The sequence below is a fragment of the Eleutherodactylus coqui genome, chromosome 1 (genome assembly GCF_035609145.1).
Source record: "Eleutherodactylus coqui strain aEleCoq1 chromosome 1, aEleCoq1.hap1, whole genome shotgun sequence".
Classification (NCBI taxonomy): Eukaryota; Metazoa; Chordata; class Amphibia; order Anura; family Eleutherodactylidae; genus Eleutherodactylus; species Eleutherodactylus coqui.
In genome coordinates, this window is record NC_089837.1 from 515,660,040 (window position 1) to 515,765,273 (window position 105,234).

The 105,234-nt window shown below is 46.7% G+C and overlaps 1 protein-coding gene across 2 annotated transcripts; it reads right to left on the reverse strand.

Annotated features, from left to right (window-relative positions):
* Nucleotides 1–30,999: 30,999 nt before the first annotated feature.
* Nucleotides 31,000–86,327, reverse strand: LOC136588680 (dickkopf-related protein 3-like). Of its 2 annotated transcripts, none has more exons than XM_066588089.1 (5): nt 86,194–86,327; nt 67,792–67,908; nt 65,720–65,842; nt 50,845–50,966; nt 31,000–31,203 (listed from the first exon to the last, which is right to left on the reverse strand). In XM_066588089.1, the coding sequence occupies exons 1-5, from the start codon at nt 86,272–86,274 to the stop codon at nt 31,149–31,151; spliced, it is 498 nt and encodes a 165-aa protein (XP_066444186.1). In that variant the 5' UTR covers nt 86,275–86,327; the 3' UTR covers nt 31,000–31,148. The 2 variants fall into 2 exon arrangements, with proteins under 2 accessions (XP_066444186.1, XP_066444180.1); XM_066588083.1 differs by having other exon boundaries at nt 50,845–50,970.
* Nucleotides 86,328–105,234: the final 18,907 nt, after the last annotated feature.

Genomic DNA, 105,234 nt, shown 5'->3' on the forward strand with positions numbered 1-105,234 from the left:
TACTTTGGATAAACCCTCATTAGCAAGGCACGCCTTAGCTAAGCCCCACACTACCTGCAACCAAGGACAATCACTGCCTGCGGGTGACCCCGCTGCCTCTTCTCCTGCGTTACATGCTGGCATTGCTGTCCACCCCCCCCCCCCCCCGCATGATCCTACATCCAGAGCGCACACAAAAATTTCCCTGCGCAGCGTTCAGCTGCCCTCATGCCACATGCTTGCTTCATATCCACACCACCCTCATGTCTATTTATAAGCGTGTGCTGGATGAGGAAGAATCGGAGGCACACACTGCAGAGGGTTGGCAGGGATAGGCAGCGACCCTCTTTGAAAGTGCGGGCGATGCCCACAATGCTGTTGAGAATTGATGAGAAATTGATGTACGATCATCATTCCAATTCTCTGCCACCTCCATCACAAAATTGTCAGGAGTCGCAAACGTGGGCATAAAGGGGACTCAGGTGCCAGCACTTCTACACATCTCCACAATGCAGCAATACTCTGTGTGGGAAGCACGGTCCCAGCCTCCACCTTGTGTGACTCAAAGTGCCGCGGGTTGCATAGCAGTGGGAAATCCATGTGTCCCCACACTATTCATTCTGTGTAGGTGTCAGATAGCTGAACAACGCAATGGGAAAGCCATCTGCACTCTGCAACCTACCCAAGTCAGTAAGTGTATTTGTGCCAGACAGGTAAAATACCGCTATGGGAAGTCTTTCTACACCCACAGCATAGGCGAGCCAAAGGAACCCAAGGAAAGTATTAAACATGAAGCAATTACAGTGCCCAAACATGGCAGACTTTCACTCTGCTGAGGACCTCTGCACACACCCTCCGCAATCATTGGCATAAAGCGGACTCTGTTGTTAGTACAGCTGTGAACTTCTCATTTACATTGGTTACGGTTGCTTTCATCGCTCCAAAGACTGGATGAACCAAAAAGAAGTTCCACGGGCCAAACCTAGCGCAGTTGCATTTCCCCAAGGACATAGGCCTCTACCCGCACCCTCAGCAATCGTGGGCATGAAGCGGACTCCGATGCTAGTACAGCTGTGAACGTCTCATTAAATTAGTTGCGGTTGCTAAGGACTGGATTAACCAGGAAGAAGTTCCACGGGCCAAACATGGCGCAGTTGCATTTCCCCGAGGACTTTGTCCTCTGCCCACACCCTGAGCAATCGTGGGCATAAAGCGAACTCCAATGCTAGTACAGCTGTGAACGTCTCATTAATGCAGTAACGCTCCTTTCGTTTGGCCCAAAACAGTGTTTCAGATAACTGTGGTAACACGAGAGAAAATACATGATGCCCAGTGCTGATCCCCTGACACCAAGCAGGAGGAGGAGGTGGAATTACAAGGCCAAGAAACCATGACCGAGGTAGGACCTGCAATAGTCTGTGTGGGAAGTATATGAGCGGGTCCAGGGTCAGGCTCGGTCCCAGCCTCCACCCTGTGTGACCCAAGGTGGCCAGAGTTACATAGCAATGGGAAATCAATGTGTCCCCACACAGATACCTCAACACTGCAAGGGGAAGTCTTTGAGTTCCTTGGGCTCGCCTATGCTGTCGGTGCTCAAAGATGGTATTACACAGGAAGAAATCAGAGTGCCCAAGCATGGCAGGGGTTCACCCCGCCAAGGACCTTGGCCTCAGCCCGCATTTCTGCCATAGTAAGTCAGTGTATTTGTGACAGATAGGTAAAACATTGCAATGGGAAGTCTTTGTGAACCCACAGTATAGGCAGACCCCAGTAACATTTCTGTAGTAAAAGTATAGACGGACCCCAGTAACATTTCTGTAGCAAAAGTATAGGCAGACCCCTGTAACATTTCTGTAGCAAAAGTATAGGCGAACCCCTGAAATATTGGTGTACTATGAGTGTAGGCTAAGGCCGGACAAATTAGTTAGATAACAGTATAGGCGAGGGCCAGAAAAATTGGTGTACCAAGAGTACAAGTGTATCCCTGAAAAACTGCTCAACCGCGAGGGCAGGTGAAACCCATAAACATTTTTTAAAGATACAGCTTGCTGTTACTTAATTTGTAACAGAGCTTGGAGACAGCAATGTGAAAAAAAATTGGTTTCTGTTAAAGTATCAATACTTTTGAAACTTTGAAAAATTGTAAAAAATTATAAGCAGAGCCTTTTGGGCCGCAGAAAAATTGGCAGTTCAGCCTGATGACATGCTGTTTTAGGAGGAGGAGTAGGAGGAGTGATAATATCCGAGAGAGATTGACAAAGCTAAGTCCCCCTTTTTTCCGGTGATAGAGAATGCTTTTCTCTGCTGCTCTCTGCCGGTGGAGAAGAGAAGTTTGGGGAAGTCCAGGCTTTGTTCATCTGTATGAGTGTAAGTATGTCGGCACAGGCAGTTGACAGGCAGGTACGCTTATCCGTGATTATTCTCCCAGCTGCACTAAACACCCTCTCTGACAAGACACTAGCCGCAGGGCAGGCCAGCACCTCCAGGGCGTACAGCGCAAGTTTGTGTTACGTGTCCAGCTTTGACACCCCATAGTTGTATGGAGCAGAGGCATCACGGAGGACGGTGGTACGATCGGCTACGTACTCCCTCACCATCTTTTTACAGTGCTCCCTTCGACTCAGCCTTGACTGGGGAGTGATGACGTAGTCTTGCTGGGGAGCCATAAAGCTGGCAAAGGCCTTGGAGAGAGTTCCCCTGCCTGCGCTGAACATGCTGCCTGATCTCTGCGCCTCCCCTGCTACTTGGCCCTCGCAACTGCAACTTCTGCCACTAGCACTGTCAGATGGGAAGTTTAGCATCACTTTTTTCACCAGGGCCCTGTGGTATTGCATCACTCTCATACCCCTTTCCTCTTCGGAATTGAGAGTGGAAAGGTTCTCCTTATACCGTGGGTCGAGAAGGGTGTACACCCAGTAATCCGTGTTGGCCAGAATGCGTCTAACCCGAGGGTCACGAGAAAGGCAACCTAACATGAATCAGCCATGTGTGCCAGGGTACCAGTACGCAATACATGGCTGTTCTCACTAGGAAGATGACTTCCAGGACGCTTCTCCTCCTCCTCCTCCTCCATAGCCCATACATGCTGAACAGATGAGAGGCAAGCAGCATGGGTACCCTCTGCAGGGTACCTAGCTGTCTCTTCCCCCTCCTCCTGCTCCTCCCCCTGCTCCTCCAAAACGCGCTGAGATATAGACAGGAGGGTGGTCTGGCTATCAAGCGACATACTCTCACACCCCGTCTCCTGTTCCAACCGCATAGCGTCAGCCTTTATGCTTTGCAGCAAACTTCTCAGCAGGCATAGCAGTGGGATGGTAACGCTAATGATTGCAGCATCGCCGCTCACCATCTGGGTAGACTCCTCAAAGTTTCCAAGGACCTGGCAGATATCTGCCATCTGTGCCCACTCCTCTGTAAAGAATTGCTAAGGCTAACTATCACTTCGCCGCTCATGTTGCAGCTGGTATTCCACTATTACTCTACACTGCTCGTACAGCCTGGCCAACAGGTGCAGCATAGAATTCCTGTGTGTGGGCACGTCGCAGAGCAGTCAGTGCTCTGGCAGCTGAAACCGATGTTGCAGGGTCCTCAGGGTAGCAGCGTCCATGGTGGACTTGCAGAAATGTGCGCAGACACGGCACACCTTGCCGAGCAGGTCAGACAAGTGGGGTTAGTTTTTCAGAAACCGCTGAACCACCAGATTGAAGACGTGGACCAGGCATGGCACGTGTGTGAGGCTGCCGAGCTGCAGAGCCGCCACCTGGTTACAGCCGTTGTCACATACGACCATGCCCGGTTGGAGGCTCAGCGGCGAAAGCCAGAGGTCGGTCTGCTCTGTCAGACCCTGCAACAGCTCGGGGACCGTGTGCCTCTTGTCACCTAAGCTGATTAGTTTCAGCACAGCTTGCTGACGCTTGCCCAACACTGTGCTGCCGCGTGCTACCGACTGCTGGTGACGTGCTCACACCTCTTAATTGAGAGGTAGAGGTGGTGGAGGTAGGAGGAGGGGGGGGGTTTGGATGAGGTGGCATAAAACGCCGCAGATACCAGTACCGAGGTAGGACCAGCTATTCTGAGTGTGGGTAGGACGTGAGCAGTCCCAGGCTCTGACTCGGTCCCAGCCTTCACCAAATTCACCCAATGTGCCGTCAGGGAGATATAGTGGCCCTGCCCACCCGTTTTTGTCCACGTGTCTGTGGTTAAGTGGACCTTCCCAGTAACGCCGTTGGTGAGGGCACGTTTTATGTTGCGGGAGACGTGCTGGTGTAGGGCTGGGACGGCACACTGGGAAAAATAGTGGCAACTGCGGACCGAGTAGCGCGGGACCGGCACCGACATCATGTTTTGGAAAGCCTCCGTTTCCACAAGCCTCTACGGCAGCATCTTCTGATCGATTAATTTGGCAATGTGCACGTTTAAAGCTTGTGCGTGCGGGTGGGTGGCGGCGTATTTGCGCTCCAACGCTTCTGTTAGCGACAGCTGAACGCTGCGCTGAGAGACATTGCTTAATGGAGTGGAGGACAGTGGAGGTTAGGATATGGGTGCAGGCCGGGAGGCGCTTGTGCCTGTGTCCTGGGAGGGGGATTAGATCTGTGTGGCAGGTTGGGGCACAGGGGAAGAGGCAGTGGTGTGACCCGGAGGCAGTGAATGGCCTTCGTCCCACCTTGTGGGGTGTTTGGCCATCATATGCCTGCGCATGCTGGTGGTGGTGAGACTGGAAGTGGTGGCTCCCCGGTTAATCTTGTTGCATTACAGGTTGCACACCACTGTTCGTTGAACGTCCGTGCTCTCACTGAAAAACATCCACACCTTTTAACACCTAGCCCTTTGAACGGAGGCTTGCCACGAGGGGGTGCTTTGGGAAACAGTTGGGGGACTCTTTGCTCTGGCCCTGCCTCTCCCCCTGGCCACCCCACTGCCTCTTCCAACCTGTACTGCTGCTGCACTTACCTCCCCCTCTGAATCTCTGTACTCAGTAGGCTTAGCAAACTAGGTGGGGTCAGTCACCTCATCGTCCAGCGGCTCTTCCTCCGAATCCTCTGTGTGCTCCTCCCTCGGACTTACTGCCCTTACTACTACCTCACTGATAGACAACTGTGTCTCATCATCATCCTCACCCATAAAAAGCTCTTGAGACAGTTGCTGAAAGTCCCCAGCCTCATCACCCGGACTCCGGGAACTTTCCAAAGGTTGTGCATCGGTCACGACAAACTCCTCAATTGAGAGAGGAACCAGTTTTTCCCACTCATGGCAGGGACCCGAAAACAGTTCCTGGGAGTCTGCGTGCTCATCAGAATATGTCATTTTCATAAAGTGAGGAGACTGGGAGGAAGGAGGAGCAGCAGCCAGAGGATTCAGAGTTGCAGTCCCTGGACCAGGAGTAGTGGACTGCGTAGAAGACTGGGTGGTTGATACATTGCTGGACACATTTTCTGCCATCCACGACAGGACCTGCTCACACTGCTCTGTTTGTAATAAAGGTCTACCATGTGGATCTGTAAATTGTGATATGAAGCTGGGGACCCCAGAAACTTGCCTCTCTCCTAATCCCGCAGCAGCCGGCTGTGATTCCCCACACCCAGGAACTCGGCCTGTGCCCACACCCTCACTTGGACGTCCGTGTCCACGTCCACGTCCAAGTCATTGACCCTTACCCCTACATCTCATCATGGCGGATTAAGAATAGAGCAGGGGCCAAGTAAATTACCCCACTGTACAGCACTGACAACTGGGGCTTAATTCACCACACACAGAGACTTGTAGATAACGGAGGCTCTATGCTGTGACTGGAAAAAATTAACCCGGTGACTTGCACTGATACCAAGGGGTAATTTACTGCTCACAGAGACTTGTAGATAATAGAGGCTGTGTGGAGTGGGAGAAGACTCTAAAGCCAGTGAATAGTTCCGGTAACTGCGGCTATCTCAACCCCCCCAAGGAAAGGGTATTGCGAGACGCTCTGCACAGCGGCAGAGCTGAAATACTTTGCAGGGGCCAAGGAAATATTACAGTACTGTTTAGAGGTGAGACCTCTAAATGCACTGCTAACAAAGAACAGTATAAATGAAGTCCCTCGCAGTAGGCTAGGAGATGTTGGAGAGCAGTTTCATGGTGAGAGCTGGTTGTACGGCACTGAAGCTTGAGAACGCTATTACTGACATGTTGGGAACCAGCCTAGGCACTAGATGCATAATACAAAAATTGATGCACTACTACTCCCAGCAAGCCACAACTATAATGCACACGGTCAGATGTAGCCCTAAGAAGGAGCTTTGGGGTTCTTACACGGAGGATCAGGACTGTATAGTGTACATAACTTCCCCTATAAAAGTAGCTGTGCCCCAACACTCTGTGTCTAAGGCACTGCAGACACAGAATGGTATAAATGAAGTCGTTTGCAGTAGGCTGGGAAATATTAGAGAGCAATTTCACGGTGAGAGCTGATTGTACCGCACTGCAGCCTGAGAATGCTATTACTGACAGACTGGGAACTGCCCTTGATGTGTAATATAAAAATTGATGCACTACTCCTCCCAGCAAGCTACAACTATTATGCACATGGTCAGATGAAGCCCTAAGAAGGACGGTTGGGGTTCTTGAAGACAGGATCATACTCTAACACTTTCCCTATATCAGCAGCAGCTCTTTCCCTAAACTCTGCATAATACACTGCAGACTGAGAACTCTATAGCTGAAATGGCCTGCACAGCCCGAGATGAAAAAAAATGGTGCACTACTGCTCCCAGCCAGCCACAACAGTAATGCACACTGTGAAGAGTGAGTAGCCCTAAGAAGGACCGTTGGGGTTCTTGAAGACTGGATCCTACTTTAACACTTTCCTTATATCAGCAGCAGCACTTTCCCTAACCTCTGCCAGCATGCGTCTGAGGCGAGCAGCGGGCGGGACCAGTTTAAGAACTCAGCGGTCACCTGATCGGCCCAGCCACTCACTACTGTGGGAGGGGGGATAGGGCTGGCACGTCACAGCAGGAAGTGGTAATGCCTTCCCTGCATGTCTATTGGCTAGAAAACTGCGCTAAGCATGCGGAGAAGGAAATGTAATTGACTCGAGTAACAAGCATCTCGAGTACCCTAATGCTCGAACGAGCATCAAGCTCGGACAAGTGTGCTCACTCATCTCTAACCTCTATAGATTATCTAGGAATTAAATTTAGCAGAGTTAAAAAAACCAGAGCATCTATACTCATATAATTTCCTGCCCCTTATAGCTCACATAAAGACCCTTCTACGCTTATATGATTTACTGTTATGATCGTGTGGACAAACTAAGCATGGGGCCCACGTGATCGTGACCAAGAGAAACAAAGCGCTGGTTGTATGACTTAACAATTATGACAAATCTTTGCTTGGAAGCCAGTCTATATGCTCTAATAGAGGATGGGAGTGTTGATAATGTGATTTTCTTGTACCAAAGAGGGTAAAGCACCGCCCAAGATTCCCCAAATCTCAAGAAGCTTCTATAGCATCTTCTATATTCAAGACACGTTTTTGACCATGGACATCAAGGAAGACCAACACATATGCTCCTGTGGCTTCCACTTTATTTTTTAATATTCAATCAGTTTTTATTGAAAGGAAAAGAGGCATAACAATACAGAGATACAAAGTTGAACATTCCGTAGAGAGTACAAGTTTACATTGCAGAGGGTTGTGGTCCATGTTCTACGGAGGACGTGTGTCCTATGCCGACCTCTTTATAAAACAAAACATTTTAACTGTCTAATAGTCTGGAAAACCATGGGGGAGGGAAGAGAAGGGGGGGGGGAAGGCAAGTTAGGGGGAAGGAGGGGAAGTGGAAATGGGGGAAGGGTGGAGGGAATGGGGAGGGAGTTCCATATTATTCTCCTCTGGTAACTACCCGTACAGTTCCATCGTGTATAACTTTTGTGCCCTACCGGGCCCAAGCGCTCTCGACTACTTATATGTTCCAAGTGAGTGGATGTCCATCAATTGGGGGGGGGGGGGGGGTGTTCCGGACCTCAGATATTTGAGACTATGTTTTCAGGTTTAGTGTGATTTGTTGTGGGTGGAAGTGTCTAATCCAGGGATCCCATGTTTCTATAAAGCTGGGGATTCTATTCTCTCTTATTGCGTGGATTTTTTCCATGCACATGTGCTCTGACATTAGCTGGGTTATATCTGCCAGGGAGGGAACGGATTGCGATTTCCAGTTCCTCACTATCAAGAGCTTGAGTATCATTAAGCTGTGGAGAATCATTTTCCTCATTTTCTGAGGTATAGATTCTGTGTCCAATAGAAATAAGGCTCTATCAGGTGACAGAGGGATCTCTATTTTTGTGATAGTTTTGATGAGGCGTAGAAGGTCTTTCCACACCCCGTTAATTCTCGGGCAGCTCCAAAACACATGTAATAGCGTGCCTCTCTGTCCGCACCGTCTCCAGCATAGATCCGAATAGTTTGGAAAAAAATCTGCCAGACGAACTGGAGAACGATACCATCGGGTGGTTAATTTATAGTGTGTTTCTATCAGTGAGGCACATAAAGAAGCTTTATTTGCCCATATAAATGACTTATTCCATTGTTCTGCTGTGTATGTTCTTCGCATTTCTTTTTCCCAATTTAAGATATTTGCTTTTTTCTTTTGGTTGGGTTGGGAGTTTGATTCTCCGCAAAAGAGTTCGTAGATGTCCCTTAGGGGGGTTCTTTGGGGGGAAGGGTTGAGAAAAAGGTTGGATAAAATTTTTGGAAGAGAGGTTGTTCCACCTGCTAAGGTGGGCCAGCTACTTTTGATTTGGGAGTATAGGAGGAAGTCACTTCCTGGCAGGCCGAATTCCTCCTGAAGTAGATGGAAAGGTTTTATTTTTTCCCCGTCTGCCAAATCCCGTATTAGTTTAATTCCTTTTGTCCTCCAATGTTTGGTGTTTATATTATTTAGGACTAATTCTAGACAGCTGATCGGGAGGGATATTTGCACTCTAGGGTGGAAGTCTTTTGTGATTCGAAGAAGGTGTTTCCACACTTCCAACGTGTTGGTTATAATTGGGTTTTTAATTGGAATAATTTCCCAGTTCAAGCTTGTGGTTAGCAATAGGTCTTTTAACGTACCCTTGCCAATGCTATTTTGCTCTATAGAGAGCCAGCTGATCCCTGGTGGGGAAGTGCCCCAGGGTCTAGATTGCTGGATAGTGTTCGCTTCGTAATAGGCCGTGATGTTGGGAACACCCAAGCCTCCTTTCCTTTTGGGGGTGTATAATATGGAAGCAGCTACTCTCGATCTTTTGTCGTTCCATATAAAAGACATCAGCTGTTTCTGTAATTCTTTAATTAATTTGGGGTTACATTTTAGTGGAATAGTCCTGAAGAGATATAAAATTTTTGGGAGTATCATCATTTTATAAATCACTATTTTCCCCATCCAGGTTAGTCCTGTTTTGCTGAAATTGGTCAATTCCTGACGGGTCGTTTGGATAAGATGTGTTATATTAGTGTCCATGATTTTCCCTAAGGGAAGGTTTATTGTAGTTCCCAAGTATTGGATACCCCCAGGGTCTCACTCGAATGGGAACTCCGCTTTTATTATCTTTTGCAGATTTGAGTGAATGTTAATTGGGAGAATTTTCGATTTGGTTGGGTTAACTTTGTAGTAGGAGATAGCGCCAAATTGCTTTAGTAGGTTGTGTGCTTCTCTGAGGGAACCCAATGGCGAAGACAGGATCAGCACGATGTCGTCAGCAAACAAACCTATTTTCTGGTCCCTGCTCGCCAGAGGGATCCCCCTTATCTTGTCGTTTAATCTGATTGCTTCTGCTAGCGGTTCGATAGTTAGGATAAACAGTGTGGGCGAGAGGGGGCAGCCCTGTCTGGTTCCATTGGTTATCATAAATGGATCCGACAACACTCCATTGACCAGAACCCTCGCTGATGGGTTTTTGTAGAGCGCCTGGATGGCTGACAATATATTACCCCTGAGTCCAAACCTTTCCAGAGTTGAGAAGGCGTAGCCCCAGTGCAGTCTGTCGAATGCCTTCTCCGCATCCAAAGTTAGGAGCAGAGAAGGCATACGAGAGTTCTCCACCTCACTCACAATATCCATCAGTCTGCGGGTGGCATCCGATGCCTGCCTGCCTCCCACAAAGCCTGCCTGGTCGCTGTGTATGAGATGGGGTATAAACTCCAATAGTCTCAAGGATATTATTTTTGCGTAAAATTTTGTGTCATTATTTAAAAGTGATATAGGTCTATAATTGGCTGTTTTCGATGGGTCTTTACCTGGTTTGGGTATAGTTACTACCGTGGCTTGTAGCATTTCGGGTGGGAGGGAGCCTGTTTGCATAGCTTTGTTATATATATTTACCATATGTGGTACTAGAATTTCTTTATATATTTTGAAGTATTCGCACGAATAGCCATCGGGGCCTGGAGCCTTGTCTTTTTTAGACTTATTTATTACTAGGAGGACCTCTTGGGGTGTGATACTGGAATTTAGTGTCTTGAGTTGTTCCTCATTTAAGGTGGGGAGTTGCAGGTTTGAGAGAAATGAATCTATGGAGCTTCTCGAGGGGGGATGGATATTCGGGTTTTGGTTGAGGTTGTATAATTCCTCGTAAAACTTCCTAAACTCCTCTGCGATGTCCTTGGGATTAAATAATTTATTTTTTGATGTGCAATCCGTTACAAAGGGTATTTTAGTTTTAATTCTTTTTTGCTTGACCTTGTTGGCCATCCACTTGGTATTCTTGTTCATATCAGTATAATAGGTGGTCTTCATGTGCTTAATATTTTTTTCGTGTTCATCGATTAGTAAGTTGCGGACTCTAAGTCTGGCTTCTCTTATCTGGCTGCTAGACGGATGGGGGGTGTTGGTCTGGGTATGGCTCTCTAATTTTTTTAGGTTCTCTATGGCGTTTTTGAGGAGGGAGTTTTTTTCTTTTTTATATATTGAACCCTGTTGGATCATAGTTCCCCTTATGACAGCCTTGTGTGCGTTCCAAATCGAAAACTTACACATTTCTGGGCTGTCGTTAAGTAGGAAGTATTCCTCCAACGCTTCTTTAATCTTTTTCTGAAATTTTGGTAATTTCATTAAAAACGTGTTGTTTCTCCAAGTGTTTGCTGGAATTACTGGGGAACCCAACTTTAGAGTCAGCGAGATCGGAGCGTGGTCCGACCAAGTTGTAACTCCTATCTTGGCCTCTTTAGTTTTGTTTAGGGTATGGTAGTCCACCAAGAACATGTCAATTCTTGATGATGAGCTGTGTCTGAAAGAATAAAATGTAAATTCCCTAGAGTTAACATTCAACACCCTGAACACATCATATAGGTCATTACTTTGTATCCAAGACAGAAGATCTGTGCCTCTGTTTCTCTCTGGGTGACTTGAGTCGAGGGACCGATCAGAGACTGCGTTAAAGTCGCCGCAGAGCATCAAGGATCCCCTCTGCACCCTTTTGATCTTCCTCGCCACCCTGTTCAAGAATCTGATCTGGTGAGAGTTTGGAGCGTAAATGTTGACCAGGGTGACGAGGAAGCCATCAATTTCGCATATCAACATCAGATACCTTCCCTCGAGGTCTTTAACTTCCTCGAGTAGCTTGAAGTTCAACGAGTCTCTAACTGCGATCATGACGCCAGCCCTCTTCTTGGGGGCATTAGCTAGAAAGCACCTGGAGAAGAGTGGATGGGGTATCTCTGGGTGATTCAGTTCCTTTAGATGTGTCTCTTGTACACAAAGAATGTCTGCGTGAGATGCAGTGGCTTCTTTCCATAAACACGCTCTTTTGAAAGGTGAGTTAAGGCCTCTAGCGTTCAAGGAAATTAGTTTCAAATCCATCATGTTGTCCGGGAGTTTGTTGCTGTGGAGACCTGTTGAGCCTTATGGATTATGTTGAAGATACTTGGAGCTTTCACAGAACCCAGTCTTGCGCGAGGGGGACCGGAGATCTTCACGTGGAGCAAGTTATGATGGAGGGGTGTATGGAGAATTTGCTGGTGTGGAAGGTTGGGGGGTAAACTAGTTTTGGAACAGTGAGGCAACACAACAGTTGTTGCCATTGTCGGTTGTAAAAAAACAATTAACAAAGAAAAAGGACCTTTCTTTCCGCGGGGTTAGGAAGGTCTTGTTTCGGGGGGTTGAAAGTTCAGCCTGTGCCCAAGCGAAAACTTGCTAGTGGTGCCCAGGGTTAACTGTAAGATGGACAGTTTAGCGGGAATTCAGCGGTGCGTGGTTTTGTCTTTATTTGGCCTGTTGTTTTGTTTGTTAGACCAATCCTTAGCGATTTGAGATGGATAATGGTCCCTAGGTTCGGGGAGGTTCCATTTCCTCAGGATCTGAAGGCCGTCTTCATATGTTAGAATTGTGGTGATTTTGCCGTCTTTGTTGATGTAAAGTTTGGTGGGGAAACCCCATCTGTAGGATATGTCGTTATCCCTCAGGATTTTGGTGATTGACGTAAATTTTTTTCGCGCGAGCATTGTGGTTTGGGAAAAATCGGCAAAGATTTTTATGTTGCTGTAAGGGGCCGGTAGATCTTTTATGTTTCTTGTTACTTTCATTAGGTTTTCTTTTGTTTGGTAAAAGTGCACTCTCGCTATTACATCCCTTGGTACGGTATCGGGGATGTTTCTTGGCTTTGGGAGCCTGTGAATTCTATCTAGGATTCGATCTTCCTTCTTTGAGTTAGGAAGAAGCATTTTAATTAGGTCTTGTACATACTCATCAAGTTTCTCTGGTTTCACTAGTTCGGTGATGCCTCTAAGCTTTATGTTGTTGCGGCGATTCCGATCTTCAAGATCGGCCATTTTGTTTTTTAATAACGCCACTTCCTCTTCAAGCCTATAGTGGGCATCTATGAGCTCGTTATGTGAAGCGGTTATTTCGCCGGTTTTGTTTTCCAGGTGGTCTATTCTTCCTTCCATTTCGTTTAAATTTTTGTTTATCTTAGTGTTGATGTCTGCAAGATCGCCCTTAATTGAGCTTTTTAGGGCCAGCACCAAATCCCTTATGAAGCATTGTGAGGCCACTTGGTCTGTACAATCAATGCTTAACAGGGGGTCCACAGTAACCTCCACCTCTTGATCTTCTATAGAACTGTTGTAGGAGGGTTTATGTGTGAGGTCCTTCCTGGGACGTCTCTTATCAGGACTTTTGCTTGGGGAGCTTATAGCTCTTTTTTCTTTATTATATGGGGCTGTCTCAGAAGGAGAAGATGGCGCTTGTGCTTGTGCTTGCGCTCCCCCCTCCTCCTCCCCCTCTCTGTCACTATGCAGCTCCGGGACCTCTATCCTCTCCGCAGTCTCCGCTCTAGTTTTGGCAGCTGTCACTGTATGAGAGGGGCTACGTGGGGGAGCTGTGTGCGGGGATGCAAGCAGTGTGTCAGATCTGCTTACCGCTGGCACTTGCGGTCCCTCCGCTTGTGGAACGTCTCCCTCTCCGGCGCTGCTGGGGTCCGGGTCCGCCATCTTTCCCTCCTCCATGCCGCGCGCCGGGTAGAAGTCCGTGAGCCGTTTCGGACCGCTTTTCCCGGCTCTCCTGCGTGACGTCATCGGCGGTGTAAGTACACTTACTGTGTGGGGTGTTTTAAAAGCCCTGGGCAGGCTTTTGGTTGCGGTAAAGCTTGGTGTGGTAGCGGAGCGATTCAAAGCACGTCTTCCATCGGCTCCGTTAGGCCACGCCCCCCCCACTTTATTTTTTAAACTACTGGAAGAACAGTTTTACCATGCAGCACCAGAGCTTCAAAGTCTGCTAAAACGCCTGAAATCACTTCTGGAAAGTAGCGATTCTCCGGCGTGACGGACAGCCATGGCAGAGGATCGCAAAAGGTTTCCATTGTTTTCAATGTGAAACCTTGCATTGCACTTGTGTGCCCTTTGCACGTTGTATGACCCCATTGAAAACAATGGACGGGGCATTCCAAAGGAATACCCAAAGATAGAACATACTGTCAAATAATTGCTTATGTGTATGACCCAATTTAGAAGAATCAGGTTCATATTTGTGCGATATTTGTGCATCTCACAATGCACAAATCTTGTGATTTTCACAGCCATGTGAAAGTGTCCTTAGAATATAGACATTTGAGTGCTCCCCGGGCATTGCTCTAGAAGAACATTGCCAGCCTCCATTCTTACTTGGTTGCACACAAAGCCTTCAGCAAGAAGGCGGGAGGGAGGCAAAGAGAATTGCTCCAGTGTGAGACAAAAAATCACGACCAGCAACACCTCAGTAAGATAGTATGTGTCTGTATGTGTACACTATATATGTCTTGTTTCGTGTGTGTGTGTGTGTGGGGGGGGGGGGGTGTTTGTTCATCATACATTACCCAGATTAAGAAATTAAGTAGAGTTTACCCGCGTACAGATCTTCTGATGCAGATTCCATGCACGGGTTTATTCTATGATTGGGATTATAAATTGGAAGACCATGTCATATGAACTACATTAAGGATTCCACTGATGTCCATGGGATGTAAAAATGACTTGGATTCCAAAGTGGAATTCCAAATCTTCAGTGTGTATGAGGTCTTACATTCAGTGCCGGATCCCTCATTATAACTCTAAAAAGTTATAACGTATTACCATATGGTAGAATGGCCAATGGGAAGAGGGCAGCTGTAAGCCAATAGGGGAACAGGGTGGTTGTCAGGCAGATTTTATAGGACTCTCATATTTCTAATCTCTAACAATAATGAACAGTTAATTGTATATACATCAGTTAAAACATTATCACATAGATCTTGTGTAGTGCCCAGCTGTAGGCCTCTGCACTGGTTTTGGGTAGGTCATCTGTTTGCATCCAGAAGTAAAGATGAATGACCAACGTGCGCCAAAGTAATGGGAGTGGCTAGAAAGATGAGTTTATCTCTTCTGTTGGTCCTGCATCCTAAACATCTATTGATGAAGGGGGGGGGGGGGGGGTAGTTAAGAAATCACCGGAGGTTTCACCACTGTTAATTGTTTTTCTACCTAAAGTTACGTGCAGATTTGAATGTTAATTGAAATTGTGACTGTTTAGGGCTTAAACAGATGGCCGTATGTGCAACTATGCTCGTCGCCATGGAGCATAGTTGATTATGAACCTTTTTTTTTCTTTTTTCCCCAGACCATTCAAACTCTGTGCTTGTGATCGCAAGTTTGAAAAAAAAAATGGAAAGATAAGTCCTGCCCTATCTTTCTCACACATAGTTTTTACACCTGAGAATACCGCTAGTGAAAATAAAACCATTGAAATCGATGGTTTTGTTTACTCCCTTTATGCGGCCGTGAAAATCAGCCATTTTTGAGCACCAGCACTGCTTTCTTCTCTCAAAATCATTGCTAACTCTTGCTATTCTCTCGCACATTTTATCGCACGATTTTGCCGCAATTTTTTGTGTGAAAGTCAATAGGACTTTCTAATGTTAAAATTGCATCACAACGTAAGTGTGGAGGCTCCAAAAAAAAAAACGCACATCGCAGAGAGATAGAGCAAGCCACAATTTTTTTTCTCTCTCAACATTGCAACAGTGAAAACATTGCTAATGGGAAGGAAACCATTGAACATTATTAATTTCCTAATCTGTTTTTTTAATGACTATCATATCACGCAAAAATTGTGTGATTTTCCTGCACGTGTGAAACCGCCCTAAGCCTGAATTTCTGCTGTACACGTGTATTACAGCTGCTGTGGATCTGCACATGGAGGAGCCTCACACAGAAAACCTCCCACAGATTCCACTTCCACAGCGAGATCTCAAATCTACAACGAAGCAAATCTGTTCTCTATAGACTCAGGGTGAGATTCCATCAAATAAACAGGACACTTATAACAGCAGAATAGTTTAAGCTGAGACCTTTTTTTACATGGACCATTTTCTGGGTGTCCTAACATGGCAGTACGTGTACATATGGGGATTTATTCCCCACCACATGCTTTAGATAGATGACACGAAGAGTTAATTCACATTTTGAACAAGCCCTATAGGAAGGGCCTTAGCACCTGCTACTTGTATATTTTTATTGCCCTACCTAGTGTACATAGACAGAGGGCTCCTCTCCTGGGGTTTATTTTATTCCCTTCTAGTGTTGGATTTGGGTAAGAGCTTTTCTTGTTCTGAGGGCTTAAACACACGAGCGTGGTTTTGGATTGTTTTGCTAGATACTCCATGTATCAAGAGGAATCTATATATATAAAGACAAAAGCCCTCACTGACTCACTCACTCACTGACTCGCCAAAAATTCTCCAACTTCCCGATGTCGTAGAAACATGAAATTTGCGCGAGCATAGATTTTATCCAAAATAGGAAAAGTAATTGGGTCTCAACTCGATTATTTAATTCTAGCGCAAAAGAATTAGCGCCAAAATTTTACATGCATAATCTAAATCTCTCACTTCCCAATGTCATAGAAACGTAAAATTTGGCACGAGCATTGATTATGTCATAAATAGGTCACAACTCGATTATTCAATTCTAGCGCAAAAGAACTAGCGTCCAAATTTTACGTACGGAATCTAATTCTCTCACTTCTTGGTGTAATAGAAAGTTGAAATTTGGCATGAGCATTGATTATATCAAAAAGAGGAAAAGTTAATGGGTCCCAACTCGATTATTCAATTCTAGCGCAAAAGAATTAGTGTCCAAATGTTATGTACGGAATGTAATTCTCGCACTTTCCGGTGTCATAGAAACGTAAAAAATTTGGAACGAGCATTGATTATTTCATAAGTAGGAAAAGCTAATGGGTCCCAACTCAATTATTCCATTTTAGCGCAAAAGAATTAGCGTCCAAATTTTATGTATGGAATCTAATTCTCTCACTTCCCCGTGTCATAGAAACTTGAAATTTGGCACTGCATTGATTATGTCATAAATAGGAAAAGTGAATGTGTCCCAACTCAATTATTCAATTCTAGCACAAAAGAACTAGCGTCCAAATTTTACGTACTGAAACTAATTCTCTCACTTCTTGGTGTAATAGAAAGTTGAAATTTGGCACAAGCATTGATTATATTAAAAATAGGAAAAGCTAATGGGTCCCAACTCCATTATTCAATTCTATGCGCAAAAGAATTAGCGTCCAAATTTTATGTACGGAATGAAATTCTCACAGTTTCCGGTGTCATAGAAATGTGAAATTTGGAACGGGCATTGATTATGTCATAAAGAGGAAAAGCTAATGGGTCCCAAATCGATTATTCAATTCTAAGCGCAAAAGAATTAGCATCCAAATTTTATGTACAGAATGTAATTCTCTCACTTCTTGGTGTAATAGAAAGTTGAAATTTGGCACGGGCATTGATTGTGTCATAAATCTTGGGTCCCAACTCAATTATTTAATTTTATTCGCAAAAAAATTAGCATCCAAATATTACGTACGTAATCTAATTTTCTCACTTGAAATTTGGCACGAGTATTGAATATGGCATAAATAGAAAAAGCTAATGGGTCCCAACTCGATTATTTAATTCTAGTGCAAAAGAACTAGCGTCCAAATTTTACGTACATATTCTAAATCTCTCACTTCCCAATGTCATAGAAACTTAAAATTTGGCACGGGCATTGATTATGTCATAAGTATAAAAAGTCAATGGGTCCCAACTCGATTATTCAATTCTAAGCGCAAAAAAATTAGCATCCAAATTTTACGTACTGAATGTAATTCTCTCACTTACTGATGTCATTGAAACGTGAAATTTGGAACGGCATTGATTATGTCATAAGTAGGAAAAATTACTGGGTCCTATCTCGATTATTCAATTCTATGCACAAAATAATTAGCGTCCAAATTTAACGTACAGAATCTAATTCTCTCACTTCCCGATGTCATAGAAATGTGAAGTTTGGCATGAGCATTAATTATGTCATGAAGAGGAAAAGTTAATGGGTCCCAAATCGATTATTCAATTTTAGCGCAAAAGAATTAGCCTCCAAATTTTACGTACGGAATGTAATTCTCTCACTTTCTGGTGTCATAGAAACGTGAAATTTGGCACAGGCATTGATTATGTCATAAATTGGAAAAGTTAATGGGTCCCAACTCGATTACTCAAATCTAAGTGCAACAGAATTAGCGTCCAAATTTTATGTACGTAATCTAATTCTCTCACTTCCGTATGTTATTATATATATATATTTATACTTGCTGATGTACCCGGCTTTGCCCGAGTTAATTTGGTACTGGTGTTTATCTGGTGTTCACACGGAAAATCTAATGAAGTCGTGGTTACTTTAGAGATACTGAGGAAAAACATATGTTCACCATTTTGCATAGTTCTCTGCGTTACCCAGGAAACACCACGTGGAGGTAACCATGCGATGTTTCCTTCATATAAAATGACATCAGGAAATGAGAGAATTAGATTACGTACATAAAATTTGGACACTAATTCTTTTGCGCTTAGAATTGAATAATCGAGTTGGGACCTATTAACTTTTCCTATTTATGACACAATCAATGCTCGTGCCAAATTTCATGTTTCTATCACATTGGGAAGTGAGAGATTTAGATTATGTACGTAAAATTTGGACGCTAATTCTTTTGCGCATAGAATTGAATAATCGAGTTGGGACCCATTAGCTTTTCCTTTTTATGACATAATCAATGCTCCTGACAAATTTCCCGTTTCTATGACATTGGAAAGTGAGTGATTTAGATTATGTACGTTAAATTTCGACGCCAATTCTTTTGCGCTAGAATTGAATAATCGAGTTGGGACCCAATTTCTTTTCCTATTTTGGAGATAATCTATGCTTGCGCCAAATTTCATGTTTCTACGACATCGGGAAGTTGGAGAACTTTTGGCGAGTCAGTCAGTCAGTCAGTGAGGGCTTTCAGCTTTATATATATAGATTTAAAGGAAACGTCGCATGGTTGCCTCCACATGGTGTTTCCTGGGTAACGCAAAGAACCATGCAAAATGGTGAACATATGTTTTTCGCAATCCACTTAGGTTTAACCCACAGCACACCTCAGGATTCTTCAAACCAAATGAAAGAATGACTAATAAGTCCGAGGGATGCACGCCAACAGTATGGGGGTCAGGGCCTCCAGGGACCCCACCAAGATATATCACGATCTCTCACAAAAGGATAGTGGCAGCATCCAGGGCATAGTGCAAAAACAAATACTTTATTCCTCCAAAAACATGCTACGTTTCGACCCTCATGGGGTCTTTATCAAGCATAAGGATATCATTCACTAAACACCACTATATAACAAAACAGTAGTTGTACCACCACCAATCACCTTTACAGATCCTCATATGTGTGCAATTATCATTACCTTATGGCTCAGCCTCCTGGTCCAGTAACTTTCCGTTAATTATAGCATGGGGCACAATCTCCACGGCTGTCTCCATGTGCGATGTCCATTATGCTAGTGACCGCGTTTACACTGACCTATTGCGCATGCGCAGGATGTATCCGGTCCCGCGAGCGTTCCTAATGCCCTCTGAGCAACGGGACTCATAGATCTCAGTGCTTCTGCGCGATTCTTTGATAAGAGATACCGCGAGGGCTCCTTATCCCTAATGGGCAAGCTCACGGAGCGCTGCACTCTCAAACCTCTGGTTACAGGGCAGTCCCGTGCAAATGGGCGGAGCTAAGGATCTCTGCTCCAGGTCAATGGGCCATAGCAATGTAAATGTGAGAACTACATATCTCAATCCCGGGAGTGTGTTCCCAAATCGTACAGGTTACAAATCAAGCATAATTCAGTTGTATAGGAGCACCCAGCTCTCCCCATAGTAAAAAACCTGTTTAAATTTACCCTTTTGTTCTCTTTACAAGGTGCAAAAGAATATCGACTATGTTTTCAATGCATAATTCAATTTATTCAAGGGAATCCTTATATTGTATATCATATCCCATTTACATTAAAGTCAGAAACATATTACACTATGTAAGAGGGGCAAGAAAAACAAAATAGAGGGAGGCAAAGGAAATTTAAGGGGACCTTCGAATTTACTCAAAAGCAATTCCAAATGCAAGGGGGTATATTTCACATCATCCCCAGAAGCAATATCCTTAGTCCTACATCAGCCAAAGAATTTGTTACCTTCATTGAATCATGATATACATGGAGAGAGTCGAGGAAATGTCCCGGTCTGTATCCAACATATTCAAGACCTATGAAGGGAGCCATGGCATTCTGCACTATGGAATCTGTAACGAATAAAACAAGAATAATTAAAAACAATCAAATGGCGACGTGGTAGATGTAATAGTAATGTCCACTATCCCATATTCCTAAAAACGAGGCGGAAAAGAAATTAGATGTGTGGCATATAATCATAATCCAAATTAAGTCCTCTCGGTGACATTGTGTCCAATGTGAAGATCCAACGCAGTTCACATTTCTGCAGCAGAAGAGTTCTGTCACCAGCTCTCTGAAGAGGTGGGACTGAGTCTATGACCCTGAATCTCAGTTGGCTCACTGAATGTTTCTGTTCAAAAAAATGTTTAGGAACAGGAAGTTCCTTATTGTGAGTCCGAATCGTACTTTTGTGTTTGTTAATTCTTTCACGAACTTCTCTCGTGGTATGTCCCACGTAACCCAACCCGCACGGGCAGGTAAGCAGGTATACCAGGAATGTAGACCGACAGGTACCTCCCTTTAATCTTGAACTTCTTCCCTGTCAAGGGGTGTGAGAACTCATCGCCTTTTATCAGGTTACTACAACACGCACATGAAAGCATGGGAAGTTGCCTTTTTTGATTGGAGCCAAGATTTGTTGGTTCGAACTTTCTTTCTGTGGAACAAGAGGTTTCACCAATTAGTCCCTCAAATTCCGGCCTCTACGATAGGCCATGATTGGGAGAGATGCAAATTCCCTAATGTCACACCCTGTTTCTATAATGGGCCAGTGTTTTTTTTATTATTTTTCTGACTTTATCACTGTCAGGGCCAAAGGTGGAAACTAAAGGGATCCTACTATTCTCTTGGCGAGTCCTAATTCTGCGTACTTCTGATCTTGGGGTAGATTTAACCTTCTCGACAGTACTCCTAATAAAGGGGTCTAGGGTATCCTCGGTCTAGGAATTTTTTTGCCATTTGTTGTAGGCGAGTGTCAAAGAATTTGTCGTCAGTTACTTTCCGAACTCTCAGACACTGACTCCAAGGGAGAGATTCGAGGGTCCTTCTGGGATGATTGCTCTTATACCTAAGATTATTCCTGTCCGTTGTTTTAACGAATAAATCGGTGCATAATCTTCCTGCTCTCTTGATTACCATAACATCCAGAAATTGGATGTTGGTGAGTGAATAATTCACCGTAAATTTAAGATCAGTGTCTAAGCTATTCATCTCTTCACAGAATTTTTTAAGCTGCTCATCGTTACCAGTCCATATTAGGAAAATGTTGTCAATGTACCTGTACCATTTGTTGACTAGCGGCCAGAGATCAAGTGTATATAGTAATTCCTCTTCAAAAGACCTCATATACGCGTTAGCGTATGTTGGCGCGACATTCGCGCCCATTGCGGTGCCCTGTCGCTGCCGGTAGTACACCCCCCCCAAAACAAAAATAGCGACAGGGCAAACGAAACGCATTCTGGGGCCCAATCTGTCTTTTGTAAAAATTTATTAATCACATCCAACCCCTTCATGTGGTTAATAGAAGTGTAGAGGGATACTACATCTAGAGTCACCAGAAGGGCTGACTCACTAATTTCTAGGCCCTCAATTTTATCAAGGAAGTCGCCCGTGTCCTTCAAATATGAATTTGCTGCTTCTGCTAGATTTCTAAGAATCTTGTCCAAGAATCTGGATATATTGCAGAAAATTGCAGAGTCGCAACTAGCCACTATAGGTCGACCCGGTGGATTGGTCAGATCTTTATGTACCTTGGGGAGCACATAGAAGTTAGGGATCTTAGGGTGTTCAATAATTAGATATTTTGCTAAGCTTGCATCAATTATACCATCTGTCACTGCTTCGTTAATTTTTATTCTCAGTTCGGTCTGAAATTTAAGAGTTGGATTACCTGGTAATTTCTCATAAAAATAGTTACATCATCTAATTGTCTATGGACTTCAGTTAGGTATTTTTCCAGATCCCAAACGACTAATGCTCCCCCCTTGTCTGCAGGTTTAATAATAATTGTATCGTCCTCCATAAGATTTTTCAATGTCATATATTCATTCTTGGACAAATTATTTCTTTTAATTCTGGTTTTTCGTTGGGACAGGGCCCTTAATCTCTGAATGTCCTTCCGCACAAAATCTATAAAGGTTTCGATACAATGATTAGTGACTGGGGGTTGAAAGTGACTTTTATTTCTCAGGCCAGTTTGACTAAGGGTGAACCTTTTATGAGGCATTGGCTGAGTATTGATTTGTTCAGAGGAGTCCTGTATGGAAAAATAATATTTAAGTCTGAGGTTTCTATAGAATTTCTCCAGATCTAGGTCCAATTGGAACCAGTCCATGCTATTATCTGGGCAAAATGACAGACCCTTTGATAGCAATTTGACTTCTAATTTAGTTAGTGACCGAGAAGAGGGCATTAGGAACGCTCGCGGGACTGGACATATCCCACGCATGCGCAATAGGTCAGTGTAAACGCCGGTCACTAGCATAACGGACATCGCACATGGAGACAGCCGTGGAGATTGTGCCCCATGCTATTATTAACGGAAAGTTACTGGACCAGGAGGCTGAGCCATAAGGTAATGATAATTGCACACATATGAGGATCTGTAAAGGTGATTGGTGGTGGTACAACTACTGTTTTGCTATATAGTGGTGTTTAGTGAATGATATCCTTATGCTTGATAAAGACTAGAGATGAGCCAACGTATTCGTCCGAGCTTGATATTCGTGCGAATATTAGGGTGTTCGGGATGTTCGTTATTCGTAACGAACACCATGCGGTGTTCCGGTTACTTTCACTTCCTTCCCTGAGACGTTAGCGCGCTTTTCTGGCCAATTGAAAGACAGGGAAGGCATTACAACTTCCCCCTGTGACGTTCAAGCCCTATACCACCCCCCTGCTGTGAGTGGCTGGGAAGATCAGATGTCACCCGAATATAAAAGTCGGCCCCTCCCGCGGCTCGCCTCAGATGCCTTGTGAGTTAGATGAGGGACAGTGCTGCTGGTACCGGAGCTGCTGTAGGGAGAGAAATAGCAGTTAGTGTAGGCTTCAAGAACCCCAAAGGTCCTTATTAGGGCCAGTAATACCTGTGTGTTGGCTGCTGTTAGCAGTGCCTTTTTTTCTTTTTTCTCAAAATCGCCTCTGCAGAGCGTTGCACCCGGCATTAGGGACAGAAGTGTTGGATAGGCAGGGAGAGTGTTAGGAGTGAGTTTAGCCTTCAAGAACCTCAACTGTCCTTTCTAGGGCCATATTTAACCGTGTGCAGTACTGTGCTGGCTGCTGTTAGCTGTGTTGCATTTTTTTTTTTCTCAAAATCGCCTCTGCAGAGCATTGCACCCTCCATTGATACTACAGGGAAAGAATTGTGTAGGCAGGGCCACAACACAGTTATTATTCATTGAATATACGCAGTGGGTCCTTTTGGTGTAAAAAAAGGGAAACGAAATCTGTTTGTCCTGCCTCTGTCCGTCCTAAGGACTGTGGACACGTGTGAGCTGCGTGTACAACGTTAAAAAATCAGACGCACCCAGCTACGGTTTACTGCTGGCTTCGCCATTTGCTTTCCTTAATTGGGAAAAAAATACCTGCTCTGCCAGAGTTAATAACTCTGCTACCCTCAAGTTCTGTGACACATTAGCAGGGACACAGCACAGTTATTAAACTTCTCATGTTCATTGAATATACGCAGTGGGTCCTTTTGGTGTAAAAAAAGGGAAACAAAATCTATTTGTCCTCCCTTTGTCCGTCCTAAGGGCTGTGGACACGTGTGAGCTGCGTGTACAACGTTAAAAAATCAGACGCACCCAGCTACGGTTTACTGCTGGCTTCGCCATTTGCTTTCCTTAATTGGGAAAAAAATACCTGCTCTGCCAGAGTTAATAACTCTGCTACCCTCAAGTTCTGTGACACATTAGCAGGGACACAGCACAGTTATTAAACTTAGATTATTCATTCACTAGAGGCAGTGGGGCCTTTCGTTTTCAAAAAAGGGAAAAAATAATATTTGGCCTGCAGTCTTGCGCCAATTTATTTCCTGCCTGTGAAATCAAATCACTGGTAATACAGCATGCTGAGGGGTAGGGGTAGGCCTAGAGGACGTGGACACGGCCGAGGACGCGGAGGGCCAAGTCAGGGTGTGGGCACAGGCCGAGCTCCTGATCCAGGTGTGTCGCAGCCGACTGCTGCGCGATTAGGAGAGAGGCACGTTTCTGGCGTCCCCACATTCATCGCCCAATTAATGGGTCCACGCGGGAGACCTTTATTAGAAAATGAGCAGTGTGAGCAGGTCCTGTCCTGGATGGCAGAAAGTGCTTCGAGCAACCTATCGTCCACCCGCAGTTCTGCGCCGTCCACTGCTGCAAATCAGAATCCTCTGTCTGCTGCTCCTCCTTCCTCCCAGCCTCCTCACTCCACTACAATGACACCTGCTCAGGAGCGGGAACACTCCCAGGAACTGTTCTCGGGCCCCTGCTTAGATTGGGCAGGAGTGGTTCCTCTCCCACCAGAGGAGTTTATCGTCACTGATGCCCAACCATTCGAAAGTTCCCAGGGTCCGGGGGAAGAGGCTGGGGACTTCCGCCAACTGTCTCAACAACTTTCTGTGGGTGAGGAGGACGATGACGATGAGACACAGTTGTCTTGCAGTGAGGTAGTAGTAAGGGCAGTAAGTCCAAGGGAGCAGCGCACAGAGGATTCGGAGGAAGAGCAGCAGGACGATGAGGTGACTGACCCCACCTGGTGTGCAACGCCTACTCAGGACAGGTCTTCAGAGGGGGAGGCAAGGGCATCAGCAGGGCAGGTTGCAAGAGGCAGTGCGGTGGCCAGGGGTAGAGGCAGGGCCAGACCGAATAATCCACCAACTGTTTCCCAAAGCGCACCCTCGCGCCATGCCACCCTGCAGAGGCCGAGGTGCTCTAAGGTCAGGCAGTTTTTCACAGAGACGCCTGACGACCGACGAACAGTGGTGTGCAACCTTTGTCGCGCAAAGCTCAGTTGGGGAGCCAACACCAACAGCCTCACCACCACCAGCATGCGCAGACATATGATGGCCAAGCACCCCACAAGGTAGGACGAAGGCCGTTCACCGCCTCCGGTTTGCACCCCTGCCTCTCCCCCTGTGCCCCAACCTGCCACTGAGATGCAACCCCCCTCTCAGGACACGGGCACTACCGCCTCATGGCCTGCACCCACACCCTCACCTCCGCTGTCCTCGGCCCCATCCACCAGTGTAGTTCAGCGCACCGTCCAGCCGTCGCTTGCACAACTGTTGGAGCGCAAGCGCAAGTACGCCGCCACGCACCCGCACGCTCAAACGTTAACCGTCCGCATAGCAAAATTCATCAGCCTTGAGATGCTGCCGTATAGGGTTGTGGAAACGGAGTCCTTCAAAAGTATCATGGAGGCGGCGGCCCCGCGCTACTCAGTTCCGAGTCGCCACTACTTTTCCCGATGTGCCGTCCCAGCCCTGCACGACCACGTCTCCCGCAACATTGTACGCGCCCTCACCAACGCGGTTACTGCCACGGTCCACTTAACAACGGACACGTGGACAAGCACAGGCGGGCAGGGCCACTACATCTCCCTGACGGCACATTGGGTGAATTTAGTGGAGGCTGGGACAGAGTCAGAGCCTGGGACCGCTCACGTCCTACCCACCCCCAGAATTGCGGGCCCCAGCTCGGTGTTGGTATCTGCGGAGGTGTATGCTTCCTCCACTAAAGCACCCTCCTCCTCCTCCTCCGCAACCTCTGTCTCGCAATCAAGATGTGTTAGCAGCAGCATGTCGCCAGCAGTCGGTGTCGCGCGGTGTGGCAGCACAGCGGTGGGCAAGCGTCAGCAGGCCGTGCTGAAACTACTCAGCTTAGGAGATAAGAGGCACACGGCCCACGAACTGCTGCAGGGTCTGACACAGCAGACCGACCGCTGGCTTGCGCCGCTGAGCCTCCAACCAGGCATGGTCGTGTGTGACAACGGCCGTAACCTGGTGGCGGCTCTGCAGCTCGGCAGCCTCACGCACGTGCCATGCCTGGCCTACGTCTTTAATTTGGTGGTTCAGCGCTTTCTGAAAAGCTACCCACGCTTGTCAGACCTGCTCGTAAAGGCGCGCCGGCTCTGCGCACATTTCCGCAAGTCCCACACGGACGCTGCCACCCTGCGCACCCTGCAACAGCGCTTTAAGCTGCCAGTGCACCGACTGCTGTGCGACGTGCCCACACAGTGGAACTCTACGCTCCACATGTTGGCCAGGCTCTATGAACAGCGTAGAGCTATAGTCGAATACCAACTCCAACATGGGCGGCGCAGTGGGAGTCAGCCTCCTCAATTCTTTTCAGAAGAGTGGGCCTGGTTGGCAGACATCTGCCATGTCCTTGGTAATTTTGAGGAGTCTACCCAGGTGGTGAGCGGCGATGCTGCAATCATTAGCGTCACCATTCCTCTGCTATGCATCTTGAGAAATTCCCTGCAAAGCATAAAGGCAGCTGCTTTGCGCTCGGAAACGGGGGCGGTGGAAGACAGTATGTCGCTGGATAGTCAGAGCACCCTCCTGTCTATTTCTCAGCGCGTACAGGAGGAGGAGGAGGAGCATGAGGAGGATGAGGAGGAGGGGGAAGAGACAGCTTGGCCCGCTGCTGACGGTACACCGGCTGATTGCCTGTCATCCTTTCAGCGTGTATGGCCTGAGGAGGAGGAGGAGGAGGAGGAGGATCCTGAAAGTGATCTTCCTAGTGAAGACAGCCATGTGTTGCGTACAGGTACCCTGGCACACATGGCTGACTTCATGTTAGGATGCCTTTCTCGTGACCCTCGCGTTGCACGCATTCTGGCCACAACGGATTACTGGGTGTACACACTGCTCGACCCACGCTATAAGGAGAACCTGCCCACTCTCATTCCCGAAGAGGAAAGGGGTTCGAGAGTGTTGCTATACCACAGGACCCTTGCGGACAAGCTGATGGTAAAATTCCCAGCCGACAGCGCTAGTGGCAGAAGGCGCAGTACCGAGGGCAAGGTAGCAGGGGAGGTGCGGAGATCGAGCAGCATGTACATCCCAGGCAGTGCAACAGTCTTTAAGGGCCTGGCCAGCTTTATGGCTCCCCACCAAGACTGTGTCACCGCTCCCCAGTCAAGGCTGAGTCGGCGGGAGCACTGTAAAAGGATGGTGAGGGAGTACGTAGCCGATCGCACGACCGTCCTCCATGACGCCTCTGCCCCCTACAACTACTGGGTGTCGAAGCTGGACACGTGGCCTGAACTAGCGCTGTATGCCCTGGAGGTGCTTGCTTGTCCTGCGGCTAGCGTCTTGTCGGAGAGGGTGTTTAGTGCGGCTGGGGGAATCATCACAGATAAGCGTAGCCGCTTGTCAACCGACAGTGCCGACAGGCTAACACTCATCAAGATGAACAAAGCCTGGATTTCGCCAGACTTCTCTTCTCCACCAGCGGACAGCAAGGATACGTAAGCAATACGTAGGCTGCACCCGCGGATGGAAGCTACGTTCTCTCTCACCATCCAAAACGGGGACATTTCTGCTTCATCAATCTGTGTCTAATATTCCTCCTCCTGCTCCTCCTCCTGAAACCTCACGTAATCACGCTGAACGGGCAATTTTTCTTAGGGCCACAAGGCTCACTCAAATAATTTTTCTGAACAATTTTTAAAAGTTTCAATGCGCTTAAAAGCGTTGGAACTTTAACTTGAACCAATTTTTCGTTACACTGGGCTGCCTCCAGGCCTAGTTACCACTTAAGCCACATTAACCAAAGCGATTAATGGGCTTCACCTGCCCTCTTGGCTGGCCATGGCCAATTTTTTGGATGTACATTAGTACTGTTGATACAGCAATTTTTGTGGGCCCTCGCCTACAGTGTAATCAAATGAATTTTTAGCCCACCTGCATTACAGCTGACGTTACCTCAGCTGTGTTGGGCAATGCAATGGGATATTTCTATGTACTGCCGGTGGCTTCCTGGCACCCACCCATGCTGTAGGTGCACATGGAGTTTTTACTACATCTGTACACTTGAAAAGAACCCCAGTCAGACAGGGGCATGCAGTGTGGGCCGAAGCCCACCTGTATTAAGCACGACATTACTACCTCAGCTGTGTTGGGCAATGCAATGGGATATTTTTGTGTACCGCCGGTGGGTTTCAGGGAGCCACCCATGCTGTAGGTGCACACGGAGTTTTTTTACTACATCTGTACACTTGAAAAGAACCCCAGTCTGACTGGGGCATGCAGTGTGGGCCGAAGCCCACCTGCATTAAGCACGACATTACTACCTCAGCTGTGTTGGGCAATGCAATGGGATATTTCTGTGTTCCGCCGGTGGCTTCCTGGCACCCACCCATGCTGTGGGTCCACAGGGAATTATAAATGCATCTGTTTCCACTTGTAAAGAACCCCAGTCTGACTGGGGCATACAGTGTGGGCCGAAGCCCACCTGTATTATGCACGACATTACTACCTCAGCTGTGTTGGGCAATGCAATGGGATATTTTTGTGTACCGCCGGTGGGTTCCAGGGAGCCACCCATGCTGTAGGTGCACACGGAGTTTAACCTACATCTGTCCACTTGTAAAGAACCCCAGTCTGACTGGGGCATGCAGTGTGGGCCGAAGCCCACCTGCATTAAGCACGACATTACTACCTCAGCTGTGTTGGGCACTGCAATGGGATATTTTTATGTACCGCCGGTGGGTTCCAGGGAGCCACCCATGCTGTGGGTCCACAGGGACTTCACAATAGGGAGTTGTACCTGCCTGTGTCTATGAATTAAAAACCGCGGTCTGACTGGGGCATGCAGACACCTTGACAGAATGAATAGTGTGTGGCACATAGGTTCCCCATTGCTATGCCCACGTGTGCAGCTCCTGATGGCGGTGGCACAGGATTCTATTTCTCATTGCTTCTGTACAGCATTGTGGGCTATCGCCCCGCCACTTTTAAAGAGGGTCGCTGCCTAGCCATGCCAACCTCTGCAGTGTGTGCCTGCGGTCCCTCGTCATGGCAGACGCACTTCTAAATAGACATGAGGGTGGTGTGGCATGAGGGCAGCTGAAGGCTGCGCAGGGACACTTTGGTGTGCGCTGTGGGGGGGAGGGGGGGCGGTTGGGCAGCATGTAACCCAGGAGAAGTGTCAGTGGAGTGTCATCCAGGCAGTGATTGTGCTTTGTTGGAGGTAGTGTGGTGCTTAGCAAAGGTATGCCATGCTAATGAGGGCTTTTCAGAAGTAAAAGTTGTTGGGAGGGGGGGGGCACTCTTGCCGGTATTGTGGCTTAATAGTGGGACCTGTGAACTTGAGATGCAGCCCAACATGTAGCCCCTCGCCTGCCCTATCCGTTGCTGTGTCGTTCCCATCACTTTCTTGAATTGCCCAGATTTTCACACATGAAAACCTTAGCGAGCATCGGCGAAATACAAAAATGCTCGGGTCGCCCATTGACTTCAATGGGGTTCGTTATTCGAAACGAACCCTCGAACATCGCGGGAAGTTCGTTTCGAATAACGAACACCCGAGCATTTTGGTGTTCGCTCATCTCTAATAAAGACCCCATGAGGGTCGAAACGTAGCATGTTTTTGGAGGAATAAAGTATTTGTTTTTGCACTACGCCCTGGATGCTGCCACTATCCTTTTGTGAGCGATCGGAACATATGTTTTTCCTCAGTATCTCTAAAGTAACCACGACTTCATAAGATTTTCCGTGTGAACACCAGATAAACACCAGTACCAAATTATCTCGGGCGAAGCCGGTTATATCAGCTAGTAGTTAAATAAAAGGGATCTTTATTCCATCACAGTTTCCACAGCAAATACAGCAATGGACATCACACAAGTGTAGCAGCAGCTAAGGTTGGCTGCTGCTACCCTTGTGTGATGTCCATTGCTGTATTTGCTGTGGAAGCATAATGGAATAAAGTTCCCTTTTATTTAACTGTTGCCGTGGATGCTGCCTCTTAATATATGGACTATCTGGTCAGTGGAGCAGACCTGGATCCGGTCTGATGAGGCCTGAATCAACGCATGATGTGGGTCGCTTTATTGAGTGCTGCTGTGTTTTGGCATTTTGAAGTTGGATTCTTTTGCTGGCGTGAAAATCCTGCCCGCAAACTGTGATGAAATGAAACCATTGATTTTAATGGTTTTGATTTCACTAGTCTGATTCTCATGTGATATTATTATGCAAGAAAAAAGATAGGCCTTGTCCTATCTTTCTCACACATCATTTTTTTACCTATCTTTCAGCTTTTTTGGTTTTTAGTACACACAATAGCGCAGTTTGAATTGTAAAAAAAAGGACTTTTCACTGGTTCATGAGCAAATGCTCTTCAGATGCCAGTGTTTAGAAGCCCTTTTATTTATTCAGGTGCTTTTCTCATGAACCCTTGTGAAGCACTCGTACACACTACACCGACACACAGACACAAGTGCTCAGCTGTGTGCCGCTCAGCTCTAACTTCTTCTGAGTTTTCCTGTACTGCAGTGTTCTATGGCTGGACGCTACAGGCAGTGATTGGCTTGTGTGTGACATCATTGGCGCAATGACACAGTTTCTGTAGCTTCCACGCCCCCCCCCTCCCCCCCGCTCAACTCCGGCACCCAAGTAGGCAGTTACTCGAAAAAAGTGATACTCGTTCGTGTAATTGCTCTAAACCAGCACATTTGCTCATCTCTAGTAGAGACACATTGACTAACACGTCAGTGTAAGTATGAAATTAGTTGCAAATACACAAAGCACATGGATGTGAAAACTAGTCCATCTGAAGAAACCTTTTAAGGAATTCTCCATGAGCTCCACACAACAGCAGTCCTCCTATTACTTCTGTTCTAGACTCCTGGTTGGTACATTGTAACAAACTGCTGCTGTGTGAGCCAGACAAGGTGACGGCTTCTCAGCCTCTTAATGTCAATGTTTTCATTTATTTACAGCAAGCAGAGATCTTGAAAACAGTGAGTAAAGACAAAACATATTAGGAAGTTGTAGAAGCTTTATTTCCACCAGACTGACAGCCCCTTGTAGGTCCGTGTAGATACCGACGGATACTTTCTCAACTCTAGCTACATTTATTTGCTGTGTGTGGCTTCTTGCAGATTCCTATGATCAGGTCGGACCCGTCCCTCACACAAAGAAGTCCATTCGCACACGGGCAGTTCTCATGGAGCCCATCAATTTCCTAAAGATAGAGATGGTAGGGTTAGTGAAGAGACTTATAACTCCAACATCATTTGTCACTAAAATATAAAACCAGCGGTGAGGCCGGGAGGCCAGTTTCTGAGAATGTTCTGCGTGAGGCTACATCTCATCTACATGTAGGCCTTATTCACACAGACAAGTGTGATTTTAGTCAGGGAAAACTGACTGATTTTACTGTGTAGGTGCATTTTCAGTCAGTTTTTATGTGAAGGCACAAGAGTCATCTGATTGCAATCCGTTTTCCTTGTGGATAAAAAAAAAAAAAATAGGTGACCCAATTGATTTAAAACTCCAGTTGAACTCTATAGCTATGTGAAAAAAAAAAACAGAACGTTCACACGCCATGTAGGTACATTTTTTTTTTTAACACATACATTAATTTCAATGGCTGATTTTGGTCTGAGTGCTGGCCCACGTTGGAAACATTAATCGGGGTGAAAAGACAAGTCTGGCCAATCACATCCGGGAGAAACATGGAAATAATTCAGATGCTGTAAGATTTCAGGGCATTGAGATCCTTAGAAACAATGGAAGGAGAGGTAATCTGGACCAGAAGTTGCTCCAAAAGGAGAGTTTAATGAACTTTTGAGTAGACTCATGTGCCCCGAAAGGCCTTAGCAAGTGTTTATCCTTTGCATCTTTTATTTAAGATGTTATCAAGGGTTTAAAGCCTATCATTAGTTAAAGGGGTTGTCCCGCGCCGAAACGGGGTTTTTTTTTTTCAATAGGCCCCCTGTTCGGCGTGAGACAAACCCAATGCATATGTTAAAAAAAAACAAAACGTTTAGTACTTACCCGAATCCCCGCGCTGACGCGACTTCTTCCTTACCTTAGCAAGATGGCCGCCGGGATCTTCACCCACGATGCACCGCGGGTCTTCTCCCATGGTGCACCGTGGGCTCTGTGCAGTCCATTGCCGATTCCAGCCTCCTGATTGGCTGGAATCGGCACACGTGACGGGGCGGAGCTACGAGGACCAGCTCTCCGGCACGAGCGGCCCCATTCACCAGGGAGAAGACCGGACTGCGCAAGCGCGTCTAATCGGGCGATTAGACGCTGAAATTAGACGGCACCATGGAGACGAGGACGCTAGCAACAGAACAGGTAAGTGAATAACTTCTGTATGGCTCATAATTAATGCACGATGTACATTACAAAGTGCATTAATATGGCCATACAGAACTGTATAACCCCACTTGCTTTCGCGGGACAACCCCTTTAAGATATCTATAGTATACCTCAGTATGGTAGTTTTGAGTGAATATTTTTCACTGGGACCTAGACGTGGGGCTTACTGAATAAGAACTACAGGGACTACATTGTGTTTCTAAGATCCCCTTGGACAGCGGCGGTGTGATAAGAGTAAGAACGCCAAAGAGACATTCTAAATAATGATATCTTGCAATAAGAGATATAAATGGGATTCTTGAATATATTAGGTATCGGTCAAAGACAGTAGAGGTATAGAGATAGCTAATGGGGAAATTATCGTCCCAATGGGTATTGCAATTGTTATGCAGATATCAGTGGGGATGGGGCTTGCAAGGAAATTTAAATGACTGAACTATATATCACTCAATGGGGTACGGTCTGAACATAGTAAATAGGATCAGTGTTTTATCAAAGGAGGTAGCATCACTTCTAAAATGATATGTTATAATCAAATTGATAAAGAAATAATCATATATAAATATCTGCTTGTCTGATGCTCCCTGCTCCAGTACTATGGAGAGGAAGTGTTGACAAGGTATTTATTATTGGATTAGATGCATCTTTGGATAAAAATTAGAGATGAGCGAACGTACTCGTCCGAGCTTGATATTCGTGCGAATATTAGGGTGTTCGGGATGCTCGTTACTCGTAACGAGTACCACGCGGTGTTCTGGTTACTTTCAGTTTCCTCTCTGAGACGTTAGCGCGCTTTTCTGGCCAATTGAAAGACAGGGAAGGCATTACAACTTTCCCCTGTGACGTTCAAGCCCTATACCACCCCCTGCAGTGAGTGGCTGGGAAGACCAGATGTCACCCGAGTATAAAAGTCGGCCCCTCCCGCGGCTCGCCACACATGCCTTGTGACTTAGCTGAGGGAAAGTACTATCGTGCTGGTGCTGCTGTAGGGAGAGCGTTAGGAGTCAGTGTAGGCTTCAAGAACCCCAAAGGTCCTTCTTAGGGCTACATCTACCTGTGTGCAGGCTGCTGCTAGCAGTGTTTTTTTTTTTTTTTCTCAAAATCGGCAGTGCAGAGCATTGCACCCGGCATTAGGGACAGAAGTGGTGCATAGGCAGGGAGAGTGTTAGGAGTGAGTGTAGCCTTCAAGAACCTCAACGGTCCTTTCTAGGGCCAAATTTAAGCGTGTGCAGTACTGTGCTGGCTGCTGTTAGCAGTGTTGCATATTTTTTTTTTTCTAAAAATCGTCTGTGCAGAGCATTGCGCCCTCCATTGATACTACAGGGACAGAATTGTGTAGGCAGGGCCACAACACATTGTTCATTGAATATACGCAGTGGGTCCTTCCCTTTGCAAAAAAGGAAAATAAATTATATTTGGCCTGCCTGTGTCAGTCCTAAGGTCTCCGTGTACGTGTGTGCTGCGTGGACAACGTACAAAAATCAGACGCAACCAGCTACGGTTTACTGCAGGCTTGCGCCATTGTCTTTCCTGACTGGCAAATACCTGCTCTGCTAGAGTTAATAACTCTGCTACACTAAAGTTGTGTGTCACTTTTTCAGGGCCACACTACAGTTCTAAAAGTTATTGTTCATTGAATATACGCAGTGGGTGCTTCCCTTTGCAAAAAAGGAAAATAAATTATATTTGGCCTGCCTGTGTCAGTCCTAAGGTCTCCGTGTACGTGTGTGCTGCGTGGACAACGTACAAAAATCAGACGCAACCAGCTACGGTTTACTGCAGGCTTGCGCCATTGTCTTTCCTGACTGGCAAATACCTGCTCTGCTAGAGTTAATAACTCTGCTACACTAAAGTTGTGTGTCACTTTTTCAGGGCCAAACTACAGTTCTAAAAGTTATTGTTCATTGAATATACGCAGTGGGTGCTTCCATTTTCAAAAAAGGAAAATAAATTATATTTGGCCTGCCTGTGTCAGTCCTAAGGTCTCCGTGTACGTGTGTGATGCGTGGACAACGTACAAAAATCAGACGCAACCAGCTACGGTTTACTGCAGGCTTGCGCCATTGTCTTTCCTGACTGGCAAATACCTGCTCTGCCAGAGTTAATAACTCTGCTACACTAAAGTTGTGTGACACTTTTTCAGGGCCACACCACAGTTATTAAACGCATTGTTCATTGAATATACGCAGTGGGGCCTTCCCTTTGCAAAAAAGCGAAAAAATTATATTTGACCTGCAGGCTTGCGCCAATTTATTTCCTGCCTGGGAAATCAAATCACTGGTAATACAGCATGCTGAGGGGTAGGGGTAGGCCTAGAGGACGTGGACGCGGCCGAGGACGCGGAGGGCCAAGTGAGGGTGTGGGCACAGGCCGAGCCAGTGCGGTGGCCAGGGGTAGAGGCAGGGCCAGGCCGAATAATCCACCAGCTGTTTCCCAAAGCGCCCCCTCGCGCCATGCCACCCTGCACAGGTCAAGGTGCTCTACGGTGTGGCAGTTTTTCACAGAGATGCCTGACGACCGACGAACAGTGGTGTGCAACCTTTGTCGCGCCAAGATCAGCTGGGGAGGCACCACCAAAAGCATGCGCAGGCATATGATGGCCAAGCACCCCACAAGGTGGGACGATGCCCGTTCACCGCCTCCGGTTTGCACCACTGCCTCTCCCCCTGTGCCTCAACCTGCCACTGAGATCCAACCCCCCTCTGAGGACACAGGCACTACCGTCTCCTGGCCTGCACCCACACCCTCACCTCCGCTGTCCTCGGCCCCATCCAGCAATGTCTCTCAGCGCAGCGTCCAGACGTCGCTAGTGCCACAGTTTGAGCGCAAGCGCAAGTACGACGCCACGCACCCGCACGCTCACGCGTTAAACGTGCACTTTGCAAAATTGATCAGCCTAGAGATGCTGCCGTATAGGCTTGTGGAAACGGAGGCTTTCAAAAGCATGATGGCGGCGCTACTCGGTTCCCAGTCGCCACTACTTTTCCCGATGTGCCGTCCCAGCCCTGCACGACCACGTCTCCCGCAACATTGTACGCGCCCTCAGCAACGCGGTTACTCCCAAGGTCCACTTAACAACGGACACGTGGACAAGCACAGGCGGGCAGGGCCACTATATCTCCCTGACGGCACATTGGGTGAATTTAGTGGAGGCTGGGACAGATTCAAAGCTTGGGACCGCTCACGTCCTACCCACCCCCAGAATTGCGGGCCACAGCTCGGTGGTGGTATCTGCGGCGGTGTATGCTTCCTCCACTAAAGCACCTTCCTCCTCCTCCTCCTCCTCCAATGCAACCTCTGTCTCGCAATCAAGATGTGTCAGCAGCACGTCGCCAGCAGTCGGTGTCACGCGGCGTGGCAGCACAGCGGTGGGCAAGCGTCAGCAGGCCGTGCTGAAACTACTCAGCTTAGGAGAGAAGAGGCACACAGCCCACGAACTGCTGCACGGTCTGACAGAGCAGACCGACCACTGGCTTGCGCCGCTGAGCCTCCAACCGGGCATGGTCGTGTGTGACAACGGCCATAACCTGGTGGCGGCTCTGCAGCTCGGCAGCCTCACGCACGTGCCATGCCTGGCCCATGTGTTTAATTTGGTGGTTCAGCGCTTTCTGAAAAGCTACCCCCACTTGTCATACCAGCTCGGAAAGGTGCGCCAGCTCTGCGCACATTTCCGCAAATCCCACACGCACGCTGCCACCCTGCGGACACTGCAACATAGGTTTAATCTGCCAGTGCACCGACTGCTGTGCGACGTGCCCACACAGTGGAACTCTACGCTCCACATGTTGGCCAGACTCTATGAGCAGCGTAGAGCTATAGTGGAATACCAACTCCAACTTGCGCGGCGCAGTGGGAGTCAGCCTCCTCAATTATTTACAGAAGAGTGGCCCTGGTTGGCAGCCATCTGCCAGGTCCTTGGAAAATTTGAGGAGTCTACCCAGGTGGTGAGCGGCGATGCTGCAATCATTAGCGTCACCATTCCTCTGCTATGCATCTTGAGAAGTTCCCTGCAAAGCATAAAGACAGACGCTTTGCGCTCGGAAACAGAGCCGGGGGAAGACAGTATGTCGCTGGATAGTCAGAGCACCCGCCTGTCTATATCTCAGCGCGTTGAGGAGGAGGAGGAGGAGCATGAGGAGGATGAGGAGGAGGGGGAAGAGACAGCTTGGCCCACTGGTGAGGGTACACATGCTGCTGGGCTGTCATCCTTTCAGCGTGTATGGCCTGAGGAGGAGGAAGAGGAGGAGGAGGAGGATCCTGAAAGTGATCTTCCTAGTGAGGACAGCCATGTGTTGCGTACAGGTACCCTGGCACACATGGCTGACTTCATGTTAGGATGCCTTTCTCGTGACCCTCGCGTTACACGCATTCTAGCCACTACGGATTATTGGGTGTACACACTGCTCGATCCACGGTATAAGGAGAGCCTTTGCACTCTCATTCCCGAAGAGGAAAGGGGTTCGAGAATGATGCTATACCACAGGGCGCTGGTGGACAAACTGATGGTAAACTTCCCATCCGACAGCGCTAGTGGCAGAAGGCGCAGTTCCGAGGGCCAGGTAGCAGGGGAGGCGCAGAGATCAGGCAGCATGTACAGCGCAGGCAGGGGAACATTCTCCAAGGCCTTTGCCAGCTTTATGGCTCCCCAGCAAGACTGTGTCACCGCTCCCCAGTCAAGGCTGAGTCGGCGGGAGCACTGTAAAAGGATGGTGAGGGAGTACGTAGCCGATCGCACGACCGTCCTCCGTGACGCCTCTGCCACCTACAACTACTGGGTGTCGAAGCTGGACACGTGGCCTGAACTCGCGCTGTATGCCCTGGAGGTGCTTGCTTGTCCTGCGGCTAGCGTCTTGTCAGGGAGTGTGTTTAGTGTGGCTGGGGGAATCATCACGGATAAGCGTACCCACCTGTCAACCGACAGTGCCGACAGGCTTACACTCATCAAGATGAACAAAGCCTGGATTTCCCCAGACTTCTGTTCTCCACCAGCGGACAGCAGCGATACGTAAGCAATACGTAGGCTGCACCCGCGGATGCGTTCTCTCTCACCATCCAAAACGGGGACATTTCTGCTTCATCAATCTGTGTCTAATATTCCTCCTCCTCCTCCTGCTCCTCCTCCTGAAACCTCACGTAATCACGCTGAACGGGCAATTTTTCTTAGGGCCACAAGGCTCACTCATATAATTTTTCTAAACATTTTTTATATGTTTCAATGCTCTTAAAAGCGTTGAAACTTTAACTTGAACCAATTTTTCGTTAAACTGGGCTGCCTCCAGGCCTAGTTACCACTTAAGCCACATTAACCAAAGCGATTAATGGGTTTCACCTGCCCTCTTGGTTGGCCATGGCCAATTTTTTGGATGTACATTAGTACTGTTGATACAGCAATTTTTGTGGGCCCTCGCCTACAGTGTAATCAAATGAATTTTTAGCCCACCTGCATTACAGCTGACGTTACATCCGCTGTGTTGGGCAATGCAATGGGATATTTTTGTGTATCGCCGGTGGGTTCCAGGGAGCCACCCATGCTGTAGGTGCACACGGAGTTTAACCTACATCTGTCCACTTGTAAAGAACCCCAGTCTGACTGGGGCATGCAGTGTGGGCCGAAGCCCACCTGCATTAAGCACGACATTACCTCAGCTGTGCTGGGCACTACAATGGGATATTTTTATGTACCGCCGGTGGGTTCCAGGGAGCCACCCATGCTGTCGGTCCACAGGGACTTCACAATAGGGAGTTGTACCTGCCTGTGTCTATGAATTAAAAAGCCCGGTCTGACTGGGGCATGCAGAGACACCTTGACAGAATGAATAGTGTGTGACACATAGGTTCCCCATTGCTATGCCCACATGTGCAGCTCCTGATGGCGGTGGCACAGGATTCTATTTCTCATTGCTTCTGTACAGCATTGTGGGCTATCGCCCCGCCCCTTTTAAAGAGGGTCGCTGCCTAGCCATGCCAACCTCTACAGTGTGTGCCTGCGGTTCCTCCTCATGGCAGACGCACTTCTAAATAGACATGAGGGTGGTGAGGCATTAGGGCAGCTGAAGGCTGCGCAGGGACACTTTGGTGTGCGCTGTGGGGGGGAGGGGGCGGTTGGGCAGCATGTAACACAGGAGAAGTGGCAGTGGAGTGTCATGCAGGCAGTGATTGTGCTTTGTTGGAGGTAGTGTGGTGCTTATCTAAGGTATGCCATGCTAATGAGGGCTTTTCAGAAGTAAAAGTTTTTGGGAGGGGGGGCCCACTCTTGCCGCTATTGTGGCTTAATAGTGGGACCTGTGAACTTGAGATGCAGCCCAACATGTAGCCCCTCGCCTGCCCTATCCGTTGCTGTGTCGTTCCCATCACTTTCTTGAATTGCCCAGATTTTCACACAAGGAAACCTTAGCGAAATACAAAAATGCTCGGGTCGCCCATTGACTTCAATGGGGTTCGTTACTCGAAACGAACCCTCGAGCATCGCGAAAAGTCTGTCCCGAATAACGAGCACCCGAGCATTTTGGTGCTCGCTCATCTCTAATAAAAATGCAAAATATACCCACGCTACTAAGGACTAAGCACTTCTATTAAAATTCTTTTTATTGAGCTATGCTATTCATGTGCCTTTATCAAGCTCTACACATAGTAAGACATTTACAATATTTATATACACTCATAAAGATTACTTACAGATGGGTGTGCTCTGGCGTCCCAACGTTCTACTTCGTGACGTCATAATTAGGGAGGGGTTCCCTGCTTACTCATACGTAAGTTCTCACCTAACCTGTATGTAAATATTGTAAATGTCTAACTTTGTGTAGAGCTTGATAAAGGCACATAAAGTGCTGAAACGCGTAGCTCAATAAAAATAATTTTAATAGAAGTGCTTAGTCCTTAGTAGCGCGGGTATATTTTGTATTTTTATCTACAGATACCTCTAAACCTGCTTTGGTGAGTATACAAAGCGTGAAATACCCTGGACACCTCTCCTCTACCAAGGAGACAGTGGACGGAAAAGTAGCTTCAGAGAAGCCGACGTGGACAACAGGTGCCGGAGGGTAACTCCCTTACAAACGGGTTAACCCTCCATGCACCAGGTGAGTCTTATTTTACCTTCCACTCTTTATCCATATGATTTAAACTGCAAGAGGCGCGTTCTGACAATATATTTTTTTGTAATATTAGATGTATCTTTAGATACTTGGTCTATGCCTATCCCATAAATTCTTCTCTTTACAAACCGATTACTTGCCATTCTCTTGGGTCTGTCCTATGGCACCTAAAGGGAAAGCAACATAATACCAACCTTTTTTTTTGCTGCCTATTAGGGATGAGCGAGCATACTCGGAAAAGCACTACTCGCTCGAGTAATGTGCTTTATCCGAGTATCGCTGTGCTCGTCCCTGAAGATTCGGGTGCTGCTGCGGCTGACAGGTGAGTCGCAGCGGGGAGCAGGGGAGAGCGGGCGGGAGAGAGGGAGAGAAAGATCTTACCTCCGTTCCTCCCTGCTCTCCCCTGCAGCTCCCCGCTCCGTGCCGGCACCCGAATCTTCAGGGACGAGCACAGCGATACTCGGATAAAGCAAATTACTCGAGCGAGTAGTGCTTTTCCGAGTACGCTCGCTCATCCCTACTGCCTATATGTATTGGAACTTTTTGTATATCTTTGAGGTAGATACTGGACGATCTTGGATATGCTAATCAAGTTTAATTAATTGTGTGGTATCATATAATTAATTGCTTTTGGCCTATTATCACCCTTGCTTGGGGAATCAATGTCCCCAGGATGCTTGGATATTATACTCCAACTAGCTTTGTCATGGTATCTTAGCTCCGTGACAGCCTGATGCTTGGTTGCCATGGATCTGTGTCATTCCTGCGTCATCGGGTGGCGACAAGCCTCTAGGTGGCAGCAGGCTGTGTCTCGAGCCGTGTGCGCCACTGCGCATGCGCGTGATTGCCTAATATCACAATATTTCGGCTTTGAGATTTGTAATGGAACTGGAAACTCATTGTAGGAAAAAGCACATGCCCCTAGTGTCGGGTAGGTGGAGACATGTATATTTAAGTGCCATGAAGCTACAAAAAGGTGCATCAGACCTTCTACTTCCCAGAGCACGCTTCCAGAACTCTTCTCAAATTCTCAACCCACCATTTCCGAACTAGAATGGCCACAGATACAGGCTTCGAATATGGACGAATCAACACCACCACCACTGGGAGACCAACCTGCTTCCCTACCGTCAACACTGGATGATACCTCACTCACTGCCTCTGATATGGCGCTCTTCCTATGCATACAATACCTATTTACAACATTAACAGCCAGATTCATGACCTGGGGCAACGCACCGCTGACCTGGAACATAAGACTGACGACATAGTGGAAGCCCTGGATCAGGAACGAACCAAGGGCGAAGATCTCTCTGAGCGGGTAGAAGCTCTAGAACTGAAATGTGAAGACCTGGAAAACAGAAATAGACGAGCAAATATCCAAAAAAAGAGGAATGCCAGAGGCAATCACTAACCTCTGTGAAGCAGCTACTAACTAATTTTCTGTCCTGTTACCACAAGTATCTCAAGAAAACCTACGTATCATCCGTATCCATTGGGTCTTGAGTAGACCCAACAACCCAGATCTACCTGGGGACATCGTCCTCAAATTCCACTATGACAAGATGCGTGACCAGATACTAGCTGCCGCAAGAAACCTAACAGTACTCCCAGGGGTATCGCCAACCGTCCAGATATATGCGGATATCGCCCCAATCACCCTGGCTAAAAGAAGGAGCCTGAGACCTCTTACCCAGGCGCTACAAAGAGCGAACATACGCTATAGATTGAATTTCCCCTTTGCACTGAACGTCAGAATTAACCAACGAACATATAATATCCGAACACTAGAAGAAGGAAGACGTGTCCTGGAGGAAGAAAGAATCCCTTTCAACACACCAAATACCAAATGTCGTGGCTCCCAGAGCCCAAAAGCCGAAAAGGACCTGGTCGAACCCAGCATCCCCAATAGAACAGCACCTCACTCAACAACGAGATAGTATGGTATACCTACATGCACCTTGCTGAGCCATCAGGAAGAGGGAGGGGAGAACTACAGGGGGGGGGGGTATGTTAGCAGACTCTAAACAACTAAAGAAACTTTAAGAGTCACCCCCCTGACCCTCCAAACAAAAAAGCCGTGACATTCTGTTCCTCTTCACAAGAAACTAAACTAAGCGATTAGTCACCCAAAAGCTTGCATATAGGGCCCTATGTACCATGACTGTTCTGTTTAGCCACCCTCAGAATTTACGTGACGCATAGTTTAGCCAATGTTAAATAAAGTTAATGTGGCCTATTGATGTGATCGAATCTCTAACCTTTTATTTTTCTAGCCATATTTAGCTCCAGGATGGAATTGAGGGGATACACCCGACATCAGGACCACCTTGGGCCTACAAGCCCAATACAATGTTATGTTACTGTTAATTACAAGCTCTTCCAAACATATATTTTTATCTAAGGCAAGACCTGCAAATCACCACCGTGCATACCTATAATACTATGTAGGACTATCTAGGAAAACAGCCTGCTGGAGACCAGCAACCCTCAAATCGGGACCCCCACAGCCCCAAATATGCAGAAACTTCAGGGACATTTACCATATGTTTGAGCTCGCAATAGCACCTAAAAAACCAACAAGATGGTAGTTATCCTCTCCCATAACGTCAAGGGTTTCAATTCACCTATAAAACGACGTAAAGCACTGGCACAATACCTGAAACTCAAACCAGATATTATATGCCTACAGGAGACCCACTTCTCCTCCACCTCTGTGCCAAGATACCTTCATCCGCAATACTCTAAAGTATACTCCTCAACAGCCACCAAGAAACATCAGGGAGTCACCATTCTTGTGCATAATGCCCTTCCGCTAAATGTCACCCATGTAGAAGCTGACCCACAGGGCAGATTTCTTATCCTGTAGGTTACCCTCTACGACAATAAAATAACAATAATTAACTCTTATGCCCCTGTCACAAACCAACATAAAATTTTTACTATGGTGGCTAACAAACTCCGAAATATCCCAGACTCCCACTTATATTGGATAGGAGATTTTAATATGGTGCAGTCCTGCTCCTTAGATCACTCTCATTCATGCCCGGATAGACTAAACCCAGCGCAGCGAGCCTCATTAAAAACAGCATTAGCAGATTTCGCAATAGCAGATGTGTGGAGGGAGAAACATGGAGCACAAAGAGGTTACACCTTCTCCCCCCCCCCCCCCCATAAGTCCTACTCTCGCATAGACTGGTCCCTAGTATCCACCTCGATTCTACCAGCGCTGGTCCAAGCCCGACACATCCCATGCACCTGGTCAGACCATGATATAGTCATGACCCATCTCCTAGATCACCTCCCACGCGCACACTCGGGAAGATGGAGACTTAACGAAGCTCACCTTAAAAATCCAGTGTTTCACTCTAAAATCAATGATCAATTCAAAACCTATTTAACTACTAATGTCACCCCTGATTCGCAACCGACCTGGGTTTGGCTAGCACACAAAGCGTTCATGAGGGAACAGATCATTAAAATTGCGCCACATATTAAGCGAGAGAAAGCTGAAAAATAACTGACCTAGAGAGACGGCTAGGCACCTTGGAGCAAGCTAATCTATAGCTTCCAAGCCTAGCCTTAATTAAAGAAACAAGAGACATAAAGCTCCAATTAATCCTACTCTACACATCCCAAGCTGAGAAAGCCCTCCAGTGGACGAAGGCCCACTATTACCGACTGGCTAATAAACCTGATAAAATACTAGCCGCCAAGCTCAGGCAAAGAGAGAGGCTCAACACGGTCTACTCTATACAATCCAATAATGGGACATGCACCTCAAGTCCCGCACAATAGCCCAGACATTCCGGGAGTTCCACAGCTCCCTTTATAAACATAAACCACAAAGACATCCATCAGCACCACAATCCTTCTTGGAAGGAATTTCCCTACCTCAGCTAGACCCTAATCAACAATCTGATCTAAACCAGCCCATTGCGACAGAGGAGGTGGAAGAAACCATAAAAAACTAAAACTGCGCAAGGCCCCGGGGCCGGACAGGTTGACTGCCCTCTACTATAAAAAGTTTGCAGAATCTCTTTCTGACCCCCAGTCCGCCTGTACAACGGCATTCCCCCGGGAAAACACATACGCAAAGAAATCTTAGACGCTCACATAGTAGTAATTCCTAAAGCCAATAAAGATCACACCACTCTGAAGAATTACCGCTCCATCTCTCTCCTAAACCTTGACTATAAAATATTCACTAGCATCCTTGCCACCCGGCTAAATAAATTCCTCCCTACCCTGATGCACAAGGACTAAGTTGGTTTTGTACCTACGCGTCAAGTCCCAGATAATGTCAGAAAAATTTTAAACCTAGTTCACATCTCACAAACTCAAAAGTCCCCACTGCTCCTCCTAGCACTTGACATAGAAAAAGCATTTGCTAGCTTGTCATGGGAATATCTATTTGCGGTCTTAAATAGGATGGGTATGAGAGGCCCATATGTGGCGGCCTTGAGATCCCTGTATTCCCGTCCGTCTGCGAAACTGAAGCTCCCTGGTTCAGAGAATGACTCGATTCCTATTCAGAGAGGGACAAGACAAGGCTGCCCACTATCCTCGGCCCTATTCGCACTCGCAATGGAACCTTTGGCCTGCCTAATTAGACAAAATCCGAACATATCGGGCCTTAGATGTGGGGAAACGGAATCTAAACTGAGCCTCTTTGCAGATGATATTTTATTATCTCTTACTAGACACCTAACCTCCTTACCCAACCTGATTAGATCTCTTGACTCCTTTGCAGAGGTGTCATCGCTTAATGGTCAATATGGACAAGACTGAGGCTCTCTATATTAATATCCCCAACCAGATGAAAAAACTGATAGACCTCAATTTTGGGTTCCACACTCCCTCACACTTCCTTACATACTTAGGTATAAAACTAACCCCCGATCTAGCCTCGTTATACAGGTGGAACTATCCCCCATTATTTAAATCCGTTAAGGCAGATCTGAGGAGATGGGACCTTGTCCTGGATTGGACGAATAAATGCTATCAAAATGACAATACTACCACAACTACTCTATCTTTTCAGATGCCTCCCCATTAACATTCCGGCGGCAGATTTGAAAGAGATTCAAAAGGCGGTTTCCCAATTTATCTGGAGGTAAAGAGACCAAGAATCAGGCAAAACGTTATGCACTACCACAGACGGGTGAGCGGACTATCTGTTCCTAACTTTCAAAAATATTTTACGGCGGCCCAATTGTCTCAGATTCCCCCGATATTCGCAGGGTCGGGAGCACCAATTTGGGCAGAACTAGAGGGCACTATGATAGCCCCAGTGGACCTCCATATAGCCTTTCAGGATAGGGGCTTCAGGGACTCGACCTTACAACTACTGTCCCCATTGACAGCTCATCTTTTGGACATCTGGAGAAAAACTAGATTCAAATATTCCTTGATGACAGATTTCCTGCCCCTTTTACCTGTTATCCCTAACCAGGATTTCCCTTTGAGTACGCAACAGGGGGCTTTCCAGTGGTGGAGAGACAAGGGTATAACACAAAACAACACCGATTCCTACAGTTCCAAATGCTCCTTAGTATTCCCCAGATCACTGAAAAGTATTGACATTCCCAACAATCGATGGCTCGAACTTCACCAGATCCACAGTTTTGTTAGAGCATTGCTGCCTAGGTCGACATCTATACCCAATAACACCACATTCGAAAGGATATGCCTATGGACCCCCCTTCAACAGGGACCATCTCCTGTCTATATGCATCTATGAACCAACCACCTCTCGACAGAAAACTTCTGTATATGATTAGATGGGAAAGAGACCTTAATATTTCTCTCTCTTTGCCACATTGGCATCTTTGTTGCCCATTTGCATCTAAGGGCAGCCACCAGGTGACATTGGTGGAGACCTTAATTAAGATTCTTCACAGATCCTACTTGGTCCTTGAAATAATCAGCAAATACTATCAGACCCGCTCATCGTCTTGCTTTTGAGCTTGTGAGGAACTAGGTTCTATTGTGCACACCTGGTGGACCTGTCTGAGGGTGACATCCCTCTGGAGACAGGTTGCTAGCCTAGTATCATCAGTGATCAGTAAGCCCTTTGACCGATCCCCAGCGACATGTTTGCTGGCGGATAAACAACTAGGCTTCAATAACACAGGTCTGCGATGAAAAAATTGTAGCATATTTAATTAGTGGGTTTAACAGTATTTTTTGTGCTGATTACGGTAAAAATAGTGAATAAATTCCATTACCCCTAGATAAGTCACAAATTTCACCTGAAATTTTCTTATTTTCAGGGTTTTTCAGGTTCGGTACGCGTACGACAACAAATCTAAACTGTCTGCTAGGCGTGACCTTGACTGCAGTCAGTGACTCAGTGTGGAGCCAGCCACTGTGGTGTACGCATCAAACAGTTTTGTGATACGGTATTTAGAAGAAATGGCTACTAGAAGATGTGTCAACTCTCCTAACTGTTTCTGTTATATTTGTGGGTCTTATACCGTCAAGAAGCAACAAAGGAACATTTCTAATTTTGTTCAGAAGGTGTATTTTGCATACTTTGGTATGAAATTAGGGGACCAAGATAAATCTTGGGCTCCCCATATAGTGTGTTCTGTGTGTGTTGAAGAACTGAGACAATGGTTTCAAGGTAAGAAGAAATCATTTCGTTTTGGAGTACCCATGGTTTGGAGAGAGCCTAAAAATCACAGTGATGACTGTAATTTTTGTTCTTGTTCAGTGCAAGGTTTCAATTTAAAAAACAGGAAGGACATTTTATACCCAACCAACATACGTTCGGGTATTCACCCTGTTCCTCATGGACCTGACTTGCCTATTCTTTCACCTCCGGATACCCTGGACAATATTTTAGACGATTTAGACCAAATGTCACATAGTAGCAGCGATAATGATGACAGCTCTGATCCAGGTACCAATGACCCTGAACTTTTCTCTCAATCAGACTTGAACGATTTAGTACGAGATCTGGGCCTACCAAAGGATTCAGCGGAAGTGTTAGGGTCTAGACTTAAAGAAAGACATATGTTAGCCTCCGGTGTTTCATTTTCATGGTACCGACTTAGAGAAAAGGAATTTGTCCCTTTTTTCACACAAGAGGGTGAACTAGTTTTCTGCAACAATGTACCTAGAATCATGGAAATGTTCAACATAACGTATGACCCAGAGGAATGGAGACTTTTCATAGATTCGTCAAAAAGGAGTTTGAAAGCCGTACTTCTTCACAATGGTAACCAATATACTTCTGTGCCTGTTGGACACTCAGTCCATTTGAAAGAATGCTACGAAAAGCTTGGGTTTGTTCTTAATAAGCTCAGCTACTCTGACCATAAATGGACCATTTGTGGGGATTTGAAAGTTTTTTCCATGTTACTAGGTCAACAAAGTGGTTACACAAAGTTTCCATGTTTCCTCTGTGAATGGGATAGCCGTGACAGGAAACAATGCTATGTCAAGCAGACCTGGCCAATCAGAAAGGCTCTTATTCCTGGAGTTAAAAATGTTGAAAGACAAAGTTTAGTGGATCCTAAAAAGATCTTACTTCCACCACTTCATATCAAATTGGGACTAATTAAACAGTTTGTGAAACAAAGAAGGAGAGTGTTTCAAGTATCTTTGTGAACAGTTTCCTGGTCTATCAGATGCTAAGCTGAAAGAGGGAGTCTTTGTTGGGCCTGACATAAGAAAACTTTTAAAAGATGAAATCTGTGTCACTAAAATGGAAATGGAAGAAAAAAATGCCTGGAATTCATTTAAACGTGTTGTAACAGGCTTTCTTGAAAATAAAAAAGACCCAAACTACAAAACTTTGGTTGCTGAATTGTTACAAAACTACAAAATCTTGGGCTGCAACATGAGTGTCAAAGTCCATTTCCTTCACTCACATCTGGACTACTTTCATTATAATCAACAGAATAAACTGGCTCAAAACATCTGTATGGCAACCAGAGTATATATAGCCTCACAATGGTTATCGGCCGTATTGCAAATTGGCCCGGTCAAAGCTAGAATCAGGGCTGATAATGGGATATGAGAAGCTTTCAGCTATCAGAGAAGACAAGATGGAGCTGTTCTTGAAAACATGGCATCCGTGATCCAACTACTTAGGAGTTCCAGGTCTCACAGAGGCCCTCCAGCCATAAGTTGGGGAGGGGAGAGAGATATCAAGTAGCCCTACGGAAAGCATGGATAGCAGCAGAACTAACCCCAAAAATACATTATATGGTTTGCGGAAGTTGTTGCCTGGATACTTGACTGAGCTTGCTTTTGTTATGCTTTGTTTTATAAACATTTTCATCTTGAAATCCCCCTGCGAGGGGTATATCTATAGTTACTATATTGTAATAATTTGAGAAAAATTAATAAAACCATTTGAAACTAAAAAGGTACATCAGGAGGTTCTGGATGAGCCAGAAAACTCCTTTGAAATATCACAAAAATCTAAAAAAATAATAAGATGGATAATAACAATATAATGAAATGATGTCTATCTATCCTCTCTCTCTCTCTCTCTCTCTCTCACTATCTCTCTCTCTATCTCTCTCTCTATCTCTCTATATCTCTATCGCCCTGACTGACTCGCCAAAAGTTCTCCAACTTCCCGATGTCGTAGAAACATGAATTTTGGCGCAAGCATAGATTATCTCCATTATACGAAAAGTAATTGGGTCCCAACTCGATTTATTCAATTCTAGCGCAAAAGAATTAGCGTCGAAATTTAACGTACATAATCTAAATCTCTCACTTCCCGATGTCATAGAAACTTAAAATTTAGCACGGGCATTGAATATGTCATAAATGGGAAAAGTTAATGGGTCCCAACTCAATTATTCAATTCTAAGCGCAAAAGAATTAGCGTCCAAATTTTACGTACAAAATCTAATTCTCTCACTTCCCGATGTCATAGAAACTTGAAATTTGGCACGGGCATTGATTATGTCATAAATAGGAAAAGGTAATGGGTCCCAACTTGATTATTCAATTCTAAGTGCAAAAGAATGTGTCCACATTTTACATATGGAATCTAATTCTCTCACTTCCTGATGTCATTTTATATAAAGGAAACGTTGCGTGGTTACCTTCCCATGGTGTTTCCTGGGTAACGCAGAGAACTATGCAAAATGGTGAACATATGTTTTTCCGGTATCTCTAAAGTAACCATGACTTCAGGAGATTTTCCGTGTGAACACCAGATAAACACCAGTACCAAATTAACTCAGGCGAAGCCGGGTATATCAGCTAGTGTGTATATATATAAAAATTGATCAAGGTGCACCAGAAGGTTCTGGATGAACCAAAGATCAACATAAAGGATCACAAAAATATCAGAATAAAGTGATTCATACCAATATGTGAAACAATTATGTATACAGAGACATAAGTGACCAAACCATTGCTCATTCACCCCGGGAAGAAGCAACAAATGAAATATATGTTGGGGCTTTGATATAGTTTCTGTGTTGGCTGAATGTGGTGTCAGTGCTTATTTGCGCTGGATTTACATGTTATCTACCTTTCAATCCATTGCTTATGCTATATATCTAATATATGTTTTGGTAACCAGCTTCAGAGATACCTATGTTATGGACATTGTATTCTATATTCCAGATTATTACATGTACTTTTAGCTCTTTATGTTATTAAGAATAAGTATTTTGCTTTTACACTATATGCTTTGCTGCTCTGTGTGGATTTTATTTGGTGCTATATGAATTTACACAGTCTAGTTATAACCATGTACTGGCCGTTTTTGGTTGGTGTTAAGCAGACATGTGAGGAGAGGCGACAGCGCCACGGTAAGATCCGTATATCTGTGAGGCCATATTCACATGACCTATATTTCCATACGTGTTCTGTCCATGTACAAGTCAGTCAGAACTTGTGTAAGAGGGTGATGTGATGTTACTTGATATGTTTGCTGTGATATTTGGTGCTCCTGCTTCTTCAATGGAGGGAGGTTCTAGACCCTGGAAGATTAAGGCCTCATGTCCACGGGGAAGATTATTTAAAATCCGCAGCGCTTTTCCCGCACGCGGATCCGCGCCCCATAGGGATGCATTGGGCACCCGCAGGTAGTTAAATACCTGTGGATGTCATTTTTTCCCTTCAGGCGTGGATCCGCGTGCGGGAAAAAAACCTCGACATGCTCCATTTTAGTGCGGGTTTCCCGCGGGGACGGCTCCCGCAGGCTTCTATTGAAGCCTATGGAAGCCGTCCAGATCCGCGGAACGCCCATACCATACTTAAAACGTATCTGTCCGGACGCTGCGGATCTTCCCTCCATCACGGCCGGATCTTCTTTCCTCAGCCCGGCGCATGTGCGCGGCACATCCGCCGGGCCGAAGAAAGAAGATCCGGCCGCGACAGAGGGAAGATCAGCAGTGTCTGGACAGGTGAGTTTATTCTTATTTTCAGCCTCATGTCCCCGGGAAAGGAGGGACCCGCTGCGGGATTCTGCATGGAGAATCTGCGGCGGGCCTGATTTCCCCGTGGACATGAGGCCTATAGAGATAGCAGGGGTCCCTGGATGTGTTTGCTCTGGGGTCCTGTGTTCTATGAGTGTGCAATGAGCTTAAGGGACCTATGTAAGAAGGAAGGAGACAGTGTAGAGAGCAGATCAGGAGGCCACAGAGGGATTGTGTGCTGGACAAAGTAAAGCAGCTGTATTAGAGAAGGGTCAGCCTGTGAACCATCTGTGTTGGTGTATGCTGCCTGAACTATAGCTGTCTCCAGTAAGCAACGCTGGGAGGATGAGGCTGTAGGAGTACATAATGCAGAACCACAAACGGTACAACCAGAGGGACTGCTGCTAAAAGCACTACAGAGAGGGACATGTGACATCACAGTTTAATGGATTGGAGATTGCCAATGGATTTCTGGAGACTCCTTACCTACATCACTGGATGCTATTGTTGGGTTAACACGTGTTGTTCAGATGTTTACCATTTATTCCTTGGTTGAAGTGCAGGATGAACATTGTGGTTACAAGTTGTTAAACATTATGTGATTTTTCCCATCATCTGCACCCATGTAACCATTTTCCTTCCATAGCTATTTGTTACAATAATAGTCTACATGGTTTTGTACTCTGGTGTTCTGTCGTATCCTGGAACTTATGTCGTCTACCACTTTCCTTGGCACTCACATTGAAAATGAACCCATTTATTTGAATATGTTCATTCACAGGAGCAATTATTTTCACTTGAACAGATGGGCTGAAAAATCATTGCATGTTCTATTTTCATGTAAGTGCCACACGAGAATTGGCTATTTAATCTGTGGTGTCCCGCACATCACACAACATATGGATGGGGTGTCCTTGTGATGTGAGTTGCACCTGAGAATCCCGCTAGTGGACATGTGAATACAGCTGGAGCAAGAAACCGCTTACAGATACTCACCACAACGTCACAGTACTGATTTTCTTCTGCTTTTGGAGAACATGTACTTGGTGTAATCGCAAAGGCTTTTGCTCGGCAACACCCACTGTTACAATATCTACTTCGATGACATAAATCTCCATCTTTCTAAATATGAAAGAGAGAATATAAGTGTTCTGTGAATGATAATTCTCTTTTTCAGGTTTATTTCATTGTTAATATCATTATTTAGATCAGCCACAATTAATACTTCACATGTTTTTGCCATCTGTGTTCTATCCGTGTATTTCAAGGACTCATAATTGTCAATTAGGCTATTCACATAAGTGCTTCACATGAACTATGTCCTATTCTGGTCCGTATCATGGATGAGAGTAAGATATGTAATGTGAACTCCCTGCCGCTCTGACAGCACATGGACTTGAATCCGTTCTGTGAGTTGAGTCTTGGATTCTCACGCACAACTTGCAAATATTTGTCTATACAAAGCCCTAGACCTCATTCACACCGAATGTCTGTTGGAATTTCAAGTGTTATAATCGGGAAGGGTATCTCCCTAAGGAGAGCACCTAGAAGGTATGTGGAGACACCTACTAGGTGACTGAGAAGACTTATAAGGCCGTGCATGCTCCTCTGGCAAAAATAGTTTTCAATTCCCAATCATTGTTTTAAAGACTTGTTTAAAGAATTGACATTGATTGAATGGGTGTTGCCATCCAATAGGAGTCAATGCAGAGGTATTGTTCCATCTTCCTTCTTTGCAAGTGTTGTAATGGCACTACTTTTCTATAGAAGCTCTTTTGGAAAAAAGAAGAGAGTATGGCACCATATTGTCCCATGTGTAGAAGTCAAAGAAAATCTTTACAAGCAGTTAATCTCATTTTTTTTTAAGAGCACCATATGGGGGGGGGGGGGTTATTTAGTCCCAATATGGTGACGCTATGTAGGGTGTGAGTTATACTACAGTTCAGCACCACCCAGATGCTGTGTGATACAATGAGGGGTCACACACAGCGGACTTGTAGATGGCACGCCGACATCCTGCAACAATGTGCCATACAATGTAAGTGATGTGATGTTACCGACCCCATTCATTGACAGCGGGAAATAGTCACGCTGCAGATTTTCACATTCACACCATGCTCTAATTCACTACCCTAAAAACTAAACTTTTTGTGTCACAAGAATATTTCATGGTGATTCTTCAGTATTTCACCTCCTGAATTCAAATATGTTGTAAGAAGTTTTCCGTCAGGTAAGGTTGTTTTTTGACGCACACTTCAATGTTTATAAAATTAGAACTTATGAAATACAGTTTAACTAGAAAGTTTTTGATGATGATTGGCGGGAATATTTTACTTTGGGGATGTGTTGCTTTCTGGTCCAGCAATAGTCAGCCAGCATACGGGGACTTCACTTGCCTTGGAACTTCTGTTCTATCATAGAAATCTGCTGGTGGAAACGCTCTCCATGCCGGTCACTGACAGTCCTAAAATTTTCTGAAAAGTAATTGAGGTGAGAGCCCAGGAAGTGGCATTTTAAGGACATATTGCATCCCATAGCTTGGTATGATTTCACAAGATCATACACTATATCACAATAGTCTTCCAATTTATGATTTCCAAGAAAAGGAGACATTTTTGAATGACAACCAAGCTGCTTTTTGCAATGGAGTTAACAGTTCCGGAAAAATTTCAGCATCTGTCATTGATCTTATTTGTGGCTCTATGGAAATTCCTTTCTTTAGTTGTGCATCACTGGCTTTGGGAAATTTTAATTTCAATTGCATAAATATTGCAAATTTTTTATCAATTGCTTTTACAAATTGTTTCATCCGCCAAGTTTTATATGCAGTGAGACAAATATACTCTTTCAGGATTCACTAAGGCTGGTAAGGAGGAGAAGCTTGCAAGAGATTTGTGTGTTGTAAGACGCACAAATCACACACAAATATAAACCCCATTCTTTTAAATGGAGTCATATATACGAGCGATGCGGGAAAAACCGTGGCATGGTCTAACTTTTTTCATTCCTCGGAATGCCCATTGATTTAAATAGATGTTTTAACACATCACATGGCTCTCGCATGCCGTGTGATATGCATGCAAGGTATACCATTAATCAGTGGGAAACACTTCCCATCCTCTGTCAGGTGAGAGGATTTGAACATCACAGATTCGAGGCGGTTTTGCCTAAATATGCCTAAGATCCATGGGTTAATCACGGGCGATATCAGGCCGAGTTTCACGGCCCGACAATGCGTTCGCCCCTGTGTAGATCGCCTAAATGTACATTTGCTAGATTCTTTTGTTCAGGAATAAGAGATGTGCGTTCACGGCATTTTTTCGAATATAGTGAGACTTCCTATCCCTGCTGTTGTATTCACATTATAAAATGTGACAGCTGAGAGCTGCCCCTGATTGGTCCCTGCGCTGAGCCAATCAGAGGCAGCACTCACTCACCCATTCATCAGAGGCAGCTCATTCAGCAGGCGGGGATTTTAAACCCCCGACTGCTGAATACTACTCATAGCAGTTCAGGAGAACTGCCGGCCGGCCGTGGCTGAACTCCGTCTGTCGGGACAAGGTGAGTATATATTTTTTTTTTTTACTTTTTACACATTTCTGGATGAATTTAAGGGAAGGGCTTATATTTTTAAGCCCTTCCCGAAAATTCATCGTGCGATCGCCAGCAGCCCATTGCTTTCAATGGAGCCGGCTATATTGTCGGCTCCATTGAATTCAATGCGCTGGACAGCGCTGCACTGCTCCGGCCCGTTTCTAATGAAACGCGGCTAGGAGCAGATTTTTCGGCCCCTGTCACCCGATTTTCGGATGCGCATCTGTCATGCGATCCGCAAATCGCGGGAAAAAACGCCCGTGTGACCGAGGCCTAAGGGCGCATTCAGACGAATAAATATTAAAATCAATGAAACTTTGTTAAACTTGTTTCCCTGGTTTCCCCTTAGGTGACTTGAACTTATTCATTTAGTTGTTCAGTATATTGCACTACTATTGTATTGCAGTACCTTTTTTTTTAATGTGATCCTATTTAGCCTGGCCATAGGCAGGATATAATAGGTTGAAATCTTTGTCAGGCTTAGGAGCCCATACGAGACCCCAGGCTGCAATGGCAACCGATCAGCACTCCTTAGTTTCTGTGTTTTCAGTTGCTTAAATGTCACAGTCAGCTTGACTGCATTGAACAGCCATGAAACTAGTCATTTATGATCCTGATCATTGCGGCCAGGCGTCAGGTGTATTTTACAGCTAGAACCTGCTGCCAATAGAATTGGCTTAGCTTTGAATGCCACTCTCTACTAACCCTGCACACATTTGACATTAACCCTTTTAAAAAAAAAATATGACAAAGCACAAGAACCGTCTGAACCAACAGTGCAAGAATCATCAGTTATTACTTGCAAATATTTGTGCAGCTGTTCATTTCCATGTTTTTAGGCTGTACATCCCCTTTTACACAAAGGAATATGATGCTGACTAATGAGAGTTTTCATATTCTGATAATAGATTTGATCAGCCGACAAATAAGTGTTTGTTTGTTGGCTAGTTCCAAACAAAAATTTCCTAGGAGTAGATAAAAAAAGCACACAGGGGCTGGGCATAATATCAAGTTAACACAAATGACCCCATAGTGACATAGTAAAAAATGTCTACTCCAACACTACATATTAAGGCCTTAGTCACACGGGCGTTTTTTCACGCGACTTGCGCATCGCATGACGGATGCGCATGCGCAAATCGCGTGACCGGCGCCGAAAAATCGGCCCAAAAATCGCCCGAAAATCTGCTCCAAGCCGCGTTTCATTAGAAACGGGCCAGAGCTGTCCAGCGCATTCCATTCAATGGAGCCGGCAATACAGCCGGCTCCATTGAATGCAAGCGCTGCGGGCGTGTGGGATGAATTGTCGGGAAGGGGTTAAATATATAACCCCTTCCCTGCAATGCATCCTTAAATTTGAAAAAGTAAAAAAAATGTATGTACTCACCTGCTCCCAGCAGCTGGAGATCCCGGCGGCCGGCCTGCAGTGGGTGTGAAGGAGGTGTGACTCAGACTTGCCCCTGATTGGCTCAGCGCTGAGCCAATCAAAGGCAAGTCTCAGTCACACCCATTCATGAATTCCTCTGTCAGACGAATCAAAATTTGAATTTTTTTCTGGAAACCACAGATGCTGTGTCTTGTGGACTCAAGAGGAAAGGGGCCATCCAGATTATCAGCACACAGTTCAAAAACCTACATCTCTAATGTTATGAAGTTGAATTAGTGCCTATGACAATGGCATCTTACTAGAGATGAGTGAGCACACTCATCCGAGCTTGATGCTCGTTCAAGTATTAGGCTACTTGAGATGCTTGGTACTCAAGTCGAGCAATATGCGGTACTCGAGTCACTTTCATTTCCCTTCCCCGTATGTTTAGCACCATTTTTTAGCCAATAAAAATGCGGGGAAGGCATTACCACTTCCTGCTGTGACGTGCCAGCTCTCTGCATGTCTACAGCAGTGAGTGGCTCGGCTGATCAGGTGACCGCCGAGTACATAAACTGGTGCCGCCCACAGCTTGCCTCAGACGCATGCTGGCAGAGGTTAGGGAAGGAGCTGCTGATGCTGAGATAGGGAAAGTGCTAGTGTAGGGTGCAGTTATGCAGGGATCCTGACATCAAGAACCCAACAGTCCTTCTTAGGGCTACTCCTCATTGTGTGCATTACTTTTGTGGTTGGCTGGGAGCAGTAGTGCACCAATTTTTATTTTCAAGCATCTATACAGAGCATTTCACCTATACCATTCTCTGTGTGCAGTGTATTAGGCAGGGTTCTCATCGCTAAACAGTACGCAAATTTTTCCTGGACCACTGCAGAGCATTTCACCTATACCATTCTCTGTTTGCAGTGCATTAGGCAGGGTTCTCATCGCTAAACAGTACGCTAATTTTTCCTGGGGCACAGCAGAGCATTTCACCTATACCACGCTCTGTGTGCAGTGCATTAGGCAGGGTTCTCATCACTAAACAGTACGCTAATTTTTCCTGGCACACTGCAGAGCATTTCACATCTACCATTCTCTGTGTTGGGTGAAGTAGTGGCAGTTATCAGCACTATCCATGGAGTTAATAGTTCTCTGCCCCTGTGCAGAGCATCTCACAATACACATTCCTTGTGTGTTGGGGGAAGTAGCCGCAGTTATCTGCGCTATCCACTGGGTAAATAGTTAATTATCTGCCCCTGTGCAGAGCATCTCACAATACACTTTCCTTGTGTGTGGTAGACACAGTTATCTGCACTATCCACTGGGCTAATAGTTCTCTGCCCGTGTGCAGAGTATCTGACATCTACCATTCACTCTGTGCGGTGAAGTAGCTGGGTTAATAGTTATTTGTCTCTTATGTACAAATCTCTGTGAGCGGTAAATTACCGCAAGACAGCGGGTTAATTTTTCTGGTCACAGCATAGTTCCTCTGGTATCTACAAGTCTCTGTGTGCGGTGAATTAGCCCCAGTTCTCTGCGCTATACAGCGGGGTAATTTATTTGGGCCCTGCTCTATCCTTTATCCGACATGAGGAGGAGTAGGGGTAAGGGTCAAAGACATGGACGCGGATGCGGGCGTCCAAGTGGGGGTGTGGGCACAGGCCGAGGTCCTGGGCGGGATGTATCACAGCCGGCTGCTGAGGGATTAGGAGAGCGCCGCGTCTCTTCGCTCCCCAGCTTCATATCACAATTTGCGGGTCCGCATGGCAGACCTTTATTACAAGCACAGCAGTGCAAGCAGGTCCTGTCATGGATCGCGGATAACGCGTCAAGCAATGTATCGAGCACCCAGTCTTCAAAGCAGTCCACTACTACCAGGCTAGAGATTGCACCTCTGAATCCTCTGGCTGCTCCTCATTCCTCCCAGCCTCATCACTCCAGGAAAATGATAGATTCTGAGCAGGCAGATTCCCAGGAACTGTTCTCGGGTCCCTGCCCTGAGTGGGAAAAATTGTTCCTCACCCACCTGAGGAATTTGTCGTGACCGATACCCAACATTTGGAAATTTCCCAGAGTCCGGGTGATCAGGCTGGGGACTTCCAGCAACTGTCTCAAGAGCTTTTTGCTGATGAAGATGATAAGACACAGTTGTCTGTCAGTGAGGTAGTGGTAAGGGCAGTAAGTCCGAGGGAGGAGTGCACAGAGGATTCAGAGGAAGAATCATAGAATGTTAGAGTAGGAAGGGACCTCCAGGGTCATCTGGTCAAACCCCCTGTTCAGTGCAGGATTTACTAAATCATCCCAGACAGATATTTGTCCAGCCTTTGTTCGAACACTTCCATTGAAGGAGAACTCACCACCTCCCGTGGTAACCTGTTCCACTTATTGATCACCCTCACTATCAGAAAGTCTTTTCTAATATCTAATCTGTGTCTCCTCCCTTTCAGTTTCATCCCATTGCTTGTAGTCTTTCCTTGTGCAAATGAGAATAGGGCTGATCCCTCTGCAGTGTGCCAACCCTTCAGATAATTGTAGACAGCTATTAAGTCTCCTCTCAGCCTTCTTTTTTGCAAGCTAAACATTCCCAGATCCTTTAACATTTCCTCATAGGACATGATTTGCAGACCGCTTACCATCTTAGTAACCCTTCTCTGAACTTGCTCCAGTTTGTCTATATCTTTTTTAAAGAGGATTGCCCAGAACTAGACACAGTATTCCAGATGAGGTCTGACTAAGGAAGAGTAGAGGGGGATAATGACCTCACGTGATCTAAACTCTTTGCTTCTCTTAATACATCCCAGAATTGTGTTTGCCTTTTTGGCTGCTGCATTACACTGTTGACACATGTTCAGTCTATGATCTATGAGTATACCCAAGTCTTTTTCACATGTGCTGCTGCTTAGCTCAATTCCTCCCATTCTGTATGTGATTTTTTCATTTATCTTGCCCAGATGTAGGACTTTGCATTTCTCCTTGTTAAATACTAGAGATGAGCGAGCACCAAAATGCTCGAGTGCTCGTTACTCGAGACGAACTTTTCGCGATGCTCGAGGGTTCGTTTCGAGTAACGAACCCCATTGAAGTCAATGGACGACTCGAGCATTTTTGTATATCGCCGATGCTCGCTAAGGTTTTCATTTGTGAAAATCTGGGAAATTCAAGAAAGTGATGGGAACGACACAGCAACGGATAGGGCAGGCGAGGGGCTACATGGTGGGCTGCATCTCAAGTCCCCAGGTCCCACTATTAAGCCACAATAGTGGCGAGAGTGGGTCCCCCCCCAACAATTTTTACTTCTGAAAATCCCTCATTAGCAATGCATACCTTAGCTAAGCACCACACTACCTCCAACAAAGCACAATCACTGCCTGCATGACACTCCGCTGCCACTTCTCCTGGGTTACATGCTTATAGCCGATTCCACTGAAAGCAATGGGCTGCCGGCGTGCGTGGGATGAATTGTCGGGAAGGGCTTAAATATAGAAGCCCTTCCCTGCAATTCATCCAGAAATGTGTAAAAATAAAAAATATATATATATACTTACCTTGTCCCGGCAGACAGAGTTCAGCGCGGCCGGCCTACAGTGGGTGTGAAGGGGGTGTGAATTGCCTTCTGAATTTGTTTGTCTTTGTTCTTTCTTTCCACGTCTAATAGCTAGAGTCTCAAATGTATTATTTAGGCCGCCTGCAGACGGCCAGGTCGGATCTGGCTGCGAGAATTCTTGCAGTGGGACCTGACCCGAGCCCCTGCCGGGGAGTGACATTTCTGTGCGGGGCTCTGCCAGCCTCTCTCAAAAATAGAGCATGCCACGATTTGTTTTCTGTGCATGATTTCACGCGGACAAATTGTGGCCGTCTGCTTAGGATTGCGTTTTCTAACGCAATCCTATGGCAGCCTCCACGGGTGGAAATTCTGCGGGAAATCCCACTGCGGAATTTCCACCCGTGTGCAGGGGGCCTTAGCTGTATATTTTTACCTGACTTTTCACTTCCCTTCCCATATTGTTCTAGTTTAAAGCTCTCCTAATGAGTGAAGCTAGGCGCCCACCAAAAATGTGCTTACCTGTTTTTGCAAGGTGCAACCCATCTCTAGCAAGCAGTCCATCGTACACGTCATTCACTCTATGGTCTAGGAATCCAAATCTTTGCGCACGGCACCATCGACGTAGCCAGTTGTTCACCTCTAGAATCCTGCTCCATCCTCTTATTCCATTGCCATCCACTGGGAGGATGGATGAGTAGGATGGATGGATGAGGTGCTGGAGCTGCTAGATGATGGTGACTGACCCCACCTGGCTTGCTAAGCCTACTGAAGACAGGGCTTTAGAGAGGGAGGCAAGTGCAGCAGCAGGACAGGTTGGAGGAAGGAGTGGGGTGGCCAGTTATCCCCCAAATGTTTCCGACAGCACCCCCTCGCGGAAAGCCTCCATGCAGCGGGCTAGGTGTTCCAAAGTGAGAGCCTGGATGACTGACGAACAGTGGTGTGCAACCTGTGCCACACCAAGATCAGGCGAGGAGCCACAACTACCAGCCTCACCAGCTTGCGCAGGCAAATGATGGCAAAGCACCCCACAAGGTGGGACGAAGGCCATTCACCACCTGCGGGTCACACTACTGCCTCTTCCCCTGTGCCACAACCTAGCACACAGATCTAATCCCCCTTCCTGGGCGCAGGCACGAGTGCCTCCCGGTCTGCACCCACACCCTCACCTCCACGGTCCTCCACTCCCTCCAGCAATGTCTCTCAGCGCAGTGTTCAGATGTCACTAACACAAGCGCAAAAGCGCACGCACAGACTTTAAATGTGCACATTGCCAAATTACTCAGCCTGGACTGCTATACAGGCTTGTGGAAACAGGCTTTCAAAAACATGATGGCAGTGGTCCCATGCTGCACGGTCCCCAGTCGCCACTATTTTTCCCGGTGTGCCGTCCCCGCCCTACACCAGCACGTCTCCGGCAACATAAACCGTGCCCTAACCAACGCGGTTACTGGAAAGGTCCACTTAACGATAGACACGTGGACAAGTACTGGCAGGCAGGGCCACTATATCTCCCTGACGGCACATTGGGTAAACTTGGTGGAGGCTGGGACTGAGTCAGAGCCTGGGACTGCTCACATGCTACCCACAACAAGGATAGTGGATCCTACCTCAGTTCTGGTTTCCACAGCGTATTATGCCACCTCCTCCAAAACCCCCTTGATCCTCCTCCGCCTACTCCACTTCTCAATTCAAAAGTGTGAGCACGTCGCCAGCAGTCGGCAGCATGCGGCGGCACAGTGGTGGGGAAGTGTCAGCAAGCTGTGCTGAAACTAATCAGCTTACATGACAAGAGACACATAGCCACCAAGCTGTTAGAAGGTCTGACGGAGCAGACTGACCTCTGGCTTTTGCCGCTAAGCCGCCAACTGTGCATGGTGGTGTGTGATAACAGTCGTAACCTGGGTGGGGGGGGGGGGGGGCTATGCAGCTTGGCAGCCTCACACACATGCCATGCCTGGCCCACATCTTCAATCTGGTGGTTCAGCAGTTTCTGAAAAACTACCCCCACTTGTCTGACCTGCTCGGCAAGGTGTGCCGCGTGTGTGCACATTTCCGCAAGTCCACCATGGATGCTGCCATCCTCAGGACACTGCAACATCGGTTCCAGCAGCCAGAGCACCGATTGCTGTGCGACGTGCCCACACACTGGAATTCTACGCTGCACGTTGGCCAGGCTTTACGAGCAGCATAGAGCAATTGTGGAATACCAGTTACAACATGCGAAGTGGTAGTCAGCCTCCGCAGTTCTTCACAGAGGAGTGGGGACGGATGGCAGACATCTGTCAGGTCCTCGAAAACTTTGAGGAGTCTACCCAAATGGTTAGCGGCGATGCAGCCATAATTAGCAGAGGGATTAGCCCTATTCTCATTTGCACAAGAAAAGACTAGAATCAATGGGATGAAACTGAAAGGGAGGAGACACAGATTAGATATTAGAAAAAACTGTCTGACGTGAGGGTGATCAATGAGTGGAACAGGTTACCATGGGAGGTTGTGAGTTCTTCAATGGAAGCGTTCAAACAAAGGCTGGACAAATATCTGTCTGGGATGATTTAGTAAATCCTGCACTGAGCAGGGGGTTTGAGCAGATGACCCTGGAGGCCCCTTCCAACTCTACCATTCTATGATTCTATGTTATCATCCCTCTGCTTTGCCTGCTGAGAAGTTCACTGCTAAGCATAAAGGCCAATGCTTTGCGGTTGGAACAGGAGATGGGGGATTGACAGAATGTTGCTTGACCAACCTCATGTCTGTATCTCCTTGGAGGAGGAGGGGGAGGGGAAATAGATTGCTGCCCATTAAGATGAACAAATGCTGGATTTCCCCAGACTTCTCTTCTCCACCGGTGGAGAGCAGCAGATCATAAAGATTCTTTTCGCTGAAACAAAAGAAAAATGCATCCTCTATCAACCCAAAAAAGGGGAGAAGTAGCTTGGTCTAGCCTTTTCGGATATTACTCCTCCTCCTCAAACAACATGTCATCACGCTGAACTGCAAATTTTTCAGCGGGCCACAAGGCTCTGTTAAAACCAATTTTTTCAGAGGGCTGCCTACAGGCTCTGTTACAAATTAAGCAACAACGAGCTGTATCTCTAAAAAAATGTTTATGGGTTTCACCTGCCCTCGGGGTTAAGCAATTTTTCAGGGATACACTTGTACTCTTGGTACACCAATTTTTCAGGCCCTTGCTTCGCCTGTGCTCTTCGTAAACAAGTTTTTTCTGGTGTTCACCAATACTCTTGGTACACCAATGTTTCAGGGGTTCGCCAATACACTTGCTACTGAAAGGTTTGAGGGGTTCGCCTATACTCTTGCTACAGAAATGTGTCACAGGGTTTGCCTATACTATTGCTACTGAAAGGTTTGAGGGGTTTGCCTACACCAGTGATGGTGAACCTTTTAGAGACCGAGTGCCCAAACTGCAACCTAAAACCCACTTATTTATCGCAAAGTGCCAATACGTCAGGGGGCGGGGCTTATCACAACGTATGATTGTACCCCCGTTGTTCTAAAAAGCACAGGGCCGCTTCAAAATAGACAGGGTGCAGATTTTAACTGCTTTTTGGATGCGGTAATACTGCAGAATGTCCTCAGCGGAAATTTCTGTGGAAAATTCTGCAGCATTTCTGCATCCAAAAAGTAGTCAAAATCTGCACCCTGTCTATTTTGAAACAGCCCTGCCCATGTCCGCCACATGTAAACATACCCCACCACACAGCAGCCCCAGCGGTAATAGTGACACCCCCCCAGCAGCCCCAGCAGTAATAGTGACCCCCACAGCGGCCCCAGCGGTAATAGTGACCCCCAACCCCAGCGATAATAGTGACCCCCACGCTGCAGCAATAATAGTGACCCCCACATCACAGCGGCCCCAGCGGTGATAGTGACCCCCACCCCACAGGGGCTCCAGCGGTGATAGTGACCCCCACCCCACAGCGGCTCCAGCGGTGATAGTGACCCCCACCCCACAGCGGCCCTAGTGGTAATAGTGTCCCCCACCCCACAGCGGCCCTAGCAGTAATAGTGTCCCCCACCCCACAGCGATAATAGTAACCCCCAGCAGCTCCCAGTGCATTAGGGATACCCCCAGCAGCCCCCAGTGCATTAGGGACACCCCCCAGTGGCCCCCAGTGTATTAGGGACACCCTCAGCGGCCCCCCGGTGCATTAGAGACACCCCCCAGTGCAGCAGTGACATCCCCCAGCGGCCTCCCAGTGCAGTAGTGACACCCCCCCAGCGGCCCCCCAGTGCAGTAGTGACACCCCCCAGCGGCCCTCCAGTGCAGTAGTGACACCCCCCAGTGGCCCTTCAGTGCAGTAGTGACACCCCCCATCGGCCCCCAGTGCAGTATTGACACTCCCCAGCAGCCCCCCAGTGCAGTAGTGACACCCCCCCAGCGGCCCCCAGTGCAGAAGTGACACCCCATAGTGCCCCTCCCGAGACCCACATACTTACCTCCTCCCCCCCATTCTCCTGTAAGCTCAACTCCTCTTCTGGTCAGCGATGGTCCCGGCATGCATATTAACTTTTTCTTCCCCACTTCTGCCTCAATAGGTAATTCCCAGCAACCTGATTGGTTGTTTGGTGAATCAGCCAACCCAAACAACCAATCAGGTTGCTGGGAATTGCTGATTGCTGCAGAAGTGGGGAAGAAAGAGTTAATATGCTCCCAGCACACACTCTGACACACACGCTGCTGGACGCCTCCCCCCTCCCGGCGGAACCAAGTGGTAGGAGACGTCGGGGCAGGGGGAAGAGGGATTCCAGCTGCACACTGAATAAGTGTGTACCGGGATAAGCGTGGCTAGCAGTGCCGTTTGTGAATGCCGGCAGGGGAGCCGCGGCCCCTGCTGGTATTCACAAGTGGTGAGCGGCCGATGTGGCGCGTGCCAGTAGGGAGGGCTCTGCGTGCCGCCTCTGGCACGAGTGCCATAGGTTCACCACCACTGGCCTACACTCTTGCTACAAAAATGTGTCACAGGGGCCGCTTATACACTTGCTTCAGAAAGATTTCTGGGGTCTGCCTATACACTTGCTACAGAAAGGTTTGAGGGGTTCACCTATAGATTTCTACAGAAAGGTTTGAGAGGTCCGCCTATACTATTGCTACAAAAAGGTTTGAGGGATTCGCCTCTTCTCTTGCTACAGAAAGGTTTCTGTGGTTCGCCTATACTCCTGCTACATAAATATTTCAGGGGTCCGCCTTTACTCTTGGTACAGAAATGGTTCAGGGTCCCCCTATACTATTGCTACAGAAATGTTTCAGGGGTCCGCCTATACTCTTGCTAAAGAAATGTTTCACCTGACACATACACAAAATGAATTGGGCAAAAGTGTGGGCGGAGGTCCTGGGCAGGGTGAAACTTTTCTCTTTTCTTCATGTTTAATACTGTCCTTGGGTTTCGTGGGCTCGCCTATGCTGTGGGTGCACAACGGTTTCCCAGCGCGGTGTCCAGCTGCCTGGCACAAATACACTGAATGACTTGGGTAGGGTGCAGATGGCTTTCCCATTGCATTGTTGAGCTATCTGACATACACAGAATGAAGTGCGTGAGTTCACATGGGTTTCCCATAGCTATGTAACTCACAACACCTTGGGTCACACAAGGTGGAGGCTGGGACTGAGCATGACCTGACACAAGCTTCCACACAGAGGATCGCGGGTCCTACCTCGGTCACAGTTTCTCGGGTTTATTATGCCACCTCCCCCTCTTGCTTAGGGTGTGGGGATCAGCGCTGGTCGACATGTATTTGCTCTCGTGTTACCACAGTTATCCGAGACACTGATTTGGACCAATCAAAAGAAGCGTAACTGAAGTTCACAGCTGTACTAGCATCGGAGTCCGCTTTATGCCCATGGTTGCTGAGGGTGTGGGCAAAGGCCAAGGTTTGGTGTGGGGTGGGGCAACAGCACCAGGTTTGGCCTGTGGAACTTCTTCATGGTTCATCCCATCTTTGGAGCGATAAAAGCAACCACAGCTGATGGCACATTGGGTCAACCAGATGGAGGCTGGGACTGAACCTGACCTTGGGCCTGCTCACGTGCTTCCCCCACAGAGTATTGTGGGTCGTACCTCAGTCACCGCTTTTATATATATTTATTTATAAAAGCGGTCGCACATCGGTATTCTGCATCAGCGCCCCTTCCCAATATAGCATTTTGCCAGTCTGCATGCCTCGGGGAGCTGCTGTTCCTGCCTTTCTATGTCTGTATTAGTAAATATGTCCACCTTCTGTCTTTTCAGTTTCAAACCTTGGTGACAGATTAGAAATCATAAGTTTCTTCCTTAACCCCTTTTTCTTTTTCTTTAACCTGTTAGAGGCTTCTACAATCACTAGTACCAGTGTGAACGTGGACATACTAGTAGTGCCCCCTTTGTGCCCTCATGCAGTAATAGTTTCCTCTCTGTGTGGAAATACATGCAAATAGTGCCCTTTTTGTCCCCCACACACTACCATTAATATTACAAACAGTTATACTGCCCCCTTTGCTTCCCTACACAGTAATAGTGTTTCTTATGTGCTGCCTGTTGTGATTGAACCTTAATGAGCTCACTTCTTGCAAAGTGGACCATGTGGCAGTCTGTGTATCTTGAATCTTCCAGTCTAGCACTGCAGCACTCATTTTTTTATGCTATGCGGGACACCCTGTGTCCTATATATACGTGCATATATGTATTCTTTTTGTTAGGTGGCACTGTTATGTATATATATATTCTACCAAAGATTAAACTGTCAGATCTAGTTTGATAAATCTGACAGATTAGGATCATTTATGATTCTAACAATTATAACAGACTGTGCAAATGAGCCTCTTACAATGATGTGGGCAACTAAGCACGGGGCCCACATGATCGTGACCAAAGAATACACACGGGTTTCAGAAAACTGGCCCTGAACTACAGGGACGATGACATGGCCCTAACTAAGCAGGGACATCGCCCCAATAAAGGGCAGCCCAGCAGTCTTCGGATCTGGGTCCTAGCTGCTCCCAGGAACCACGCACCAGGACAGGACACATAAACATGCCACAGGACAGGGATAAGTGGACAGAACAAGAAGGCACACAGAGCCAGAAAAGACAGCATCCAGCAGCCAAAATGCAAACACTAACAGATAATAAAGCTGAATATAAATACCAGGTATTAGTTGACATTTTGATCAAAACAGGAGCTGGGTTTATAAGTGCTGCAGACTAAAAGAGATTGGCTGCTGGAGAATACCACACCCAGCCAGCCCAATTAACCCCAACCTGTGAAGGTGCTCCTGGAACCCTGTAGTACAAGAGATCCCAGCAGCTCACCCTGACAGAGCCCTTATACTGTATGTGGAGGAGAAACCAGTACAACAGCTGCATGCAGGTACTCACCGGGCCAAAACATTTCTGATCTTCTGAACGTTTATGCTTACATCTAGCATCAGTCATAAGGTCCTCACCGTGACAACATCCGCTGTTACATTCACTACTGTAAAAACATCGTTCTCCAACGTTCTTAATGTAAAACACAGAATGTAAATGTTTAGTGAATTTGTTCATAATGCGTCACATTTATATCACAGGAGGAAGTAAAGACTGTTACAACCTTGTCAACTCTCCTGTAACATCCCGGAGACTCCCAGGTAAAAGGGAGAGACCGGACCTCTAGTATAGTTGTCAAATCTGCCATATGTCACTGAAGTCTCTTGGAAGGGACCCTATACAAAAATATTCCTCTACCCCAACCACCGGATGTATATCAGGGACATGGCTACTGCCTGCTGACCTTGTCTCCTGTCACGTCCAAGCAGAATGCAATGGATCCGTGACCTGAAATACTTACCTAACTGCACACCAAACAGTGCTAAACACTGAAGACATCCGTAACAGAGAAAACACTGTCCCTACAGAATCTTACCCAGGGAAGGGACCTGCCTATATGCAGGTAACCTGTGCTGATGAGGACGAACCTGACCACGTACCTAGGCCATTAGTTGACCCTACATGGGACAGGAGATGAACACAGAAAGCAAGATGACTAAAAGAACAAGCAAAGTACTTAGCTTAAAGAAGACTCAGGCAAAAAGTAGATTAAGCACCCAGATCTGATTTCTATCACAGACAGAGGAAAAATGAAACAGCTCTGAACTAAGCACCAGGTCAGGCTAAATAGTCCTGACAAATTACCCACAGGGAAGGCCAAGCATGTTTCACCTGATACCACTCCTACCAGAGCCAGAAGATAGGAAAACACATAGAAAACCTGTACCAGAATATTCAGAAAGGAAGCAATCCCAGAACTACCTCAACACCTACACATAAATCCTGTCCTCCCTTTGGAGATTAGTGGTGCCCCTGCATCCCATAGAAACACCATCACTTCATCATGATGAGTGAGGCAGAGGCACTCAGTGTTGGAGGTAATGCTGAGAACCTGGAGGCATAAACCGGTCAGTAAGTTAAGGCAGCAGGTGATCCCCAGGCTGGAGTAGCAGCTTCAAGACAGATAAGGGGGGGAAGAGAATTCTTGTCATCCAGTAGTTATGTCTGTATGCTGCAGTAGGGATTCCTATAATGGAAGTGTATAATCACTGACACCAGGATCTTTGCATGGATTTCATTCCTTTTCAGTGAATTGTTTGTAAATAGATGCAGCGTGAGGCCGGAGGTTCAGGGTCCGAGAATGTCCCGTCTGGCGCTACATCTCCCGCCGGCAGCGGTTTTAACTTAAATTGTATCAGTTGTTCAATGCAGTTTGTTGGTGAGGCTCGTAGAGATAATACACGAGGCAGTAAAGGTTATCTGTGGAACCCATGTGTCCCAAAGCTACATCAAAACACAGTTTACAGTACAGAGCGGCGCACTGCTGCTATGTGTACCAGCACACCGAGTGTATTTATTCATTCAGTTCCAGAAGGAGTAAAGGAGGAACAGATGTGGGGTTATAAGATAAGACACTCCAGGATTTTCCTTTTTTTAACAATTTAACTAGTTGTTAGACAGTCAGGAGACAGACAGAGGGCCTCCAGGCTTCATCCACATGGTGGGATTTCTCCACAGAATTGGGCACAGAATCTGTACTAAAATCTGGGGTGAAATCTGCGCCATTTTAGGATTCTATTGATCGCTCTGCATATCTCGTCTGTAGGGCATAAAATTTAGATGTTTCCTTGTGCAGATTTTCAAACCCCCACTGCAGAAAAAAAAAATTATTACAGTAATTCTTGGTGAGGAAACCACGTTAGGTGGATTTGTCCCGTGACAGAGGTTACATCCACTTGTGAATGTGCACAAAAATCTGCAGCAGAACTCTAGATCTGAGTCTCGGAGTTCTGACGTGGATTAAATTGTCAGAGCCACATCAGGAAAATATGTCTGGATCTGATGGTTTAAGGCCTGTGTGAACGAGGAATTATACTGTGTGCAGAGGAAAAACCAATACACCACCAGATACAGGTACTCACCGGACCAAAACAGGCGGTATAGCAGCTTGGGGCACATATACCAGCACGCTTCGTGTGAAATCTGTAGCAACACCCGCTCTCACAGTTGGTACTATTTATACACGGACTATGTATGGGCTAAATGTAAAACAGAGAAAATAAATATTTAGTGAATTTGTTTATGTTTTCACATTTATTTCACATGAGGAATTAAAGACAATTCATACTTGTCAATTCAAGAATATTCTTAAGATTCCTAGGAAAGGGAGAGATGTCAAATCTACCGCATGTTGCAGGAGTCTCTTGGAATGAAGCCTTTTATAGAAGGTTTCTCTTAGCTCTGGCTGCAGGATGTATGGCAGGCGTCCCAAGACATGCTGGACTTCCTGCTGATTTTCTCTTTCCATAAATCCTGCCGTTCCTGGAGATCAGTGGCGCCCCTGCAGGCAGACCCCGTAAAACACCATCGCTCCAGCAAGATGAGTGAGGTAGAGTCCTGCAGCAGAGATGCTGGTGCTGTGCAGCCCGGAGGTGTAATAAAAGTGTGTCCATTACATGCTTGGACATAAACCTTTCAACAACTGAAAGCAGCAACAAATCCGCGGACTGGAGAAACATCCTCGAAAAGGATAGGGGGCAGCAGGGAAGAGAAGTGTTTACAGCTGGTGGTCTTAATAGCGTAAGTCCCATTTGTGTTCCCATATATTGTTGTTGCTTATGTAGGCATTCTAATAATATAAGTGTGTAATTACTGACACAAGAAAGCAATAGGGGTCTTATTATTATTAATTACACTATAGATGACGCTTGTCATTACCAATCATGTCATGCATCCCATAATTACACAATAGATGAGCTGCTGCTACCACTAGAGATGAGCGAGCACCAAAATGCTCGGGTGCTCGTTACTCGGGACGAACTTTTCGCGATGCTCGAGGGTTCGTTTCGACTAACGAACCCCATTGAAGTCAATGGGCGACCCGAGCATTTTTGTATTTCGCCGATGCTCGCTAAGGTTTCCTTGTGTGAAAATCTGGGCAATTCAAGAAAGTGATGGGAACGACACAGCAACGGATAGGGCAGGCGAGGGGCTACATGTTGGGCTGCATCTCAAGTTCACAGGTCCCAGTATTAAGCCACAATAGCGGCAAGAGTGGGCCCCCCCCCCCCTCCCAAAAACTTTTACTTCTGAAAAGCCCTCATTAGCAATGCATACCTTAGCTAAGCACCACACTACCTCCAACAAAGCACAATCACTGCCTGCATGACACTCCACTGCCACTTCTCCTGGCTTACATGCTGCCCAACCGCCCCCCCTCCCCCCCACAGCGCACACCAAACTGTCCCTGCGCAGCCTTCAGCTGCCCTCATGCCACACCACCCTCATGTCTATTTAGAAGTGCGTCTGCCATGACGAGGAACCGCAGGCACACACTGCAGAGGTTGGCATGGCTAGGCAGCGACCCTCTTTAAAAGGGGCGGGGCGATAACCCACAATGCTGTACAGAAGCAATGAGAAATAGAATCCTGTGCCACCGCCATCAGGAGCTGCACACGTGGGCATAGCAATGGGGAACCTATGTGCCACACACTATTCATTCTGTCAAGGTGTCTCTGCATGCCCCAGTCAGACCGGGCTTTTTAATTCATAGACACAGGCAGGTACAACTCCCTATTGTGAAGTCCCTGTCGACCGACAGCATGGGTGGCTCCCTGGAACCCACCGGCGATACACAAAAATATCCCATTGCATTGCCCAACACAGCTGAGGTAGTAATGTCGTGCTTAATGCAGGTGGGCTTCGGCTCACACTGCATGCCCCAGTCAGACTGGGGTTCTTTACAAGTGGAAACAGATGCATTTATAATTCCCTGTGGACCCACAGCATGGGTGGGTGCCAGGAAGCCACCGGCGGTACACAAAAATATCCCATTGCATTGCCCAACACAGCTGAGGTAGTAATGTCGTGCTTAATGCAGGTGGGCTTCGGCCCACACTGCATGCCCCAGTCTGACTGGGGTTGTTTACAAGTGGAAACAGATGCATTTACAACTCCCTGTGGACCCACAGCATGGGTGGCTCCCTGGAACCCACCGGCGGTACATAAAAATATCCCATTGCATTGCCCAACACAGCTGAGGTAGTAATTAGAGATGAGCGAACGCGTTCGTCCGAGCTTGATATTCGTGCGAATATTAGGGTGTTCGGGATGTTCGTTATTCGTAACGAACACCATGCGGTGTTCTGGTTAATTTAACTTTCTTCCCTGAGACGTTAGCGCTTTTTTTTGGCCAATATAAAGACAGGGAAGGCATTACAACTTCCCCCTGCAACGTTTAAGCCCTATACCACCCCCCTGCTGTGAGTGGCTGGGGAGATAAGGTGTCACCCGAGTATTGAAATCTGCCCCTCCCGCGGCTCGCTATGGATGCATTCTATATGCGCTCAATGGGGCCAGCGGCAGCAGCGCTGACCCCATTGAGAACATATAGAAGACAAATCCTTCTTCTCTGGCACAGCTGTAACAGCTGTAGCAGAGAAGAACGATGTTTGCCCATTGAATTCAATGGAGCGGCAATACAGCATGTTCCACTGAATGCAATGGGCTGCCGGCGATCGCAGGATGAATGGTCGGAAAGGGGTTAAATATATAACCCCTTTCCTGCAATTCATCCAGAAATGTGTTACACTAAAAATATATACCTGCGTATAAGGCGACGGGGCGTATAAGACGACCCCCCAACTGTCACCTTATACGCCGGTAATACAGTGGAGCAAAGAATAAAAATCATTACTTACGTTTTTAGATGATCTGCGGCGCTCCTGCAGGCTGTCACTCCCTCCTAATCTTGCCGCTATTGTGGCTTAATAGTGGGACCTGTGAACTTGAGATGCAGCCCACCATGTAGCCCCTCGCCTGCCCTATCCGTCACTGTGTCATTCCCATCACTTTCCTGAATTGCCCAGATTTTCACACATGAAAACCTTAGCGAGCATCGGCGAAATACAAAAATGTTCTGGTCGCCCATTGACTTCAATGGGGTTCGTTGTTTCGAAACGAACCCTCGAGCATCACGGGAAGTTCGTTCCGAATAACGAACACCCGAACATTTTGGTGTTCGCTCATCTCTAGTAGTAATGTCGTGCTTAATGCAGGTGGGCTTCGGCCCACACTGCATGCCCCAGTCAGACTGGGGTTCTTTACAAGTGGAAACAGATGCATTTATAATTCCCTGTGGACCCACAGCATGGGTGGGTGCCAGGAAGCCACCGGCGGTACATAGAAATATCCCATTGCATTGCCCAACACAGCTGAGGTAGTAATGTCGTGCTTAATGCAGGTGGGCTTCGGCCCACACTGCATGCCCCAGTCTGACTGGGGTTCTTTACAAGTGGACACATGTAGGTTAAGCTCCGTGTGCACCTACAGCATGGGTGGCTCCCTGGAACCCACCGGCGGTACATAAAAATATCCCATTGCATTGCCCAACACAGCGGATGTAACGTCAGCTGTAATGCAGGTGGGCTAAAAATTCATTTGATTACACTGTAGGCGAGGGCCCACAAAAATTGCTGTATCAACAGTACTAATGTACATCCAAAAAATTGGCCATGGCCAACCAAGAGGGCAGGTGAAACCCATTAATCGCTTTGGTTAATGTGGCTTAAGTGGTAACTAGGCCTGGAGGCAGCCCAGTTTAACGAAAAATTGGTTCAAGTTAAGAGCTTTTAAGAGCATTGAAACATATAAAAATTGTTTAGAAAAATTATATGAGTGAGCCTTGTGGCCCTAAGAAAAATTGCCCGTTCGGCGTGATTACGTGAGGTTTCAGGAGGAGGAGCAGGAGGAGGAGGAATATTATACACAGATTGATGAAGCAGAAATGTCCCCGTTTTGGATGGTGAGAGAGAACGATGCTTCCATCCGCGGGTGCAGCCTACGTATTGCTTAGGTATCGCTGCTGTCCGCTGGTGGAGAAGAGAAGTCTGGGGAAATCCAGGCTTTGTTCATCTTGATGAGTGTAAGCCTGTCGGCACTGTCGGTTGACAGGTGGGTACGCTTATCCGTGATGATTCCCCCAGCCACACTAAACACACTCTCTGACAAGACGCTAGCCGCAGGACAAGCAAGCACCTCCAGGGCATACAGCGCGAGTTCAGGCCACGTGTCCAGCTTCGACACCCAGTAGTTGTAGGGGGCAGAGGCGTCACGGAGGACGGTCGTGCGATCGGCTACGTACTCCCTCACCATCCTTTTACAGTGCTCCCGCCGACTCAGCCTTGACTGGGGAGCGGTGACACAGTCTTGCTGGGGAGCCATAAAGCTGGCAAAGGCCTTGGAGAATGTTCCCCTGCCTGCGCTGTACATGCTGCCTGATCTCTGCGCCTCCCCTGCTACCTGGCCCTCGGAACTGCGCCTTCTGCCACTAGCGCTGTCGGATGGGAAGTTTACCATCAGTTTGTCCACCAGCGCCCTGTGGTATAGCATCATTCTCGAACCCCTTTCCTCTTCGGGAATGAGAGTGCAAAGGCTCTCCTTATAGCGTGGGTCGAGCAGTGTGTACACCCAGTAATCCGTAGTGGCCAGAATGCGTGTAACGCGAGGGTCACGAGAAAGGCATCCTAACATGAAGTCAGCCATGTGTGCCAGGGTACCTGTACGCAACACATGGCTGTCTTCACTAGGAAGATCACTTTCAGGATCCTCCTCCTCTTCCTCCTCCTCAGGCCATACACGCTGAAAGGATGACAGGCAAGCAGCATGGGTACCGTCAGCAGTGGGCCAAGCTGTCTCTTCCCCCTCCTCCTCATCCTCCTCATGCTCCTCCTCCTCCTCCTCCTCACCGCGCTGAGATATAGACAGGAGGGTGCTCTGACTATCCAGCGACATACTGTCTTCCCCCGGCTCTGCTTCCGAGCGCAAAGCGTCTGCCTTTATGCTTTGCAGGGAACTTCTCAAGATGCATAGCAGAGGAATGGTGACGCTAATTGCAGCATCGCCGCTCACCACCTGGGTAGACTCCTCAAATTTTCCAAGGACCTGGCAGATGGCTGCCAACCAGGTCCACTCTTCTGTAAATAATTGAGGAGGCTGACTCCCACTGCGCAGCGCAAGTTGGAGTTGGTATTCCACTATAGCTCTACGCTGCTCATAGAGTCTGGCCAACATGTGGAGCGTAGAGTTCCACTGTGTGGGCACGTCGCACAGCAGTCGGTGCACTGGCAGATTAAACCGATGTTGCAGGGTCCGCAGGGTGGCAGCGTGCGTGTGGGATTTGCGGAAATGTGCGCAGAGCTGGCGCACCTTTCCGAGCAGGTATGACAAGTGGGGGTAGCTTTTCAGAAAGCGCTGAACCACCAAATTAAAGACATGGGCCAGGCATGGCACGTGCGTGAGGCTGCCGAGCTGCAGAGCCGCCACCAGCTTACGGCCGTTGTCACACACGACCATGCCCGGTTGGAGGCTCAGCGGCGCAAGCCAGTGGTCGGTCTGCTCTGTCAGACCCTGCAGCAGTTCGTGGGCCGTGTGCCTCTTCTCTCCTAAGCTGAGTAGTTTCAGCACGGCCTGCTGACGCTTGCCCACCGCTGTGCTGCCACGCCGCGTGACACCGACTGCTTGCGACGTGCTGCTGACACATCTTGATTGCGAGACAGAGGTTGCGTTGGAGGAGGAGGAGGAGGAGGAAGGTGCTTTAGTGGAGGAAGCATACACCGCCGCAGATACCACCACCGAGCTGTGGCCCGCAATTCTGGGGGTGGGTAGGACGTGAGCGGTCCCAGGCTCTGACTCTGTCCCAGCCTCCACTAAATTCACCCAATGTGCCGTCAGGGAGATATAGTGGCCCTGCCCGCCTGTGCTTGTCCACGTGTCCGTTGTTAAGTGGACCTTGGCAGTAACCGCGTTGGTGAGGGCGCGTACAATGTTGCGGGAGACGTGGTCGTGCAGGCCTGGGACGGCACATCGGGAAAAGTAGTGGCGACTGGGAACCGAGTAGCGTGGGGCAGCCGCCGCCATCATGCTTTTGAAAGCCTCCGTTTCCACAAGCCTATACGGCAGCATCTCTAGGCTGATCAATTTTGCAATGTGCACGGTTAGCGCTTGAGCGTGCGGGTGCGTGGCGTCGTACTTGCGCTTGCGCTCAAACTGTGGCACTAGCGACGTCTGGACGCTACGCTGAGAGACATTGCTGGATGGGGCCGAGGACAGCAGAGGTGATGGTGTGGGTGCAGGCCAGGAGACGGTAGTGCCTGTGTCCTCAGAGGGGGGTTGGATCTCAGTGGCAGGTTGGGGCACAGGGGGAGAGGCAGTGGTGCAAACCGGAGGCGGTGAACGGGCATCGTCCCACCTTGTGGGGTGCTTGGCCATCATATGCCTGCGCATGCTGTTGGTGGTGCCTCCCCAGCTGATCTTGGCGCGACAAAGGTTGCACACCACAGTTCGTCGGTCGTCAGGCGTCTCTGTGAAAAACTGCCACACCGTAGAGCACCTTGACCTGTGCAGGGTGGCATGGCGCAAGGGGGCGCTTTGGGAAACAGTTGGTGGATTATTCAGTCTGGCCCTGCCTCTACCCCTGGACACCGCACTGGCTCGGCCTGTGCCCACACCCTCACTTGGCCCTCCGCGTCCTCGGCCGCGTCCACGTCCTCTAGGCCTACCCCTATCCCTCAGCATGCTGTATTAGCAGTGATTTGATTTCACAGGCAGGAAAGAAATTGGCGCAAGGCTGCACTCAACCGTAGCTGGTTGCGTCTGATTTTTTTACGTTCTCCACGCAGCACACACGTACCCAGAGCCCTTAGGACTGACAGAGGCAGGGCAAATATACTTTCTTCCCTTTTGTTTAAAAGGATAGGCCCACTGCGTCTATTCAATGACTAATAACTGTGTTGTGGCCCTGCCTACACAATTCTGTGCCTGTAGTATCAATGGAGGGTGCAATGCTCTGCATCGCCGATTTTGAGAAAAAAAACAAAAAAACAACACAGCTAACAGCAGCCTGCACAGTACTCCACACAGTTAAATGTGGCCCTAGAAAGGACCGTTGAGGTTCTTGAAGGCTACACTCACTCCTAACACTCTCCCTGCCTAAGCACCACTTCTGTCCCTAATACCGGGTGCAATGCTCTGCACTGCCGATTTTGAGAAAAAAAAAAATTAGCAACACAGCTAACAGCAGCCTGCACAGTACTCCACACAGTTAAATGTGGCCCTAGAAAGGACCGTTGAGGTTCTTGAAGACTACACTCACTCCTAACACTCTCCCTGCCTAAGCACCACTTCTGTCCCTAATACCGGGTGCAATGCTCTGCACTGCCGATTTTGAGAAAAAAAATAAATTTCTCCACTGCTAACAGCAGCCTGCACACACGTAGATGTGGCCCTAAGAAGGACCGTTGGGGTTCTTGAAGCCTACACTCACTACAAACACTCTCCCTACAGCAACTCCAATAGAACAGCACTTTCCCTCAGCTAACTCACAAGACATCTGAGCCGAGCCGCGGGAGGGGCCGACTTTTATACTCGGGTGACATCTGATCGCCCCAGCCACTCACAGCAGGGGGGTGGTATAGGGCTTGAACGTCACAGGGGGAAGTTGTAATGCCTTCCCTGTCTTTCAATTGGCCAGAAAAGCGCGCTAACGTCTCAGAGAGGAAATTGAAAGTAACCGGAACACCGCGTGGTACTCGTTACGAGTAACGAGCATCCCGAACACTGTAATATTCGCACGAATATCAAGCTCGGACGAGTACGTTCGCTCATCTCTAGCTACCACATAAAATAACGGACACAAATGTCACATGACTTCCATGTCAGTTGGCATTTTGATGGTGATTATAGGATAAAATGTAAATGTGTAATTGAATACAGATGTAACAAAATGCAAATTGCCTTATAATGCGTTATGATCACTTTCTGCTCCAGTTTGTTACCCTTTCAATTGCTTTACAATGGGGTTTGGTTTGGGAAGATAAGCAAATGGCTTTTGAATGACTTAAGATAGAAGAACTTGTAGCAGAAAGTTATTACAGACAAGTTAAACTTTGCTAGATATGTATTTGCAAAAAAACCCAGGAGGCTCTTGGAAAAAGAGGAAAACTATCAGACTCCCCGGAGACTTGCCAAGCCCCCTGAACAGGTTCGGGCCGTGGCAACCAGAGGCTTGACTATGGCCTTTGACTTTATCAGCTATGGTTGCCTATCAGGCTCAGCATCTGGCTGAGCTTAGAGGTCTTCTAATGTACTTAACTATAGCAGTGTATTAGAAGAATGATAAAATATGGTAATATTTAAGTCCCCTAGTGGTTAAAAAATAAAAAGTTAAAGTGCAAAATTAAAATTAAAACGTCCAAACCCCAGATTTCTCCTTTATTATATAGAAGAAGAAAAAAACATGGTATTCGTAATGGCTTAAAGAAAAAAGTATTTTATATAACCTGCACATCATGAAAAAATGTACCAATTAAAAGTGCTACTCAGCCCTGAAAAAAAAAAACTTTCACAACACTGTTAACAAAAAAAATGAAATGTTAGATGTCTTGGTATTGACATAGTCACTCTAGCCTGCAAGATATATTTTGTATATTAAGGCCTCGTTCACATGCGCTCCTGGCTTAAGCGGAGACTGCGTGAACAGGCAAACGTTGCCCATTCACTAGAGCAGCTGCTCTACAAAGGTCCCCTCATCACTGAACACTGTGACGGACTGCAGCAGAGACTAAGTTCTTCCATTGATTTCAATGGGGCAGTGTTCTGAAGCAAAAATCCCCACCCAGGGAAAGCGCTGTGAATTCAATCCTAGAATGGTAGAGTTGTAAGGGACCTCCAGGGTCATCGGGTCCAACACCCTGCTCAGTGCGGGATTCACTAAATCATCTCAGACTGATATATGTCCAGCCTTTGTTTGAACACTTCCATTGAAGGAGAACTCACCACCTCCCATGGTAACATGTTTTACGCATTGATCACCCTCACTCTCAATGAATGGCTGAGTGCTGCCTCTGAATGGCTGAGTGCTGTGACAAATCACAGACAGCACTCAGCTGTCATTCAATGAATGAATGCTCAGCCAATCAGATACAGCCCTTTCAGGAAGCGGGGATTTTTAAATACTTCAGAACACTGCCAGGGAAGCCAGGAACAAAACGTGCCGGAGATGCACAGCGGCGGCTAGGTGAATATATATTTTTTTTACACAAGCTACGGATGATTTTCAGGGAAGGGCTTATATTTCAAGCCTTCCACAAAAATCCCTGCAGTGGTTGCCTGCAACCCATTGCTTTCAATGGGACCACTGGCAGCAGTGGGTTGCCGCATTCTAAGAGTCGTAACAGTTTTATCTTTCTATTGCTGGAGCTCTGTAGAGGCTTATTTTTTGAGCTCTAGTCTTCATTTATCATGTTTTGGGAACATATAACATTTTGATAATTTTTTTCTTCCATTTTTTCTAGAGGCAAAAATAGGAAATTATGAAATTCCAGCATGTTGTTAATTTATTTTTTAAGGTCTTTACCATGCATCTATGTATATAAAGCTGAAAGCCCTCACTGACTCACTGACTCACTGACTGACTCACTGACTGACTCACTGACTGACTGACTCACTGACTCACTGACTCACTGACTCGCCAAAAGTTCTCCAACTTCCCGATGTCGTAGAAACATGAATTTTGGCACGAGCATAGATTATCTCCAAAATAGGAAAAGTAAATGGGTCCCAACTCGATTATTCAATTCTAGCGCAAAAGCATTGGCGTCCAAATTTTACGTACATAATCTAAATCTGTCACTTCCCAATGCCTTAGAAACTTAAAATTTGGCACGGGCATTGATTATGACATAAATAGGAAAAGCTAATGGGTCCCAACTCGATTATTCAATTCTATGCACAAAAGAATTGGCGTCCAAATTTTACGTACGGAATCTAATTTTCTCACTTTCCGGTGTCATAGAAACAGAAAATTTGGCACGAGCATTGATTATGTCATAAGTAGGAAAAGCTAATGGGTCCCAACTCCATTATTCAATTCTATGCGCAAAAGAATTAGCGTCCAAATTTTACGTGCGGAATGTAATTTTTTCACTTTACGGTGTCATAGAAACGGCGAATTTGGCACGAGCATTGATTATGTCATACATAGGAAAAGCTAATGGGTCCCAACTCGATTATTCAATTCTATGCGCAAAAGAATTAGCGTCCAAATTTTACGTACGGAATCTAATTTTCTCACTTTCCGGTGTCATAGAAACAGGAAATTTGGCACGAGCATTGAATATGTCATAAATAGGAAAAGCTAATCGGTCCCAACTCCATTATTCAATTTTATGCGCAAAAGAATTATCGTCCAAATTTTACATGTGGAATGTAATTTTTTCACTTTCCGGTGTCATAGAAGCGTGAAATTTGGCACGAGCATTTATTATGTCATTCATAGGAAAAGCTAATGGGTCCCAACTCGATTATTCAATTCTAGCGCAAAAGAATTGGCGTCAAAATTTTACGTACGTATATAATTTTTTCACTTTCCGGTGTCATAGAAACAGGAAATTTGGCACGAGCATTGATTATGTCATAAATAGAAAAAGCTAATGGGTTCCAACTCAATTATTCAATTCTATGCGCAAAAGAATTAGCGTTCAAATTTTACGTACGGAATGTAATTTCTTCCCTTTCCGGTGTCATAGAAACAGGAAATTTGGCACGAGCATTTATTATGTCATAAATAGGAAAAGCTATTGGGTCCCAACTCCATTAATCAATTCTATGCGCAAAAGAATTAGCGTCCAAATTTTACGTGCGTAATGTAATTTTTTCACTTTCTGGTGTCATAGAAACGGGAAATTTGGCACGAGCATTGATTATGTCATAAATAGGAAAAGCTAATGGGTCCCAACTCGATAATTCAATTCTATGCGCAAAAGAATTGGCGTCAAACTTTTACGTGCGGAATGTAATTTTTTCACTTTCCGGTGTCATAGAAACATGAAATTTGACATGAGCATTGATTATGTTATAAATAGGAAAAGTTCATAGGTCCCAACTCCATTATTCAATTCTAGTGCAAAAGAATTGGCGTCAAAATTTTACATGCGGAATGTAATTTTTTCACTTTCCGGTATCATAGAAACAGAAAATTTGGCACGAGCATTGATTATGTCATAAATAGGAAAAGCTAATGGGTCCCAACTCCATTATTCAATTTTATGAACAAAAGAATTAGCGTCCAAATTTTACGTGCGGAATGTAATTTTTTCACTTTCCGGTGTCATAGAAATAGGAAATTTGGCACAAGCATTGATTATGTCATAAATAGGAAAAGTTCATAGGTCCCAACTCGATTATTCAATTCTAGCGCAAAAGAATTTGCGGCGAAATTTTACGTACGGAATGTAATTTTTTCACTTTCGGGTGTCATAGAAACGGGAAATTTGGCACGAGCATTGATTATGTCATAAATAGGAAAAGCTAATGGGTCCCAACTCGATTATTAAATTCTAGCACAAAAGAATTGGCGTCGAAATTTTACGTGCGTAATGTAATTTTTTCACTTTCCGGTGTCATAGAAATAGGAAATTTGGCACGAGCATTGATTATGTCATAAATAGGAAAAGCTAATGAGTCCCAACTCGATTATTCAATTCTAGCGCAAAAGAATTGGCGTCAAAATTTTACGTGCGGAATGTAATTTTTTCACTTTCCGGTGTCATAGAAACAGGGAATTTGGCACGAGCATTGATTATGTCATAAATAGGAAAAGCTAATGGGTCCCAACTCGATTATTCAATTCTAAGCGCAAAAGAATTAGTGTTCAAATTTTACGTATGTAATCTAATTCTCCCACTTCCTGATGTCATTTTATAGAAAAGGAAACGTCGCATGGTTGCCTCCCCGTGGTATTTCCTGGGTAACGCAGAGAACTATGCAAAATGCTGAACATATTTTTTTTCCTCAGTATCTCTAAAGTAACCACGACTTCATAAGATTTTCCGTGTGAACACCAGATAAACACCAGTACCAAATTAACTCGGGCGAAGCCGGGTATATCAGCTAGTCTATATATATAAAGACAAAAGCCCTCACTGACTCATTCACTGACTCACTGACTGACTGACTGACTGACTCACTGACTGACTGACTCGCCAAAAGTTCTCCAACTTCCCAATGTCGTAGAAACATGAAATTTGCCAAGAGCATTGATTATCTCCAAAATAGGAAAAGTAATTGGGTCCCAACTCGACTATTCAATTCTAGCGCAAAAGAATTGGCGTCGAAATTTTGCGTACGGAATCTAAATCTCTCACTTCCCAATGTCATAGAAACAGGAAATTTGGCACACGCATTGATTATGTCATAAATAGGAAAAGCTAATGGGTCCCAACTCGATTATTTAATTCTAGCGCAAAATAATTGACATCGAAATTTTACGTGCGGAATGTAATTTTTTCACTTTCCGGTGTCATAGAAACGGGAAATTTGGCACGAGAATTGATTATGTCATGAATAGGAAAAGTTATAGGTCCCAACTCGATTATTTAATTCTAGCGCAAAAGAATTGGCGTCGAAATTTTACGTGCGGAATGTAATTTTTTCACTTTCCAGTGTCATAGAAACGGGAAATTTGGCACGAGAATTGATTATGTCATGAATAAGAAAAGTTATAGGTCCCAACTCGATTATTTAATTCTAGCGCAAAAGAATTGGCGTCGAAATTTTACGTGCGGAATGTACTTTTTTCACTTTCCGGTGTCATAGAAACGGGAAATTTGGCATGAGCATTGATTATGTCATAAATAGTAAAAGCTAATGGGTCCCAACTCGATTATTCAATTCTATGCGCAAAAGAAGTAGCGTCCAAATTTTACGTACATAATCTAAATCTCTCACTTCCCAATGTGATAGAAACATGAAATTTGGCACGAGCATTGATTGTGTCATAAATATGAAAAGTTAATGGGACCCAACTCGATTATTCAATTCTATGCGCAAAAGAATTAGCGTCCAAATTTTACGTACAGAATCTAATTTTCTCACTTTCCGGTGTCATAGAAACGTGAAATTTGGTACGAGCATTGATTATGTCATGAATAGGAAAAGTTCATAGGTCCCAACTCGATTATTCAATTCTAGCACAAAAGAATTGGCGTTGAAATTTTACGTGCGGAATGTGATTTTTTCACTTTCCGGTGTCATAGAACGTCGCATGGTTGCCTCCACATGGTGTTTCCTGGGTAACGCAGAGAACTATGCAAAATGGTGAACATATGTTTTTCCTCAGTATCTCTAAAGTAACCACGACTTCATAATATTTTCTGTGTGAACACCAGATAAACACCAGTACCAAATTAACTCGGGCGAAGCCAGATATATCAGCTTGTTATAAATATAATAATATACTGTATATACTCGAGTATAAGCCAGTTTTTCAGGACATTTTTTTGTCCTGACAAAGCACCCCTCAGCTTATACTCGAGTCAGGGAAGGGTTAAAAAAAAAAAAAACCCTCCATAATCGCCTCCCAGCCGGTGTCTGTGTCTCCAGCGGCGGTGCGGAAGGCTGCTTGAATTCTCTCCGCTGTCATCCCCCTGCCGTCCTCTTTGCTCGGCTCCGTCATCCCCCGCCATAAGCGCTGTGTAAGTAAGAGCTGTGATTGGATCGAGCGTCAGCCAATCACAGCCAGTGCTTGATCATTCACAGCCAATCAAGCAGCTTTAGAATTCTCCCCACTGTCATCCCCTGCTTGGCTTTCAAATTCCCTGCCGTCAGTGCTGTGTAAGTATGCGCTGTCATTGCATCAAGCGCTAGCTGTGATTGGCTGGCGCTCAATCCAATCACAGTGCTTACTTACACAGCACTCACAGAGCCAAGCAGAGAGGACGGCGGAGGATGACAGCAGGGAGAATTCAAGCAGCTTGTCGCACAGACACAGACGCCGGCTGGGAGATGAGTATAGAGGGGGGGGGGTTACCTAGTATATACTCGAGTATAGCTCAGCTTATACTCGAGTCAATAAGTTTTCCCAGTTTTTTGTGGTGAAACTTATTGTCTCGGCTTATACTTGGGTCGGCTAATACTTCAGTATATACGGTAATAATAATCTGTTAAATTAATTTTGCAGGCTAGCATGGTTGGGCCTCTTAGGTCACCATAGCTAGCAGACCTGGAGCAAATGTTCAAGTCTCCTGGTTCTATAACAACCCACCAGGACTTAGCGATCACATTGCAGTGGTCCGATGAATGGCAGACTGAGCCCTCTCCCTCTGTCAGCTAAGTGTTAAACAGTGGGGATTGTCAGTTTCTCTGGTCCATGCTGTTAGAGCAAGTGCCAGGTTGTCATTGTACCGCCAAGGGCCCGACTTCTCTGGCTTAAGTGTCTTGTGCATTACTTTTTTAATGTAGTGCCATAAAAAGGCACAAGCATCAAGGAAAAGGCCCTGAATGACCATAGTAAAAAACCATATGGTTGGTCACTAAGGGGTTAATGAGTTTAAGTTAACTCTCCCCAACTACGATCCCATTTTGACTGAAGCAAAATCTGTCATTATTAGTGCAGTAAGGATGGCTTTCACACGAGCGTGTTTTTGTGCGTACATAGGTGCGCACCCCTGTAAGTGCAAAACCACGCATGTATGAAGGTCTGTACATTGCCTCAATGGAGCCGCGGCTGCTGCCGGCGGCTCTATTGAAGGCAATTGTCTGCCGGCACCCTTGAATTGTTTTTCATGGAAGGGCTTTACATATAAGACCTTCCCTGAAAAACAAGAAAAAGTGATGTTGAAAATAAAAAAAAAAATCATACTCACCTTCCTTCAGCTGCCAGGGCTCAGCCACATCCTTTCTGCGCTGTCCCTGGCTCTGTAATGCAGTTTTTTCAGCAGGTGGGGATTTAAAATCCCCGTATACTGAAAGAGCTGCTTCTGATTGGCTGAGGCGTTCAGCCAATCACAGGCAGCTCTCGTCTGTCATTCATTCGGCGAGAGCTGCCTGTAATTGTCTGAGGTACGCTTGAGTGCCATCAAGGAGTATCAAAAGTTACCAATCTCACTTGGATATTTAAGGACAATCAGAATTTATTGGTGCTCTAGTCAAGCAATCACACCATGCTGCCGCGGACTCTGGTTTACTCCAGCTGATATCCAGGTGCTGCATGATATTATGACTAAGGTGATACTCCTAGAATCCATTTAGGATTTATGCCAGGCAAGAGTACAGCTATGAATGTCAGAAGAATTTTCACTAACCTTGAGCTGTCTCATTTCAACCAAGGGAAGCGTACCTTGGTCTTTATTGATCAGGCTAAGGCCTTTGACTCAGTGGATTAGAGATATCTGTGGGAAGTTATGGTTCATTTTGGGTTTGGGACAGCCTTTATTAAGTGCATGCAGATGCTGTATCATTTTCTGGTGGCCAGCTTGCGGATGAACACCCATATATGTAAATAGTTTTTCCTTGGTAGAGGCATGCATCAGGGCTGTCCTCTATCTCCAGCTGTCTTTGCTATCGCAATTGAGCCACTTGCAATATAGATTCAAGTGTGAATGACAGTCACAGGGTTTCAATTGAGAACTTATGAAGAGCAAGTGGCATTGTACGCAGATGATACTCTACTGTTCCTGCAAGACCCAGAATCCTCTTTAGCCCCAGTGCTCTCAAATTTAAACAGTTAAGGAGATTAATCCAGGGTTAACTGGGATAAAACTGGGCTGCTGGAGGTTCGATACTCCTGCGGCATCACTAGCCCTCTCTGTCCCCCTGGAGTGAACAGATAGCATCACCTATTTCAGAATAGTGGTGCGGAGTTCTACTGACCATTTTTGCACAGAAAATCTTGCTCTACTTCTGAACTCAGCAAGAGAAATGGCGGCACGGTGGGCTTCACTCTCATTGACGCTAGTTGGTTGTATAAACTTAATTTAAATGAAGTTATTACCCAAATTTTTGTATATATTTCAGAATGATCCCTAAAGGAGTCTTTACAATTCTTCATAAAATACTCCTTTGCATATTATGGTAGAGCTCCACCCCAATAATCAAGTTGGGAACTTTCTGTCTACCCACGGATGGAGGGGGGTTGGCCCTTCCCCACTTCTACTGTTACTACCTGGCTAGTCAATTGGTATGTGTAGGGGGGTGGCTGTCATCTACCTATTATAACCCAGTGGTGGGACTCGAGCGCAGAGTGTTGGGCTCAGAACAAAGTTTGAGAGGATTATTACTAAGGGGTCCAACGTTGCGAGTGAATGCCCTACCTTCACCCAGGTGGGTTACTCTCAAAATTTGGAATGCCACCCTTCATTTGATATCTGATAAGGCAACCAAATGATCTCCTCATACCCCTCTATGGTGTAACCCCAACCACCCACACTTGCAATGCATGCCTAATATAGCCTTCTGGTGACGCCATGGGATCACTACCCACTCAGATGTTGTCAAAGTAGCGTTTTTTTGTACCTTTTTACAACTGCAGACACATTTAGTCCTCCTTAGTAGCTCCTTTTTAGGTATTTCCAACTTTGCCATGCTCTCAGAGCCCAATTTGAGGGCCTGAGTATCCCCCTTGTCTTGACTCAGCTGGAGGAGTTGGCACAGATGGCTAATATCTTGAAGCCGCACTTCTGTTTTTATAGAAGCTGATGAGTAGCCTTGCTTCACTGGGAGATGGGTCTCTGGAAAAATGGGTCTTTTATATACCAGACCTGGACTCGGATAACTGGAGAGGCCTTTAGGCAGGCTCTGGGCCTCCATTATTAAGTACTAGAGACAGGCTAACACAAATCAAATTTCTTCATAGAGTCTGTTATACTCCTAGCCATCTAAATGCTATGGTCTTATCTCCTAATTCAGACTGCCCAAGGTGCTTGATGGATCCATGCACAATTATGTATATGTTCTGGAAGTGTCATGTTTTACAAGCTTATCGGAGGGATGTTCTTGAGTTCATGGAGACGCATCTGGGAGCACCGCATATCCTACACCCTAAGGTCTGTCTCTTTGGCCTTGTGGAAGACATTTTGGTTAATGTAGCAGCATGCACCCTATTCAAATAGCTTTTTTCTATGCTAAAAAGGTAATATTACTTAATTGGAAACATCTCCCCAAAACCCACTGGGGCTACCTGGCTATGTGAGTTAAACAGTGTTGCCCTTCTATATAAATTAACATATATGGCTGGGGGATGTCCTGCCAAGTTCATCAAGATATGGGGTTGGCGAGTTGACTGCCCCAATTCTGCGCTGGACGTGTCTGACTAACTCCTCTTTTTTGGGAAAACAGAAGGTCTTTTCTCTATTGGTTGTTGTAACTCGCATGGACAATAGATATACACAATATTGGTAGTGAAGCTGTGGGTTTAGTTTGTAGTTGTATGTTCTATTTATTACGATTCCCCAGGTTGGGAGTCTTCGTCTCCTTTGTTATAATGGCCAAAGTTAAAAAAGGGGGTATTATAAACTCTTAAGGGAGTGAGAAAACTGTAATATTCTAATTTTGTGAAGTATTCTTGATGACACTCCCTTGTTGTTTTGTATTGTGATGTATGACGTGCCCAATAAACGTTCCTTTAGAAAAAAAATGCTACAAATGTTTCAAAATTGTACAGAAGCGTATACATTTTTTTGCACTTTAAACTGGATAAGGGAAATAAAGCTGAGAGAAAACTAGCACGAAAAATCCCTTGATGATATATTCTCCCCATTGTCCTGAAGTTAGACAGCATAAAACTAGAGCAGAAACTGCATCAAGCACATTACAGTGGTGCAAGCTTTATAATAAATTTAAGGCATAGTGCAGGATGTGTTAGACACACTTCCTTATTGCCACTTTTTGGTTCACTTACTTAACATCAATGTTTTTCTAGACACTTCAGACACTTTAAAACTGTAATGTCTGTGCATATAGATATATATTTTTTCCTTAATCTTCCTATTGCTACTAGCAGTTTCTGCCCAGATCCATCCTCACCTCTTTTCAGGACTGCTACTGAGTATAAACTTTCCACCATCTGTCATTGCCCTCTACAGTAAAAGTATATTCCTGTATGAGAGATTCTTCCTTCACCAGTGATTACTTCATTTCAAGGGCAAAGAAGCTGTAATTGAACGTCTTTTTGATCTAGTATTATTAGACTGTACAAAGTAATCGAAATGCAATACAATGAGCCCCCCAGAAACTCTCGTGCACCCATGTGCTGCCATCTACTTCTCATATAGAACCCTTCAATATACAATTTCTATCATTAAAAAAGCATGTTTCCTAAGGAGACTTCTTAGCAAATGAAGTGTTACAGAGCTACATAAGTATAAGAATTTGGCCCATTTAGAAATTATTCTCTATTATTAACACAGAGAGGTCAGATATAGAAGTCTGAAATATCCGCATAAATGCAAATACAATGTATAAAATACAATCTGAAATATAACTAATTTTACCTTTAATTCAGAATGTGCAACGTTGAAACCAAGAGATAGAAACACAATCAGCAAGATGGTAATCATCCTAAATTGCATCATTTCTATACTGATGAAGCCAATGGCGGATGACTTAAACACAACGAGCCAGCGGGCAGAGAAAGGGAGACTGTATAATGCTGTGTATACATGGCTTATATATAATTCCCTCAAGCACATAAATGTCAGAATGATTAATGATCACAGAAGAAAATAAAACACCTAGAACTTAATGTTCCATCCTGGATCCGGGATCCTGTTCCATTTAATATTAATATTTCTTACTAAGTACATGTTAGGTAAACAGAAACATGTGAATTGCCAGAGCAGATGCAGTTATATCACACAGTCAGCTTATTAGCATGCCAAGTATTGTAAGGAGAACACACAAAAGGTGTGTGGAGACACCTAGGCGGAGAGTGGGTCAGGGGATATGGGAACCCCTTCTGGGTGCTCTCCTTGAAGAGAGACTATACCACCCCCTGACTCAATTACCCCCTAGGTGTCTCCACACACTTTTTGGGTGCTCTCTTTAAGCAGACACGACACCGTTTCTGACCTACATCATAGAACCCTCACAGACTAAGCCAGAAGCCTGCTGCACACTGATGAGGGGCAACCATCCCAAAACTGCCTGTCTGTACATGGTTTCCTGGCTCGGTTTTCTATTCCCAATCATTGTTAAGACTTGGTATAAAGTTACTTTGATTTGAAGGAATGCTGCCATCCAATAGATGGCATTGTAGAGGTATATTTCCATCTTTCTTAAGTGCAAGTATTATAAGGTAACATAAGAAATCACATATCTGTATGTATAAAGGCGAAAGCCCTTACTGACTTACTCATTCACTGACTGACTCACTCACTGAATGACTCACCACTAATTTTCTAACTTTCCAATGTCCTTTATATATAAAATGTGCCATAACCATTCTTTAGGTCCTATATAGGAAATATAAATGGGTCGCAACCTGATTATTCAATGCTAAGTGCAAAAATATGTGACCCCCTATTTTATGTATCTATTTTAATTCTCTAACTTCCCAGTGTCATACAAACTTTAACCGCATAAGGACATGGCCTGTTTTGGCATTGAGGACCGATTTTTGGTATTTTTTCATCTCCATTTTTCAAAAGCCATAACTTTTTTATTTTTCCGTCAACGCATTTTTTGTGTGGCAAACTGTAGTTTTATTGGTACCATTTTTGGTTACATAGACTACATTGTAAAACTTTTATTATTTTTTTTATGATCGTAGGGAGAGAAAACACATCAATTCTGCCATAGATTTTTAATTTTTTTTTAAAGCGTTAATTATGCAGCATAAATGGCACACTACATTTTTTTCTGCGGAACGGTACAGTTACAACGAAACCAAAATTCTTATATTTTTTTAGGTTTTTCCACTTTTCCACAATAAAAACCCTTTTTTTGGAAATTATATATTTTTTCTAAACTCACTGCATTCAAAGTCCTATAACTTGTTTGTTTTTCCATGGACGGAGCTCTCTGAGGGCTTATTTTTTGCAAGACGAGCTGTAGTTTTTATTGGTACCATTTTGGAGTGCACACATTTTTTAAGCAAAATTAGCATTTTGCCTCAGTTTTTTAGCATTTTTTAACGCTTTTTGCCATGCAGGATAATAAGCGCATTCAATGTATTGTACGCATCGTTACGGACGTGGGATTTTTAATTTTTTAAAAAAAATTTATGTTGATATGAGAAAAAGCATAAAAAAGGTTTTTTTAACCTTTTTCTTGTTTACATTTTTATTTTTTGTACTTTATTTAGCTCTTATTTTTACACCATTTCTGTCCCTCTGAGGGACTTTTACTGCAGCACTGCAGATCTCTACAATAAGGCATGGCAGGACTTCTCTCCTGCCATGCCTTATCGCTTCCTATAGCGATCACAGGCTATGGCAATACAGGAAGCCGGTATCTGGCACCCTGTTGCCATAGCAACCAGCTGGGCTCTCACGATAACATCGCGAGAGCCGGCTGGAGTCACAGAGGGAGTACTCAGCGGTCACCTGATCCAGCCACCCACTGCTGTAGACGTGCAGAGGGTTGGCACATCACAGCAGGAAGTGGTAAAGCCTGCCCTGCATGTTTAGTGGCTAAAAAATGGCGCTAAACATGCGGGGAAGGGAAATGAAAGTAGAGTAGTCTAATACTTGATCGAGCATCAAGCTTGGACGAGTGTGCTCGCTCATCTCTAGTTTCATCACCTAGCAGAATCAACGGCACAACAGATTATTACAGTTTTCAAGGCCAGAGTAGCCCACTGTGTTACTAGATGGGAGTCTGGCCATTCAGTGTACATTTATGAATTGATGGGGTTAGAAGAGAAATGTCTGTAATAGAGTTTATATTCAGGCTTATATATTTAAAACAAATAAGAAATTGTGTTTAGGACTGCGATGAGAAATGGCGGTGCTACATTGGTGGATGGTCCTAAGTAATAGAGCATGGCACTATATAGTTCCGTGTTTACAAGTTAAAAGAAATCTTTACAAGCAATTATTTTTATGTTTTTTAAGAGCACTATATGGGGAATTATTTAGTCCCCATATGGTGATGTTAGAAGCTATATGGGGTGTGACTTGTACTACAATTAAGCACCACCCAGATGCTGTATGACACAATGAGGGGTCACACACAGCGGACTTGTAGATGGCACGCCGAAATCCTGCAACAATATGCTGTACAATGTAAGTGATGTAATGTTACTGACCCCATTCACTCACAGCGGAGGAACTCTGCAGCAGAAAATAGTCACGTTGCAGATTTTCCCATTCACACCATGCTGTAATTCACTACCCTAAAAACTAAACTTTTTGTTTCACAAGATTATTTCATGGTGCTTCTATCAGTATTTCACCTCTTGAATTCAAATATGTTGTTAGAATTTTTCCGTCAGGTAAGGTTGTTTTTTGACGCACGCTTCAATGTTTATAAAATTAGAACTTATGAAATACAGTTTAACTAGAAAGTTTTTGATGATGATTGGCGGGAATATTTTACTTCGGGAATGTGTTGCTTCGTGGTCAGCAATAGTAATCCAGCATACGGGGACTCCACTTGCCTTGGAACTTCTGTTCTGTCATAGAAATCTGCTGGTGGAAACGCTCTCTATGCCGGTCACTGACAGTCCTAAGATTTTCTGAAAAGTAATCGAGGCTGGAGTCCAAGAAGTGGCATTTTAAGGACATATTGCATCTAGAGATGAGCGAGCACACTTGTCCGAGCTTGATGCTTGTTCGAGCATTAAGTTCGAGATGCTCGTAACTCGAGTCGAACACCACGCGGTACTCAAGTCAATTCCATTTCCTTCCCCGCATGTTTAGCGCCATTTTCTAGCTAATAGACATGCGGGGAAGGCATTATCACTTCCTCCTGTGACGTGCCAGCCCTATCCCACCCCCCAGCAGTGAGTGACTGGTGAGATCAAGTGACCACCGAGTATTTTAAGCGGTCCCACCCGCGGCTCGCCTCAGACACACACTGGCAGAGATTAGGGAAAGTGCTGCTGCTGATATGGGGAAAGTGTTAGCGTAGTGTAGTGGAAACCCAGTATATCTATATTCTGGACTGTGGGCCTTTGGTAGTGGACAATGAACCTGTATTCGTGACTTAACATTCTGTATAACAAAATGTCATGTTTGCCTTCTATTCTGATACAAATATAGATATATGTTCTTACATTTATGCAATATGTATACTTCCTTTCAAATGAAACATCTTTTTCCTAAACTCTGCTGACAAAGATGTTATGTAATATAAACACGCTATATTTTTCCATCTCTTTTATAACTTTAGAAGAAGTAAGGATCAGACAGATAACCACAGTCTGAAAAAAGCTACCACAATAATAACCCAAGCAGTTTTACTGGAAACTCAAGCAAATAATATGGGAGGTTTGTGCAATTAATAGTTCAAGCTGTAATATCCAATCATATCGAAGGAACCACACGTGGGTCCAAGACAACCCACTCATCTCATTCACCACCTGATGGCCAATCACACATGACCGGAGGATGGAAGAATTTCAATATGCTTATCCAATAATTGAACAATACGTTGTATCTATGTAATCTTTGACCTGCCCAGATGGGCAGATATGTTAAACTCTTTAAAAGAGGCTGCGCGCCCAACAATAAAGCAGAATTGAGGAAGCTTATACATGCTGAACCTGTGTCAGTGTGAAAACTTCCTATGCGCATATAATCAATTCAGAATTAATCTGGAAGGGTGTAAACATTCCTAATTGAGTAAGTCGTTGGACGCAAAAGGAAATCCACGACAGTAGGTCCTGTCTTCAAGAACCCCAACAGTCCTTCTTAGGGCTACATCTGACCATGTGCATTACTGTTGTGGCTGGCTGGGAGCAGTTTTGCACAATTTTTTTTCATCTCGGGCTGTGCAGGCCATTTCAGCTATAGCGTTCTCAGTCTGCAGTGTATTATGCAGAGTATAGGGAAAGTGCGGCTGCTGATATAGGGAAAGTGTTAGAGTAGGATCCTGTCTTCAAAAACCCCAAAGCTCCTTCATTGGGCTACATCTGACCGTGTGCATTTTACTTGGGGCCTGCTGGGAGTAGTAGTACTTCCATTTTTGTATAACTCAGCTAGGCCTGTTCGCAGACTTTCAGTAATAGTTTTTTTAGGCTGCAGTGCCATACAATACCGCTCCCACCGTGGAAGTGCTCTCAAATAATTCCTAGCGTGCTGCGAACTACCTCATTTATATTATTCTCTGTCTGCAGTGAATTAGACGCAGAGTGTTGGGGCCACTTCTATAGTGAAAGTTATATACACTATACAGTCCGTATCCTTCATGCAAAAAACCCAAAGCTCCTTCGTTGGGCGACATCTGACCATGTGCATTTTAGTTGGGGCCTGCTGGGAGTTGTAGTGCTTCCATTTTTGTATTACGCAGCTAGGCCTGTTTGCAGCCTTTCAGTAAAATTTTTTATTCAGGCTGCAGTGCCTACAATACCGCTCTCACCGTGAAAGTGCACTCAAAAAATTCCTAGCCTGCTGCGAACTACCTCATTTATACCGTTCTCTTTCTGCAGTGAATTAGACAGAGGTCTCACCGCTAAATAGTACTGTAATATTACCGGGGCCACTGCAAAGTATTTCAGCCCTGCTGCTGTGCAGAGCATCTCACAATACCATTTCTGTTGGTGGGGTTGAGATAGCAACAGTTACCAGCACTATCCACTGGCTTTAGAGTCTTCTCCCACTCCACACAGCCTCTATTATCTACAAGTCTCTGCGAGTGGTAAGTTACCCCTAGGTATCAGCGCAAGACAGCGGGTTACTTTTTCCAAGTTACATCATAGAGACTCCACTATCTACAAGTCTCTGTGTGCGGTGAATTAAGCCTCAGTTGTCAGTGCTGTACAGCGGGGTAATTTATTTGGGCCCTGCTCTATTCTTAATCCGTCATGATGAGGAGTAGGGGTAAGGGTCGAGGACGTGGACATGGACGCGGACGAGGATGCGGATGTCCAAGCGAGGGTATCGGCACAGGCCAAGTTCCTGTTCCAGGTGAATCACAGCCGGCTGCTGCGGGATTAGGAGAGAGGCAAGTTTCTGGGGTCCCCAGCTTCATATCCCAATTTATGGGTCCGCGTGGTAGACCTGTATTACAAACAGAGCAGTGTGAGCAGGTCCTGTCGTGGATAAAATAAAATGCATCCAGTAATGTATCGACCACCCAGTCTTCTACGCAATCCACTACTCCCGGACTAGGGACTGCAACTCTGAATCCTCCTGCTGCTGCTCCTCCTTCCTCCCAGCCTCCTCACTCCATGAATATGACATATTCTGAGCAGGCAGACTGCCAGGAACTGTTCTCGGGTCCCTGCCATGAGTGGGAAAAACTGGTTCCTCTCTCACCTGAGGAGTTTGTCGTGACCGATGCCCAACCTTTGGAAAGTTCCCGGGGTCCGGGTTATGAGGCTGGGGACTTCTGGCAACTGTCTCAAGAGCTTTTTGTGTGTGAGGTGGATGATGATGATGAGACACAGTTGTCTGTCAGTGAGGTAGTAGTAAGGGCACTAAGTCCGAGGGAGGAGCGCACAGAGGATTCGGAGGAAAAGCCGCTGAATGATGAGGTGACTGACCCGACCTGGTTTGCTAAGCCAACTGAGGAAAAGGCTTCAGAGGGGGAGGCAAGTGTAGCAGCAGGACAGGTTGGAAGAGGTAGTGGGGTGGCCATGAAGGGAGAGGCAGGGCCAGAGCGAAGAATCCCCCAACTGTTTCCCAAAGCACCACCTCGCAGCAAGCCTCCGTTCAGAGGGCTAGGTGTTCAAAGGCGTGGATGTTTTTCACTGAGAGCGCAGACGACCGACGAACAGTGGTGTGCAAGCTGTGTCGCACCAAGATCAGCCTGGGAGCCACCACTACTAGCCTCACCACCCCACCAGCATGCGCAGGCATATGATGGCCAAGCACCCCACAAGATGGGACGAAGGCCGTTCTCCGCCTCCAGGTCACACCACTGCCTCTTCCCCTGTGCCCCAACCTGCCACAAAGATCCAATCCCCCCCCCCCAGGACACAGGCACGAGCGCCTCCCGACCTGCACCCACACCCTTACCTCCGCTGTCCTCCACTCCATCCAGCAATGTCTCTCAGCACAGCGTTCAGCTGTCGCTAACACAAGCTTGGAGTGAAAGCACAAATACCGAATGCACAAGCTTTAAACGTGCACATTGCCAAATTAATCAGCCTGGAGATGTACAGGCTTGTGGAAACGGAGGCTTTCAAAAACATGATGGCTGCGGTGGTCCCCAGTCGCCACTATTTTCCCCGGTGTGCCGCCCTAGCCCTACACCAGCACGTCTCCCGCAACATCAATCGTGCCCTCACCAACGCAGTTATTGGGAAGGTCCACTTAACCACGCACACGTGGACAAGTACTACCGGGCAGGGCCACTATATCTCCAGGACGGCACATTGGGTGAATTTGGTGGAGGCTGGGACCGAGTCAGAGCCTGGGACCGCTCACGTCCTACCCATACCAGGAATTGTGGGTCCTACCTCAGTGCTGGTATCTGTGGCGTTTTATGCCACTTCCTCCAAACCCTCCCCCTCCTCCGCTACCTCTCAAAAAAAAAGTGTGAGCACTTTTCGCCGCTGAGCCTCCGACCGGGCATGATGGTGTGTGACTAGAGATGAGCGAACGTACTCGTCCGAGCTTGATGCTCGATCGAGTATTAGCGTGTTCAGGATGCTCGTTATTTGTAACGAGCACCACGCAATGTTCGGGTTACTTTCACTTTCATCTCTGAGACGTTAGCGCGCTTTTCTGGCCAATAGAAAGACAGGGAAGGCATTACAACTTCCCCCTGCGACGTTCAAGCCCTATACCACCCCCCTGCAGTGAGTGGCTGGCGAGATCAGGTGTCACCCGAGTATAAAAATCGGCCCCTCCCGCGACTCGCCACAGATGCATTCAGACATAGCTCAGGGAAAGTGCTGCTGATGCTGCTGCTGCTATAGGGAGAGTGTTAGGAGTATTTTACGCTTCAAGAACCCCAACGGTCCTTCTTGAGGCCACATCTAACCGTGTGCAGTAGTATGGAGGCTGCTTTTTGCAGTGTTGCACATTTTTTTTTTGTATATCGGCCGTGCAGAGCATTGCGCCCTGCAGTAATTATACATACTCCAGTGCCAGAAGTGCTGGTTAAGCAGGGACAGAAGACATATTGATTGAATATAGGCAGTGGGCCTTAGCAAAAACATTTGGGGAAAAAAATCTATTTGGGCTGCCTGTGACTGTCCTCAGTGTTCTGGGTCTGTGCTGGGTGAAGTAGTCCTCCAAATTCATACGCAGCCAGCTAAGTGTTACAGCAGGCTTGCGCAAAATTATTTCCTGGCTCTGTCTGGGCTGTTAAATCACCGCTGTATTGCGGTCCACAGTGCGTAGAGAGAGAAGAGATATATTGATTGAATATAGGCAGTGGGCCTTAGCAAAAACATTTGGGGAAAAAAATCTATTTGGGCTGCCTGTGACTGTCCTCAGTGTTCTGGGTCTGTGCTGGGTGTAGTAGTCCTCCAAATTCATACGCAGCCAGCTAAGTGTTACAGCAGGCTTGCGCAAAATTGTTTCCTGGCTCCGTATGGGCTGTTAAATCACCGCTGTATTGCAGTCCACAGTGCGCAGAGAGAGAAGAGATATATTGATTGAATATAGGCAGTGGGCCTTAGCAAAAACATTTGGGGAAAAAATCTATTTGGGCTGCCTGTGACTGTCCTCAGTGTTCTGGGTCTGTACTGGGTGTAGTAGGCCTCCAAATTCATACGCAGCCAGCTAAGTGTTACAGCAGGCTTGCGCAAAATTATTTCCTGGCTCTTTGTTGGCCATTAAATCACCGCTGTATTCTAGTCCACAGTGCAACACTCTGCAGTTATTTGACATACTCCAGGGCCAGTAGCGGTGACGCAGAGAGAGAAGAGATATATTTATTGAATATAGGCAGTGGGCCTTTGCAAAAACATTTGGGGAAAAAAATCTATTTGGGCTGCCGGTGACTGTCCTCAGTGTTCTGGGTCTCTGCTGGGTGTTGTAGTCCTCCTAATTCATACGCAGCCAGCTAAGTGTTACAGCAGGCTTGTGCAAAATTATTTCCTTGCGTTCCGTAAGCGAAGTCAGCCTCCAACCACAGGCCAATAAGCGGCATATTTAATTACAGCGTTCTGTTTCTGCACTACTGCTAATACACCATGCTGAGGGGTAAGGGTAGGCCTATAGGACGTGGACGCGGGCGAGGACGCGGAGGCCCAAGTCAGGGTGTGGGCACAGGCCGAGCCAGTGCGGTGGCCAGTGGTAGAGGCATGGCCAGACCAAATAATCCACCAAATGTTTCCCAAAGCGCCCCCTCGCGCCATGCCACCCTGCAGAAGTCAAGGTGCTCAACGGTGTGGCAGTTTTTCACAGAGACGCCTGACGACCGACGAACAGTGGTGTGCAACCTTTGTCGCGCCAAGATCAGCTGGGGAGCCACCACCACCAGCATGCGCAGGCATATGATGGCCAAGCACCCCACAAGGTGGGACGAAGGCCGTTCACCGCCTCCGGTTTGCACCACTGCCTCTCCCCCTGTGCCCCAACCTGCCACTGAGATCCAACCCACCTCTCACGACACAGGCACTACCGTCTCCTGGCCTGCACCCACACCCTCACCTCCGCTGTCCTCGGCCCCATCCAGCAATGTCTCTCAGTGCAGCGTCCAGACGTCGCTAGCACCACAGTTTGAGCGCAAGCGCAAGTACGCCGCCACGCACCCGCACGCTCAAGCGTTAAACGTGCACATTGCTAAATTGATCAGCCTGGAGATGCTGCCGTATAGGCTTGTGGAAACGGAGGCTTTCAAAAGCATGATGGCTGCCCAGCGCTATTCGGTTCCCAGTTGCCACTACTTTTCCCAATGTGCCGTCCCAGTCCTGCACGACCACGTCTCCTGCAACATTGTACGCGCCATCACCAACGCGGTTACTGCCAAGGTCCACTTAACAACAGACACATGAACAAGCACAGGTGGGCAGGGCCACTATATCTCCCTGACGGCACATTGGGTGAATTTAGTGGAGGCTGGGACAGAGTCAGAGCCTGGGACCGCTCACGTCCTACCCACTCCCAGAATTGCGTGCCCCAGCTCGGTGGTGGTATCTGCGGCGGTGTATGCTTCCTCCACTAAACCACCCTCCTCCTCCTCCTCCTACACAACCTCTGTCTCGCAATCAAGATGTGTCAGCAGCACGTCGCCAGCAGTCGGTGTCGCGCGGCATGGCAGTACAGCGGTGGGCAAGCGTCAGCAGGCCGTGCTGAAACTACTCAGCTTAGGAGAGAAGAGGCAGACGGCCCACGAACTGCTGCAGGGTCTGACAGAGCAGACCGACCGCTGGCTTGCGCCGCTGAGCCTCCAACCGGGCATGGTCGTGTGTGTCAACGGCTGTAACCTGGTGGCGGCTCTGCAGCTCGGCAGCCTCACGCACGTGCCATGCCTGGCCTATGTCTTTAATTTGGTGGTTTAGCGCTTTCTGAAAAGCTACCCACACTTGTCATACCTGCTCGGAAAGGTGCGCCGGCTCTGCGCACATTTCCGCAAGTCCCACACGGACGCTGCCACCCTGCGGACCCTGCAACATCGGTTTCATCTGCCAGTGCACCGATTGCTGTGCGACGTGCCCACACAGTGGAACTCTACGCTCCACATGTTGGCCAGGCTCTATGAGCAGCGTAGAGCTATAGTGGAATACCAACTCCAACATGGGCGGCGTAGTGGGAGTCAGCCTCCTCAATTATTTACAGAAGAGTGGGCCTGGTTGGCAGCCATCTGCCAGGTCCTTGGAAACTTTGAGGAGTCTACCCAGATACTGAGCGGGGATGCTGCAATCATTAACGTCACCATTCCTCTGCTATGCCTCTTGAGAAGTTCCCTGCAAAGCATAAAGGCAGACGCTTTGGAATCGGAAACGGAGGCGGGGGAAGACAGTATGTCACTGGATAGTCAGAGCACCCTCCTGTCTATATCTCAGCGCGTTGAGGAGGAGGAGGAGGGGGAGGAGCATGAGGAGGAGGGGGAAGAGACAGCTTGGCCCACTGCTGAGGGTACCCATGCTGCTTGCCTGTCATCCTTTCAGCGTGTATGGCCAGAGGAGGAGGAGGATCCTGAAAGTGATCTTCGTAGTGAGCACAGCCATGTGTTGCGTACAGGTACCCTGGCACACATGGCTGACTTCATGTTAGGATGCCTTTCTCGTGACCCTCGCGTTACACGCATTCTGGCCACTACGGATTACTGGGTGTACACACTGCTCGACCCACGGTATAAGGAGAACCTTCCCACTCTCATACCCGAAGAGGAAAGGGGTTCGAGAGTGATGCTATACCACAGGACCCTGGCGGACAAGCTGATGGTAAAATTCCCATCCGACAGCGCTAGTGGCAGAAGGCGCAGTTCCGAGGGCCAGGTAGCAGGGGAGGCGCGAAGATCAGGCAGCATGTACAGCACAGGCAGGGGAACGCCCTCTAAGGCCTTTGACAGCTTTATGGCTCCCCAGCAAGACTGTGTCACCGGTCCCCAGTCAAGGCTGAGTTGGCGGGAGCACTGTAAAAGGATGGTGAGGGAGTACGTAGCCGATCGCACGACCGTCGTCGGTGACACCTCTGCCCCCTACAACTACTGGGTGTCGAAGCTGGACACGTGGCCTGAACTCGTGCTGTATGCCCTGGAGGTGCTTGCTTGTCCTGCGGCTAGCGTCTTGTCAGAGAGTGTGTTTAGTGTAGCTGGGGGAATCATCACGGATAAGCGTACCCACCTGTCAACCGACAGTGCCGACAGGCTTACACTCATCAAGATGAACAAAGCCTGGATTTCCCCAGACTTCTCTTCTTCACCAGCGGACAGCAGCAATACCTAAGCAATACGTAGGCTGCACCCGCGGATGGAAGCATCGTTCTCTCACCATCAAAAACGGGGGACATTTTTGCTTCATCAATCTGTGTATAGTATTCATCCTCCTCCTCCTGCTCCTCCTCCTGAAACCTCACGTAATCACGCCGAACGGGCAATTTTTCTTAGGGCCACAAGGCTCAGTCATATTATTTTTCTAAACAATTTTTATACGTTTCAATGCTCATTAAAGCGTTGAAACTTCCACGTGATCCAATTTTTATTTAAACTGGGCTGCCTCCAGGCCTAGTTACTAATTAAGTCACATTAACCAAAGCGATTAATGGGTTTCACCTGCCCTCTTGGTTGGGCTTGGGCAATTTTTCTGAGGTACATTAGTACTGTTGGTACACCAATTTTTTGGGGCCCTCGCCTACAGTGTAATCCAATTAATTTTTTGCCCACCTGCATTACAGCTGACGTTACCTCAGCTGTCATGGGCAATGCAATGGGATATATTTATGTACCGCCGGTGGCTTCCTGGCACCCACCCATGCTGTGGGTCCACACGGAGTTGTAACTACATCTGTCCACATCTAAAGAACCCCAGTCTGACTGGGGCATGCAGTGTGGGCCGAAGCCCAACTGCATTAAGCACGACATAACCTCAGCTGTGATGGGCAATGCAATGGGATATATTTATGTACCGCCGGTGGGTTCCTGGCACCCACCCATGCTGTGGGTCCACACGGAGTTGTAACTACATCTGTCCACTTCTAAAGAACCCCAGTCTGACTGGGGCATGCAGTGTGGGCCGAAGCCCACCTGCATTAAGCACGACATTACCTCAGCTGTGATGGGCAATGCAATGGGATATATTTATGTACCTCCGGTGGGTTCCAGGGAGCCACCCATGCTGTGGGTCCACACGGAGTTGTAACTACATCTGTCCACTTCTAAAGAACCCCAGTCTGACTGGGGCATGCAGTGTGGGCCGAAGCCCACCTGCATTAAGCACGACATTACCTCAGCTGTGATGGGCAATGCAATGGGATATATTTATGTACGGCCGGTGGCTTCCTGGCACCCACCCATGTTGTGGGTCCACACAGAGTTGTAACTACATCTGTCCACTTCTAAAGAACCCCAGTCTGACTGGGGCATGCAGTGTGGGCCGAAGCCCACCTGCATTGAGCACGACATTACCTCAGCTGTGATGGGCACTGCAATGGGATATATTTATGTACCGCCGGTGGCTTCCTGGCACCCACCCATGCTGTGGGTCCACACAGAGTTGTAACTACATCTGTCCACTTCTAAAGAACCCCAGTCTGACTGGGGCATGCAGTGTGGGCCGATGCCCACCTGCATTAAGCACGACATTACCTCAGCTGTGATGGGCACTGCAATGGGATATATTTATGTACCGCCGGTGGCTTCCTGGCACCCACCCATGCTGTCGGTCCACAGGGACTTCACAATAGGGAGTTGTACCTGCCTGTGTCTATGAATTAAAAAGCCCGGTCAGGTTGGGGCATGCAGTGTGGGCCGAAGCCCACCTGCATTTAATCTGATGTTAGCTCTGCTGTCCAGGGCACTACAATGGGATACATTTATGTACAGCCGGTGGGTTCCAGGGAGCCACCCATGCTGTGGGTGCACACGGAATTCCCATTGCGGAGTTGTACCTGGCTGTGACTATTTATAAAAAAACGCGGTCTGACTGGGGCATGCAGACACCTTGACAGAATGAATAGTGTGTGGCACATAGGTTCCCCATTGGTATGCCCACGTGTGCAGCTCCAGATGGAGGTGGCACAGGATTGGATTTCTCATTGCTTCTGTACAGCATTGTGGACTATCGCCCCGCCCCTTTTAAAGAGGGTCGCTGCCTAGCAATGCCAACCCTCTGCAGTGTGTGCCTGCTTTTCCTCCAGCAGACGCACTTATAAATAGACATGAGGGTGGTGTGGCATGAGTGTAGCTGAAGGCTGCGCAGGGACACTTTGGTGTGCGCTGTGGACACTGCAAGGTGCGGGGGGGGGGGGGGGGGGGTTGGGCAGCATGTAACCCAGGAGAAGTGGCAGCGGACTGTCATGCAGGCAGTAATTGTGCTTTGTTGGAGGTAGTGTGGTGCTTAGCTAAGGTATGCATTGCTAATGAGGGCTTTTCAGAAGTCAAAGTTGTTGGGAGGGGGGGGCACTCTTGCCGCTATTGTGGCTTAATAGTGGGACCTGGGAACTTGAGATGCAGCCCAACATGTAGCTCCTCGCCTGCCCTATCCGTTTTTGTGTCGTTCCCATCACTTTCTTGAATTGCCCAGATTTTCACAAATGAAAACCTTAGCGAGCATCGGCGATATACAAAAATGCTCGGGTCGCCCATTGACTTCACTGGGGTTCGTTATTCGAAACGAACCCTCGAGCATCGCGAAAATTTCGTCCCGAGTAACGAGCACCCGAGCATTTTGGTGCTCGCTCATCTCTATGTGTGACAACGGCCGTAAACTGGTGGCGGCTCTGCAGCTCGGCAGCCTCACACACGTGCCATGCCTGGCCCATGTCTTCAATCTGGTGGTTCAGTGGTTTCTTAAAAACTACCCCCAGTTGTCTGACCTGCTCGGCAAGGTGCGCCGTGTCTGCGAACATTTCGCAAGTCCACCACGGATGCTGCCACCCTGAGGACCCTGCAACATTGGTTTCAGCTGCGAGAGCACTGACTGCAGTGCGACGTGCCCACACGCTGGAATCTATGCTGCACATGTTGACCAGGCTGTACAAGCAGCGTAGAGCAATAGTGGAATATCAGCTGCAACATGGGCGGCATAGTGGTAGTCAGCCTCCACAATTCTTTACTGAGGAGTGGGCCTGGATGGCAGATATCTGCCAGGTCCTCGGAAACTTTGAGGAGTCTACCCAGATGGTGAGCGGCGATGCGGCAATCATTAGTGTTACCATCCCGCTGCTTTGCCTGCTAAGAAGTTCGCTGCAAAGCATTAAGGCCGACGCTTTGCGGTTGGAACAGGAGATGGGAGATGAGAGTATGTCACTTGATAGCAAGACCACCCTCATTTCTATATCTTAGCGCATTTTGGAGGAGGAGGGGGAGGAGACTGGGCACACTGCAGAGGGTACCCATGCTGCTTTCCTCTCATCTGTTCAGCGTGTATGGGCTGTAGAGGAGGAGGATCCTGAAAGTGATCTTCCTAGTGAGGACAGCGATGTGTTGCATACTGGTACCCTGGCACACATGGCTGACTTCATGTTAGGCTGCCTTTCTCGTGACCCTCGCGTTAGACGCATTCTGGCCAACACAGATTACTGGGTGTACACCCTTCTCGACCCACGGTATAAGGAGAACCTTTCCACTCTCATTCCCGAAGTGGAAAGGGGTAGAAGAGTGATGCAATACCACAGGGCCCTGGTGGAAAAAGTGATGCTAAACTTCTCATCTGACAGCGCTAGTGGCAGAAGACGCAGTTCCGAGGACCAACTAGCAGGGAGGTGCGGGGATTGGGCAGCATGTCCTGCGCAGTCAGGGGAACACTCTCCAAGGCCTTTGCCACCTTTATGGCTCCCCAACAAGACTGTGTCACCACTCACAAGTCAAGGCTGAGTCGGAGATAGCACTGTAAAAACATGGTGAAGAAGTACGTAGCCGATCGTACCATCATCCTCCGTGATGCCTCTGCTCCATACAAATATTAGGTTTCAAAGCTTGACACGTGGCACAAACTTCAGCTGTACGCCCTGGAGGTGCTGGCCTGCCCTGCTGCTAGCGTCTTATCAGAGAGGGTGTTTAGTGCAGCTGGGGGAATCATCACAGATAAGTGTACCCGCCTGTCATCTGCCAGTGCCGACATGCTTACACTCATAAAGATGAACAAAGGCTGGATTTCCCCAGACTTCTCTTCTCCACAGGCGGAGAGTAGCGGAACCTAAAGATTCTTTTCGCTGCAACCAGAGAAATAAGCATTCTCTACCACCGGAAAAAAAGGGGGAATCAACTTTGTCAATCACTCTCGGATATTATTACTCCTCCTCCTGCTACTCCTCCTCCTAAAACAGCATGTCATCACGCAGAACTGCCAATTTTTCTGTGGCCCAAAAGGCTCTGCTTATAATTTTTTACAATTTTTCAAAGTTTCAAAAGTAATGATACTTTAACAGAAACCATTTTTTTCACAGGGCTGCCTCCAGGGTCTGTTACAAATTAAGTAACAGCGAGCTATATCTTTAAAAAAAATGTTTCTGGGTTTCACCTGCCCTCTCGGTTGACCAATTTTTCAGGGGTACATTTGTACTCTTGGTACACCAATTTTTCTGGGCCTCGCTTATACTGTTATCTAGCTAATTTTTCCGGCCTTCGCCAACACTCATGGTCCACCAATGTTTCAGGGGTTCGCCCATACTCTTGCTACAGAAATGTTACAGGGCTCTGCCTATACTTCTGCTACAGAAAGGTTACAGGGGTCTGCCAATACTTTTACTCTGGAAATATTACTGGGGTCCGCCTATACTTCTTCTACAGAAATGTTACAGGGGTCTGCCTATATTTTTACTACAGAAATGTTACAGGGGTCTGCCTATACTTTTACTACGGATATGTTACTGGGGTCCGCCTATATTTCTGCTACAGAAATCTTACATGGGTCTGCCTATACTTTTACTACAGAAATGTTACTGGGGTCCACCTATACTTCTGCTACAGAAATGTTACAGGGGTCTGCCTATACTTCTGCTACAGAAATGTTACTGGGGTCTGCCTATACTTTAAATATAGAAATGTTACAGGGGGCTGCCTATACTTCTGCTACAGGAATGTTACAGGGGTTTATCTATACTATGGGTGCACTAAGACTTCCCATCCCTATCTGGCACAAATACATTGACTGACTAGGGCAGAAATGTGGGCCAAGGCCAAAGTCCTTGGCAGGGAGAAACTCTCCCATGGTTGGACACTCTGATTTCTTCCTGTGTAATTTTTGTGCACTGACAGCATAGGCGAGCCCAAGGAACTCAAAGACTTACCCTTGCAGCGTTGAGCTATCTGTGTGGGGACATATGGATTTCCCATTGCTATGTAACTCAGGGCACCTTGGGTCACACAAGGGCCCGTTCACATACTTCCCACACAGACTATAGCGGGTCCTGGTCATGGTTTCTTGGCCTTGTAATGCCACCTCCTCCTCCTGCTTGGGGTCAGGGGATCAGCACTTGGCAACATGTATTTTCTCTTGTGTTACCATCGTTATCTGAGACACTGGTTTGGGCCAAACAAGAGGAGCGTTACTGCATTAATGAGACGTTCACTGCTGTACTAGCATCGGAGTCCGCTCTATGCCCACAATTGCTGAGGGTGTGTGCAGAGGCCGGGGTCCTCGGCGGAGTGAAAGTCTGCCATGTTTGGGCACTATAAGTTCTTCAGGTTTATTACTTTCCTTGGGTTCCTTTGGCTCGCCTATGCTGTGGGTGCACAAAGACTTCCTATAGCGGTGTTTTACCTGTCTGGCACAAATACACTGACTGACTTGGGTAGGGTGCAGAGTGCAGATGGCTTTCCCCTTGCGGTGTCGATTGAGGTATCCAACACCTACACAGAATAAATAGTGTGTGGACACATGGATTTCCCATTGCTATGTAACTCGCAGCACCTTGAGTCACACAAGGTGTTTGCTGGGACCGAGCCTGACCCAGGGCCTGCTCACATACTTCCCACACAGACTATAGCGGGTCCTGGTCATGGTTCTTGGCCTTGTAATGCCTCCTCCTCCTCCTGCTTGGGGTCAGGGGATCAGCACTGGGCAACATGTATTTTCTCTCGTGTTACCACAGTTATCTGAGACACTGGTTTGGGCCAAACAAGAGGAGCGTTACTGCATTAATGAGACGTTCACTGCTGTACTAATACATAGTAACATAGTAACATAGTTCGTAAAGCTGAATGAAGACAATGTCCATTTAGTCCAGCCTGTCTAGCCTCCTGTTTTGTTGATCCAGAGGAAGGCAAAAAAAAAACAAGAGCAGAAGCCAATAGCCCTTATCCGAGTCCGCTCTATGCCTACGATTGCTGAGGGTATGTGCAGAGGCCGAGGTGCTCGGCGGAGTGAAAGTCTGCCATTTTTGGGCACTGTAAGCTCTTCAGGTTTATTACTTTCCTTGGGTTCCTTTGGCTCGCCTATACTGTGGGTGCACAAAGACTTCCCATAGCGGTTTTTTACCTGTCTGGCACAAATACACTGACTGACTTGGGAAGGGTGCAGAGTGCAGATGGCTTTCCCCTTGCAGTGTTGATTGAGGTATCCGACACCTACACAGAATAAATAGTGCGTGGACACATGGATTTCCCATTGCTATGTCAGTCGCGGCACCTTGAGTCTCATAAGGTGTTTGCTGGGACCCAGCCTGACCCAGGGCCCGCTCACATACTTCCCACACAGAAGAAAGAAAAGAAAAAATATCTCAGCGCTCAAAGATAAGGGTACCAGCTGATGAAAAGTATGGCAAATGGTATGGTAACAGACTTACTTCACGGAGGCGTCCGTGCCCAGACGCCCCCAATCCCAGCAGATGTATCAAACAAAATCCTTCGGCAACGGCAATCGGTTCCACGTATTTATTTAAAATGGTTGTAGACGCGTTTCGGCCAATAAAATCATCTAGCCTTCATCAAGTACTTGATGAAGGCCAGATGATTTTATTCATCAATTACTTGATGAAGGCCAGGTGATTTTATTGGCCGAAACGCGTCTACAACCATTTTAAATAAATACGTGGAACCGATTATCGTTGCCGAAGGATTTTCTTTGATACATCTGCTGGGATTGGGGGCGTCTGGGCACGGACGCCTCCGTGAAGTAAGTCTATTACCATACCATTTGCCATACTTTTCATCAGCTGGTACCCTTATCTTTGAGCGCTGAGATATTTTTTCTTTTCTTTCTTTTACATTTTCTCCACCATTTACATGTCTGGAGCTTTCTCAAGCCGCTCTGCAATATCATCATTACCTGCATGAATTTGGGCACACATCATCTTTGCATCAGGATCAACATCCCTTTTCATTACTGTATCACCCCCTCTGATACAGTACCACCTATGGTCATCTGAACAGTGAGCGCCATCTACTTAATAACATTGCATACTTCCCACACAGACTATAGCGGGTCCTGGTCCTGGTTACTTAGCCTTGTAATGCCACCTCCTCCTCCTGCTTGGGGTCAGGGGATCAGCAGTGGGCAACATGTATTTTCTCTCGTGTTACCACAGTTATCTGAGACACTGGTTTGGGCCAGACAAGAGGAGCGTTACTGCATTAATGAGACCTTCACTGCTGTACTAGCATCGGAGTCCGCTTTATGTCCACGAATGCTGAGGGTGTGGGCAGAGGCCTATGTCCTGGGAAAATGCAACTGCAATCCAGTCTTTGGAGCGGTGAAAGCAACCGCAACTAATTAAATGAGACGTTCACAGCTGTATTAGCATCAAAGTCCACTTTATGCCTGCGATTGCTGAGGGTGTGTGCAGAGGCCGAGGTCCTCGGCCGAGTGAAAGTCTGCCATGCTTGGGCACTTTAATTGCTTCATGTTTAATACTTTCCTTGGGTTTCTT

Coding starts and splice junctions, on each gene's coding strand:
- LOC136588680 (XM_066588083.1), bottom strand. CDS start 86,274: ATGATGCAATTTAGGATGATTACCATCTTGCTGATTGTGTTTCTATCT. Junction 50,971..65,719: donor ATCAGAAATGTTTTGGCCCG/GTGAGTACCTGC, acceptor TTTCATATTTAG/AAAGATGGAGATTTATGTCA. Junction 31,204..50,844: donor ATCAGTACTGTGACGTTGTG/GTGAGTATCTGT, acceptor CTCTATCTTTAG/GAAATTGATGGGCTCCATGA.